Source organism: Amia ocellicauda, chromosome 7, assembly GCF_036373705.1.
Source record: "Amia ocellicauda isolate fAmiCal2 chromosome 7, fAmiCal2.hap1, whole genome shotgun sequence".
In the NCBI taxonomy this organism is placed as follows: Eukaryota; Metazoa; Chordata; class Actinopteri; order Amiiformes; family Amiidae; genus Amia; species Amia ocellicauda.
This window is the reverse complement of record NC_089856.1, coordinates 16,067,189-16,211,367: the sequence shown is the minus strand read 5'-3', so window position 1 is coordinate 16,211,367 and position 144,179 is coordinate 16,067,189. Positions and strand designations below refer to the sequence as shown.

The 144,179-nt window shown below is 40.7% G+C and overlaps 2 protein-coding genes across 6 annotated transcripts; both read left to right on the top strand.

The window, feature by feature from the left end:
* The first annotated feature begins 45,690 nt into the window (after positions 1-45,690).
* Positions 45,691-117,066, top strand: LOC136752980 (uncharacterized). Of its 4 annotated transcripts, none has more exons than XM_066708734.1 (17): positions 45,691-46,241; positions 61,754-61,855; positions 105,082-105,156; positions 105,649-105,690; positions 106,048-106,107; positions 106,325-106,381; positions 106,621-106,677; positions 106,956-107,012; positions 107,096-107,219; positions 107,555-107,608; positions 107,768-107,860; positions 111,740-111,772; positions 111,902-111,916; positions 112,249-112,361; positions 116,382-116,438; positions 116,702-116,738; positions 116,911-117,066. In XM_066708734.1, the coding sequence occupies exons 2-16, from the start codon at positions 61,775-61,777 to the stop codon at positions 116,723-116,725; spliced, it is 942 nt and encodes a 313-aa protein (XP_066564831.1). In that variant the 5' UTR covers positions 45,691-46,241; positions 61,754-61,774; the 3' UTR covers positions 116,726-116,738; positions 116,911-117,066. The 4 variants fall into 4 exon arrangements, with proteins under 4 accessions (XP_066564831.1, XP_066564830.1, XP_066564832.1 ...); XM_066708733.1 differs by having other exon boundaries at positions 45,691-46,290; XM_066708735.1 differs by having other exon boundaries at positions 45,694-46,290; positions 107,126-107,219.
* A 6,914-nt stretch (positions 117,067-123,980) lies between these two features.
* On the top strand, positions 123,981-143,748 carry pih1d1 (PIH1 domain containing 1). Of its 2 annotated transcripts, XR_010817371.1 has the most exons (12): positions 123,981-124,159; positions 124,452-124,540; positions 125,072-125,144; positions 125,340-125,525; positions 125,606-125,667; positions 125,833-125,914; positions 126,001-126,091; positions 128,507-128,539; positions 132,536-132,620; positions 133,913-134,056; positions 141,278-141,433; positions 143,589-143,748. XR_010817371.1 is itself a non-coding variant. In XM_066708728.1 (11 exons), the coding sequence occupies exons 2-11, from the start codon at positions 124,454-124,456 to the stop codon at positions 134,267-134,269; spliced, it is 885 nt and encodes a 294-aa protein (XP_066564825.1). In that variant the 5' UTR covers positions 123,981-124,159; positions 124,452-124,453; the 3' UTR covers positions 134,270-139,800. The 2 variants fall into 2 exon arrangements, 1 of the variants encoding a protein (XP_066564825.1); XM_066708728.1 differs by lacking the exons at positions 141,278-141,433; positions 143,589-143,748 and adding an exon at positions 134,228-139,800.
* The last annotated feature ends 431 nt before the right edge of the window (positions 143,749-144,179 follow it).

Genomic DNA, 144,179 nt, shown 5'->3' with positions numbered 1-144,179 from the left:
CGGGACGTATGGTCACCATATCACTGAGAAAGTCAAATGAGCCATTAACTTGTCAAAAGACGAGTCCTCGTTTATGAGCCCTGCAGGAAGGGGCGTCGAAGTGGGGGGAAAAGTGGGACTGACTACGCAGGGCCCCTATGGGGGAGGGCCCTCGAAAAGCTTGGAAAGAAGTTTTTGTTTGCAATTTTGTATTTCTAAGTAATTAGTGTCATAACTATATATAAATTACCTGAATAAAACGTTTGAGTGACTGAACTTTTTATCCCCAAAAAATAGTGGAAGCTCTCTGAGGCCACTCTCACCCTTTACAAAAGGCAGAAATTGGTTTAGTCGACCCCTGCACTAGGATTCGTCTCTAAATGCAGCTAATCGAGCTGAGTGACTGCTACTGTGACAGTCATGTCTTTCCCCAAGAAAGGGAAATCGGGGTACCAAAAAATAAAAGAAAGAAAGGAAAGAGAAAGAAAGCAAACTGAGGGAAAACAACTGCCAATTAATTTATTTGAAAAGAAAGGTGAGCACAACTGACACAGTTTGAGAATGTTTTAAGCTAATATATCAGCAGTTGTTTAGATTGCAGGCAGTCAGCCAGGAATCTAGCTTGGTGCGTATTTGCATTGTATAACATGAATTAATCAGTATGATAAATTAATCGGCATCATAGGTACAATGTCATTTGCAGGGCTGCACATTAAGCTCGACCCCCCCCCCCTCCCCTCCACTCACCTAAGGCGAGTAGTTTATATTTCGGGCGAGTCAAATTTCAGAGCGCCTCGTCCGTCCACTTGTCAGCGCTGATTTAGTTGGTAGAAAAGGCTGGAGCCAGAACTGCTGTCTGTGTGTGTGAATGCAAGAACACCCGAACTGCCGAGAATATGACTGATTAGACAGGATTAATGCACAGATGATTCATAAATAAATATAGTAGCCTGCGTCCTATTTTGTGATAGCTTGGTAGGCACTTAATACTTTACATATGTGAAGTCAGCTCCAATAATGTTTTGTTCACTGTAGTTTTTTTTTTGTATGCACTGAAGACTCTGTATAGGAAGTTGAAGAAAGTGTTTTCTGATAATTATATAATGTTTTATATTAATACTAGCATTAGAAGTAGTTTGTATACAGACTGAGCAGAATAGATTTAGCAGGACAAGTAAAGGGTCAACAAGGTTGATTTGTTAGAAACTCCTGTCAGTAATGAAAGATTACACAGTGCCGAAATAGCCTACAGCTGTCTGCTGAAAATGTGTTTATGACTTAATCGTTTCTCTAGATAGGCAGGAATTGTTTCTGTTAACGAGCGGTTGACACTAGGTAAATGACGACCGTGGGATCGCATCTTCCTAGTGCACATCAAAGACGGACATCTGCTTTGGATCCATCACCTCTTCACGGGAGGACAGATCGTAAACAGACCCGGACCTGTATCTTCTGATTGGATGAACGGCCATAAGATGTTACGTCATTTTCCTATAAAGCTGCACTCATGTTTGTAAACATTAAATCCTCACTGAAGGAATTATTCCTGACGTGGAGCTTCCGAGCCGGCTTGATTAAAGTTTTATTTGCTTTGTCTCCACAACTTCTCCACTTATTTCAAAGACGGTTCTACATGCACTATTTAAATAATATTAAAAATTCATTTTTTCATTATACATTGCGTATTTACACTTGTTTGGAAATTCTTGGGTTACGTTCAGTTCAGAAAATATTTTTCTCATTCTAGTGGACATATAATATCATGCACAGACTAACTTAACATGAATACTGGGAAAATATATATTGAAAACATTTGCTTCTAAACTACTAGCCCTGTTCCTTACTCTAAATATAGTTACAAAGAGGGCATTAACATTTTAGCCGTGCTGAAATGTTGGTATACTAGCCTGGCTCCCTAGTGACAAAACTCCTTAAAATCTACCCCTGGTCATATGACATTATATATAGGGCCTATCAAAATGACCTAGAAAAGCTTAACATCCTGAAACACATGGGCCTTAGTTTCAGAAACAGCCACATAGAGTGGAGCAGCAGCAGGTCCCTCATCATCTCCTGATGTTGTTATTGAGGACGTGAGACAAGGTGAGCTCATATAGTGGCAATTAAAAATTATTCCAAGCAATCATTTGTAGCAGTTTCAACTGAAAGAAGCTTAGCAACACTAACATCAAGTAGCCTGTTGTATTGTATGTTAGGCTATAAGCAGGTTAAGAGGCTAATATCAATCTAGGATTGACAATACTTTATGCTTCATGCTTGTACATGGATCTGTCCTTATAGCAGATAGTGAGCAAGAAGATGTGATAGATAAATACTTAAATAAACATGAAGAAAATAATGTTCTCTTAAGCATAGTACTCCAAGCAAACCTAATTTAACCACAGTAAAGTAATTGCTACAGTATGTTGAGAAAGGAGGGTTGAAATGTGAGATTTCAAACTGTGCAGACTTAAGCATATATCACAGATTATTATTACTTGTTTAAATGTGGTGTGAACAGTTCATTATTGACTACCCGTGTCTATGACTTTCCAGGGGAGCATAAAAAATGCTGTAGTGTGTTACAATTGTGTCTGTAGTTAGTGGGTTGTCAACCGAAACTGATCCTACAGCGAACTAAATATTCCTGGGTTGTGTTTAACCAGCCACCATTAGCTAATACAGGGAATGGACTCTTTATAGACTGAACAGGGTCTTGATTGCTCAGTTGGACTGTGTATTCGGTTAACAAGTCGTCAGTGCGAAGATTTGTGGTAGTTACAAAGGAGGATTGACACCAGATAGACCTCTGAGCCACCGGGAGTGCTCAGAGTGACTCTGGGTCCGAGGAAATCACTGCGATCACAGGATTGACTGACATCTAACATCGGGAGGTGAGACACGCTATTGAATAGAGCCTGAAAGGTATTTTTCTGGTATATTGCTCTGTATTGACTGAAGAGGTCTTTTTTTTTTACCACCACGTATCCCAACTACGAACAGGCCTGCAACATTTAAGCTGAAACATTTACACTGATTGATGTAAGGTGTGAGCTCATATTGCTGGCTTATTTTGTCATTTGAGTTTTAAAATAAAATAAATAAGAGGATAGAGTTTGGGAATTCATATATAAAGGTACATACAGAGAAAGATTGTGAAAGAGAACTATTTACAGAGGTAAATATTTGAAACTGTATTTGATCCTTTGGGAGTAATCAGTGGATTTGTGAAATTCATTTAATTCATATTGTTTATTTACCTATTTGTTCTTTATTTTTTATTTCTTAAGACCACTGAAACTCGATTCCTTTTACCTTTATTTTAGTAAATTGTTAATTTCTTTATACTTGAGTGTTTTCAATGTGTTAATTTAAGTTAACAAGGGTGATAGAAAGTTTTGAATTCTATTGGTTAAAAATGTACTATCGTCATTTAGTGAAATTACTAAAAAGAGATATAAATCCCAGTTCATTGTTGTGTATTGTAATAAACTTGAAGCTTAAGGGACCCAAGGATAGTAGTAACCTATAAAGTTACAAAACACAAAAGGTGAAGTGAATAAATAACCACAAAAAGACTAAACAAACTGAAAAAAACCCCAAAGTTGATTAATAAGAACTCAGGGCGCTCCCTTATATATCTGTAAAGGAAAGGGTTAAAAGTGCTACATAAAAACACACCATGGAGTATGAAGAACCTATCTTGAATGTGAAGTAAAGCAATTTAATTTAATTTAAAGTGAAGTAAAGCAAATATGATCTTTATTACAAGCTCGTGAGAGCAACATAGCAGCAGTCCAAATGTCTCAAAAGCTAACAAGTCTGTCACAGATTTTATACATTTCTCAGGAGCTGGGCAACATAACCAGTGGGCAATTCCTACAACAGCACTGCCCCACCCAGGATTTGAACCCACCCAGTTGCAAGTCCAGAGCCCTAACCACTACTCCACAGTGCTGCCACTCATATTGAATCTATATAACCAAGTTGTGTAAATCGTAAAAGCATCCCTATACTTTCAAAAAGATTGTCCTTCTACACATTCCATACGACTTTGCACATGCTCAGTCTTGCAGACTAGCACTGGACCATTGAAATCGAGAGTGGAGCATCCTGGATGCAATCTATTCACTATTCCCATTCTTTGAAGTATTGGTAAGAAAACCTTCTGTATTAACATTACGATTCAGAGTTTTTCCATGTACAATGTCTGACAAACCAACATTGATTTGCATTTTTATTATTAACATATGCGCCACATGCGATACATAATGTATGAGTATGCACCCTTGAAATGGTGACAATGGCTAGTTATGTAGTATAAAACTCACACTGCTGCTACTGGCGGTCATGTGCTAATGTTCAGCTAACCCACATAGAAAGTCGATTTCAAACTTCGAAACATTAAAGGCAGGCATGTTAAATGGGCTTTGGTCATTCATAGCGTTTTTCTGCAAGGTATTTTCAGTGTTATTCACTCCTCCAACCCAGAGGCGGTGTTTTTTTCACTGATAACTCAGTGTGTAGTTCTCCACGCTCTTCTTGCACTGGTTGCACTCCTCTATTGTTTATAGTATGGGCTTGCTTCAGTGCAAGCACTTTTTTAATGACGATTCTGTGCAGACTCTAACAAAAACATCTAGCTAATAGGTGCATTCACAAAGATCATTCTGAAAAGACCATTGGTTAAACTAGTCAGCGTAAACTCTCCGCCCAGAGCATGCTTGATCTCTGTCAGTTACGACTGCATCCAAGCAATTTGCCTTACTGGGACAGTTTTTGCGCACAGACCCACGCAATTTGCCGCAAAGTTGAGAGAACACGGCCTATATTTTAAGAGGATGCTTTGAGCTGTAAGTGATGTTTGGGATAAACTGTATATATCGGTTTTTAGAGTTTGCTAAATAAACCCTGAACAATTCCCGGGAATCTTTTTTGTTTGTTCTTGTTTTTCCATTATAAATACAGAAAACGCAGAACACTGTTCATGTGGTACATGCTAGCTCGCCAACTTAGCTACCCTTCATACAGTTTCTGTGGACATATTTAATATTTGTATACTGTTTTCAGAGGCAGTTGTCAACAGGACCAGAAATTGACTTAATATTACAGTAGCTTGCACCTGTGGCTTTTGAATTATGCTCAGTGTCCTTGAAGTTTGAGAAATGAACTGTATTGAAATGGTTTGGGGCTAATTAAGATTAGACATTTGTAAGTAGTGATATAGGGTGCTTTAGGGGAAAGGGGGCTGTGGGGGGGTTGACCTTTGACCTTAAACTTGATGTAAACAACGTCACTGGATAATTAGCATATTAGAGGGTGGGGTTGACAGGACATTGAAATTAGCATATTAGAGGGTGGAGTTGACAGGGCACCGTAGGAATGTACAGGGTGGTGGGGGCCTTGAACTGTTTTTCAAACCCTCCAAAGATTTGTATTTAAGCCTTCCCAATTCTTTAGTAAAATAGATATTTTTCTCTCTATATGAGTGAAGCAGTTCTGGTTCTTCTGCATGTCCGACTGTATCCACGAGAAAACCCCCGAGAGGAAAACCCGGACTAGGGTTCCTTCACGATAGAATGTGATACTTGAGCGAATCTGGGTGTTGGAGGATGATGAGACAAGACTGGATTACCATTTTAAAATGGACATGTCGGTCTGAAGCTTTTTCAGCTAAGGTCGAAAATGAAAGCGGCCATAAAATAAATTAATGTGGGTTTTGAGGTCTTGAGGAAATATGCAGAGTTTGGCTTTATTTCAGCAGCGAGGATGAGTAAAAATGTGGGGGGGTTGGTTGCATGCTGCCGAAGACATCGACGATGAACTCGTCGACATTACCCCGACACCCCCACCCGTCTAACTGTGATATAATACGTGACGTAGTAAAAATGTTGTATAAAAGTAGCCGCCCCCTTGCTCTTGGTTTAGATGAAAAGACCATGTCTGTTACGAGACTCTACAACCCTCTTCGACCGAGGACCTCCCCTGGTCCTACAATCCGGACATTTTATACCTTCCTGAGCACTCTTACCATGGCTGCCCGCCAATATCTCAAAACGAAACAGCCCGCTGTTCAATGGAAGTACAGAACATTCACCCCGACTCCCCGGCCCAAGAGACCCCGCTGCTTGTGTGGCGGCGTCTCACGAGAACGGCCCTATGGCTCTAGAAACACTTCCCGCGCTGAGTGAACCAATGATCATCAAACCTGCCAGGGAGCGTGATGAAGGCTACGGTTCTAGGCCTGAGGTCCACGCTGAAGTAAGTAGAATTATTAAAAATGCCCTGGTGTATATTCTGAATGCTCTCATCGATCAAGCCCTGTAAGAAGTCTGCCTGGGGTATGAAGTGAATCATCCTAGCCAGATGAGACACAGCTGTCTGTTTGAACCAGAAACCTATTATTTCCATTTCTATTTCAAGGATTTTTACAAAAAACTGAACAAACCTTGGTTGAAATCAGCGCTAGTTATCTTATCTTATCAGGCGTTATCTTATCATCATCTGCATGTCTGTAGATGAAAATTTGTTGGAGCTGAAAAAGGAGCCGTACATCAAAGATAAACTGTTCAATGAGTTGGATGAGGGCAGCGGAAAAACTGCCGGCAAGCTGAAGGAATATTTATTCCGTAAAGAAAGCAAAGCAGAGTACAAAGAGAAGGAATTTGATCTGTACGAAACCGACTCAGAGGCTGAAAGCAGCTGAAAGCACCTGAAGATGGGGAAGGTTTTGGATTGTTTCTTTAACAAGATTTGTAGCCAATAAACTGAGACAAATCTGAGGGACCTATTGTACAAAGTATTGGAAAAGAAAGTGGCCGACGATCGCATTTTCTCTACAGATTTGACCGTTCACGATGCTCAACTTTCAAACCTGGAGCATTTAATGGATGATGTAAAAAAGACTGAGGGGTATGAACACTGGGAGGCTATGATCGCGGTTGCAAAGAATGATGTTAGACCATTTCATCAACATTTATATAATCTTTACAAGTCATGTTTAAGGAACGGTTGTTTATTTTTAAAATAGCACATATTATTGTTTTATACATGTATGTAATCGACGTGTGTACTTATAAAATAAAAGCCGGTGTAGTAGTGGATATAGAGCAAGTAACCAATCAGTTGATTTCTTTTTGTTTAAATAATGGGAAAAATTGTTGTATTTGTATATTTGTATATTCTCAATTGCTTAAAAATGGGTTTGTACTCTGAAAATGAATAAAATGGAGCTAGTGGATATGTCAAATTTATCAAAACATAATAACGGTCACACATAGACCATTATCGGTCACATATAGACGTATTATCAAAATATGCATGGGTGTGAGTGTTGAGGAATAAATTTGGCGGTGTTGTTACGCAGGCCTTTAAAGATATACTCTTGCAGGGGTGCTGTCGTAAAAACTGCAGTCTGATAAAGGTAAAGAGTTTCTCAACAGAGAATTCCAGAATCTTTTGGAAAAGACACAAAATACATCATTTCACCACAGGAAACGAGCTTAAGGCATCGATTGTGGAGAGGTTTAACAGAACTGTAAAGACAAAAATGTGGAGATTTTACAGCTAACAATACTCAAACGTATCTCGATAGAGTTCAAGAGTTTGTGAACGCATACAACCACAGTTATCATAGAAGTATTAAAATGAGACCTGTAGAGGTAGATAAGGGTAATTCTTTTAAGGTCTTTAAAAATGTCTATGGACCATTTAAAGTCTCAAAGAAACAGATTTACAAGTTCAAAGTAAGTGATGTTAGAGTTTCAAAGCTACAGTTACAGAACGTATACCTAGAACCCCGCTGGTGTACAGGTTAAAAGACTACGATGGGGAGTCTATAGAAGGTACTTTTTATGAGGAGGAGTTACAAAATATTGTATTGGGGAATGATAGAGTATTCAGAGTCTAAAAGATTTTAGGGAAAAAAACTGAAAACAGGAAAAAATATGTTTTGGTAAAAGTTCTGTCTGTCTGTCTCTCTCCCCCTGCACACCCACTTTTCTGGTTACACGTGTAAAACACGTGGAACAACTCTTCCCTCCCCCTGCACAGCGACTTTTCTCTTTGTCTGGTTCCACGTGCAAAACATGTTGAACCACTCTCTCCCCCACAGTCCTTTGTGCATCCCAGAATGCTTTGCAGAGGAAACGGTGACGTCACCCCCGGTGTTTGGTAACCCTACACTCCAGAGGAAGTAGAGAAGCGAGGACCGAGCCAATCGACATGCACATCCGGGACACTGCCCTCTGCTGATTAGACATTAGTCACCTTTTGTTTAGAACTGTATAAAAATGCAAACCTGGAAGAGATCTGTAAGAAAGCTGTATGAACATGAGTTCACTCTGGTTTTCTTCCGGGCCGGCCTGATTAAAAGACTTCTTTACCATTTGCAACCCAACTCCTGCGCTGCCGTTTTCGTCAATTCAAGAGGGTTTCTTCAGTCATGAAGATGGGAGGATTCTATGTGATGCTGCCTAGTAACGCGTCCCTCGACATTTATTCTAACAACACCATTTCTAGTTTTACCATCAAATTTGTAAAACCTATAGAACTGCGGGGGCCCTGGGAGGTGGAGTTGTCGGAAATACAGTACCCCCACACTTGGGCTGCAGTACGCGATGAAGACTCGATTTTTTCAATTTTGGACGTTGGAGTTAAAAAACAGTGGACTTTCATATTTCATTTTGCTGAAGAATCCCCTTTTTAATTGCTTTCAGAAAATCAGACAGTAGAGTATATTGAATCAAACGAGTCTTTATTCAAGCCGCTTGGAGAAAAGTAATACACACAGACACGCAGGTCTCTGTCCTTACTTCCCTAAAATCATAGAGCTTACATGATGTTATATACATACTGCCATATCCTGGACAGGGTGAGTTTGAACCAATAAGGGGGTGACAACTCCCTATCTTATGATATCCTGACTATCTTCCTGATTAAGCTTAAACACAATGTTTTCAATTTTATGCCCAAATTTGGAGACATATGTAGCCATTTCATTATTTATATTCCACACGTATCTAACGCATGTCTAGATAGGCAAAGGGGGGTTGTGTGCCCACTTCCCCATCTTCTTGTGGTTTTACTATAACGTACATTCTGTACTAAATTTGTATTGTGTGTCTGCAGAGAGATGCATCTGGTACAAACTGGTAGAAGCTGGTCTCATTATCTGCTCTTTGATAACCTCATGTGCGGGTGAGGAATCTGGGGCCTCTTCAACGCCAACTAAGAGAAGGAATTTAAGGACATAATAGCCCCATACCCTGTGGATATCCGCACAGGATTTTACACCCTTTATATCTACATGGACATCATTTCACACCAGAGGGTGAGTGATAGTTATGTCCCCCTTTTAAGAAATGTACATATTAAGGGTAAAAACAACTATTACTTATGACAAGCCACACTACGTACCTGTCTCCAAGACTCATTTTGACAATATTACGATCGAAGTGAAATCGGATCAGAATATTGACATCCCCTTCCGTTTTGGTAAGGTTATAAGCAAACTAAATTTTCGTCCTGTGAAACATTGTGTACATGGTTAAAATGACTGTCATGGGGGGTTATGTCGATCCTAAAGACTATGTGAACTATTACAAAATGCAGGCCGTTAACGGTTTGTCCGGGTTCGCTGGAGCTAATGTGATGTATGGGAGCGGAATAGGTGGACTCTTTTCGCTGTCTTTTCAGGAAGGCTATACCTCTTCTCAGGAGAGATATGGCGAAACCGCACCTTAAATTGGGCGCCAAACACATCGTTAGCGATGTGATCAGCAGCACCATGACCAGATCTGCCAACAATGATAATCAGGAGGGTTTGGGTCTAATGGTCCTGACCAGAGGCTCTCGTAAAAGATGATGCCCTCCTGGAGGGCGGAGAGTAGCTAACAAAAGACAAAGACTTACTTATTCAGTGGCAGACCATAGCAGAACTCGTAAGAGTAGACAGCAGAAGAAGAAGAAGAACAAGGCCATTAAAAGAAAACCTAAAAAAGTCAAGAACTTGTTCGGGATATATATTTTAATCATGGCTTTTATACACAACATGTCAGAAAAATGTGTGAAATCAGAACTGGATCTGTTTACACTCCCTTACACGCAAACGAGTATTGATAAAAGTATCTATGTGGAGATTCTGCCTCTTTCAGCCATTTCAGAAGCCGCCCCTCTGGAATTTTTCATAGCTGGTAATGGTGAAGATTATTTAGATTTAAATAATACCCTTATTTTACTCACTTTGTGAATGAAGAAGGCCGGGCTATCGAGAGGGATGCCAAATTGGGGGTTATCAACTACCCGGTGGCCACCATCTTCTCGCAAGTGGACGTAACCCTGGGGGATAGACTGATAAGTCAAAGCAGTAATACATACCCCTATAGAGCGATGATGGAGTGTATAAACGTATGCTCAATGGGGTAGATATTAAGATAAAAATGATTTGGAACAAAAATGATTTTTGTCTGATGAGCGATGATGATGAAAAATATAAACTCATTATTTTATCGGCCTCGCTATTTGTTAAAAACGTGTCCATTTCACTGGCGGTTAAACTAGGCCACGCACCGCTAACGCAAAGTACCTCATTGAAAGAGTCTACACTCACCTAAAGGATTATTAGGAACACCATACTAATACTGTGATTGACCCCCTTTCGCCTTCAGAACAGCCTTAATTCTACGTGGCATTGATTCAACAAGGTGCTGAAAGCATTCTTTAGAAATGTTGGCCCATATTGATAGGATAGCATTTTGCAGTTGATGGAGATTTGTGGGATGCACATCCAGGGCACGAAGCTCCCGTTCCACCACATCCCAAAGATGCTCTATTGGATTGAGATCTGGTGACTGTGGGGGCCAGTTTAGTACAGTGAACTCATTGTCATGTTCAAGAATCCAATTTGAAATGATTCGACCTTTGTGACATGGTGCATTATCCTGCTGGAAGTAGCCATCAGAGGATGGGTACATGGTGATCATAAAGGGATGGACATGGTCAGAAACAATGCTCAGGTAGGCCGTGGCATTTAAACGATGCCCAATTGGCACTAAGGGGCCTAAAGTGTGCCAAGAAAACATCCCCCACACCATTACACCACCACCACCAGCCTGCACAGTGGTAACAAGGCATGATGGATCCATGTTCTCATTCTGTTTACGCCAAATTCTGACTCTACCATCTGAATGTCTCAACAGAAATCGAGACTCATCAGACCAGGCAACATTTTTCCAGTCTTCAACTGTCCAATTTTGGTGAGCTTGTGCAAATTGTAGCCTCTTTTTCCTATTTGTAGTGGAGATGAGTGGTACCCGGTGGGGTCTTCTGCTGTTGTAGCCCATCCGCCTCAAGGTTGTACGTGTTGTGGCTTCACAAATGCTTTGCTGCATACCTCGGTTGTAACGAGTGGTTATTTCAGTCAAAGTTGCTCTTCTATCAGCTTGAATCAGTCGGCCCATTCTCCTCTGACCTCTAGCATCAACAAGGCATTTTTGCCCACAGGACTGCCGCATACTGGATGTTTTTCCCTTTTCACACCATTCTTTGTAAACCCTAGAAATGGTTGTGCGTGAAAATCCCAGTAACTGAGCAGATTGTGAAATACTCAGACCGGCCCGTCTGGCACCAACAACCATGCCACGCTCAAAATTGCTTAAATCACCTTTCTTTCCCATTCAGACATTCAGTTTGGAGTTCAGGAGATTGTCTTGACCAGGACCACACCCCTAAATGCATTGAAGCAACTGCCATGTGATTGGTTGGTTAGATAATTGCATTAATGAGAAATTGAACAGGTGTTCCTAATAATCCTTTAGGTGAGTGTATATGAAAGTGCATAGCATCGCGGCAGGAACTCGCGTTATGAACCAGGAAAACCTCTTCCTCAGACAGCTCCCAAAACACGTCATTATCGGGCTGGTGGACAACAATGCATTTACAGGGTCATATGCCAAGAATCCATTTAATTTTAAACATTATAATGCGGAATTTATAGCTATGTACGTTGACGGCACGCAGGTCCGCGCCAAACCTTTTCAACACGATTTTGAAAATGGTTGCGCGGTCCGTGAATATTACAGTCTAGTTCTCCCTACAGGGAGACATCTGAAGGACCAGCTGCTGCTAATAAACCACGCTGAATACATCAATGGTTACACGTTGTACGCCTTCAACCTAACCCCCGATGAAGAGTGCGGGCAGCGATTTCTCGCTGGTGAAAACAGGAAACATGAGGCGGGAAATACGTTTTAAACAGTGGCGAACTGTCAGGGCCTTCAAGGTATTCAGAGAACACCCTGGAATCCTCAGATGAAAAAAAAAAAAACGTATGTGATTAATTCTATAAATAAAAAAAAATTCCACAGACTTGTTTCTTTTGTTTTCTGTCCATGCACTGCGCATTTGAATGGTTTTGTGTTGGGAAAAAATGCAACCAATCAGATATTTTTCTATGGAGTCTCTGGGGAGAATATCTTCAATCCAGGGTATTCTATTTCCTCAATAGAATGCCCTGACCATTAAACAGAATGAGAGCGTAAGTTTGGATTGACAACTTGATCAACCAATCATATTTGGATTTGTAGCCAATGGGCGTATTGTTTCAGATTTCCCACGGCTAAAAAAGGCTGCCCAATGCCCGAACATCTCCAGCTCAATCAACCGGCAAAAGCGGGATATGTTTGCCATTTTCAGGCTAGCAACTGGAAATGATACACTTGGCTTACAGGCTCAGTTCGACACAAGAGGCTCTACTGCTGGGAGTGCTTGTTTTGGGACCGACAATGGTGCGTGGAATTGGAAAGGCTACGATAATCTTAACTGTTTAAGGCTGCACAAAAACACCAAAACACAGCAGGATGGATTTTGTCTTCAAGTGAACGTCATTGGTGAGTGAAACTGATTTTTTATTGCTGGTTTTGTTACAATGTTGCATCTCGTTGAACAGGTTGCATTTTGTTTCCACACACTTGTTGAATGATTGTTGTTCATAAAGTGACTGCCTCCATGACGTCCGATAGTGTGTGTGTGTGTGTGTGTGCACACATAACTACAACAATGCGATTTTATCGAAGATGGAGCAGTACAATTATATTTTGCCTAAAGCAGAAAAATGGCCAGGGACGCCCCTTATTTTTTGTTAGTGATTTTTTTTTTTTGAGGGGAATGGTTTTAAACAACCCCTAGCCGGTACAGTAAATATGGTTGTGTACGCCGTGTTTGACAATATTATAGAATTGACGGAAAATCATCGCGGTGAAGTTTTTGATTCCTAAGGAAACCCTCCAGATTTTATTCATTTTCCAGCTACGATAAAAAACTTTTTAATAAACAATTGTAAAGAACTGGTTTATAACTGTCGTCAAGTGCTAAGTCTACAGACTACAAACTGCGGTCAACACTGTGAGTCTTATATCTTATATAGCTAAAGGTCTTCCCTACACAGAAATAATGGCGTGGTACGGCTCTGATTTATGAAAAAATTATAAAACAGTGTCCCGGTTTGTTCAAACCTTGTGTCCTAATAATAATGTGAAATACCTAACATAGTACAGATTGTAAAGATTTTAAAAAATGTCATGCGTGTTAAAGAAAAGAAACCCTTTAATACAAAAGCATTTTTATTGGACATAATCCATTATAATCATTACATTATAAATTGTTAAAAAACATTACAGAATAAGAATATATATACACTCACCTAAAGGATTATTAGGAACACCTGTTCAATTTCTCATTAATGCAATTATCTAACCAACCAATCACATGGCAGTTGCTTCAATGCATTTAGGGGTGTGGTCCTGGTCAAGACAATCTCCTGAACTCCAAACTGAATGTCTGAATGGGAAAGAAAGGTGATTTAAGCAATTTTGAGCGTGGCATGGTTGTTGGTGCCAGACGGGCCGGTCTGAGTATTTCACAATCTGCTCAGTTACTAGGGTTTACAAAAAATGGTGTGAAAAGGGAAAAACATCCAGTATGCGGCAGTCCTGTGGGCGAAAATGCCTTGTTGATGCTAGAGGTCATAGGAGAATGGGCCGACTGATTCAAGCTGATAGAAGAGCAACTTTGACTGAAATAACCACTCGTTACAACCGAGGTATGCAGCAAAGCATTTGTGAAGCCACAACACGTACAACCTTGAGGCGGATGGGCTACAACAGCAGAAGACCCCACCGGGTACCACTCATCTCCACTACAAATAGGAAAAAGAGGCTACAATTTGCACAAGCTCACCAAAATTGGACAGTTGAAGACTGGAAAAATGTTGCCTGGTCTGATGAGTCTCGATTTCTGTTGAGACATTCAGATGGTAGAGTCAGAATTTACCACTGTGCAGGCTGGTGGTGGTGATGTAATGGTGTGGGGGATGTTTTCTTGGCACACTTTAGGCCCCTTAGTGCCAATTGGGCATCGTTTAAATGCCACGGCCTACCTGAGCATTGTTTCTGACCATGTCCATCCCTTTATGACCACCATGTACCCATCCTCTGATGGCTACTTCCAGCAGGATAATGCACCATGTCACAAAGGTCGAATCATTTCAAATTGGTTTCTTGAACATGACAATGAGTTCACTGTACTAAACTGGCCCCCACAGTCACCAGATCTCAACCCAATAGAGCATCTTTGGGATGTGGTGGAACGGGAGCTTCGTGCCCTGGATGTGCATCCCACAAATCTCCATCAACTGCAAGATGCTATCCTATCAATATGGGCCAACATTTCTAAAGAATGCTTTCAGCACCTTGTTGAATCAATGCCACGTGGAATTAAGGCAGTTCTGAAGGCGAAAGGGGGTCAAACACAGTATTAGTATGGTGTTCCTAATAATCCTTTAGGTGAGTGTATATATATATATATATATATACATATATAAATATCAAAGAAAATTCATTATGTTGTAAAAATTGTATAATACATGTCAAAATATGGATATCATAATAAAATAATCAAACATTACATACAAAGACTTTGCTTTACCCCTTTCCAACTATAAGTACTCATTTATGCCCCATTAATAAGACGCCCATCTATGTTTTGATGCAGGTTTCATTCTTTTAATTCTGGCGGAGTAATGAGAAGTGTGGTCTTCAGCCCAGCCACTTTCACCTGCCTTACAGAGATGGATTTTGTGACGGGTGGTTTGGTTAGGGATAGTTGATTGAGGCATGTTCAGACACACCAAAGCTTGGAGGAAATCTCTCCACCCTGTAGGCCTCCTACTATCTGGAATTTTATTAGAACCCGTTACATTCTTGATCAAATCAAACATTTGCGATCCTTTAATCACCCATCCTTTAAAAATAAATTCACCTTGTTTATTCCAGGAGGTCACCCGAAGGGTGTTAACCATTCTATGTAGAATATATTTTGCATTTCTTTGACTTCTTACAGGCATGCTGATAAAACCACATCAGCCTCTACAGGCTCTTCTTCTTCTTCTGTTTCAATAACTTCACTACTTTCAGAAAGCTTGTCTTTCTAAGTACTTTGGCCTTTTGCACACTGTTTAACGATAGGTGGCTGTATAAAGCTGTACTTTTTCATAAGGATTTAAATCACTTCGGGACAATATAGACTTCATTTCAGAGTCTAGATTATTTTCCACAGTCTGTCTGAGAGATTCTGGAGGTGTCGGGTTTTTTCTTAGTTTATCAAGTTGTTCTTGAGGTACCAAGAACATTTTTTGGGTGTATTCCATCGTTACTATACAAATCTGGAAGCTAGAAGGCTGGTTAAGAAAGGCACGGCTTTGCTCAAGAGGGGTCCAATAAAACCACCTTTCTGATTAATAGTCTTTCTCTTCTTTTTAATGGATAACTTCTTGTTAGTGAGGACCTTAATAACAGACTTTTGTTTTTTTAGTTTACTCAGTTGAAAAGCTGTTAAGGGTATGTTGCCCTGCAGATCATTTAAGGCAATTTCAACACAGCTTTCCTCTTATGAGGATTACCCTCAAATAATATATTTAAAAGTGGTAGGTTTCTTCTTATCCTAGCCGATATTCTATCTTTTATTTCTTCTCTTTAGCACGTAGACTACAGGCCAATCTGGGGGCAGCAAACCTGCTCTGAGTCGATAGTCTTCGGGAGTTTGTGCTTTTAAATCCTCTAGCAAGTATCCATAAGGTTTTTTAGTCACATCTTCGAATGATTCCAAAAAGAATTTAGATTGTCTGGGGTACATTTGCCGGACCAACGTGTTCACTTGCATCTTATCTCTAGGATTTTTGAAAAGAATAATACAATTAGCATTTAAATTGATCGTTCGACTCTTTTTACCTTGAAAAAATCAATTTTGAACTAGATAGATGATCCTCAAATTTCAATGGTGTGTATATTTTTGATAAGGTACAATGCTTCAGTTGAAGCAACCCTTCGGGTCCCAGTGAATCAGGCACCCCAGTGAGCGCCTCCAGTAACAGATGAGGCCTGGGAAGTAAAGTCACTGACACAATGTCTGTTCGTTTATCTTCGTTTATTGAAAGTTTCACACAGCCTTTTATACATTTACAAGCAATATTTCAAAGGAGGTTCGGGGCCGTCCCGAACCTGGATGATATTTTCTTGGCATATGTCCCGGTGCAGTTCCGAGACACAGGAAGCAATAATTCATGAGGTATTCTTTATAATTGGGGAAACAATATTTCATCCAGACATGGAAGCACTGGTACCTTGTTGACAAAGGGGTACAGGCTGGTGAAATCATAGTAATCTATTCTCTTCTCAGCCTTCATCTCGTAAACAGATCATGTTAGTGCGTCCTCCGAACAAGGAGTCCCTCGGTTTGTGACGTTCGGGAAAATCAAAGAATGTCCGAACACAACCATCCTGCTTTTTCATAGCCGTCCACTCATGTTCCCACATCAGTTTCACAGTTAAAACATTTTCTAGAGTCTCAATTCTTTGTAAGAAATCAAAGTGCATATCTCCGCAGATTTGACGAGTGACAGGATTAAAAGTGTTCGTGTCAAAGCACTGAGGACACCCATGGTAAATACAGCTGGCAAACTCATAAGCCGTACGCACACCGTCCACATCTGAAAATCCGTCCAGAAAGTAGGGACCCATTCTAACCTCCATAATTCAAAGCATGTCTGATCAAGATGTCATGATTATCAGCCATATATTAAAACCACTGGATGGAGGCCATAGAAAAACTCGTCTGCTCCTGTAATTGTCCAGAGTTGTAATGGCTATGGTGTTTTTCTGCAAGAAATTGGCTCAAAACATTTTCAAACAGAGAGAAGCTATTGTTGTACACTGCAAAGGGTCAAGACCCGCAGTCTTAATGACTTCATGTCTAAACCTGATACGAACTTCTTTAAGGATCACCACATCGGTTTTACAATAGGCAGCCTTTCTGAAATCAAAAATGGATTCCTTAACCATATCATACCAATTGAAGAAGTCTATCTTCACCTGAGTCATCATGGTTTCAACCCCATAATAACAGGGTGCGGGGGAGGGTCCTCTATAATTCTGTGTTTCGACTGTGTTAAAAAAGTGGCAGAACCAACCCTTTTCTTGCGTTTCAAAACCCAGCGCTTTGGGTAAAGCGCTCAATTTCATGGGTAAGAAGTTGAGAAAGTCTATGTAACGTTGGTTGAAATCATTGTCTGTGAAACACATTATTTAACAACCCTGTGCTATGATGTGGGGAGTTACACCATTTTCTACAAAATATTTCATCAAGATATAAGAGTCATACCCCCTAGCATTATGAGCCATGAATGTGTAATCTCTATACTTTGGACAGCTATATTTTTTAAGAAATCCGCAACACACAACTCACCGGCTGTAGCCCACTCATGATCCAGCATGTCTATACAGTGAATATAATTCGCTATATGAACACCTCCTTCCTGCCTACACTCAAAGTCATAAAAGACATACTTGTTATGTAGGGGTGCTGGTTTAACAGACCGGATGAAACATTGGTGTTCGATCTCTGGTGTTAAGTCGGCGTTACAGAGATGACACCTCAGAACGGCACACTTGTGGGGTTTATTCTCTTTAAAGGTATACTGTCTGTAACACTGGAGACAATTTTGTTTTATCGCAAGGGCTGATGCTTTGACCTGTACCCCCTCTAGGTATTTTGTGTTCAGAAAAACAGAAAGCGGATCGACAGATCCTTAAACAATCCTTACACTGCACTGTGGGAGCTTCACCCTTTCGACATTGCGGATGCTAACACACATTACAGTACCCGACAAATTGATGGTTCTTCCAATCGTTAAAGCCCTTGTAGCAAAAATCACAGATGTATGAACATCCCAAAAAAGCCTTCAAATTTCTAACTCCATAGTAATAATTTTCATGAAGGAAAATAAATAACGTCTGGGGGTGAAACTCCGAGTGAGTTTGAAATGGTACAAACACATCATTTGTCTCACAATGGTACCAGACTACAATCTTAAGACCCGTCACCTCCTCAAATTTGTGGATATCTGAAAAAGCCACCGTTTCATGTTCGGATAGACCTGCGGCCTGATGCATTTGCAAAGCTTCATGCAGAACCTGCTCTACAGCTATATTAGGTTTGAGAAGGCGTATTATACTATATGCAAAGCATATTTTGTTATCTGTATTACTATTACTATTTGTCCGAGTTTCTTATTAATTATTTCACTCGAGACAACTTGACAGTCTCCTGCGAGCACCACCCTCAGGGTTACAAACAACAATAATGGCCAAGACCAGACTTTCATCGGCCAAGATGGAGGCTTGACTCTGAAGCAGGTTTTCAGTTTTAGATAGAAAAGTCTCAACATCTAACTCATCACCTGTCATTATGATAAAAACATTGCTAAATAATGAGTCCGTTCTAAGCTCCAACTGTACCACATCCTGGGGTCTAACGCGTTCAGAAATCCGGTCAAGCATAGTTTGTATAATATCATGCATTGTGACAAATATCTCGGCATAATTGTCGCTGTTGAATAATTCTGCAAAGTTAAATCGGTGAACAATTTCGAAATTACGGAAGGCTGGTCTGTTTATGATCTCTACAACCAGCATTATTATCAGCATCAATATTATGACAATCACCACCACCACCATCGCAAGTATTTGTTCTATCGTTACTCCCCCAAAAATTGACAGCCTCTTTGTTGATATTCTGAACATTGCTATCCTCACGACTAAACCATTGTTATCCCCCGCGGCTTCACCATTGTGACCCCCTCCACAACCATTTTGTTGCACATTGTTTAATGCCTGCTGAAGATCTTCAAATGTGTCAACACAATAGTTATTTACAATGTGGTTAGTGGCATAGTCAGGACCTTGATCTGTTGAAGCAGGACTAGCGATAAGTTGGGGTTGTTTTGTTAAATTGTTTGCGTTTGGAAGGGGTAAGTGATCTAAAGATTCAACCATTTCTAACAAAGCAGAATTTACAGAGGGATTCAAGTCTATAGGAGGTGCCGGTCGGTTATTTATTTCATCCACCATTTCTAATAGTTTGGGATTAATCTGTACATTTGCCAAGGCCTCAGCATCATCCATATCAGTATCATTCTCTCTAGGTCTTTTGGTTTCCTGCTCATGAATGTCTGCGTCATTGGCCCTTTTATTGTTTTCAGACATGTTTAATCCCCGGTCCTGTTTATGTAGTGTGCTGGGGAAGTAAAGTTAGAAATTCCCATTACAAATGGTTTACTTAATGTATACTTAAGAAAGATAAGGTTAAGTCAACAGCCAGGCCAGAAGGTAGTTTGACCCTTGTTTATTTTTGATGAGCATCTTGGAGAAGATGACAAACAGTATGATTTCAGTGTCTACTCCTTAATCCTTGAATTGACCCATGGACTCTGTCCTTTAATAATATATTCTGCTTAGCAAGCTTTTAGATAACATAATAATGACTTATTAATAGTAACCAGATCTTTGTTTTCTGTATATAAAAAGCTCTGACTTTTAACATAGAAGCAGAGCAGCTTTGGAATCTTCTTGATTCACTGCTGTTCTCCACGTCACGTGTAATAAAGGCATTGCAACGATCGTTCCAACACTATATGTACAGTGAGGGAAAAAAGTATTTGATCCCCTGGTGATTTTGTACATTTGCCCACTGACAAAGAAATGATCAGTCTATAATTTTAATGGTAGGTGTATTTTAACAGTGAGAGACAGAATAACAACAAAAAAATCCAGAAAAACGCATTTCAAAAAAGTTATAAATTGATTTGAATGTTAATGAGGGAAATAAGTATTTGATCCCCTATCAATCAGCAAGATTTCTGGCTCGCAGGTGTTTTTTATACAGGTAACGAGCTGAGATTAGGAGCACTCTCCTAAAGGCAGTGCTCCTAATCTCAGCTCGTTACCTGTATAAAAGACACCTGTCCACAGAACAATCAATCAATCAGATTCCAAACTCTCCACCATGGCCAAGACCAAAGAGCTGTCCAAGGATGTCAGGGACAAGATTGTAGACCTACACCAGGCTGGAATGGGCTACAAGACCATCGCCAAGCAACTTGGTGAGAAGGTGACAACAGTTGGTGCGATTATTCGCAAATGGAAGAAACACAAAATAACTGTCAGTCTCCCTCAGTCTGGGGCTCCATGCAAGATCTCACCTCGTGGAGTTTCAATGATCATGAGAACGGTGAGGAATCAGCCCAGAACTACACGGGAGGATCTTGTTAATGATGTCAAGGCAGCTGGGACCATAGTCACCAAGAAAACAATTGGTAACACACTACGCCGTGAAGGACTGAAATCCTGCAGCGCCCGCAAGGTCCCCCTGCTAAAGAAAGCACACGTACAGGCCCGTCTGAAGTTTGCCAATGAACATCTGAATGATTCAGAAGAGAACTGGGTGAAAGTGTTGTGGTCAGATGAGACCAAAATCAAGCTCTTTGGCATCAACTCAACTCACCGTGTTTGGAGGAGGAGGAGGAATGACCCCAAGAACACCATCCCCACCGTCAAACATGGAGGTGGAAACATTATGCTTTGGGGGTGTTTTTCTGCTAAGGGGACAGGACAAGAGTGGATAAGCCCTGGATAAGAGTGTCTGCTAAATGACAAATAATGTAATGTAATACAATAATATGTTATAGGCTATTCACAATAAAATATATACAAATTTTTTAAAAGAATAACTACATCTAGATGTTTGTATTTCAATAATAATAAATAAATAAATAATAACGTTGATAAATGCCTCAATAAAGTGGAGGCTATGAAAACTATTTAAAATAATGTAATAATAATAATAACAGTCTAAGTAAGTACAATGTAAAATGACAACCACCCGGATAATATTACCGTTTCATAAATAATCGTTTTAAAAGTCCGGTTGTAAAAACATATAAACGATGCAAACAAAGCATTTAAATGCATACATCTTCTTAGGTCTGGCGTTCCTGATTCAAGCTCGTCAGCACTTTCGGTGTTTAAATTGAAACATGTATAACTATGTGTTAATAGGTTAGTCTGGTCACTGCAGCCAGGTTACTTTAGGTTTTCAAACGTAGGCTACTACATATCCCAGCATTCCTTTACTAGAGCCCTTTAAAATCACTACAAATCCCGGCATGCCTCGGGGCCGACCTGCGTGCGCAGATCTCTCGGAAGGCCGGACCACGGTCTGACAACCCAGACAATAATAAAAGGCAATCATGCATGTGTACAATTCACTGGTGTACAATATAACCATGGCTCCATCTCTCGGAGTAATTAAATAAAGGTCTCACTCACCCTCAGAACGCGTTCTTTTTCGAAAATGCTTGACACAGGCCAGTCTGGACATGTCATATGATAAAAACAGAAAAATAAATAAGAAGTTGTCCCTATAGATCCATAATTTAACATGACGAGATTGTACATCTGAAAAATATAACCTTCTCGGTTCAGCGTTTTAAGTGCTGGGTCTTTCATCATCTAATGTCGGGAACAAATCTGAAAGTAAATATGATATGAAAAATCAATAAATACATTCATAACACTTATAATTATCACGTTCAATACATTATTAAATGAGTCTTACCTGTATTAATTCTTACCTGGATTAATTAGTGTAAAAGTCGAGCACATTGGTTGGGGCACTCTGTAATCCTGCAGATACACAGGCTTGTTAGAAACATCGTGCTGTGCCAAAGATATTTTATAATATTTTAAAAATATATAAATAAATAATACCTAGCGTAAAAGGTTCTCGAGACATTTGAATATTATCGATTCCTATAAGAATGTAAACGTTTAAATACATTTTTAATATTATATTAAATACATTTCAAATATTAATTCTTAATTGTGTATTTAAATGCAACACATTTGTATTACACCCTTTCTGAATGAGTGTACTGCTATCTAAAAACTTTGCAATTATATTTCTTGATTACTTTAAATTATACCTACCATCAAAGTTTGAGAAGTTTAGTCTCCGTTCAGCGCGTCCAGTCATCTTAACAGCGTTAGTGTCACAGTCTCTCAGGGAAGGACTGCAGGGCACAGGAGTAAGGACCCAGGTGCAGCGCTCGTAGAGTTGGCAGGCAGGACACAAGGACAAATCAAGGACGTGGTCGAGGTCATAGGCTATGGTCTAGATCATGGAGGCCGAGAGAGAGACATGACTAGGACAGGGCGCGAGAGTGAGAGAGAGAGAGACACAGGACTAGGACTGGGAACGAGAATGCAAGAGAGAGGAGAGGCTGGGGACAAAGAGCTATTAAGAACAATGGCGCACGGGGAACAAGGCGCACGGGGAACAAGGCGCACGGGGAACAAGGCGCACGGGGAACAAGGCGCACGGGGAACAAGGCGCACGGGGAACAAGGCGCACGGGGAACAAGGCGCACGGGGAACAAGGCGCAAGGCTTGGTGATGCAGGTTGAACTGATGACAGTGAGGGGTTTATAAAGGGAAGCAGAATACTGGGAAGGCAGGTGCAGGACCAATGAGATCAGAGGAAATGAACAGAAGTGCACAAGGGTGTGGAGGAATGTTAATTGAAAGATTGACAAAGAAAAGCAGTGAAGGGAGACGGAAAAGGCAAGGGAACATTGGCGGCCTCTAGTGGGGATAGAGGGTAATGGCTAGGGAACCATGACAGGCTTATTTGAACCAGAGCAAAACAGCCTGTTGACCAAATGGACTCTCACCCACGGAGCCACCTTTAAATAGCACGCTTTGTGATCGTATGTGACGTTGGCATAGTTCACATCACCCTTTTCGTTCACGAACCTGAATCTTATTTTCTTATCTTTTAACACACACAGTGGCTGTATTGTGTATCCTGATTCCAAAAACAGATAAATGGGCATTATGATTTTATATCTTCATACAACCTAATGGTTAAGATTAATGTTTATAGCCTTATAGTTACAGGTTTCAAACATCGTTTCAGATAGAAGCTTGTATTACATTTATTATGTTCAGTTATTTATAAATACTAGTGACTAGACATTGAGATAAGAGCCCCAGCTTGTGCCCAGGACAGGGGAGTCCTGTATTCACACACACACACACACACGTATATATCATGATAATTGTATTTATTCAAGCTTATATTAAACTTTTCTTTAAATGGGGTGTTTGATATTGTCTGTAACTCTGGAAATTCATTGTATTGTGCAGTAGTAGATTATATTGCTTTATATTATTTATTTCATTTTCCGTTTCTTGTCATTTCATCTATGTTCAGGGTATCTGGACACATATGATTTACACCATCTTTTGGTGAGAAGACCCCTTCTAAAACAGTCGAGATCTCAAGATATTTCTCATTATTACTAAGTAGCTCCGTGTGAAGAAATTACTTATTTAATACAGTTTCGCTTTTCTTTCTTTCTTTATTTATTTTCTCTCTAAGGAAACTGATTTATTTTTCATTCTTTATATATGTTGTTATTTATTATTTATTTTAACATTATTTGATCAAGATGTTCCAAATACAATCTGTTTGTGGAAAATGACTTGTTCCCACAGTCACTACCCACAGCCCCCACCGCTTCTGCAGAACGCTATCTCTCGCCACATTCTGCTATAAAGGGGTCACATCGCCTCAAATGTAAACAGAGCCTGTTCTCAAATTGTAAACAGACCCCTGTTCTCAAACTCAACATCAATAAATACCCTGAAACTTGGCCCTCCAGTTGTGCCCTGTCAACCCCACCTACAAATATAATAATTCTTCACCGACCCAGGGTTACAAAAGGCATAGACATCCCAAACTCTGCCCTGGTCTTCAGTGCCCTGTCAACTCCACCCACAAATATTATAATTCTTCACTGACCCGAGGTTACAAAAGGCATAGATATCACCTCACCATCACCCTAGCTCAAAAAGCATCAGACCGATATAACCCTTGTCCATTTGAAAGCGATAACCTCTTTGACCCTGTTGAAGAGATAGCCTCGCAGCTCTCGCATAGGGACAAATATCTATTTTTACTAAAGAATCAGTCTGTCATAAATAGAAATCTTTTGGAACTTCACTCACATAGGGAAAATATCTATTTTACTAAAGAATCAGGAGGGCTTAAATAGATTTCTTTTGGAGCTTAACATGCATAGGGAAAAATAAATATTTTACTAAAGAATCAGTCTGGCATAAATAGAAATCTTTTGGAGCTTCACTCACATAGGGACAAATATCTATTTTACTAAAGAAACGGGAGGGCATACACAGAACTCTTTTGGAGGGTTTGAAAAACAGTTCAAGGCCCCCACCACCCTGTACATTCCTTCGGTGCCTTGTGAACTCCACCCTCTAATATTATAATTTCAGTGCCATGTCAACTCCACCCTCGAATATGCTAAATTCAATGCCCTGTCAACTCCACCCTCTAATATGTTAATGTAAATGCCCTGTCAACTCCACCCTCGAATATGCTAATTGTTCAGTGACATTGTTGTTTACATCAAGTTTAAGGTCAAAGGTCAAATCCCCCGCAGCCCCCTTTCCCCTAAAGCACCCTATATCACTACTTTTGTACATCTGGCATTGTTCTATCAGTAGCTCTAAAAGAGTGTTTTTCTAAATGTGTTCTAGGTATGTGCAGAATGCACTCACATAACCACTGTCCCTTTGCTGTCAAAGTTTATGTTAAGTTTATGTGTGTTTAATCTGGTTTTGTAAAGATTTCGGCATATCTTTCACAGAACGTTCAAAGTTTGTATATTAATTTTTCATGTCCTGTTCTTTAGAATGACAGCATTGAAACTAGAAGAGCCTGCATCCTTAAAGCACTTGTCGTCTACCTCAAGGAAGAGCCTGAAAAGCTCATAAAGGAGTACTTGTTAAGTGCAAGCATTTGCAGCATTGCACCCGGAAGTTAGTCATTTCATTTAATGTACTGTGGGTACTGTATTTTGACACTGTAATTGTCTCCAGGTTCTGTTTTTAACAAAGGGGACTTGTTATGATTGTGTTATCAGACTACACTGAGTGTACTTAAGTTACTCTGGATAAGAGCTTCTACAGATTGACTAATGTAAAATGATTAAAAGTTGCATGCTATTTGTATTCCTCATCGAGATCCATTTCACTGATTTACTAACCAAAATGTGGCATTTAAATACATAATGAAATTGATTTGTTTTTGTGCCTGTCTTTGAGGATGTCGATGCTGACGCCCGGAAGAACATGGATCAGACAGTCATCAGAATCTATGTGATTAACCATGAAGGCGCAGATACCAGGGTCCAAATTTCTTAGTCAAGGTATATTCAAGGTCCAGACATCAGAGTGGGAGAATCACACCTTGAAATGACCCTTTCCATCTCACACACACAATTCTGTGAATTAGTAATATACCTAGTTGCTTATATTTAGTACATTCATTTGACAAAGTACAAAAATAAAACGTTTAAATAAATGTAAATATTAGTATTAAAATAGTTTCAGACCACTTTTAATTTTAATTTGTTAAAGATTTTTGTAGGCATATAGATAAACATAATATAAACTTTCAAGCATTTTGTGTCTTATTAGATTCAAGTCTATGTCATTTCCCATTTCCCCATTGGAAACAGCACAAAATTATTGTTGAAAAATGAGAGCACGGTGGATTGGGTAATTCAGGGCAGGGGGTGTGGGGGTCCTCCCCCAGAAGATTTTGACAATTGGAGAACTGAAATGCATGATTCTGAGTCATTTCGAAGTCAAAAAACATAGCTCAAAATCACTATGAAATCAGGCAGATTTGTACTTAAACATATCTTTGCTTCACAACCACATATCACCAGCGAAAAATCACACATCAACCAACATTGTGCAGGGAAACTAGACGTGGTTCCTAGTGCTTGTCAATCACAGATCTATTTCGGTAGGTCTCTGAAATTGAACGGGTGAGGATGCACAACTCTCGATTTGTGCACATGCTAGAAATATGCGTCTTCATTGGAAATCAGCTGTTTCCGCTGCTGATATAGGAGTTTCTAGGTGAATACAAGCAATGGCATCGTGAAACATAAATATAATTAGAAATGGTGATTAAGGAGCTAATTAACACCGTCTGTGACAAGTACATCCAGAACATTTGTCAGGCAGAGGAGACAATTCTGTAGAAGAAGCTATCATTCTACTGGGCCAAATTATTTTTGGCAAGTAGATGGAAACGACTAATTAAAACCTTATGGGTAAGTGAATGCATGGACAAGTTTTCGAGAAAGATTTTATGATAAAACTGTGGTCCCACTAATAAAAGTCAGGCGGTAATTGCTTCCAACTATATGAAGTGTGTGTTAGACCTCACGCGATGTTGTACCTGTGAGTTTGAGAACAGACGTTGGCACTGAAAACGGAAAAATGTCTGCAATCCAAAGCACACTGACCACTTTTCAAGTCACATTTACATATATAATATAATCCTGGTGGGCACATAGAAAACAACTGTAGTTATAGCCAATACATGTATCCTTTTTTGTGTGAGTAGTAATATAGGGGGGGCTGCGGTGGTTTTGACCTTTGACCTGAACTTGAGTTGAACTCGGGGGGGGGGGGCCTTCCTAGGGGAGTTAAGGGGAGATTTGACCTTTTGACCTTGAACTTGAGTTGAACTCGGTTGGGGGGGCAATCCTAGGGGGTGGGGGGCCTTCCTAGGGGGTGCGGGGTGCTTGTACCACGTCACAGAATAATTACCATATTGATAGGTTCCGAAGGAATGTGCAGGGTGGTGGGGGTCTTCAACTGTTTTTCAAACCCTACAAAAGATTTGTCTTTAAGCCAGACTGATTCTTTAGTAAAATAGCTATTTTTCTCTATACGTGTGAAGCTCCAAAAGAGTGCTATGTATACCCTTCAGATTCTTTAGAAAGGTGTGTGTGTGTGTGTGTGTGTGTGTTCACAACAGCGTGCAATGTAAATGAAATGTAACGTTACTAAGTTAAGAAATCCTTAAATATAGAAGAGTTATAGAATAAATATGTTATATAAGAAGCATAGACTATTTATGTAGAAACTGGGAAATTTCAATACAACTCAATAAAATCAGCATTTGTAATAATATTAGTAACCAAACATCAAATTATTTTAAATAAATATGTAATATAATCCATTCATGCATTAAGATTAAGTAAATACACTCAATACGATCTCAGTACATCCTTTGTGTGTGTGTGTGTGTGTGTGTGTGTGTGTATGTATGTATATTTATATAATTTACACATTAGAATAGCTTGACAATATCAAGTTTGAACAGCCTTCAGTACATTTAAGTAGTATCATTCTTACAGAGGGGTGTCTGTGTGTGTGTGCGTGTGTGTGTGTGTGTGTGTGTGTTTACATATATACCGAGTGCAAGCTGGAGATCACGGCCCCAGGTTTCTTTTCTTTTTCTTTTTCAGATCCTAATAAGATTCAGCCCTTCCTCCACTTTGCACAGATTTGTACTAGATTGCAACTTTTACGTACAGAGCTAAAGAATGATAAGTCAGGCTAAATGGTCTAAACTTTAGAAAATCCTGAATATGCACAAAAGTAAAAGAAATGTAGTACAGAAAAAGTAATTGGAACTTTCAGTAATCAACATAATATCAGCAAATACCACTCCTACCCAAGACCTATATTTTCCTGTATTGTAGAATATATCAAACGTGTTATTTAAAGAAAAGGTAAATGTAAAGCTGGAATAAATACAAATATAATGTTTTAAATGTTTGTGTGTGTGTGTGTGTGTGTGTGTATTCACAACACCCGGTGATGTAAATGAAATGTAACGTTACTAAGTTAACATAAGAAATCCTTAGAAGAACCATAGAATATATATGTAGAAACTGTGAAATTTCAATAAAACTCAATAAAAGCAGCATTTGTAATAATATTAGTAACAAAACATCAAATTATTTTAAATAAATATCTAATATAATCCATTCATGCAATAAGATTAAGTAAATACACAATATGATTTAAGAAAAAATCTATGTGTGTATGTATATTTATATAATTTACACATTACAATAGCTTGGGGGTGCAGTCTGAAGACCTTAATGGTCTTGGTTGTATTGACAGTAAGACATTTGAACAGACTTCAGTACAACTAACTAGTAACTTATGTACAGACATAAAGAACGAAAACACAATTTAATAACGATAGTAAGTAAATGAAACTAAACCACACTTATTTAACTTAAGAAATACAGTATATAACTGACATTTAACTGAGCACAGCTCTCTTTGCTAGTTAGATAACTCTCCACGGTCAAACAGACGCCTTATAGTAGTAACTTTCTTACAGAAATAAAGAATGCACCCCATGATGTTAAGAAAAAAATAAATTAAGAAATACTAAAGTAACTTTACACATATTAAATATGTATCATTCATTAAGTATGTGTCTATTAAAACAGTAGATTTATACTTTTTCTAGAAAAATAGTCTCCAGTCTCAGCATCTCAGGGAGTGAGATCGACCCAGGAGCACATAAACAGAATAAAGACAGAGGCCAGAGGGAGCAGCAACCTTAGAGAGGACAGCGAAAGACAAGCGCAGGAAGACACAGTCACACTAGAGTCACACCGGATCATGCGTGAATCCAGCAGGTCTGTAGTGAGATAGGGTTAACACAAAACAATCAGGCACAGAAAAAGAGAGATTGGCTAGAAATAGAGAAAACCGATAAAAAATAAATAGAAAATACATACATACATAAATAAATAACCATAATAACAGGGTGAGTTATAAAGACCAAACCGACTCACTCGAATATTTGAACGTTTTATTAAGAACTTGCTTCACCGAGTTCACACAGTCATCCCACTGATGCCCTGACAGGATCACACTGCAGTGGAGGGGCTTCGCAAGCAGCACGTCCTGCTCTCAGCACCGCGGTGGGGGTTTGCAGGAGCGGCAACAACACAAAACAGACCCCCTAATGACTGAGAATTTATCACCAGAAAACCTGTACAAACATTTCTACCCTGTCTGAGTAATGTGATTCAGTAACATCTCTCAATGATATTCTGTATAAATTTTATGTAGTTCTTATCTGGGTGTCTGATTTTAAGTCTTCCTTTTTATGGTTTTAAACCATTTGTGCAATTAAGTGATATTGTACAGATATATGAGACACCAGATGTATTTCACTAGTTTTGCAAACTGCTTTATGAGACTCATTGTCTGTATCTAAGTAATGTACAATTGTGTTGAAACATGCACAGTGTACTGAAATACATGACATACTGATGTGATAGAATTTACTATTTCGCTACAAATGTTGAAATTTGGGAAATGCTTTATTATTATTATTATTATTATTATTATTATTATTATTATTATTTTTATTATTATTATTATTATTATTATTATTTTTTTTTTTTTTTTTTTCGGCAGACGCCCTTATCCAGTGCAACTTACAACATCAGTGCAATATAAAATGTATTTTCTATATCAAAGTCAATTCCGGTTGTAACAAAGCACACATAGCAAACAGAAATAGTCAATACTTTATATTCAAAATACTTTGTGGGCTTATTGCATATATCGATTTTATTATTTTTTATTACACATAGGTCTCCTCAAGAGGAGTTTAAGCGGCGCTGTATGGGTTGAGGTGGGGGTCTGAGCTCACGCATATCCAGAAGCCTTAATGTCCTGCTCTGTTTCAAGAGCCAAGTTTAGCCATTTGGCATTCCTTTTAACTGTATGTAGTCTGGTGATAACATAAAGCTGTTTTTTATGTTTACACATAGTGACAGACTGACAGACAGACACAGCATCACCCTGAACAGATCTGTCAAATCAACAGCTAGGACCTAACAGCATATAGCTTAAGCATCTAGGGTTTAAAACAGCATCGCAGATTCTCAGTCACCCGGCCAATAGTTCACTGATTATCTTTGAAACGTGAGCAGAAACAGGACCAGCGCAATTCAGATTAATATTCTATACATTGAGCTGATGTAGCATCATTTCCTTCCTTCCCACCTTGTGTATGTTATTAACAATAAAGAAGCATTTCATAAAATAGATACCTCTCTGATTCTTATTTTGTACAAAAACATGTTCTTACCGGCTTGTGTCTCTCTCTGCTAAATCTGATTTCGCTTTACTGTACAACTCGTACCCCAAATAACGTTCAAAATAAGTAAAGTAGTTAAAAAGACAAAAGTTATGCACATCAACCTATTCGATGTGTCTCTGTGTACAAATTAAAGAAGTATTGTTTTAATGACCTCCTTGACTCCTGTACACTCTGAGTCATCCAACGTTTTGCTAAATAGGGCTGATCTGACCGCGCTGGGGAGAAAGCGGTGGGGGAGCAGAGTCCAGCTAAGAAAATAAAAAAAAAGCTCCGGCCTCTGTGGAGAGCCGCCTGAAAAGCTGCGAGGAATGCGGCCCGTACATTCACAGCCCCTCTCTGATCTGAACCCCCTGACACAGATCCTCCAGAGCCGACCGGACAGCACAATGTCACATTACAGCGGCGCCAATGCAGGGTGTCTGTCTAGTTAGTTAGATAGTTGTATGAATTCTCAGCATTGACACTGTAAGGCTGTACAGAAACGCATGAGAACCGCAAGGTCTTGATGTTTTTATTTTTCCTTAATAAGGTATTATCATTTCCAGACAGGATCAGTAAACTAAAGGAAAATAAAATGAAATGTTTGTGCTTTAAAAGATTAATTTCACTTTACATTTGTATTGATTTGTATTACAAATAACTTCAATAATAACTAAACTGACCACCCACCACCGCCTGTCTGTGAGCGCACTAAAGACAAATTAAACTTTCCAAATAGTGACATTAAAAATACACTAACTTGAAAGTGTAAAGATTGCATCTAAGAGGGGTTTAAAATTAAATGATTGAGATTTAACAGATTAGTAACTGTAAGAATAAGTAGCATCTTAATGGTTACCTTGAATTCAGGACAATTCAGTTAATGAACGGGCAGGGCTATTAAGCCTGGTTGAACATTATTCAAAATACAACACTAGTGATCGTCTGGAGTGTTACACAAATTGGGGGACAGGATTTCTCAGGCTTTAAGGGGGTTGAACCACCGTCACACGTTCCACAGCATAGGACACTGACTCTCGTACCCCGTCATCTGTCTGCATTACCCCTGAAATGAAAAGTACAGCTTCAACCACATCAGTTTTTCTGGTCTGTCAAGAAGTATGGTGCCATGTGTATCGCCTTCTAACAGCATGTTTAATAAAATCTTATTGATTTGTTGTTTTATTCAGCACTTGTATTTTAAATCATATGAACACAGCTTTTATACTGGTGGACATATTTGGCTTTTGGGCCCGATGTACAAGCAATTTTAAGCGGGATTTGACTTATCAGTAAAATACAGGCTAAAGACAAAGGTTCATTTTAACAACGATCAAGATTTTATTTTATTTTATTGTTTTGGATTTATTCAACCTTAATCAAATGCATTATTATAAATCACAATGCTGAATACAAACAGGGAGCCTATGACAAATACTCAGGGGGAAGCTGCTTTAGATTAGTATGTAATTTCAAATAACTAGACCAAATACCTCAAACACATCAGAAATAACTGTTCACAAAGACTTTCCGTCTTTATGACATTAGTCGGCTGAAAAAGGTTTTCAAAGTAAGATAAAAGAAACAAATGTGTAACTTTAAATAAAAAAAAACAACAACATTTTACTCATTTGTAACAATAAAGAAAACTAAGTTGAGGCCCTAAAACAGAGACCTAATAAATGCTTAGAAACAACAACACATTTGTGTCGTTCAAATAAGAAAACTGAATAGCGGGTGACCACAGCCCAGATGGAAGGGATCTAACTGTGTCTGTGTGTTAAAAAGTCACGAAACATGATTGTGAAAACTCTGACTCATTACATAAGTTTGAATTACTATTTATTTATTTGTTTTCTTTACAGTTCTCTTTCTGGTTGAGCATCCTGAAAAGAACTGCACATTCATATCAGATCAGGGGTTTGATATGAGAGAGCTGTGAACTCAGCGATCGGTAATAAACATCAGTCACAGGCTAGGGGCCCCAGCCCGGGGTGGAGCCGCTTATCAAAACCCCTGCAGGGGCAGAGCAGGCGCCTCTAAGAGCTCCTCTGGTTGGTAGCACAGACCGAGGACCTAGGTAGTAGGGGTGCTTTTTTGTTTAGTTGTATCATTGACTATATACCTAATTTTATTTTATGGATATCGAGTGTCAAGATTTTTTGAAAGACAAATATTCAAATAATAGAGGAAAATCAGACAATATAATTAATTGTAACATTTAGAATTGCCCTATAGGAGGTATGTATGAGGTGGATTATAGCCTTAAATAGATCAAATGAAAACATATGTATATATGTATATATATTATATATATATATATATATACACTCACCTAAAGGATTATTAGGAACACCATACTAATACTGTGTTTGACCCCCTTTCGCCTTCAGAACTGCCTTAATTCTACGTGGCATTGATTCAACAAGGTGCTGAAAGCATTCTTTAGAAATGTTGGCCCATATTGATAAGATAGCATCTTGCAGTTGATGGAGATTTGTGGGATGCACATCCAGGGCACGAAGCTCCCGTTCCACCACATCCCAAAGATGCTCTATTGGGTTGAGATCTGGTGACTGTGGGGGCCAGTTTAGTACAGTGAACTCATTGTCATGTTCAAGAAACCAATTTGAAATGATTCGACCTTTGTGACATGGTGCATTATCCTGCTGGAAGTAGCCATCAGAGGATGGGTACATGGTGGTCATAAAGGGATGGACATGGTCAGAAACAATGCTCAGGTAGGCCGTGGCATTTAAACGATGCCCAATTGGCACTAAGGGGCCTAAAGTGTGCCAAGAAAACATCCCCCACACCATTACACCACCACCACCAGCCTGCACAGTGGTAACAAGGCATGATGGATCCATGTTCTCATTCTGTTTACGCCAAATTCTGACTCTACCATCTGAATGTCTCAACAGAAATCGAGACTCATCAGACCAGGCAACATTTTTCCAGTCTTCAACTGTCCAATTTTGGTGAGCTTGTGCACATTGTAGCCTCTTTTTCCTATTTGTAGTGGAGATGAGTGGTACCCGGTGGGGTCTTCTGCTGTTGTAGCCCATCCGCCTCAAGGTTGTACGTGTTGTGGCTTCACAAATGCTTTGCTGCATACCTCGGTTGTAACGAGTGGTTATTTCAGTCAAAGTTGCTCTTCTATCAGCTTGAATCAGTCGGCCCGTTCTCCTCTGACCTCTAGCATCAACAAGGCATTTTCGCCCACAGGACTGCCGCATACTGGATGTTTTTCCCTTTTCACACCATTCTTTGTAAACCCTAGAAATGGTTTTGCGTGAAAATCCCAGTAACTGAGCAGATTGTGAAATACTCAGACCGGCCCGTCTGGCACCAACAACCATGCCACGCTCAAAATTGCTTAAATCACCTTTCTTTCCCATTCAGACATTCAGTTTGGAGTTCAGGAGATTGTCTTGACCAGGACCACACCCCTAAATGCATTGAAGCAACTGCCATGTGATTGGTTGGTTAGATAATTGCATTAATGAGAAATTGAACAGGTGTTCCTAATAATCCTTTAGGTGAGTGTATATATATATATATATATATATATATATATATATATATATATATATGTGTGTGTGTGTTTACATTCCCATGTATTCTATATGTAAAAATGTCCCATTCTTAAACTTGACCTTTTTATCACCATATTTTGGAGCGTCTGTAAATATTTGGCACATCTTTTCGGCTTTGTTTTTAAATGGAGTTAGTATTGTGTACTTGATTATAGCACAGGGATCTGGTGTAATGTGAGTCTACAAAGCTGTTTGTGTTGTCTTTCCACCTTCACTGTACTAAACTGGCCCCCACAGTCACCAGATCTCAACCCAATAGAGCATCTTTGGGATGTGGTGGAACGGGAGCTTCGTGCCCTGGATGTGCATCCCACAAATCTCCATCAACTGCAAGATGCTATCTTATCAATATGGGCCAACATTTCTAAAGAATGCTTTCAGCACCTTGTTGAATCAATGCCACGTAGAATTAAGGCAGTTCTGAAGGCGAAAGGGGGTCAAACACAGTATTAGTATGGTGTTCCTAATAATCCTTTAGGTGAGTGTATATATATATATATATATAATATATATACATATATACATATGTTTTCATTTGATCTATTTAAGGCTATAATCCACCTCATACATACCTCCTATAGGGCAATTCTAAATGTTACAATTAATTATATTGTCTGATTTTCCTCTATTATTTGAATATTTGTCTTTCAAAAAATCTTGACACTCGATATCCATAAAATAAAATTAGGTATATAGTCAATGATACAACTAAACAAAAAAGCACCCCTACTACCTAGGTCCTCGGTCTGTGCTACCAACCAGAGGAGCTCTTAGAGGCGCCTGCTCTGCCCCTGCAGGGGTTTTGATAAGCGGCTCCACCCCGGGCTGGGGCCCCTAGCCTGTGACTGATGTTTATTACCGATCGCTGAGTTCACAGCTCTCTCATATCAAACCCCTGATCTGATATGAATGTGCAGTTCTTTTCAGGATGCTCAACCAGAAAGAGAACTGTAAAGAAAACAAATAAATAAATAGTAATTCAAACTTATGTAATGAGTCAGAGTTTTCACAATCATGTTTCGTGACTTTTTAACACACAGACACAGTTAGATCCCTTCCATCTGGGCTGTGGTCACCCGCTATTCAGTTTTCTTATTTGAACGACACAAATGTGTTGTTGTTTCTAAGCATTTATTAGGTCTCTGTTTTAGGGCCTCAACTTAGTTTTCTTTATTGTTACAAATGAGTAAAATGTTGTTGTTTTTTTTTATTTAAAGTTACACATTTGTTTCTTTTATCTTACTTTGAAAACCTTTTTCAGCCGACTAATGTCATAAAGACGGAAAGTCTTTGTGAACAGTTATTTCTGATGTGTTTGAGGTATTTGGTCTAGTTATTTGAAATTACATACTAATCTAAAGCAGCTTCCCCCTGAGTATTTGTCATAGGCTCCCTGTTTGTATTCAGCATTGTGATTTATAATAATGCATTTGATTAAGGTTGAATAAATCCAAAACAATAAAATAAAATAAAATCTTGATCGTTGTTAAAATGAACCTTTGTCTTTAGCCTGTATTTTACTGATAAGTCAAATCCCGCTTAAAATTGCTTGTACATCGGGCCCAAAAGCCAAATATGTCCACCAGTATAAAAGCTGTGTTCATATGATTTAAAATACAAGTGCTGAATAAAACAACAAATCAATAAGATTTTATTAAACATGCTGTTAGAAGGCGATACACATGGCACCATACTTCTTGACAGACCAGAAAAACTGATGTGGTTGAAGCTGTACTTTTCATTTCAGGGGTAATGCAGACAGATGACGGGGTACGAGAGTCAGTGTCCTATGCTGTGGAACGTGTGACGGTGGTTCAACCCCCTTAAAGCCTGAGAAATCCTGTCCCCCAATTTGTGTAACACTCCAGACGATCACTAGTGTTGTATTTTGAATAATGTTCAACCAGGCTTAATAGCCCTGCCCGTTCATTAACTGAATTGTCCTGAATTCAAGGTAACCATTAAGATGCTACTTATTCTTACAGTTACTAATCTGTTAAATCTCAATCATTTAATTTTAAACCCCTCTTAGATGCAATCTTTACACTTTCAAGTTAGTGTATTTTTAATGTCACTATTTGGAAAGTTTAATTTGTCTTTAGTGCGCTCACAGACAGGCGGTGGTGGGTGGTCAGTTTAGTTATTATTGAAGTTATTTGTAATACAAATCAATACAAATGTAAAGTGAAATTAATCTTTTAAAGCACAAACATTTCATTTTATTTTCCTTTAGTTTACTGATCCTGTCTGGAAATGATAATACCTTATTAAGGAAAAATAAAAACATCAAGACCTTGCGGTTCTCATGCGTTTCTGTACAGCCTTACAGTGTCAATGCTGAGAATTCATACAACTATCTAACTAACTAGACAGACACCCTGCATTGGCGCCGCTGTAATGTGACATTGTGCTGTCCGGTCGGCTCTGGAGGATCTGTGTCAGGGGGTTCAGATCAGAGAGGGGCTGTGAATGTACGGGCCGCATTCCTCGCAGCTTTTCAGGCGGCTCTCCACAGAGGCCGGAGCTTTTTTTTTATTTTCTTAGCTGGACTCTGCTCCCCCACCGCTTTCTCCCCAGCGCAGTCAGATCAGCCCTATTTAGCAAAACGTTGGATGACTCAGAGTGTACAGGAGTCAAGGAGGTCATTAAAACAATACTTCTTTAATTTGTACACAGAGACACATCGAATAGGTTGATGTGCATAACTTTTGTCTTTTTAACTACTTTACTTATTTTGAACGTTATTTGGGGTACGAGTTGTACAGTAAAGCGAAATCAGATTTAGCAGAGAGAGACACAAGCCGGTAAGAACATGTTTTTGTACAAAATAAGAATCAGAGAGGTATCTATTTTATGAAATGCTTCTTTATTGTTAATAACATACACAAGGTGGGAAGGAAGGAAATGATGCTACATCAGCTCAATGTATAGAATATTAATCTGAATTGCGCTGGTCCTGTTTCTGCTCACGTTTCAAAGATAATCAGTGAACTATTGGCCGGGTGACTGAGAATCTGCGATGCTGTTTTAAACCCTAGATGCTTAAGCTATATGCTGTTAGGTCCTAGCTGTTGATTTGACAGATCTGTTCAGGGTGATGCTGTGTCTGTCTGTCAGTCTGTCACTATGTGTAAACATAAAAAACAGCTTTATGTTATCACCAGACTACATACAGTTAAAAGGAATGCCAAATGGCTAAACTTGGCTCTTGAAACAGAGCAGGACATTAAGGCTTCTGGATATGCGTGAGCTCAGACCCCCACCTCAACCCATACAGCGCCGCTTAAACTCCTCTTGAGGAGACCTATGTGTAATAAAAAATAATAAAATCGATATATGCAATAAGCCCACAAAGTATTTTGAATATAAAGTATTGACTATTTCTGTTTGCTATGTGTGCTTTGTTACAACCGGAATTGACTTTGATATAGAAAATACATTTTATATTGCACTGATGTTGTAAGTTGCACTGGATAAGGGCGTCTGCCGAAAAAAAAAAAAAAAATAATAATAATAATAATAATAAAAATAATAATAATAATAATAATAATAATAATAATAAAGCATTTCCCAAATTTCAACATTTGTAGCGAAATAGTAAATTCTATCACATCAGTATGTCATGTATTTCAGTACACTGTGCATGTTTCAACACAATTGTACATTACTTAGATACAGACAATGAGTCTCATAAAGCAGTTTGCAAAACTAGTGAAATACATCTGGTGTCTCATATATCTGTACAATATCACTTAATTGCACAAATGGTTTAAAACCATAAAAAGGAAGACTTAAAATCAGACACCCAGATAAGAACTACATAAAATTTATACAGAATATCATTGAGAGATGTTACTGAATCACATTACTCAGACAGGGTAGAAATGTTTGTACAGGTTTTCTGGTGATAAATTCTCAGTCATTAGGGGGTCTGTTTTGTGTTGTTGCCGCTCCTGCAAACCCCCACCGCGGTGCTGAGAGCAGGACGTGCTGCTTGCGAAGCCCCTCCACTGCAGTGTGATCCTGTCAGGGCATCAGTGGGATGACTGTGTGAACTCGGTGAAGCAAGTTCTTAATAAAACGTTCAAATATTCGAGTGAGTCGGTTTGGTCTTTATAACTCACCCTGTTATTATGGTTATTTATTTATGTATGTATGTATTTTCTATTTATTTTTTATCGGTTTTCTCTATTTCTAGCCAATCTCTCTTTTTCTGTGCCTGATTGTTTTGTGTTAACCCTATCTCACTACAGACCTGCTGGATTCACGCATGATCCGGTGTGACTCTAGTGTGACTGTGTCTCCCTGCGCTTGTCTTTCGCTGTCCTCTCTAAGGTTGCTGCTCCCTCTGGCCTCTGTCTTTATTCTGTTTATGTGCTCCTGGGTCGATCTCACTCCCTGAGATGCTGAGACTGGAGACTATTTTTCTAGAAAAAGTATAAATCTACTGTTTTAATAGACACATACTTAATGAATGATACATATTTAATATGTGTAAAGTTACTTTAGTATTTCTTAATTTATTTTTTTCTTAACATCATGGGGTGCATTCTTTATTTCTGTAAGAAAGTTACTACTATAAGGCGTCTGTTTGACCGTGGAGAGTTATCTAACTAGCAAAGAGAGCTGTGCTCAGTTAAATGTCGGTTATATACTGTATTTCTTAAGTTAAATAAGTGTGGTTTAGTTTCATTTACTTACTATCGTTATTAAATTGTGTTTTCGTTCTTTATGTCTGTACATAAGTTACTAGTTAGTTGTACTGAAGTCTGTTCAAATGTCTTACTGTCAATACAACCAAGACCATTAAGGTCTTCAGACTGCACCCCCAAGCTATTGTAATGTGTAAATTATATAAATATACATACACACATAGATTTTTTCTTAAATCATATTGTGTATTTACTTAATCTTATTGCATGAATGGATTATATTAGATATTTATTTAAAATAATTTGATGTTTTGTTACTAATATTATTACAAATGCTGCTTTTATTGAGTTTTATTGAAATTTCACAGTTTCTACATATATATTCTATGGTTCTTCTAAGGATTTCCTAAGTTAACTTAGTAACGTTACATTTCATTTACATCACCGGGTGTTGTGAATACACACACACACACACACACACACACACACACACACACACACACACACACACAAACATTTAAAACATTATATTTGTATTTATTCAAGCTTTACATTTACCTTTTCTTTAAATAACACGTTTGATATACAATACAGGAAAATATAGGTCTTGGGTAGGAGTGGTATTTGCTGATATTATGTTGATTACTGAAAGTTCCAATTACATTTTCTGTACTACATTTCTTTTACTTTTGTGCATATTCAGGATTTTCTAAAGTTTAGACCATTTAGCCTGATTTATCATTCTTTAGCTCTGTACATAAAAGTTGCAATCTAGTACAAATCTGTGCAAAGTGGAGGAAGGGCTGAATCTTATTAGGATCTGAAAAAGAAAAAGAAAAGAAACCTGGGGCCGTGATCTCCAGCTTGCACTCGGTATATATGTAAACACACACACACACACACACGCACACACACACACAAAGACACCCCTCTGTAAGAATGATACTACTTAAATGTACTGAAGGCTGTTCAAACTTGATATTGTCAAGCTATTCTAATGTGTAATTTATATAAATATACATACACACACACACACACACACACACATAGGTTGTGCTGAGATCGTATTGAGTGTATTTACTTAATCTTAATGCATGAATGGATTATATTACATATTTATTTAAAATAATTTGATGTTTGGTTACTAATATTATTACAAATGCTGATTTTATTGAGTTGTATTGAAATTTCCCAGTTTCTACATATATAGTCTATGCTTCTTACAGTGAGGGAAAAGAGTATTTGATCCCCTGCTGTACGTTTGCCCACTGACAAAGAAATGATCAGTCTATAATTTTAATGGTAGGTGTATTTTAACAGTGAGAGACAGAATAACAACAAAAAAATCCAGAAAAATGCATTTCAAAAAAGTTATACATTGATTTACATGTTAATGAGGGAAATAAGTATTTGACCCCTTCGACTTAGTACTTGGTGGCAAAACCCTTGTTGGTAATCACAGAGGTCAGACGTTTCTTGTAGTTGGCCACCAGGTTTGCACACATCTCAGGAGGGATTTTGTCCCACTCCTCTTTGCAGATCCTCTCCAAGTCATTAAGGTTTCGAGGCTGACTTTTGGCAACTCGAACCTTCAGCTCCCTCCACAGATTTTCTATGGGATTAAGGTATGGAGACTGGCTAGGCCAATCCAGGACCTTAATGTGCTTCTTCTTGAGCCACTCCTTTGTTGCCTTGGCTGTGTGTTTTGGGTCATTGTCATGCTGGAATACCCATCCGCGACCCATTTCCAATGCCCTGGCTGAGGGAAGGAGGTTCTCACCAAAGATTTGACAGTACATGGCCCCGTCCATCGTCCCTTTGATGTGATGCAGTTGTCCTGTCCCCTTAGCAGAAAAACACCCCCAAAGCATAATGTTTCCACCTCCATGTTTGACGGTGGGGATGGTGTTCTTGGGGTCATTCCTCCTCCTCCAATCACAGCAAGTTGAGTTGATGCCAAAGAGCTCGATTTTGGTCTCATCTGACCACAACACTGTAGCATTATGATGGGTGTATTCTGATAAGAGCATTTTAGCTCTGAGCTGAAGCACTGTGGAACTGAAGTGTGGAACTGGTTTACATCAAAGTGACAGTTTTGGGAGGATGGCACCGAGAATAGGCCAAATAGTTTGGAATCCTGCTGTGAGATGTCTGGAGAAGGGGACCTGTAGGTAATAAAAACTCTTTGAAATGGACGAGAGCCGAAATCCCGACACAGACCTACAAACCCGGGCCAACCGGCATTTCCAAAAGATGGCATGGATTGACATCAGTCATAAATCAAGCCCCCCTCCAATAGGACACTGGGGGCTGAAACCGAAATCCAATCTCAAAAACTCAAGAACCAATCACCTATTGATCTGACAGGCGTATAAAGAACAGCACACGGTCTCTCTCTCTCGCTCTCTCACCTGAACCAGAAACTCGCTGCCACAGCTCAACCTGTAGAGTTAAACTGGGAGAAGGAGATTGAGCCGTACGAAGAATTCTTTTAAAGGACTTTATTAAATAAAGAAATGTACAGACTGCGCATGCCCGCCTGTGCCCACCTGATCAGTGGAGTTTTACAGCTGGACAATTGACTAAGTCGACTGTATACGAAAGTGTTCAGTCATTTAAATAGCTATTTGAGTCTTAAGAAACTTGACCCTTGGAACAAACAGGGCCCTGCTTTCCTCAAAGACTTTGTCTTCAAGTAACTACGGTGGAACCCTGCTTACAAAGAAGATTTTGTGCACAACCTTGGAGCCTTCAAACCAGTGGAAAATCTGTTTGGAAAAGACTCTACTTTCACGAAACCCCAACTTCCAAGTGCATCGACTGAGTGGAAGTTCTTGGACAAAGCCGAACCGGACTGCCTTTATTCCCAACAACACAGACCTCGTGCCGTGTGCTGTTATCTGAGCCCGAAGCCAGAGAGGCCTCTCTGCGACAAAGTTCAGATAAGTTTAACAGTTTGGAGTTCATGATTCATGACATTTGAGAAATCAATTAGAAATGTTAATCTGTGATTCATAACTCTAGAATGTGTAATATCATTTAGTTTTCTTAAATATAAATGTGTGTTGCATTAAACTGTTTTGTTGATAATTTTAGAAATAAAATCTGTCAACGCCGAGAAATATCTTCTCATTCCTGTTTAACTGTTTAGTCTGAAATTGACACAAGTTAATAGACGTTAGATTATTGGTGGCCCTGCCTATCCTTAATCATTGAATAATAATCAGTTAAGGGAAATTGTGGTAACAAGTAATGATAGGATCTTTCTCGGCACCTAAACGTAAATGAGACTGATATATATATAACGAGAAGTTACCTGACATAAATACTAACCTGCGTAGTTATTTAATGTCTGACTAACAATACTAATGAGAGACTCACCTTCGTCTTACTAATTCGTATTGTAGTCAATGTGTTTATAACCTTTTTTTTGTTTAATGATTTGTGTGATATCATATGCAATCCCATGGTCTTTGATTTGGTCACGGAAGTGATTTGTCTTTGATTTGTTGATCTAGAGTTGAATTTTAATTAGTTTTTCCCTTTTGTATAATTAGTGTAATGCTACATTTAGTCTTTGTTTTTGAATAAATTTGACAATTTATATCTTTGGAATTGGTGTCTGCGTCCAATTATTACAGAAATTGAGTTCTACAAGATTCCAGGATTCGTGATAAGGTGATACTATAAATTCACGTTGTTAATTGAAATTTATAAGTGTACCTTACGCTACAACACTTTCAGCCAGTTCTCCTCTGAATCATTCAGATGTTCATTGGCAAACTTCAGACAGGCCTGTACATGTGCTTTCTTGAGCAGGGGGACCTTGCGGGCACTGCAGGATTTCAGTCCTTCACGGTATAGTGTGTTACAAATTGTTTTCTTGGTGACTATGGTCCCAACTGCCTTGAGATCATTAACAAGATCCTCCCGTGTAGTTCTGGGATGATTCCTCACCGTTCTCATGATCATTGAAACTCCATAAGGTGAGATCTTGCATTGAGCCCCAGACCGAGGGAGACTGACAGTTATTTTGTGTTTCTTCCATTTGCGAATAATCGCACCAGCTGTTGTCACCTTCTCACCAAGCTGCTTGGCGATGGTCTTGTAGCCCATTCCAGCCTTGTGTAGGTCTACAATCTTGTCCCTGACATCCTTGGACAGCTCTTTGGTCTTGGCCATGGTGGAGAGTTTGGAATCTGATTGATTGCTTCTGTGGACAGGTGTCTTTTATACAGGTAACGAGCTGAGATTAGGAGCACCTAATCTCAGCTCGTTACCTGTATAAAAGACACCTGGGAGCCAGAAATCTTGCTGATTGATAGGGGATCAAATACTTATTTCCCTCATTAACATTCAAATCAATTTATAACTTTTTTTAAACGTGTTTTTCTGGATTTTTTTGTTGTTATTCTGTCTCACTGTTAAAATACACCTACCATTAAAATTATAGACTGATCATTTCTTTGTCAGTGGGCAAATGTACAAAATCAGCAGGGGATCAAATACTTTTTCCCCTCACTGTAGCAGTGTCTATGTAAGACATGCAAAGTTTCAGGTCACTGGGCTTTAGAGTTCCGGAGTACTAGCTGTTTTCATTTTCTCACACGGACACATGTTAAATCCAGCTTTATGGCTTAACTGTGTACCTCACAAACTTATTTATCAGGTTTTATGTTCAATGCACAGACATAGACATAGGTGCTGAGTTTCATGTGCGTACTGTATTCCAGTGTAGAGGTAATGTGATACTTGTCTGAAACGACGCATACGTTTTTTTAATTGGCCCACAGAACCCATGTTTTTCACTGGGGCAACTAGCCATTAACACCCTTGGTAGGACTCTGTACTAGTGTCATGTATGCCAGTGTGTGACACAGTGGGTATAAGTGGCATGAATTAGAAGGCACCAAATCAGAATCAGCTGGAATCAGAAAACGCAACATGGCAGACAAAGCGTGCACCTGAGGAACTTCTGATGAACAAGTGTTATAGTGGGGCATAAGGTACGCATGTGTATGAGGTGGCATATGCATGTGTCCGTTGGTTTTGGAGAAGAAGATTTTGTAGCATTTCACAATTTTGACACTAATCGCAACATGGCACTGGCACCATGACACCAGCATGTTCAGTTTTCACTGCATTTGTAGGTATATGTGGTTTCTACAACACTTGTGAGTTTCGTGAGTTTTCATGCATGTATGAGCGTTTTATGGACATTTGAAAGTTTCACGTTTTCTGCATTGTAGATACAGAATGCAATTTCTAAGTTTGTCCTCATGATGGAGGTAGAAGTCTACATAATGAATGTCAGTATAAGATTGAAGCTGTCATTTTCATTGGTGCACAGCAGCCATGTTTTTTGTCCAAATCAACTTGGCTTTTTCAACTTTGACAGATATTTGTACTAGTGTTAATCACTGATATTTTAAGCACCGTAGGCTTAACTATGCTGTAGATATTCACTGCTGCATGTGACATGGCCTTAAGCATCGTGGCCACTGCATCGTGTCCCCGTTGGTGACAAAACTCACCACAATCAAGCATAACATTGTACTTAGTTTGGTGAGTTTTTGAATATGGCTCATGGGTTTTTTCTGGGGTCAAATTTCATGCATTTATATATAGGCGTATTTTGCATACATGCACAGTCATTTGCTTCTGGCTGCCATGTTTTTGCCTCTTGCACATTTGATAGATAGCAGTGTCTGTGTAAGATATGTAAAGCTTCAGGGCACTGGGCTTTATCGTTCCAGAGTAGTAGCCGTTTTCATATTCATGTTACATCCAACATTACGGCTTAACTGTGTACCCCTCAAACTTAATTTTCTAGTTGTATATTCAAGGTATAGACTTAAACATATATGCAGAGTTTCATGTGTGTTCTGTATTCCAATGTGCAGGAAATGTGTAATGTATTTAAAGCAGCGCATACGTTTTTATTCATTGGCTCACAGCATCCATGTTTTTTCCTGGTGCAACTTGCCTTTAACACCCTTGGTAGTACTCTATACTAATGTCATGCATACCAATTTGTGGCACAGTGGGTATAAGTGGAATGGAGTAGAAGGCACCAAAGCTTGAATCAGAAAACGCAGCATGGCGGACAAAGCGTGAGACCGAGCAACTTCTGATGAACAAGTGTAATGGTGGGGCATAAGGTATGCATGTGTATGGAAGCCTAATAATAATAATAATAAAAATCCTAACAGAAACAATAGGCTTCTACCACTTCGTGCATGGAAGCCTAATAATAATAATAATCCTAACAATTACAATTGGGTTCCAGCAATCTGTTGCTTGGCCCCCTAATGATAAAAACCCTTACAACAATAGGCTTCCAGGCATCCTGGACCTGGAAGCCTAATAATCCTAACAATATCAATAGGGTTCGAGCAACTTCATTGCTTGGCCCCCTAATAATAATAATAATAATAATAATAATAATAATAATAATAATAATAATAATAATAATCCTAACAATAACAATAGGGTTCCAGCAACTTCGTTGCTTGGCCCCCTAATAATAAAAATCCTTACATTAACAATAGGCTTCCAGGCATTCTGGACCTGGAAGCCTAATAATCATAATAATACAAATCCTAACAGAAACAATAGGCTTCCAGGACTTCGTGCATGGAAGCCTAAAAATCCTAACAGAAACAATAGGCTAATAATAATAATCAGTACTGCATTGCAAATCAGTGAACTGCACAGTGCAATATAATACATACCAGCACAGTGCAATATAATGACATGCAGAGATGCACAAAAACTAGTCTTTGCATTCACAGAACAATCACTCTGTCTTTGAGAACAGAGGATGCTGCGGCTTTGAGCCTCTTCTTAGAAAAGAGAGCGTGGGTGGGGAGAAATCGAGAACCGAGCCACTGCTGAGTACTCATGTCTGGTCTTGTGTGGAGTTTGATCCCATCTGATTGGGAGTGAGAAACTGCTTAGTGGATTATCTGTGTGTGTGTGTGTGTGAGAGAGAGTGTTAGAGTGTATGTGAGTGAGTCTATGTTTGTCTCTCTGTGGGGCTTTCTATGTGTCTGTATCTCTTTCTGTGGGTCTTTGTGTGTCTTCTATATCTCTCTGTGTCTTAGTGGATCTCTGCGTGTCTCAGTGTGTATGTGTCTCCTCTGTGTCTCAGTGGGTCTCTGTGTGTGTCTCTGTCTGTGTGTGTCTCTTCTGTGTCTCTCTGTGTCTCTGTGTGAGAATGAAGAGAGAGGGAAAATAGACCACCAGGGACCCCCTCTGTCTTAGGATAAATCCTGTATTATATTGTATGGTATGGCACTGTTCTGTAATGAAATATAGATGGACAGAACGTACAGTATATTGTACTGTTCTGAAACAGTGGGAAACAGGGAGAGAGAGAGAGGGGCGGAGGGTATTGCCCAATACCGGAAGTCCAGTTCTTGTTTTAAGTTTCGATTTGAGTTACCTCAAAGAGAAGAGAAGAGAAGTTCAACATTGAATGACATTCAGCGGCGAGGCGAGATCAGTGCAGTTTGGGACTAGCAGACAGAGAGACAGGCCAGACGAGAAGGTGAGAGGCACACAGACACTACAATCCGTCGCGTTTCGAGTTTACAGGGGTGAGTGATACAAGTGTCCAACCGTGGGAGCATTAGAGACGGGAGACTATGAATTGTAGAGTCTGCTACCCATTCAATACATTATTATTATTATTATTATTATTATTATTATTATTATTATTATTATTATTATTAATAATAATAATAATAATAATAGTAGTAGTAGTAGTAGTAGTAGTAATCTCAAGTCGATTATATACACAATATCGTTAAAGCGGGCGCGACGAATTCACAGGGGAGGTAGGGAAGCAGAGAGTTAAATAGATAATTAAGTAATTACTGCGAGCGAGATAAGGAATGTGTGTCGGAGCCGGCCACTGTTGTGTTATAGCCTACGCTGCTTACTTTATTTGGATTAAGTCGGGAGTTTTGAGGGATTCCCCCTCCTCCCCATTGCATTGTATAGTAGTGTAATGTTGTACACGATGTTGTATTGTATTTCATTGTTTTGCATTGTATTGTAATTTAGTGTTGTCCATTGGATCCAAGGCTACTTACAGTTTACATAATTAACATTACAAAGGGCAGTACTAGAATCAGTAAAACATTTCAATAATAACACATCCTAGTATAATGAGCATACAAGTGCAGACACTACAGTCCCAGGTATGCGCTACAAGAAGTTGCAGTACAAAAATAGAAGTGCCAATACAGTAAGCAGGAGCATAATGAAGAAGAGTTTAAAAAATAAATACAAAAAAGAACTGAGTGCTGAGCAGCATAGGGGATCAGGCTGCTGTCCTGTTCAGACTGTGTGTGTGTCTTCAGGACTCTGGAAGAAGGGGAGCGCAGAGGGAACAAAGTTAGTCTTCTGGTGCGGGAGGACCAGAGAGATCTGAAGGGAGTGTGAGGAGAGATGAGGGTCAGTAAGTAGCTGGGTGCAGTCTGGATAAGACAATGGTAGAGCTAATGGTAAGAGCTAAAGTCTTGAACTGGGTGCGAGCCAATATCAGAGGCCAGTGGAAGGAGTGGAGTAGTGTTTGGGAATTGACAATACCAAGACAAGCAGCTTGACGTGAACGTATTGTTTTGGCAATACTGCAGGTCAATAAAGCACCTAAAATTGGAAAATTGAGAGAAGGGGATGGAGGGGATGATGGTGCAAATAAAGCACCAACTCATAGGCCTGAAATACAGTCACACAGTCACACACTCAAATCTCCACTGGTCTTCTGTCTAGTCCAGAGGTGTCAAACATACGGCCCACAGGCCAAAACCGGCCCGCTAAAGGGTGCAGTCCGGACCATTGGATGACTTTGCAAAGTGTGAAAATTGCAGAGGAGTCATTTCATTTTTTTTTTATAAATAAAATGCACTGCTATTCCTGATTTGTCCACTGGGGGTCGCGCTGTCCTAATGTAGCAGGCCTATGCTCTGATGATATTATAGATCCCACATGCTAACGAACAGGCTACGTGACACAACACTGACACAATGTTGATGCAGGAGCCACAGATGGAAAATGTATTTGTCAAAAAGGACAAGAGTGGAGAAGAAATGTCTGGTTTTCCAAGAAAAATGGACCAGTTCCTATTTTTTCACAGAGGTAAATGGGAAGCCAGTGTGCTTGGTGTGTTCACAGCACCTTTCTGTGCTCAAGGAATATAATATTCGGTGCCACTATGAGACTCATCATGGCGAAAAATACGATAACTTTCAAGGACAACTGAGAAGAGAGAAAATAAATTAATTGTTGGCGGGTTTGAAGAAACAGCAGTCTGTTTTTAGTTGTAGCCGAGAGATCAGCGATGCAGCTATGAAAGCTAGCTACATTATTGCTAACGAAATAGCATCAGCATCAAAGTCATACTCTGAGGGTGAGTTTGTCAAGACATATCTGCTGAAGGCTGCAGAAATCATGTGCCCTGACAAGCGACATGCTTTTGCCAACATCAGCCTGACGAGAAACTCTGTGGCAGATAGGCTTTTGGATCTTGCTGGAGATTTGGAAAGCCAAATTAAGCACAAAGTTAAGACATTTGTTGCATTTTCAGTTACAATTGATAAGAGCACGGACATTACAGATGTTGCTCAACTGGCCACATTAATTTGTGGTGTTGGTGAGACTGTCACCAAGGAGTTTCTTGAGTTGGTGCCGATGACAGACACCACAACAGCGAATTACATTTTCAACTCTCTCGTTGGTGCCCTGGACAGGGCCGGGTTGGACTGGGCCCATGCTGTCAGCCTGGCTACAGATGTCGATGATCGGGAAAAAGGCAGGTGTTGTGACAAAATTCAGAGAGAAAGTACAGGCCGCAAATGGAGGGCATAATTTTTTGACTTTTCACAGTATTTTGCACCAGGAAGCATTGTGTTGCAAGTCGTTAAGAATGGATCACGTCATGGGAGTGGTTGTCCGAACTGTTAATTTCATTCATTGAATCATCGTCAGTTTGACAGCCTTCTTACTGACACAGACATTGCCCATGGACTGCCATACCACACCGAAGTAAGGTGGCTCAGCCGAGGAGCTGTGCTGATGCGTTTCTTTGAGTTACTAGAGGAAATTGGACAATTTATGGAGCAAAAGGGAAAGCCAGTAGCAGAATTACAGGATGCAGAATGGCTGCAGGACCTTGCATTTATGGTGGATATTACAGACCACTTGAATAATCTGAACAAAATGATGCAAGGCCACAACAAAGTTATCACACAGTATTATGACCGCATACGCGCTTTCCAGTTGAAGCTGACTTTGTGGTTGACACAGCTGTCAAATGGTGACCCAGCTCATTTTCCCCATCTAAGAAATGTGTGTGCCACTGGAATTGATGCTGACATGAATCGGTACAAAGACAAGATTACTGAATTGCTTTGGGAGTTCCAGCAACGGTTTCAGGTCTTTGGCAAACTTGAGACAGAATTCACAGTTTTTTGCTCACCATTCACAGTCAAGGCTTCTGATCTGCCCGTGGACATCCAGCTTGAGATAATTGACTTGCAATGTGATTCAGATTTGAAGGATAAACTTGCCTTGGTGGGCTTGGACACATTTTATCAGTATCTCTTACCAGGGTACCCCAAATTGACCCCAAATTGACAGTTTGGGACTACTTACCTTTGTGAGCAAGCTTTTTTTTTCTGTAATGAGCCCCAATAAAACAAAACTGCGTTCCAGGCTCATACACAAGCACTTAAATGACATTCTGAAATTGGCAACTACTCAGGATTTGACACCTAATATTGATGCACTTGTGTTGTGCGTGCGTGTGACGCAACTCAAGCCCCGCCCCCAGAGATGCGTGTCCGAGTCCGAGAGACGCAGAATAAACACAGAATAAACACGGGCACCGAAACAGCTGCACCGCAGCAGGACACAGTATTGTCTCTGTATTGTTTGAATGTCATATCGATCTATAGCCTTAAATGTACTGTTACATTTCACTAGCTCACATCTTTATATATATTATAAAAGTCTAGGCTAAGTAATGAGTTATAATGTAAACAGTTCAAACTACTCGGCCGATTAAAATAAAAGTGTGTAACTGGTAAACTTTCTTTTTTTTTACTTTTTAAGTATAATTGAAGTATGGAATTTATCAGCATGCATTTTACACGTGAAATGCATATTAAAACGAGACCAGCTGTTTACTATGCAATCCGAAATGCGATTATATTGAGCTGAGCAGTACAATCACAAATGTCGGCGTTGGAGAAAACGACTGGGACGATTCAGAAATTAAAGCGCTGTTTACAATGTGAATGGGAGATAAAGTTAAAACAGAAACCGCAGGAAGTGTCCAGCGCTTAGACTTGCAGAACCGAAAATAGACATTTGAAAAGGGAAATATATAAATTCGATTCCCCATTGAATCACCACATTTTTAATTATATTAGAAAGCTTCGGCAGCAAAGGGTTACGATTACTTTCAAATAAAATATAGAACCGATCAATAGCCTATATATTTACATCAATATTAATACGTTGTGATTATAAATACATCGCATACACCTGTAATCAGACTTAATGTCATCCGTCACTGGTTTGTTTGAGCAAATTTGTTTATTCCCGGCATGCATTTCATTTAGACTACCTTTTCGCCCGCACATGTGACGCACTTAGACGTCCTAATACTGCAAATGTGAACGGGGTGTCTAAAAAAAGCGGGACTAAATTTGAGGCGGCCCAGGGCCGTCCTAATAAGTCTGAACGGGGTCCAGCATACAGTTCTCTGAAAAAACAATGAAAAGTTATTTTGGTCATATTTAAAGATATTGAACTTTGTGCAAAATAAAACAATATATTGATTTGTAAATGTAAACTCCTGCACAGGAGTGGAAATGTAAGTAAGAGGTAAAATACTATATTGTTCAGTTCCTAAATACATGTGACTAAACGTTTTGTGCCTTTGTAGATCCACTGTGATCTGTAAATTGTAATGCACATGTAATGAGAGCAGACTGACTGAATGTGTTAAAACTGAGACATAATATTGTTGAAATTGTACTTATTTTTCTTAAGACATCTCAGGTTGTTCATCTTCTGATTTGTAAATGGATGGTTTATTAATTGTGAACGTTTTCAGAATGTACATGTACTTCTTTACACTAAAAGAAATGGAAACATTTGGAGGTGTTGTTATTTATAGGTTATTATGCAATGGTTTTACTGGTCCGGCCCACTTGAGATCAAATTGGGCTGTATGTAGCCCATGAACTAAAATGAGTTTGACACCCCTGGTTTAAACAATGTTTTCCATGCTTGTTCAATGAACCATAAACAATTAATGAACATGCACCTGTGGAACGGTCGTTAAGACACAAACAGCTTACAGACAGTTGGCAATTAAGGTCACAGTTATAAAAACTTAGGACACTAAAGAGACCTTTCTACTGACTCGTGAACGTGCCTTAGGCATGCTGCAAAGAGGCATGAGGACTGCAGATAAATTGCAATGTTCGTACTGTGAGATGCCTAAGTGCAACAGGGAGACAAGAAAGACAGCTGATTGTCCTCACAGTGGCAGACCATGTGTAACAACACCTGCACAGGATCGGTACATCTGAATATCACACCTGAGAGACTGGCACAGGGTGGCAACAACAACTGCCCGAGTTACACCAGGAACGCACAATCCCTCCATCAGTGCTCAGACTGTCAGCAATAGGCTGAGAGAGGCTGGACTGAGGGCTTGTAGGCCTGTTGTAAGGCAGGTCCTTAACAGACATCACCGGCAACAACGTTGCATATGGGCACAAACCCACCTTCGCTGGACGTGCTGTCCTGCAAGACAGGAATGTCAGTGTTCTGCCATGGCCAGCGAAGAGCTCAGATCTCAATCCCATTGAACACGTCTGGGACCTGTTGGATCGGAGGGTGAGGGCTAGGGCCATTCCCCCCAGAAATGTCCGGGAACTTGTGCCTTGTGGAAGAGTGGGGTAACATCTTGTAGCATAAGGTACACTTATACATTTCAATTAAAGAAGTTAATTTATAGTATCACCTTATCACGAATCCTGGAATCTTGTAGAACTCAATTTCTGTAATAATTGGACACAGACACCAATAAATTGTCAAATTTATTCAAAAACAAAGACTAAATGTAGCACTACACTAATTATACAAAAGGGAAAAACTAATTAAAGTCAACTCTGGTTCAACAAATCAAAGACAAATCACTTCCGTGACCAAATCAAAGACCATGGGATTGCATATGATATCACACAAATCGTTAAAAACAAAAAAGGTTATAAACACATTGACTAAAATACCGGTTAGTAAGACGAAGGTGAGTCTCTCATTAGTATTGTTAGTCAGACATTAAATAACTACGCAGGTTAGTATTTATGTCAGGTAACTTCTCGTTATATATATATCAGTCTCATTTACGTTTAGGTGCCGAGAAAGATCCTATCATTACTTGTTACCACAATTTCCCTTAACTGATTATTATTCAATGATTAAGGATAGGCAGGGCCACCAATAATCTAACGTCTATTAACTTGTGTCAATTTCAGACTAAACAGTTAAACAGGAATGAGAAGATATTTCTCGGCGTTGACAGATTTTATTTCTAAAATTATCAACAAAACAGTTTAATGCAACACACATTTATATTTAAGAAAACTAAATGATATTACACATTCTAGAGTTATGAATCACAGATTAACATTTCTAATTGATTTCTCAAATGTCATGAATCATGAACTCCAAACTGTTAAACTTATCTGAACTTTGTCGCAGAGAGGCCTCTCTGGCTTCGGGCTCAGATAACAGCACACGGCACGAGGTCTGTGTTGTTGGGAATAAAGGCAGTCCGGTTCGGCTTTGTCCAAGAACTTCCACTCAGTCGATGCACTTGGAAGTTGGGGTTTCGTGAAAGTAGAGTCTTTTCCAAACAGATTTTCCACTGGTTTGAAGGCTCCAAGGTTGTGCACAAAATCTTCTTTGTAAGCAGGGTTCCACCGTAGTTACTTGAAGACAAAGTCTTTGAGGAAAGCAGGGCCCTGTTTGTTCCAAGGGTCAAGTTTCTTAAGACTCAAATAGCTATTTAAATGACTGAACACTTTCGTATACAGTCGACTTAGTCAATTGTCCAGCTGTAAAACTCCACTGATCAGGTGGGCACAGGCGGGCAGCGCAGTCTGTAAATTTCTTTATTTAATAAAGTCCTTTAAAAGAATTCTTCGTACGGCTCAATCTCCTTCTCCCAGTTTAACTCTTCTGTTGCCGGCAAAGACTTGGTTGGTTTCTGGTTCCAGTTCTGGCAACAGAGCTACAGGTTGAGCTGTGGCAGCAAGTTTCTGGTTCAGGTGAGAGAGAGAGAGAGAAAGAGACTGTGCACTGTTCTTTAAAGTCTGTCAGATCAATAGATGATTGGTTCCTGAGTTCTTGAGATTGGATTTTGGTTTCAGCCCCCAGTGTCCTATTGGAGGGGGGCTTGATTTATGACTGATGTCAATCCATGCCATCTTTTGGAAATGCCGGTTGGCCCGGGTTCGTAGCTCTATGTCGGGATTTCGGCTCTCGTCCACTTCAAAGAGTTTTTATTACCCACAGGCCCCTTTCTCCAGACATCTCAAAGCAGGATTCCAAACCATTTGGCCTACTCTTGGCGCCATCCTCCCCAAAACTGTCACCCCGATGCAAACCAGCTCCAAGCTGATGAGCTAAGGAAATCTGATAACTTTGGGGGGGAGAGGTCTTCTTTAGATCAGTGCTTCAGCTCAGAGCCAAAATGCTCTTATCAAAATACACCCAACATAACGCTACAATCTCACAGCAAGAACTGGCAAATCTGGAGCAGTCCATGAGGAGGAGATGGACTGCAGTACTTAATGCAGCTGGTGGCCACACCAGATACCGACTGTTACTTTTGGTTTTGACCCCTCCTTTGTTCAGGGACACATTATTCCATTTCTGTTAGTCACATGTCTGTGAAACTTGTTCAGTTTATGTTTTATGATGGGGTCACACTACACGATATCTACAATCCAACCCGATTTTGTGAACAGTGGGCAGCTCACACTTAACGACTATTTTGCACTGAATTTATGTATTTTGCGTCGTGAAGGAGCGCACACTACCCGATCGCTTAAGTACAGGGGAACACACACTAAATGACTGATCTGAAATCTTCTTCGTGGCGATCTGCATCACAGCCTCCAAATCTCGTAGAATCACACATGATCCACAAAGCGAAGGTCAATAAACATGGATGTGGACATTTACAGGTCACGTTTGTGTAGCGCAGATCTGCGTTGCTCCACTAATGGGATCAGTGGATTAAACATGTTTAATAAAATCGTAGTGGCTCCGTCTATCTTACGATCAGATCAGATGGCAAACGATCGCAGCCCGTCTCACGCCCCGACCAGGCTGCTTGTCTTGACGATCAGTGCCGATCTGTCGTGAGGGCCAAATCGGGCTCAAATCTGGCTTAAAATCATGTAGTGTGACCAATGTTAGTTGCTGAATCTTTTTATGTTCATAAAAATATTTACACATGTTAAGTTTGCTGAAAATAAAAGCAGTTGAAAGTGAGAGGACATTTTTTTTTGGCTGAGTTGATGTCGCTCATCAAAGATAGGTGCATGTTCCTGTTTGGATGCAAAAGGACGCACAGTGGCATGCCAAAATTATGATTTGCCGCTTGCAAAAGAGCATACTGCCCATTTCAGTGCTGCTGAACAGTAGCTAATTGTGGAAGGTTATGAGGAGGCAAAGGGCATTATATTGAAGTTAATACTGCTGCATCTGCAAAAGCCATGGAAGAAGCCTGGCAAATATATTGTTTTTCAATTACATCAATGTCAGTGACCCCAAAACATAAGAAAAATAAGAATATTTACATACCAGAGGAGGCCATTCGACCCATTGTGCTCATTTGGTGTCCATTAATAACTAAGTGATCCAAGGATCACATCCAGTCTATTTTTGAATGTTCCCAAATTGTCGGCATCAACCACATTGCTGCGGAGTTTGTTCAAGATTGTAACAACTCTCTGTGTGAAGAAGTGTCTCCTGTTTTCTTTCTTGAATGCCTTTAAGCCCGGTATCCATTTGTGTCCCTGGGGCCGTATATCCCTGCTGATCTGGAAAAGCTCCTCTGGTTTGATGTGTTTGATGCTTTTCATGATTTTGAAGACTTGAATCAAGTTCCCACGTAGTCTCCTCTGTTCCAGGGTGAAAAGGTTAGTTTCCTCAGTCTCTCCGAGTAGGACATTCCCTTCAAACCTGGAATAAGTCTGGTTGCTCTCCTCTGAACTGCCTCTAGAGCAGCGATATCCTTCTTGAAGTGTGGAGCCCAGAACTGTATACAGTATTCGAGATGAGGTCTAACTAATGCATTGTACAGTCTTAACATTTACTTCCCTTGTCCTAAATTCTACACTTTTGACAATATACCCTAACATTCTGTTTGCCTTTTTTATTGCTTCCCCACATTGTGTGGATGGGGAGAGTGAGGAATCCATACAGACTCCTAGGTCTTTCTCATGCGTTACTTCATCTAGTTCTATTCCTCCCATAGTGTAATTATAGTGGACATTTTTGTTACCTGCATGTAATACCTTGCACTTGTCCACATTGAATTTCATCTGCCAGGTGTCGGCAGACAACTGATTATTATATAAGTCCCTTTGGATAAACTGTGCTGCCACCTATTTTAGTATCATGTGCATATTTGACAAGTTTGCAAACTATCCCAGAGTCAAGATCATTAATATAGATTAGAAAAAGCAAAGGCCCTAGTACTGATCCCTGTGAAACTCCACTAACAACCTCAATCCAGTTAGAAGCAACTCCTCTAATCAACACCCTCTGTTTCCTATACATCAACCAGTAATAATCCATCTACTTACATTACCCTGAATGCCTACAGCTTCCAATTTGAGGATCAGTCTTTGGTGTGGAACCTTATCAAAAGCCTTCTGATAATCTAAGTACATCATATCATATGCTTTCACATGATCTACAGCTGCAGTTGCATGTTCAAAAAATTCTAATAAATTAGTAAGACATGATCTGCCTTGTCTAAACCCATGTTGACTATCTCAAAGAATATGGTTTTCATTAAGATGCTGCTCTATTTTCTGTCTAATAATTTTTTCCAACATTTTACAGGTGATGCAGGTGAGACTGATTGGTCTGTAATTTCCTGGCTCAGTTTTGTCGCTTTTCTTGTGGATTGGTATGACATTTGCTGTCTTCCAGTCAGATGGCACATCCCCTGTTCTAAGTGTCATTTGGAATATTTGACTTAGCGGCCTATAAATCATTTCCCTAATTTCTTTAAGTACTGTTGGAAATATACCATCTTTGCCACTTCTTGTTCATTTTCCAAGATACTTCAATTTTTGCCCTTTATCTGTTTCACTTCCTCCCTTATTGTCCTCTTGCTGTAATATTGAAAAAAGCTTTTTGCATTAAGTTTTAGTTCCAAGAGCTATGTTTCTTTCTATTTCCCTCTTTGCTTTCCTGATCCCTTTCTTAAAATCTCTTTGCAGCTCAACATATTCTATGTATTTTGATTAGTCTCCATCCCTTTTGTATGCGCTATACAACATTTTTTTTTGCATACCTTTATTAAACCATTTTGGCCAATGTTTTTTGGTCCTCAATTTGCTAAGTTTTGGTACAAATTTCCCCTGAGCCTCAAGTAGTATATTCTTAAAATATAACCATCCATTTTCAACTGAATTTGTATCCAGTGTGCTCCAGTCTAACTCTTCTAAGTGCCACCTCATACCTTCAAGGTTTGCTTTTCTGAAATTGTAGACCATTGTTTTAGACTTGGGCCTTGTTTTTTGAAAGAATGCCTCAAAGCTAACCTTGTTGTGATCACAATTTGCCATTGGTTCTCTAACTAGTGTCCCTCTGACTCTATCTTGGTCATTTGAAAAGATCAAGTCAATACATGCGCTCTCTCTGGTTGGTTCCCTGACAAATTGAGTTAGAAAGCAGTCATTTACCATCTCAATCATTTCTATTTCTGCTTCTGTAGTCCCAACTGGGCTTTCCCAGTCTATGTTTGGGAAATTGAAATCCCCCATTATAACAGGCACATCCTTGCTACATGCAGTCCTGATTACACTGTACAATGCTACATCGTGCTGAATATCTGAGTTGGGTGGTCTGTAACACACTCCTACCTCTAATCTTCCAGATCTCTTGTCCAAAAGTTTAACTAAGTTTTACTAGGATCTAATTTAAGTTCTTCTGCCTCAATGTCATTTCTGACATATAATGCTACCCCACCACCTCTTTGATTTTGCCTGTCTCTCCTAAACTGTGTGTATCCTTTCAACTTGTATTCATCCCCATGTTTCCGTCACTCCTACAACATCATAGTCACATGCCAGCACCGTGGCTTCTAGGTCTAACATCTTGTTCCTTATACTCCTGGTATTGAGGTACAAACATTTCAGGACTTTCCTACTAACAGTTTCCCTTTGTTTTCCTGCCTTAGTGGAACATGTCCCATTGTCAGAGCTCCCTCCCCCTCTGGTCATAGTTTAAAAGCATCTCAATTACTCTGCAGATATGCTCTCCCAATGCATTAGCCCCTCTTTTGTTTAGCTGTAGACCGTCCGGTTTGTACAGGTCCCATCTATCCCAGAAGAAAGACCAATGCCCCATAAATCTAAAACCCTTTTACCTACACCAAGATTTCAACCATGTGTTAAACTTTGTAAACTCTGCCTGTCGCCCTGGCCATGCACATGGTACCGGAAGTATTTTACAGAAAACTACAGTGGAGATTCTGCTCTTTAATTTCTTTCCTAACTCTTTACATTTGTCTTGCAGAACTTCTGCCCTACCTTTTCCTGTGTCATTGGTTCCAATGTGGACCATGACCAGTGGATCCCCCCTGGCTTTGGCCAGTAGCCCGTCTACTAGTTTAGGGAGATCTGCAACCTGAGCACCAGGCAGGCAAGATACCATGCTGGTCTCTTTATCACCAGGACATACTGTGTGATCTACGCCTCTAAAAATTGAGTCTTCTACTATAACTACTTCCCTATTCTGGGGGGTAGTCGGTACCATGGCACTGCCCTCCCATCACCCTCAGAGCCATCACTGTCCAACTCGGTGTCCAGCAGTTGGAAACTGTTGGGCATTTCTAGCTCTTGGGATGTCTCTAAGGGTTGTGCGTGCCCTTTTTTGGCCCTGATTTTGGCGTGCACACCATCTCTGTCATGGGCTGATTGACTAATTCTTCCATATCACTAATACAGCACAGATCAACAAGCTGGGCCTCAAGATCACATACCTTGATCTCTAGCACTTCAACATGCCATCAGTGTTCACAAATTAAATCTTCTTGGATCAGTTCATCCAGGAAGGCAATCATTCTGCAAACCTGACACTGTAGTGGCCACATGCCGAACCTTTTCACCCTAGAACAGAGGAGACTACATGGGGACTTGATCCAAGTCTTCAAAATCATGAGCTTGTCTAGATCTGCAGGGACACACGCACCCGGGGACACAGATGGAAATTGGGCTTCAAGGCATTCAAAACTGGAAACAGGAGACACTTCTTCACACAGAGAGTAGTCACAATCTGGAACAAACTCCCCAGCAATGTGGTAGAAGCTGAAAATTTGGGAACAGTAACTTACAAATTGTATGAAACTGTTAAGGTCAGAGACATGAACCAAATTAGGGAGAGTGTAGGCTAATCTCTTTCAAACGCCCTCAAAAACAGCCTTTGTTGACAAATGCATGCATTAGAACAATCAATAACTCACTCTGCTGGGTCCTTCAGAAAATAGAGAATCTGCCTTTGAAAGGTTATAACGTGTGTCGCTCAGTGTGGAGTATCAGGTCCGGCAGCAGGTCTGAGTCCATCTTTGATCAGGAAAGGAAAGAGCGATGAAAGCGCTAATGGACGAGAGAGGGAGTGGATTTGAGCCACGTATCTGTAGCTCACTACAGTGCTACTCATTATGCTACAGTGTGATTGGTCACAAATATCTAGCAAACCTGAAACATGTTAATTCCATGTATATGTATGTAATTACTCTCTCCAATTATAATAACAGTAACGAGTCATCTGTGGGAAATGTAGTGGAGTAAAAAGTACATTATGTTGTTCATAAATGTAGTGGAGTAAAAGTAAAAGTCGCCACGAATAAAAAATACTTAAGTAAAGTACAAATACTCGAAAAACATACTTAAGTACAGGAATTAAATATTTGTTTTCGTTACTTTACAACCCAGGTCATCGCTCACCTCCAGGGGTTGGGCCTCAGGGACAAAAGTGGAGAAGAGCCATTTGGAGCCAAGTCAATGGCCACAGTGTCAATTCAGTCAGGTTACTCCCAGTTCAGACTACGTCTCTGTCTCTCTGTTCGTCTGTCTCTGTTCCTGTGTCTTTGTTCCTCTCTTCCCTGTGTCTCAGGGTCATGGGTGGATTTGGGTCCTTTATGTCATCATAATACCACATAAATATTTGCTTGTCCCTATTAATAATTCACTATTGTTTCAAAAGAATTTGCAACACTCTAAATTTAAATTAATTAGTTACAATTATACTTAATCTTTAACACTTACGATTATTCAAAACACACATCTGACCTAATTGCTGCTCTGAGGGGGTTCATTTGACACAATTTGAGACTAGCTTGTCAATGTCCGGTGTAATGTCTTGTGCTGAAGCAATCTTCAGTATGTAGTGTAGATGCCAGTCGTGATGTTTGCGGGCATTTGTTGAGCTTCATCACTAAAAACAGCTGTTCACACAGGTATGTGCTTCCAAACATTGAGAGGACTTGTGCAGCGTGCAGGCTAGTCTGTGGTAACGTGAATGGTAATAAGGGGTAAAACTGCAGCACCAATGGAATTGACCTTCGCCTTAAGTGTGTTTTTGCATTGCAATTCAATCAATTCCATATGGAAGTCCTCTGGAGCATTGTTCACATCAACACCAAACGGGCTGGAGAAAAGCTGGAAACTGAATTGCTGTTTGTTAAAATCCGAGAAGCGGCACTCAAATTCTTTACACAACAAGTTCAGTTTTGCAGTGAATCCAGCGCTTGGAATAGTGACATTTGTGAGAGAGTTAGAAATGGCTTGGTAAGTCGAGAAATGGAAAAGGTTTCCTTGCTGCATTTGCTTCTCCCATGAACGTAATTTAAGCTGAAATGCTTTCGCATTGTCATACATCTGTTATGACCTGTTTACTGCCCTGTAGCTTCACATTTAAGATGTTAAGATGCTCAGTAACATCTCATAGAAATGCAAGATTGCACAGTCAGCTTTTGTCTGAGAGCTCTGATATTTGTCTCCCTTTGTTTTGCAGAAAAAGTCTGATTTCGCCCCGTAGCTCAAAAACTGTGTTGAGTACTACGCCCTGACTCAACCAGCGCTCTTCTGTGTGATAAGACAAATCACCACATTCAAGGTTAAGCTCCTCAAGGGATGCCTGGAATTGGCAGTGATTTAAACCTCTAGCCCTGATCAAATGTACAGTTTTTATTGCCGTGTGCATTATATGATCCATATTCAGCACCTTCCCACACAACGCTTCCTGGTGTAGAATGCAATGATAAATTGTCCCGGGACACTGACAATTTTCCTCCCGTAGCTTTTTTTGCATCCCAGCAAGCAGACCTTTTTTTTTAACCACACAGCGCAGGTGCTACGTCTGTGGTCAGACCCACTCATTTCTCCCACGGCAACTTAATTCAGTTCACGCATCTCTCAACTTGCTGAAATATGTCATTTGCTGTGCTGGTGCCGTGCATTGCTGCAACATCCAAAAACTCTTCAGTAACATTTACATCTGAATTTACCCCCCGGATATAAACAGATAACTGGGCTTGTGTCCGTTATGTCAGTGCTCTCATCAACAGCAAATGAGTATGCAATGAAATTACTTTATTTTTCGGCTAGCTGGTCTTTGAGATTATCAGCTAAATCATCTCTCTCGGCAACGGTATTTCATTGACATTTGAAAACAAATGCTGGACACACTACATCGTTGACTTTAAGCATACAGTTCTTTAAAAATCACCCTCAGAGAAACGCCTTGATGTTTTGGCAATTTCTTGAGATACGATGTAACTCCCTTTAACGGCAGCATCATCACTCCCTTTTGAACATGGTTTGCTGTAGTTCAAGATTTTTTTTTTAAATTCAGCCACTTTGTGCAGCCTTTGCTCTCTCTCCAAACACCCATACTTCTTTGTCTTAGGTCTCATAGTGCTGCCATATATTGAATTCTTTCTTCAGGGCTAAACTCTCCTTACAAACGAGGCATACAGGTTTTAACTCTGCTCCATAAACAGATATTCCCACTCCTAGCTTTCCTGAAACACTCTACCTTCCTTGTCGATTTTTCTTTTCTTGGACATTTTGAGTTGAGTTAATTGCAGATTACTGAAAGAACAGGAACATGGAAAGTAACTATGATTGGCTGTTAAAATCCTACCTTGCGCGAATGACATTCGCAATGGCTGAAGGGAATTGTAGTTTTCACATGCAATTTCCTCCTTCACAAACTGTCATGAGCCTAATTCCTTAATGATACACCACCTTTACAGGGGCTGGATTAAAACCATTGGGGGGCCATATTCGGCCAGCGGGCCTTGAGTTTGACACCCCTGGTGTAGATAGACAGCCAGTGCTGTCCAGTCAGTCAGCGTTATTGTACTGTAGTGTCCAGTAATTCAGTCAGTGTCAAGGTACTGTAGTGCCCAGTCAGTCAGTCAGTGTTAATATACTATAGTGTCCAGTCAGTCAGTGTTAATGTACTGTAGTGTCCAGTCAGTCAGTGCTAATGTAGTGTCCAGTCAGTCAGTCATTTTTAATTTACTGTAGTGCCCAGTCAGTTAGTGTTAATATACTGTAGTGTCCAGTCAGTCAGTCAGTGTTAATTATAGACTGTAGCTGTAATACAGCAGCCTGATCTCCTGGGCTGCTCATCACTCTTGCTCTAATTGAACTCTGTTTCAATCACAAATCAGGTGTGTTTGTCCAGTGAGTATAATAACCCTCTCTCTCCCTCTCTCAGCTCTCCCTCTAAAATGTGGAGATGAAGCTTGGCCATGGTTTTCAAGGCAACACGAGCCAATGGGCTTCGGCTGATGGGTGGAACTTCAGCACCACAACAATTGTGAGTCTCTCATTGGTCAAGCTTTATTCCTTGTCTCATGCTACTCCTTTGCTCAGGCTAGTCCCCTGCCCCCCTGCTATTTTAATTGGCTGCTGTCTCTGGACTTCTGATTTGATTGGTGGTTGTAAAAATAGGTAAGGATAGTTGGGGCATTTGGATTGGAGTCTGGATTTCCATTGGTTGCTGTTTTGCTTTCCTAGTTTTATAATTGGCTGCAGCCTCAGTTATTTTTTACATCTGTAATACTTTTACTATACCCTTGTGTGATTGGTGGGTTTCTGGTCATTGGTCACTGATTGACTGACTGACTGATTGCACATCGTGTGACTGACTGACTGACTGATTTACTGACTGACTAGTAATTATAGCAGGCAGCTTTTCAAAGGGTTTGAATGTGAGTTGAACATATGTCTAAGGCCTCTTTCTAGGGGAGAGGGGCTGTGAACATGTGCCCATTCTGAAGGGGCATTCACAGGGGCACTAAAGGTGTGCACATTAGTGAGGGTCATTCCTAGGGACACTAAAGGCGTGTACAATTGAAAGGGCGTTCCTGGGAGCACTATAGGTGGACCTGGATTTACTGACATCATAAGGAGTCATCAGCCTGTAGAAGTGGTGGGGGGGACTGGGTGCAGTCTGAATGTAACATGACGTGATTCCTTTTTCCAATCATTCTGTGTTAGGAATGTCCAAATCTCCTAGGTCTCATCATTCCAAATTTAAAATGCTGAAAGTCATTCTAATCGGCTGTAATTAGAGTGCTTAGGACAAAAGCCCTACTGTAATAGTATTGTTATTCACACAGTCCTACTTACAATCATAAAAAATGTATAGAGCCCTTGATGTAAGATTAAATTAATCCAGATATCTTGAATATATATGAAATTAAAAGAAATGGAATACAGAAAATTTCAACTACTCAAATAATCAATATAATCTCAGTAATCTTCTCCTACTCAATAAAAAGATTTTCTTGCATTACAGAAAAAATTAAGAATGGGTAAGGATCAAGTAAATACAATTATCAAGTTTTAGGCCCGTCTGTGTGTTTAGGAGCTGTTTTTTCACAGCTGTTTCGATTTTCAGAGTTTTCAAGTGCTAGAGTGGTTTTGCTCTTTCAGTGCCATAGGTTTTACAGATCCTAATGAGTTTCACTCCTTACCCCTTTGTACAGCTTTACTAGTTAGCAATTATTACTTAAAGAATATGATAATTAAAAGTGACTGCCTTAACTTAGGAAAATCCTGAATATATATGAAATTAAAAGAAATGGAATACAGAACAAAACTCTCAGTAAATTCTGCTACTACTCGGTACACATATGTCCCTGCATTGCAGAAGATACAAAAAGTATTATTTCAATAAAAGCTACATGTAAAGATTGAGTAGCCTAAATACAATTAATATTTTTTAAACCTGTGTGTGTATATATGTGTGTGTCATGTTACATGAATTAAATTGAATTATACTAAGTTAACAAATCCTACAATACATAAAATAAACATAGATATATATGTAGAAACTGGTAAATAAACCCCATCAAACAAAATCATCTGCATTTGTAATAATGATAGGGAGAGAGGGGGGATGGAGTGGGTGAGATGGAGGGAGAGAGGGTGAGAGGGGTGAGTGTCAATTGCTTTTATTGGGAAGAAGTATGAACTTTTATGTACAGAACAGGTCAAGTTATCCGGAAAGTTATCTGGCTCAGTTAGCCAGTTATGAGGAACAGGTCCCAAAGCTGTGTTGCTCAACACACAAACTTGTTTACTTAGCAGTCCTGTGTGTCAGAAACAGACGGTAGTAGCGGTGTCAGTCAGTCACCACAGTGTAGTAGGAGTCAATGGTATGTATTATAGGGTAAGTTGCCCTGGACAAGGGCGTCTGATAAGAAATAAATAATAATAAGAGGAGCATGTCGTACAAGGGGAAACAAGTGTCACAGCCTCATGTTTGGCCCACATAGTATACAGTGGCTTTCAAAAGTATTCACCCCCCTTGTTTTTTTCCATATATCATTGTATTACAACAGTAAATCAGAATGGATTTAATCAGGAGTTTTTGCCACTGATCAACACAGTCCATAATATCAAAGTGAAAAATAGAATCTGCAAATTGTTCTATATTAATTACAAATACAAAACAGAAATTAATTGAAATTGACAAACACACTGTATGAGAAACACAAGACTGACTGAGTGTTGTTATTATTTCTTAGCCATTCTCCAGAGATTTGTCAATCTGTGTGTGTGTGTGTGTGTGTGTGTGTGTGTGTGAGAGAGAGAGAGAGAGAGAGAGAGAGAGAGAGAGAGAGAGAGAGAGAGAGAGAGAGAATGTGTGTCTCTGTGTGTGTGGAGTATGTTAGTGTTTGTCAGTCTGTGTGTGTCAGTCAATGTGTGTGTGTCTGTGTGCGTTTGGTTTGTGAATAGATACTATCAGAGATTCACCTCTCCAGAACACTGAGTAGAGAATAGGCATTGCACTGCTTTATAGAGAAGCATTATTTTACACACAGAGTTACCTTATATCACCACTCCACACCACTATATCGCATATATATTTTTAAAATTTTATAATTTGTTTTTCTTTGAAGATAAATATCAGTAGAAACTATGCAAGTTTGCGATACATTTAATGGGGATAGAAACAGAGTCTCCGACAGAATTCCTGTACCGTGGGAACAGAGCAGGAAAGGAACCAGGTCCTCTGATTGCAGCTGAGCGGAGTAAAAGCAGAACAGATAAGGAAATGGGCAGGCTGACTTTGAGCGCTTACCTTCACCACACAGACATAATCAAACCCCAATGTTTTAATAAATGTGTTGTTCATTTTATAAATTCAGATAGCTTCCTTTATTTTCAGTATTTGTATATGTCAGGGATGAACCGTAAATGCTGAATCGGCACTATAATCCACAGCTTTCGAGTGGCGCAGTGCACGAGTCACTGTGGTTATTTGCCAAGAAAGCACTTCCACGGTTTCTCACACTTGAAGCATTTCTTCACAATCGGGTCCTGTGTTGTAATGACACATGTTGCAGGTCAGGCAAGTGATTGTTACAAGTGGGTGTAAACCCCAGTGGACAGTTAATTTGTCTCATGTTCACTGTGCCGTTCTGCCTGCCCACCCAATGTATGTTACAATGAGCCAGGACAGAATATTTCATTTAATGTATGGGGCTTTCCAATGATGTATAGCACAAATAAGCCTATACCAGACTTCCCTGAGCGAAACACGATTGGCTGCAGCCTGTATCCCCGCCCCTTCACTCACACACTGACCATGATGTAGACACCAGATGCTGATTCAATTTAGTATAAAATAATGGAAAAATAACACCATAAAAATCACAAAGATGGGACGGAAAAGTTAATGGAGAAAAAATAAGCAAAGTCCCTTGAGTCAGATGCAGCAACATGTATTAAACTAACTGACTTATTCCATAGTAGTGCTGCTATGCTGACAACGACCTCCGTGAAGTTGGCATCCCATGTGTTCAGAATATTAATAATAATTTACATTAATTTGTGCAGCATTCCAGTTGGTTTGTGCTGCAAAAATCATCGTTTGTGCCAGATATTAAATATACTGTATGAGCTGTGACATCACTCAGGACCCCATCAATGTCCAAATCACAGCAACATACCCTTCTAACATACAACATTGCTACAAAATGTTGTAAATGTTTTAAAACATTGTGGCAATGTTGTGTGTTAGCTGGGTTGTCTCTTTTGTTTGCACTGCATTTGTGCTGGTTTGTGCCGGCATGATTCTTGAGATATTAAAATATTATGAGTTATTATGTGGGCTATCCCTCTGCGAACCAATTCAAATTGAAATTGGTATTTTTTTGCACCAGACACCAGTTATCCAGGGCAACTACTTACTAGATGGTCAATCCTCATCACGCATTTTAAGTGATTTCATAAATATTGCTTTAAAAATTGCCTTCTTTATTTTATAAAAAGTTGAGCCATGTATCCAAATAAAGCAGTGGTCAGCATAGCACATATACATGTGATAGTGAAAGAAGCTGATTTAGATATTCCAGAATTAGTTTGTCACCAGTAGGTTCTCTTACTCTATCAATTAAACCAGGTGGTCAAACACGGTCCTGGAGAGCCCCTATACAGCAGGTTATCTTTCAAGTCGGAAGCACTGCCCAAGGGGGAGGGGTTTCTGCGCACTTCCGTAGGAATCCGATCAAAACGTCAGTCTATCAAAGCTGCCATTGGACCCTGTGCGTGTCACTCAGAACCGGTCTCTTCCACTTCCTGTTCTATAAAACGTGACGTCAGCGCAGGTTTTTTGCCATTGGGCTGGACTCAAGAATGTAAGCTCTTTGTGTGTCAGTTTCATTCACAAGAAGAGCCTTTTAAAAATAATAGTCATGTTTACATAGTGCTATATATATTCTGACTGATTGCTGTGTTGGTTTTTTGTCCATAGGACCTTTTCCTCCACAGCAGGAGCACTAGCAGTGGCAGTAAAATCCGAGGCCCGGATGCCCGGCTGGAGCCTCAGTTAGTCGTAAAAGAGATCTCGCCCGCGTGAGGTGCTCCTCTGCCGGCTTGCGCCTGCACTACAGCCCGCAGCTGCGGCTATAGGAGATCTCGCTCTCTCAGTTTGCTGAGAATGAGCACTGCTAGCCCTCCCTGTCCGTGTGTGTAGGCCTCAGTTTTAGATCCCGCTACGGCTGGTGGTCTGCTACCCTTGGCCCCCTCGGACCCCGGACTCCGCGTCACCCGGTGTCCCCGGAAACCCCAGCACACGGTGTGGTTAAGCCTACGGGCCTATGCGGCACTTGTATCCAGCACCTGGTGCTTGGTATACACAGTGTTCAGTCCGGCAAAAGCAAGGTTGCGCGTGGTTGGTGTTGCAGCGCACCCGTGTATATAAACGTTGCCTGGTGGAGACACATTTACAGCGGCGGGCCCGCTAGGCGCTCCACTTGTTGCAGAGGTATTTCAGTTGTTGTGTGCCCCCGGTGCAAACACTGACCAGCGCCTCTGCTGCACGTTTCGCTTAGCAATGAGCTCCTCTCGCTCCCGCCACTTTGCCGCTTGTGGCCAGCACACCTTGCCCGCCTGGAGTGGGGAAGTCTTATGCCCCGCCTGTCTGGGCACCGACAGTGGGCGCAATTTGGCCGTGACTTCCGGGTCCGCTACGGCAAGTGACAGGGGGGCCTCAGGGGCACTGGATCTCCGCCTCTCCCCTCTCCCCTCCGTCTCCTCCTCCAGGGCTGCAGTGACAGAGACACCCAAGCCCCCCGCACTTGCGTCTCCTCCTGCTTCCGCTGCTGCGCCAGGTGCTGCTACAGCTGCTGCTACAGCACCTGCCACGGCAACTGCGCCCCCCCCGGCAGCCGCGCCTCTCCTGCCTGCAGTGCCCGCAGTGCACACAGTGCACGCCACTACGGCCATGCACACGTGCGCCCCCACGCAAGCACATCAACGACAGGGACGAGCGGCGGAGTGACGCCCACAGGCTTCCTCCCCCTCTTCTGAGTCGTCGTTAGCCCCCTCCCCGCCACGCCATCGGCAACGGAGAACCGGCTTCACAGACAGAGCCAGAGATGAGGCCATCCTTGCCCTGAATAGCAGGATGGACCACATCTGCGCCCTCCTGTCTGCACAGGCAGTGTAAACAGCAGCCCAGACCCTGACCCCCCCACATCTCGAGTCTCCACTGCCGGCCCATGTACCATGGGACTCTGAGGGGAGACTCTCTGCCCTGTCTATGGACAAGGACAGCAGACAGGTAATCTGGGAGGAGGAGCACCTATTACTCAGCCCGCACGCAGGTTTGAAGTCAGAGGCGGAGCTCATGGAGGGGGAACCGGCCTCGTCCCCCCAAACTCCATTGAACAACAACACTTCCCCTGTTCCTGTAAGTCAGGACCGGGAGTTTTGGGCGGTGATCCAGAGGGCCGTGGACAGCTTGCAGATCCCCTGGCCCTCTGACCCCACCCCCCCCATGCTTCAGGTTTGAGAGGGAGCACTGGTAGGATTCTCATCCCTACACTTCCTAGTTCCTACAGAAAGTGGCGGTTTCCGCCCCATCTTGGATTGGAGACGCCCGAACCACCACCTCAGGGTGTTGCGCTTCAGCATGCTCAACCTGCAAACCATGTCCCAGACCGTCAGGCTCGGCAACTGGTTCATTTCAGTGGATTTGAAAGTTGCTTACTTTCACATCCCTATTGCGCAGGTGCACAGGAAGTTCCTCCGCTTCGCCTAAGAGGGCAGAGCGTTCGAGTTTGCTGTTCCCCCCATCGGTCTGTCACTAGCCCCACGCACTTTTTTCAAGTGCATGGACGTTGTGTTCGGCCCTTTGTGTTGCCAGGGGCTCCATGTTTTCATTTATGCGCTAGCACCAGAAAGAGTTGTCTCTATACACTCTCCCTCTTCTGACTGAGAGCTCGTTATGTGGGGCCACTTCAATATATATATAAAACTTATATGAGTATAGCTTTATCTGTCAAATAAACTCATTTAGATGTGTAAATAGGGTGGTTCCATGACAAAGTGTTGCAAGAATAAAGTGTCATTCTAAGTGTGACTGAGTTAAATAACTGAGTTTTGAATGCAGTTACCAAAATAAAAAAAATACAGCTGTTGGCGTCCACAGCTTCAAAGATCCTCTGCATGTTCACAAGCACATATCTATGCAGGGACGCTGCCCATTTTTTCTGACCACACCTCCTGCACTCGTCAGCTTCCATGGACCGCAGTTAACCACCTCCCCCCTGGACACCCAGATTCGTTCCTGTGGAAAAAATATATTGTGGAACACTTGGGCTAGAAAAATGTAAGTGGGTTTGGCACAGTGCATTTATGACAGTAGGTCTGTACGTCTGGAAGTTAATTGGTTTGTCTGTAAGTTTGCATGGAAGTTGGTCTGGTTGTCTGGAAGTTTGTCTGTTTATATTAATGAATAGACACATTAATTACATAGTTGATCAATGTAATTACAGATAAATTGAAACACGAATCGGACAAATTAATAAATGACTTGACAGATTCCAGGATGAATTTACTACTCTATGGACAAACTGCCGGCTACATGGCCAAATAGATGAATTTCCAAATGATTTCCCAATGAACTACCAAATTGACGGACGAACACTTTTGGCACAAACGGCACCCCATACTCGTCTCTAGTGCAATAAACTGAGACCATGTAAGCCTAAGAGGGAGAGGGGCATTTCATCTGTGACTCAAGCATAGAGTCTAGAGTGAGGTCAGAAAACATGTGTCAGAGATATGTATGATACATTTCATGTAAATATGATGGGTATAAGTATGTTGTTGAGGAGTTTATGAAGATAATTGCATCAGAACTTTAACAACCGTTTTGTATATTTCAAGTAGTGGGAATTTAAAATGTCACAACTTTGTGAGGAATTAACATATTTTAACAAATTATATATAAAGCAATAAACCAGCTCAATAAGATGAAGTAATACTGTATCTAACTTTTGGAAATGTTGGTAATGTGACTGGTTTTGTGGTGGAGGGTTACATCACTGTGATAGCTAGACTACTGTTAGTTGCCATCAAAATTATGATAATTATTAGCTAGTAGTTAACCACTACAGTAGTTTGCCAGTTGTCAGCTAATTATTTTTGATAGTATTGTATTTTTAATACATTTAGTTTTTTAATGTGCACTGTGTAATATAGTATTGTTAGTACTGAGTATTTATGGCATGGGTGTTTTTCAGTGTATGTTAAAGTGTAATACATGTTCTGTGCTGTGCACTATTTAAATGTTTGTGTCTCTCTGTCACGCTGGCCGGAGGGTGGAAGTATAGGACCCAAGTGCGGACTAAGGGACAGGCAAGGGCATGGTCAAGAAACAGGTGAGAGTTCAGAGCTGGTAAACGGGAGCATCAAAGGAATCCAGGAACCATAGTCAATAATACAAGCAAGAGATCTATACACAGGTAATCAGGCAATGCAGGAGATCCATGGCAAAAGGCTAGGGCCGGCCCTGAGCTTAGTATACAGTGAGCAGATGTCTACAAAGTGAATGCAGAGGTTCCCATATACATGAAGTTACCGTAAAGTAAGGTATGTACATATAATGCTTAATTTCACCTGACTATTCAAAACTGAACATAAAAAACATACTCTTATAAACAAACTGATTCCATTGGATGCAATTACTTACTATGGCAAATTTTACTAAATGGGAAAAATTACAGGTAACTATTTTCTCTACCAAAAGTGATAGCACTTCAGCTCAGCTACATTATTATTCAATGCAATTATGAATATGAGCAAAGTAATATTTTAATAAAATACTGTCGCAGCATGACCAGTATTCATAGCAGAATGCTTTAAAAATGAACTTACCAGCCTTCTTTTTTTAAAGATGCTTTAATTTCTTGAGAGTCACTGGTTGCGTTTTTTTGTTTTGTTTTTTGGACTTGTTTTATTTGGAATGTGCTTATTTGGGCGTTAATTATTATTAGCCTGCGTTTTACGTTTTCTAGCTATCTAAAAGCGTCACGTCTATAACAAACAGCAATAAAAGAAGGGAAATGATTCAGGTGTAGTACCGAGGGTATTATTATTATTTATATATGTATTTTATATCATATAGTCATCAAGGGTCAATTGCGGTTAGTGTCGACAAAACAAAAAAAGAATATCGTGTAATATGAGCGGTACAGTGGATTGCATATATTATAATTTGGTTTATATTTTTGTAATGCTTTAAAAATCTGTTTACGTATATGGAAAATATGCATGTAATGTTTATTTAAAATGTAACGTGTATTGATCAATGCAACCAGATTAATTGGAAAGTTTGTAATTAAGTGCGCAAATCAACCATCAACCTTGTTAAATTTAAATCCGTTACATTCTTAGAACAAATGTGTTAAAAACAGCATTACTGAGTGTGATTAAGGACAACATATGTTGTGTTAAAGTTAACACAAGCTGTGTGTAGGAATATTAGCTCACATAATGTGTTATTTAATTAACACTGCAATATGTTAGTTTTACTCAACACGTTGGCTTATTAAAGCTAAACAAAATATTAATTTTACAAAGGAAACTGTAGTAGTTTAATGTAAACAGATAAACCTTCATATTAATAATATGGCAAACATGTAGCAGATGTCTTTGTCTTAAGTAATTTATTCAGTACACAACAAATTACAATCATAAACAATTTATGCAAGACATTACAGTATATGAAAAATGCAGTAATTGTAATGAATTGTACTTATTTACGCTAAAGATGCTTTTCTGAAAATGAGTTATGTCAAATAATGGATAATACTAATTTCTTAAAAAAAAGTTATATACAGCATATTATGCATTAAACATCTGTGGAATAATCTACTTTTTAAATGAAGTTATTTTCTGTTAAACGTCTAAATCTGGATATTTCAATTGTGTAAATAACATGAATGAATACATTCAGTGTTGGCAAGCATAACAGCCCAAGATACAGACTCCAGTGCAGTAATATCTTATGATATTACTGGCGATGATGACACTTCTGGGCTCCGCTGCTCAGATGAGGCTCAATGCGCTTCACGGCGCCTCCGCAGTCCCGTGTGGAGGGAGACGACTAGTACACAGCAGGCCTATGCACAGGTCGAAAGTGAAGTAACAATATAATGTATACGTTTCTATGTTTGATTAAACGATTAAGTATTAATTAAACCTCACTATATACATTAAAATCCCCCCGAGACACAATACAAAAACACAATGCCTTGGAGGGGACTCGAACCACGGTCCCCTGCGCTACTGATGGTGTTAGCAAGGCTTCAGAATCGCCACAGTATTACATTACATTACATTATTGTACTTTAATATTATTTTTTAATAGTGGCTATTTAAATATTACTATACTACTACTATAAGCTGTCCTTCTAGAAAAATTGAATTGCCAACGTAACACTAAAACCCTTAAAAAAATATATCGTCTACACGTTATATCTAAGGGAAGAGCCCTGGGCCATGCTCAAGAAAAAACAAAACAAGAATGTCCTCGTGTTAAACCCGGACTTTAGAGATTACAAGTTTAAATTTCAGGTCGAATTTCGGAGGGGTTTTGTTTCACATGGCCCCAGGGCTCTTCAGTACTAATACGGTAATCAATTACCTTTGTTACAATTGTAAAATTAACTCACACAGAACACAAACAGCGGATTAAAATAAATTAACGTTACTCACCTGTAGTAATTTCATTGCCACAGAAAAGGTTTTGTAGAAAGTCAAACACTCAGCGCTGTCCTGGAGCGAAGGGCATGTGGAATCGATTGATTGAAATATATTTCGCAGAGGATTGTGTTTAAAAATAAATTACACACTTCGATTGTGTTAGAAGACAGTAAACTTGCACATATTGTGTAGAAAAGAACACAAAATGTGTCATAGGACTATTAACACATTTTTTGTGTAGAATTAGTTTATTCTAAGAGTGTACTTTTTTGGATTCGTGGATATAATTAACTGAACGATCAAAGGATTACGTTACACTCTTAGAAAAAATTGTTCTACACAGAACCATAAAGGGTGAGTTATCACTCAGGTGGAACCCTTTGTGGTTCTAGGGGTTACATGAAGAACCCTTAAACACAGCGTTCTCTAAAGAACCGTTCGTTTTTATACGTTATATATAGATCCATTTCAAAAGGGGTATACGTGCTTTTAAATATCTGAGTTTATATATACAAACACACACACACTCTAGAAATGCCCTCACAATTGAATATAACGTCACACTACTGGTGAAGTAACATCAGGTATGTCCAGTTCGGGATTCGGGGGTACTGAGAGAACCCCCCTATGAATAGATCTCCGCATAACATCTTCTCTTCTGCAGCGCATTTGCGGGGCTCATGCAATAGAGACAGACGCTCGGACAACCCCCCCCTCTCAAGTTCTGCGCTCGGTCTTCGTACCCCCCATACAATATGCTAGTGACGCCAATGAGTAAATGACCAATAATCTATAAATATATTCACAGAAAAAATATACAATATTACAAAATATATTGTATTTCAAATGCCATCTATAACATTCATAAAAACATTTTTTTTACAGTTTTGCAAAAACTGGATTTTTTCACATTGAAATCGAATGTGTGACATATGTGCAGAATACCAATAGTCTGTGCTACAACAACAACCTAAAGTTTTAACAAGCAGCAGACAACTAATTGTAGGGAAAAACAGCCAAATGTCATAATCAACATGGAAGTGAAAGGTAGACAACTCCTTGACAGAGTAGACAAACAAAGAAACAACACACTGACACACCATCAATACAAATAAATAAATAATATACATTTAAACCAAAACCAAAACAATATATATATATATATATATATATATATATATATATATATATATATATATATATATATGGGACATGGGAACACATTATATGCCACAACTCATAAGAACATAAGAAAGTTTACAAACGAGAGGAGGCCATTCGATCCATCGTGCTCGTTTGGTGTCCATTATCCAGTCCAAGGATCATATCCAGTCTATTTTTAAATGTTCCAAAACTTTCAGCATCTACCACATTGCTGGGGAGTTTGTTCCAGATTGTGATTACTCTCTGTGTGAAGAAGTGTCTCCTGTTTTCTGTTTTGAATGCCTTGAAGCCCAATTTCAATTTGTGTCCCCGAGTGCATGTGTCCCTGCTGATCAGGAAAAGCTCCTCTGGTTTGATGTGGTCGATGCCCTTCATGATTTTGAAGACCTGGATCAAGTCCCCACGTAGTCTCCTCTGTTCCAGGGTGAAAGGTTTAGTTCCCTCAGTCTCTCCGAGTAGGATATTCCCTTCAGACCTGGAATAAGTCTGGTTGCTCTCCTCTGAACTGCCTCTAGAGCAGCAATATCCTTCTTGAAGTGTGGTGCCCAGAACTGTACACAGTATTCCAGATGAGGTCTAACTAGAGCATTGTACAGTCTTAACATTACTTCCGTTGTTTTAAATTCTACACTTTTGACAATATACCCTAACATCCTGTTTGCCTTTTGTATTGCTTCCCCACACTGTTTGGATAGAGAAAGTGAGGAGTACACATACACTCCTAGGTATTTCTCATGCAATACTTCATCTAGATCTATTCCTCCCATAGTGTAATTTATAGTGGACATTTTTGTTACCTGTAGGTATTACCTTGCACTTGTCCACATTGAATTTCATCTGCCAGGTGTCGGCACACAACTGAATATTATTGTCCCTTTGAATACCCTGTGCTGCCTTGATTGTATCTGCTGAGACACCTATTTTAGTATCGTGCAAATTTGACAAGTCTGCTAACTATCCCAGAGTCAAGATCATTAATATAAAGGCCCTAGTACTGATCCCTGTGGAACTCCACTAACAACCTCACTCCAGTTAGAGGCAACTCCTCTAATCGACACCCTCTGTTTCCTATACATCAACCAGTTCATAATCCATCTACGTACATTACCCTGAATGCCTACAGCCTCCAATTTGAGGATCAGTCTTTGGTGTTGGACCTTATCAAAAGCTTTTTGAAAATCTAAGTATATCATATCACATGCTTTCACATGATCTACAGCTGCAGTTGCATGTTCAAAAAATTCTAATAAATTAGTAAGACACGATCTGCCTCGTCTAAACTCATGTTGACTATCTCAAAGAATATGGTTTTCATTAAGATGCTCCTCTATTTTCTGTCTAATAATTTTTTCCAACATTTTACAAGTGGTGCAGGTGAAACTGATTGGTCTGTAATTTCCTGGCTCAGTTTTGTCCCCTTTCTTGTGGATTGGTATGACATTTGCTGTCTTCCAGTCAGTTGGCACATCCCCTGTTCTAAGTGTCATTTCTTTAAGTACTGTTGGAAATATACCATCTGGCCCAGGTGATTTGTTTGTTTTTAATTCTACTTGACCCTTTAGTACCTCCTCCTCATTTATCCTGATCTCTCTTAGGATTTGACGGGACATAACCTGTGGCATGTTTTCCCTTTTTTCTTTTGTAAAAACCTCTGTGAAATACTAATTTAGAACATTTGCCACATCTTGTTCATTTTCCAATATTGCTTCCATTTTTGCCCTTTATCTGTTTCACTTCCTCCTTTATTGACCTCTTGCTGTTGTAGTATTGAAAAAAGCTCTTTGCATTAGCTTTAGCTCCAAGAGCTATGTTTATTTCTATTTCCCTCTTTGCTTTCCTGATCCCTTTCTTAAGATCTCTTTGCAGCTCAACATATTCCTTGTATTTTGTTTCGTATCCATCACTTTTGTATGTGCTATACAACTTTTTCTTTCTCTTGGTTTTTTTTTTGCATACCTCTATTAAACCATTTTGGCCAATGTTGTTTGGTCCACAATTTGCTAAGTTTTGATACAAATTGCTACCGAGCCTCAAGTAGTATATTCTTAAAATATAACCATCCATTTTCAACTTAATCTGTATCTAGTGTGCTCCAGTCTACCTCTTCTAAGTGCCACCTCATACCTTCAAGGTATGCTATTCTAAAATTGTAGACCATTGTTTTAGACTTGGACCTTGTTTTTGAAAGAATGCCTCAAAGTTAACCATATTGTGATCACAATTTGCCATTGGTTCTCTAACTAGTGTCCCTCTGACTCTTGTCTTGGTCATTTGAAAAGATCAAGTCAATGCATGCTCTCTGCCTGGTTAATTCCCTGACAAATTGAGTTACAAAGCAGTCATTTACCATCTCAACCATTTCTATTTCTGCTTCTGTAGTCCCAACCAGACTTTCACAGTCTATGTTTGGGAAATTGAAGTCCCCCATTATAACAGCCATATCCTTGCTATATGCAGTCCTGATTACACTGTACAATGCAACATATTGCTGAATATCTGAGTTGGGTGGTCTGTAACACACTCCTACCACTAATCCTCCAGATCTCTTGTTCAAAAGTTTGACCCACAAAGATTCTGTTCTGTTACTGGCATCTAATGTGAGTTCTTCTGCCTCAATGTCATTTTTCACATTTAATGCTACCCCACTCCCTCTTCGATTTTGCCTACCCCACCCCCTCTCCTCAATTTGGAATACAAAAACAAGAAATTTGAAGTAAAAATGTAAACGAATTACGTACAGCTGATATGGGTTGCTTATCCGCACACTGAACTGTATTCTTTCATCAGAGTGACTGGAATGTTTTTGCTGTCATTACTTAAATATGACATTTTCCAAAAACAGCATTATTTTTATTTTAACCCCTTGGGTATTCAATGCCAAAACACATACACCGATCAGCCATAACATTATGACCACCTGCCTAATATTGTGTAGGTCCCCCTTTTGCCGCCAAAACAGCCTTTACCCATTGAGGCATGGACTCCACTAGACCTCTGAAGGTGTGCTATGGTAATGTGGAAGAACAATCATCTTCAATCAGGTTGGAACGTTAGTTGCAATGCCTTTAATACACGCAGCGTGGAGAGGAACAGTGAATCAAGAAGATCCCAAAGTCGCTCTGCCTTCATTTTAACAGTCAGAGCTTTTATACACAGAAATCAAAGAGCTGGTTATAATCAGAAAGTCATTACTATATTATCTTAAATGTTAGCTAAGCAGAATATATATCATTATAGGACAGATTTCACAGATCAACACATGGATTAGGGAGCAGGCACTTAAATCATACTGTTTGACATTGCCTCCAAGATTCTCATTGTAAATAACAAACCGAAATCAAGCTTCCTTCTGGCCTGACCTTCTAGCTTGACCTTTCTGAAGTATACAAGAGAGAAAAACAGGTATTAGAAAATAATTTCTAACTTTCCTTCCACACTCCCCCATTTTGTCCTATGAAGGACAATCATACATATATACAGAGCCTTGATGAGACCCTGGAGTTGTAAACCTTAATCCCAGGGACATCATTCAGTGTAATTAGGTTATATTCATAAGATCCATTATATCACTTTCGTGATTTCGCGTTCTTGCAGCATTTCCTCATACATTACTTTAACAGACTCTTTTATTTCAACAGGAGTAAGGCTTTTCTGTATTTCTCTAGCACTGTAAGCACAGCAACACTTGATCAGTATATAAACAAACAATAGACAAATATAGAGAATAATGAGTATGCCAAGGATAAAAAGCAGACTTTGGGCTATAATAGCATCAATTCTTCCTAGGGAGCCACTTATCCAGCTCCCGAGAGACCACTCCGAGGTCTGGTGGATTTTAGTTACTTCTTTAAGAATGTGATCCGTAAGATCATGAATCTGTTCAATAGAGGCAGATGCATTAACAGTATTGCAAATACTCATATCTATTCTATAATGTTTCCATATAGCACAGTTATCTTCCACAGTCAAGGGAACTGGGATCATGGGAATGCCTCCCTCAGTGTTATGGGGCACGTGAACACACCCAGCACCTTGACAGATTCAAGTCTTTTGTAAACTGATAAGACAGTTGGAGGTAGGCGTTTCCTCTGGTCTCATCGCTGTCAAATCCTCAGTCGTATTTTGTCAGTGTACATGTTAGTGTTTGTGGTGTCAATATTCGAAAGGGGAGAGGTTACTAGCACGTCACCCGGTATTTGTGGACTTGTGCGTCCTGTCGCTCCTTTTGGGCCACTGCTCCAGCCCTGTGCTGTTAGCTGGAGGGTGATGCTGATGTCAGCTTCTTCTGGACTGGTTTCTCAAGTCAGTGATGATCCTGTCAGCTTGCAGTTGAAGGCGCCCTTTTCCCAGGCTGCTATGGCGAAGATGATGGTCCCGCAGGCGATGAGGAAGAGGATCCAGGCAAAGGCGAGCATCCCTCTGTTCTCCACAAGGGTTGTGCTGATCGCCTCGATTGGCAAGTTTGCAGTGGGAGGAGTGGATCCATGTCGTCTTTCCTTGACACTTCACAGCTGTGTGGGTGGTCAGGGGCACCTTGTAGGGCCCTGTCCACCTGGGCTGTTGGGAGGACTTTCTCTTGTGTGCTTTGATATACACATAGTCACCTTGCTGGAAGGGGCGGCAATCCTACTGGGATGGTTCAGTCTGGGCGGCTTTCATCTGTGAATGGACAGCTTCGAATGCACGTGTTTGTCCCATACAAAAATACAACAAAGCATCATCCATCAAGTGGATGTCCATTTCCCTTACAGACAATGGAGGAGTGACGGAGAGTCTCATAAGTCATCCCATAATAATCTCACATGGAGAAAGAGCAGTTTTTTTCAATTTGCTGACGATCTCATTGTCATTAGGACTATAGGTAGGGCATCTGGACGTTTGAGTCCAGTTTGTTTGCATATTTTAGCCATCTTATTCATCCCATTTTGTCTCACCACTGCTCCAGCTGACTGAGAGTGATGGGGCAGTGAAAATGTTGTTTACCTCGCAGGACTTTGCATAGTTCCTGCACTATTGTCCCAGTGAAGTGAGTGTTCCTATCGCTGGAAATTTTCCTGGAATGCGAAATCTACATATAATATCCCTTAACAGTATTTTTGCTACTGTTACTACTTCAGCCTTCCTACGGGATAGGCTTCAACCCATTTAGAAAACCTATACATTATTACAAGTATATATTCATATCCACAACATTTAAGCTTTTGAACACAATCTATTTGCATATGAACTTTTGCAGGATTATGAGCTTGACAAATGTGGCAAGTCCTACAATATTGCTAAGCTGTTACTATAAAGCCTGGGGCAAACCAATTTAAAAGACTAATGCACACATCCCCCCTTTGCCCGTGTGGCCAACACCATGCGCCAGATGGCAAACCAGGGAAAGAGTGCCTGTGAGGCAACCAATGCATTAGCAAATGTTTGAGCTCTCTTATGGAAGGTGCAGTGGCCAGTTGCAATTTCCTGGAGCTTTTACAGTGCATCTCAAATTACATTTCATCCTGCCCCAGTTACTACCTACATAACACATACATTTTGTTGCTTCTAAGAAAATACAAAAGTCAGCAAAATGTTATTTTTACAAATTCAGTTTGTAAACTGTATTGTACATATATTTGTTGCGTTTTGATTTATAAACATTGTACATTCTACAAATCTTAAGAGAAGGGCAATGGACTGATTCTGACTTGATGGCTTTAATTCTATTCATTTGAATAATGTGACATCTCCACTAATAGTACATTATAAATTAAACTATCAATTAGGGCCGGGCGATCTGTGGAAAATATCGAATTGCGATTTTTCCGAGAGATATTGCGATTGCGATTTGATTTGCGATTTAATTTTGTAAAGTCAAGCTTCAGCTCAAATATTCTCAATAGTGTGCAGCACACACTCTAAATTAGAGAACAACATGCCTTTAACTGTAGACCCTCTACTGCTATGTAGTCTAGTTCAGGGGTCGGCAACTAGGTGTGGCCTCGGGCCAATTCTGAGCTAATAGTCGCGAGCTGACGGTGTTTCCGCCGGTAAGAGTGGGGTTGGGGGGGATGGTACAGTTTTGCATTTGCCAGACTTAATGTAATTAACAACAAAAATAATTAAAAACTTGTATATATTTTTTTAACAAGAGCAGAGTGCTTCACAGAAAGCAATGCAATTAACAATAAGTGAAATATAAATCATAAAGCAGGTAATTGTTATACAAACAATTCGTCTCAAAATGATTATATACAATCAATAACATCTAAAAGACAAAAGCAACACTTAAAGATAATAAACAAGCATAAACACTGCCTTAGTCCATGGGCAATATTCTGTCCCGTGTGGTCTACAGGGATGTTGCCGTTTGCAGACAGCGGGTCTGCATTGATAAAGTGCGCAGTGAGATAAGATGCGGTCGCTCATACTGATCGACCACAGGTCTGCTGTTGTGGCGTCATATTCCACGTGTGTCAATTCCGTCCCAACTTTAAACATGCATTCAATGCATAGATCTGTGGGATTGCAACTCGGCTACAATATGTGCGAGAGGGAATTGTATATCTCCTGTCCAGCGCTCGGATGAGCTTTTTAAACCCCTCTTCAGTCACTGCATTAAAAGGCACGATGTCTTTAGCGAGGTAATGGGTTATGGCGTTAGTTATCTCCTGGTGCCTTCGTGAGGTCTTTTCATATGGTGTAACAGCCTTAAACAACTCTAAAATTGTACTTTGCTGTTGCATGCTACTATACTGAGTGTCACTGGCAGTACTTTCAGTCGACTTTTAGCAACGCTGTTTGCTGTTTGTTTTTAATGGGGGCGTGTACGCAGTTGTCGCTGATTGGGCAGAACGGAGGTGCGCTCACTCAGTTGCTTAGTAAGACTGCCACACAAAGAGGGCAGTCATGCTTTTGCTCTGGGACAGACTCGCTGCATATTGTTCATATCGCATCCACGTCGCAGCCCTTGCGATTAACTAATTGCAACGTTTAAAATCGCGATTCAATTTCGATTAATCGTTCAGCCCTACTATCAATACAAGAATATATGCTACTGCGCACATCATCTGAGCTGTTTCACAATATATTGTAGATTCCTATAATATGGAAAACCTTTAATTACAGTATTTGAACTTATTTCTCCACTGAGTAAACCATCACTTCAGCGTTGTGGAACTCAACATCGGTCTGTTCAAGATGCCGTGAGGCTGTCTTTAAAGCCGCGCCCTCAATGAGAACACCAGCGTCTTCTCCATATGCACCTCTGCCACTACGGGTCAGACATCGGTTCCTTCAGGACACGATTCATAATGTGCAAATCTGCCATGTGGAATAAATCGGTCATCTGAAGACACAATGTGTGGTTCGCACAACATCAGAGATCCTCCTTATAAAAGGCATCTCTATCACATGTACATTAGTTGACATTCGCACAATCTATAAGGTTTCTAGTAAAGGGACGATTAAAAATAATAATAATCTTGATTCCAATTTATCTAATTTATCAAATTATTTCAGTACAGCACTCAGCTGTCGTCAGCAGCATCATATCTCCTGTGTTTACTGAATCAACTTTACTTCTTAGTGTAGATACTCTTTTGTGTGGAGTTGTCAAAGTTTCAAAACAATGTGCTTATCTTTATCCCTTTATCTAACTTAAATACCTGAGACCATTACAATAATTATTACAGCATTTCCTTCAACACCATAGTTAAAAGTAGTTGGGTAAATTATTGGCAATTATTACTCTTTGATTCTCAATACCTTTTTCCCAATAAACCAATTAATTATTTGTCCAACTTTAATATAATCTGTTTAGAAGTTAAAATACAGATCCGATTTATGGGCATTTGAAAATAATGTGTAGTGCCTTAAAGGTAAGCTTGGACATGTTCAGAGAAACAAATGTCATACAAAGTTATATCTATTTACTTTTCAAAATATATGAGTTTTCAAATCCTTTGCAGTCAATGACTGCCTGAAGTCTGGAACCCATACACCTCACCAGATGCTGTGTTTCTTCCCTGGTGATGCTCTGCCAGGCCTGCACTGCAGCTGTAATTAGTTCCTGTTTGTTCTTGGGCAACCAATTACTGAAACTCACAATTTAATTCATGATTATGTTAGTTTGTCCAAAGACTTTTCAGCCCCTAAAATTGTTCAACACATAAAAATGGTTGTAATTCCTACACCGTTCACCCAATTGTTTCCTTTCAAATCCATTGTAGTGGCATACAGAGCCAAAATGATGACACTTGTCTCACTATCCAAATATTTATGAAATAACTGTATATATGTTTTTTTTTTTTTTTTTTTTGTCCACGCTTACCTTAAACAGCACACATCTACTAAAATATTTCTAATTTGAGTTTGATGTGTATCTCTTCAACAGTAAACAGAGACTCATCTTCTCTGAAGAGGGATGGCAAGAGTAAAATGGCAGCCCCCAATTGTAGTCCTGAAAGGCAATATACAAAACGTATTTAAAACACTTGGACGTTTTTGTTACATATTCTATTATGCATTCAGAATGTATTTGAGACAGGTAAGGCTCACTAATCAGAAACATTAACCTTTCAGCTTGCATTCATCCAGATAGTCTTGAAGGAAGTAAAGACACTCTTCCTTCAACTTAGATGTAAGCGCTCTGTTCAGAATTTTAGGTGCCATCTTGTTCATTTACTACCATCCTGTCAGTATTCACCTGGAAGACAGCCTTCATCTCCCACAATAGCTAGTGTTTAAATTGAACAAAACACACATGTTATAAAGCATTCCATACATGGAATAAAATGCCAGCAATTACCAATTTTTGAATTCTTAAGCTACGGAATTTCTCAAAGACTTCACTGGTGGTGTGCCTGGCTATGAAGTCCCTGCAATGTCCCTGGCTGCTCCTCATCTTTTCCTGGAATAATTCTAGATTGGCCTCAGTTTCCATTGTTCTGATATGGGCACTCCTCTCATCCTCTTCCAAGCAGTGGTGGCTCCAGGATTTGAATATTGACCGGGCAGGACAAAATCATTGATGGGCAACAAAACGTGAAACAAAGTTCCCTGGACCACTGACACGTAATAACGGAAACCGGTATATTTTTTTAAAATGCATCTAGGGCTGCAAAATCAATCAAAATCAATATTTATCACTATCAGAATTTTGCTATACTGATAATTGACCTGCTTTTTTGCTTGCATCAAATTAAGGGCTCAAAGTACATAAGTGAAGGCAATAGACAGTACTGAATACACATGGTTTGAAAACACTATGCCATTGATAAACAATAAAATGAAAACTGAATTACAACAGTTTTAATGTTTACTTCAAACAAATGATTTATTATGCCACTGCTTAAACATTTTTTTTTTAATTCACTCAATTCTCTTAATGGTTTATGCAATATGTGGGCATTAGGTAATGGCAATTACTTATAACATTAATCATAATTAGCACCGAGGCAGAGTACGTCTTTGAAACCCTAATTAACCATCAAAATTAAAGTCATTCAGCGTCTACACACAGCACAGATACATTGTAAAAAAACAAAACAAAAACAAAAATGCGAGATCACATGTAGACAAGCAGAAACGAAAATATAGCTAAACGAATATGCAAAGATAACTCAGCCTTTTATTTTTATTTATTTTTATTGATGCATTAAGGGATTTACATCAATTCGCTATTTCAGATACTTTTACTCTATTGAATAAAATACAAGATACAGTTAACATGCATTCGTCATACAGTTTATTATGAATATACTTTGTATGAGTGGATACATTTTCATTCAATTTGGGGCGTATTTTTACTTTTATTCTTGTTTAAAAAACAATGACTATAGGCTAGCCTATTGATTATGAATGTGACGATCTCAGGTGATGTTAATGGTTTGATGGGAAATTGTGCTTATTGATGAAGTCTGGGATGATGGTCCCAAATCATTGTTGCATTGTCCCTGTTGCCAGACACGCAGCAATGCTCTTATGTTTTGAAAGTCACCCTGGATAAGAGCGTCTGCTAACAAATACATAATAATAATAATAATAATAATAATAATAATAATAATAATAATACATTGTCAGCACTGCAGGCGTGTGAGCACAAAGTGCATCACTGTAACAGATTTTATTGTGTATTTGATCTTCTCTTACTGTAAAATATGTATGTTTTGTGTAATTCGCCCTGTGCTAAGAAAATGAATTTATTCATAAATGATTAATCATGCACAAACCAACCAGGGACACGATTCGTAGGGGCACGGAATTTGGCGTAACACCACATTTCTGCAAGTGGCGGAAGAAACTGCCCGTAAGGACCAGATAATGACCAGTTAATTAACAAACAACATTTCTATCCAATCTATATCGTCGCATTAACTCTCCATCATCATAATATCGCTGTAACATGTCTTTCCTGTCATGGAAGGTGCGCTCAGTCGTCTCTCATTGCTGCCATTTGCCAACTCTTAACTAGTTAGTTGACCTGGTGAGACCATATTGTTACTAAAGTTTCTCTCTCCTCGACAGACCACTGTTTGCTGCTGATTTTGCTCATTTTTAATCAAAACTCTCCTCACTGCTCGTGTCTGTGCTGACATTTTAAAAATGGCGGCTGAACTCCAGCAAATTACTTTCTGTGGAGACGTCTTTACCCTGCCCCCCGGCCACTGACGTCACTGGTTCTTTGGTTCCAGACAAGCAAGTTTTTGGTGCCAGAAAAAGCGGCTCCGTGCCGGCCGGGAGCCAGTTCTTTTGCGGTTGAAAAGCGCTAAACTGTTCCAGATTAGGCACCAGCTCCGAACTGGCACCGGCTCCTTGTCGGTGGACAAGCGCTATAAATGACTGCTTAAGCTTCAATTAAATCAATATATTCTGTTACAGAGTGGCTGACTGTAAGCCTTTTGTGGCAAAATCAGATAACTCAAATAGTTGTCCAAATAAAATGAGCAAGAAACTAATTTTTTTAGTTAGTATCTGCTGTAGTAATGACTTGAGCTTGTGTCGCATCCCCATCCAAGGTCCAGTGGCCTGCGATCAGGATGCATCTCTGTAGCTCCAGGAACCGGGCGTGTCGCTGAGCCCCATTCATGTATGTGTGTAGCAATTTCACAGTGTCAAAAAAAGTGGCGGCGTCAGCTGACATCCATGCCACAGCTGATAGCACCAGGTTTAAGTGATGCGAGTGACAGTGGACGTACATGGCATTAATTAATTTTTAGGATGGCTTGAACTCCCCCCTTATGCCCAGACATGACCGACGCCCCATTAAAGCTGAGACCAACGCATAATTCAGGGTCTAGTTCAAAAGGGTTAACAATCTCTGTTATTTTTTCTGCAATGCCCTCCGCTGTCATGTCAGCAGTCTGTAGGAAGCCAATAGCCCTCTCTTTGATCTCCCCATTATAAATATAATGTAGACAGACCGCTACCAGCTCTGGTTTTGAAATGTCCTTACACTCATCAGCTAGGATAGCAAAGTAGGTCTTTCTTCTTGTGTAGCTCCTTCTTTATTCTGCGCAGCAAGAGAGTTGCTGCACAATGAAGTAAATCATTTTGTATTTCGTGCTTGTTGCAAGCAATTTTTCTTTGTTTCCAGTCTGTGAAACCATCACGGGTGAAAACTTCCTTTCCCAAATTCTCCCCAAAATGCCAGCATTCTTTAAACCAATGGTATGATAAGCAGTGTGCCTTGCCGACTCCGTGCATTGTAGTTGGATAGTGCTTCAGTATTGGTTGGACTGGTGGCTCATCTACAGATGATAGGTCAGAGGCTGGGCCTGGGGCTGGGGCTGGAGTTGAAAAGCCGGCATCGCTGGGTCCCTCGATGGTGGGCAGGGTAATCGCTCCATTTGTCCTGTTATTTTCACCCTTTTGTTCCACCAATGACTGTGTTTCTAATTCGTCATGGACAAGGTATGCTGCGGTGGTGGGGGCAGTATGGGTGGTACTACCAGCACTGTCCACTGCGGCTGTTCCCTCAGGTTGAGGTCGGGAGTGGACTGGCGATGGTTGCTCAATGCATGCTCTTTTTACAAATTTAAATAGGCTCATCTGTTTTGACATCTTCTCGACGATCAGGTTAATATTGTCACAATAACGCCATTCTTGAGGGAAAATGCTTGGTAATTCGATGCTAAATAGGCTATAACTAAGGGCGCTTTTCTAACGTATATTGTAGGTAAATAGTATTTGAATATAGCGAGTCTACTCTATGATTGGTTAATGTATGCAATGATGTCTGATAGGACGTACTTTACACATATGTACTGTTTCATAGAAACAGCAAAATAACAAAATTCATTGTTGATTGCAGAGCCATTAAATTATAATCTCTCTAGATGGCTCTGGATTGAATTGGCCACGATAATTATAATATTTGACATGTTTATCTTCTGTTTCATAGCAACTAGAAGGACAACATGATTGGCTATTGTTTCAAACCAGATCCTTACACATTTTTAGGCAGGTCAATGAGTAAATTGGTCGGGCCAAGGCCTGCCCAGGCCCAATAGTGCCAATGCTCCCAAGTCAATTCACAATTTAACACAATTTTCAAAATGTTCAGTCCTGCCGTTTTGGAAAAGCAAATACAGATTAAGACAAATGATAATGATGATAATAGGCTAATTAAAATGAATAAACATTTACCATTTCAATGTTCAGCTTCCACATGCTCATTCCATTCTACATTTCAGTTAATAACTAATTAATCATGCCATGTAGCAAAGTTTAAAATACAATTTTAACACGAAAAATATTCTTACATAATACCCTGTAATACGACATGAATAATATACTTTGGATGCTTAATTAAACTTCACATCTGAAGCCATTTCACCGACTATGAACTTAATAACCATAAATAGTATTCATTCTAATTTATAATAATATAACAACACTTTTTTTACCGGCATTACTCCATTTTATTTCGTTTTGTTTTAATCATGGTATCTATTTTACTTTTCAATACTGTTTAGTTTCTTGTAGATGTGTCTGATTTGCTTCATTAACAATTGTAAAACAAACTCCAATATAACAGATAAAGATTATTAATATTTTACCAATCTGATTTAATAAAGTTATTAAGTAATAATTTGGACCCACCTCACTTAGGACTCTTTCTTGTTGGTGAAGCACCTGTCTGGAGCCGATTAGGGTACCCTGGCAGCTGATTGGTTGAGCTGGCATGCTATGTTGCTGGGTTTATGGAAAGTTTATGGAAAAGGTTCCATAAAGAACTGTTTTTTATATAAAGAACACTTTCTTCACTCGAGAATGAAAACGGTTCTATATGAAACCATGGAATGTTAATCTGTAACGACACATCAGCAATCTGCAATAACAGTCCCCTCGGAGTGGGAAAGTCCCACCGGAAGATGCGAAGCACTGGAATCTCGGTACTTTCTTCCTCTCCCCCACCAGCCAAGCAAATGCAGCTTCAGCTCTCCGCAGCGGCACACAGAGACACACGAGAGAGGGGATTTCCCTGAATGTCCAGTGTACTGGAGGAATAATCACTAACCACAAATGTGTCATACTACGTGTAGGCTAGTGTGTGGGCTATAATATAATCTTTTGATGTGTTTGTTACCATTGTTGCAACATTTCTTACTACACAGTAAATGATCACACATAATTAGAACCAGATAAGTATGTAAAAAAAAATGAATAGATATTTTTTCTGATCAATGTCTTCTCAAATATTGATTTGGAGGAAATGTGTGTAATAAATCACCAAACTTTTTTTCTTTTTTTAGTGTGAGGGACACAGCCATAGTGTGATGACCAAGGGAACAGCTTTTCTACAAAGATTCTATAACTATTTGGAATATGATAGAAATTGGACATTTTTACTTAATTAAAACTTATTAAAAAATTATTTCTCCTCAAATCGCAAATTGCACAAAGCCGGCAGTGTTTTTCTATGACGATGCAGCAGAGCACCATGTATCCATGTTTACTCTGTGGATGCTGGTCAACATCACAGTAAGAATGCAGTGCAACAAATCTTAATGGAACAAAAATCAATACAGACATGATATTAAAGTGCTCTATATGGACACTGCAAGTGGAATTTATAAATTAATTTTGGGAGTAAACAACTCCGATGTCATGACACTCGCTTCTGGTCAAAGAGTATAAATACTTCGGGGGGGGGGGGCATGGGCGATACCACTGATGTTCTTTTCGATCCGATACCAAGTAATATCAAGGCTAGTATCCCAATACCGATACCGATACTTTTAGAAGTCTTCTGATGTACATAAAAAGGGGAAATCTTTGGGATTTCTACAGTGAAAATTGTTAAATGCAGACATCAAAAATTATATTTGACAGCCTTTGCATTAGTATTACATTAACTACCAATGATCAGACTTCTCTTTTTGGTTTCTGTTTAATAACAGCAATTATAAAACACATGTTCAATTGTTCTGGCTGGCATAAGAGTTATATTCACCAGATAATTCCTGATGGGATTAGCAACCTGAGATCTTTACTTTCAAAATGGTAAAATTTTATAAGATATTTTATAATCTATGTTTTAGAAATCCTGAGCAATTCATATCAGTTTTCCCACAAAATTGAAATAATGCATTCAGATATTGTTAGATAGTGTATATGTACATGCACCCACTGCAATATTATGCTCCTTAAAGGTAGGGTATGCAATTCTTTCCAGAAACATAAATATATATATTTGCCCGTAGCCAGGGGGGGTTCCGGTAGTTCGAACGACCCCCCCCTCCCCCCTCACTGCCAAAGGTCCAGAATTTAAGTCCGTTTTTTTGTATTCATTAATATCATCCTTTACAGGAGTATTACATGCGCAGCCAGGGCTGAGCTTCCCTATCAGGATGAGCTGACAAAGTAGCTCAGTTTGTCAGAACACCGGCCCTATCGGCGGAATAGGCAAATGCTTTTTTTATGTAATGTTACGGAGATTTGTTATTGTGTGGAACCAAGTCACAGCAATTCCTGGTTATTAGCCAATAGGATGTGATGTATTAATATGGGATGTCCTGTATAGAGCTGCTGTTAGTTAGTCAGTCAGTGAGTTGATTGCGCGCAGATTCCCTGCCCAGCGTTTCTGCACACTCTGGACTGGGCAACAGCGGCACTTTTGTACTTGTCAAAAACACAACATAAAAACAGTTTTTCAGTTTTCCTGATTTCTATACATAAGCAGCTAAAACGTTCATCGTTTGTCGTGTGGACAGATGTCAACCTCGCCTCTAAAATATAAAAGTGCACACACACGACCGGGGGGTCACGGTGCCACAGCTTGTGTTCACCTAGAAACTCCTACGTCAGCGGCGGACACAGCTGATTTCCAATGCAGACGCGTGTTTCAGCAGCGACACATAGAGACTTGTGCTCCTCAATTACAGACCCACCGACACAGATCTGTGATTGACCAGCACCAGGAACCACGTCTAGTTTGCATGTATAATGTTGCTTGATATGGGATTTTCCGCTGGTGATGTGTTGTTGTGAAGCAAAGATATGTTTGAGTCCAAATCTGCCTGATTTCATGGAGATTTTGAGCTGTTTTTTTACTTTGAAATGACTCAGAATCACGCATTTCAGATCTCCAGTTGTTAAAATCTTCTGGGGGACCCCCAGACCCCCCCCCCCCACCCTTGAATTACTCAATCGTCTTCGCCCTCATTTTTCCACACTATTTTTGTGCAGTGCACAGTGGGACAAAGGGAAAATGGTACAGACTTTAATCTAATAAGACACAAAATGCTTTGAAGTTTTTATTATGTTTATCTATATGACTACAGTAATCTTTAACAAATTAAAATGTAAGTGGTCTGAAACCGTTTTAATACAAATATATACATTTATTTAACCATTTTATTTTTGTACTTTGTGAAATGAATGTACTAAATATAAGCAACGGGGTATATTACTAATTCACAGATTTTGTCCATGTCTGGACCTTGAAATTTGGACCCTGACACAAAATAATTGACTACCTCTGCTGTAGAACATTGCTACATTATGCATATTGCACTAGTGTTTCTGTAATATTGTTTTTTAGTGCAATACTTTTTTTATACTGTATTTATTATTCATTTTATGTCACTTGTTTCTTTAATACTGTTTTTATACTGTTTGTGTGGGGGTTTTGTTTCTAAAATAAAGAAAATCTCAAAGACATAAAGCTATGCAGTCTGTGTGAGTGTATGAACACAATGATCTGTGGTGGAACTGACTGCGATGCAGGGGGCACCAGTTAAAATCTTGCCTAAGGCATCAAATTGGTCAGGGCCGGCCCTGTGCGCAGCAACTGACATTATGCACTCATAGCAAAATCTGTGAGACAATGACATCCAGCTGGATAGTGAGTATGGGGCGAAAAGATCAGGAGAGACGGAACAGAAAGCAGGCAGCAGCGTCATTGTCGCAGAATATTGAACATATGTTCAAAAACACTGCCAAACAGGGTAAGGGTGTTATATTTACTACCTAATCTAACGTGCTAGCTAACAGTCGTCAACCCCACGCAGAAGGTAGCTAATGTTTTTACTCATATGTGTCTGTCAGGATTACGCAAAAACTACAAGACCGATTTTCACAAAACTCAGTGGAGGGGTGTAGCATGGGTCAAGGAAGAACACAGTAAATTCTGGCTGTTATCCATCCAGTGGAACTAGTTAACTACAATGACCGATTCAGAAGGTTTTTACCCTGAATATGTGTGATGTGTGTTCCTCTGTGTCAGCGCTCCATTCACGTGTGTGTGTCTGTGTGTGTGCGTGCGTGTGTGCGTGTTTGGACTGACAAAGGTTATACATGATCTTGGTAAGCAATTTGACAACATTGTAGTAAATAAAAAGTGTGCTCGTTAAGATACCCGCAGACAAGCTAATCCAGCACAAATTAGTGCCTAAAAAGTAACCAAAATGAAGTATTTGAACCTCATAATTAAATACAAAATGAGGGGGAAAACTGCAAAAATACTGTTTTATTGTTTGTAGTATTTTACATTTTTCAAATAAAAACAATTCAAATTTTTAATACTTATGATTAAAAACTTTTTTTAAATACAATTCTTAAAATCACTTAACATTTTTTAAAATCTTTGTGATTTAACAAATCCAAAAAAAAACTTAACTTTAAATAAACAAGTGCACAAAACAACAAAACAAACGTGATTAAAGCAAAACTGCTAACCAACATAAAAGTCAAATACATTGAAAATAACTGAAAATGCACTGGACAAAATAAAAAAACAATTAAAAAGGTAAAAATAAAAAACAAACAAAAAAGGTCCAATGCATTTAAAATTAAATCCAAAACGGACAATGTATTTGACAAAAAAAATAGAACAAAACTAAACCAAAAAAACCCTAAACAATTAGTGATTTAAAAACAACTAAATCTTTAAAAACAGTAAGATTCATTTTTAAAAGTCATTTTAAAAACAATCATTCATAAAATGGTTAAAAGATCTTGGACTCGGGCTCCAGCAGGGGGAACTGACCGTCCCTGGAGGTGGGTCCCATCATGGGATCCTGAGCTCCCCCAGATCTTGTATATGCCAGTTCTTATAGGCTTCCTCCTTGCCCCTCTGATGGACCTCCAGATTTACTTAGTCCCTCACGAGCACCATGCCCCTCCGCACAATGACAATCGGGTCCAGCTCCTGCTTATTGAATAGACAGATATTCCGTCCCTCCCACAGGGCCTGCTTCACTGCGCAGACGACACGCCACCAGCACCTCAGGGTGGAAGATGTTAATCCCCTGGCAGGACCGTACAAGATCTACTGGGTGGTCGCCCGCGCAGGAACGGCAAACCTGTGGAGGAACGGAGAAAACAGGAGCCAGACCCTGTAGGCGGAGGGGTAATCTCTAAAGATGTGAGCCTCCGTCTCCTTCCCCAGGCAACCCTTATAGGGGCAGGTGTCATAAGGAGCTATGCCCCTTCTGTGCATGAACACTCGGGTGGGGAGACACCGACTCACAGCCATCCAGGAGACATCTTTCTGCGTATTCGTGAGGCAAACGTGCGTAGCGTTAGCCCAGATAAACCGGCAGGTTTCGGGAGGGAAATCTTCTATCCGGCTGGTCTCCTGGGTAGATCTCATCTGGCTACAGATGGTCTTATAATCCCAGGAGGCCAGCACGACTTTATGGAGGCCTACTTCGAGCGCAAAGGCTCGGAGCGCCCTGTAGAACGGCGGGGGATCCCACGAGTGCGGCCTGGTGTTATCCATGGCGCAGAGGCCGAATGGTCTCAGGCTGCTGGCAAAATAAAAGCGGTTCATAAAACTCACTTTCTTGCCAGCAGCCTGGATGTTCTTGACCACATAGGCCAGCCCCTGCGCCTTTATCAGCCGCACAACGTCCGGGACCCCCCTGCCTCCATCCAGGGTACCCTTCACCATCTGCACTCTTTTCAGCCTCTCCATTTTGCTCCCCCAGACAAACCGAAATATAATTCGGGTCACTAATTTTGCGATGACCTTTTCTGGGGGGAAGATCATTCCTACGTAGAGGAGTATCGGGAAGAGGATGGCCTTTACGACCAGTAGTCGGTGCACAGGAGGCTGACCGGCCGCCAGTTCCTCAGATCTTTTTGGTCTCCCTTCTTGTGAAGAAGGGAGAGGATACTCTTCTTCATAGAAGGGGCCAATCTACCCTCTCTGTACATCGACCCCAAGACCTGGGCCAGATCTTCTTTAAGCACCTCCCAAAAGATCTTATAGAACTCAGCAGGGATCCCATCGGGACCCGGTGTCCTTCCAGAGTTAAGACTCTTTATCACCTGGGAGAGTTCAGTGGTGGTGATCTCTGGATCCTCCTCCTCCTCCTCGTCCCCCTCATTGCAGGACTCCAACAGGGACAGAAAGTGATGGATCAGATTTTGATCCACCACCTTCTGATCATACAGCTCCCTGTAGAAATCCCGCACCACTGTCTCAACAGCCTCTCTGCCCTCCACCTCTTGCCCCGAAGAGTCGATCATGGAGGACATTGCAGGCCGCCTCTCCTTCGTTTTCTTGAAGAAGAAGCGGCTGCATTTCTCATCGTCCTCCATGATGCGGACCCTGGAAAGGACCTTGATCTTCTCTTGCTCCTCCCGATAGAGGGCGGAGACTCAGTTTGACCCGAGCCACCTCCTCAGCTAGGTCGAAGCCTCTGAGCTGTAAAAGACTCAGGCGCTGGAGGCGGGCGTTTAGATGGGAATATCTCGCCCGCCTCTCGCGAGCTTTCCGTTTCCCCAGCTGAATGAAGTAGCCCTTGGTCCTTTTCTTCACCATCTCCCACCACTCTATGGGAGAATCAAAAAGGTCCTTCAGGGTCCTCCACTCCTCGAGGCGTCTGCTAAAGGTCTTAATAACACGAGGGTCATTGAGCAGGGAGGTGTTGAGCTTCCAGACCCCAGGCCCCGACTCCCGTGTGCTCGGGATGAGCACCTCTGTCGTCAGGAGCCTGTGGTCTGAAAAGAAGACCGCCTCCGAAGACATGGCGGTCCTCTCCAGTGGCTTACTGAGGAGGACGAGATCTATCCTGGAGAAGGGGGAGCCAGAAGAACTCACCCAGGTGAACAAGGGGACCAGGTCCCGACCTGCGTCACAGAGTTCAAAGTCCTCCACGAGGTCCCTGCTGGATCTATCGTTGCGGAGCTTACTCCGGTCTACATCCCTCAGAGCACAGTTGAAATCACCTGAAATGATAACTGGTAAGGTGCCGATCAGGAGCGGGCGTAGCTGAGGGAGAAAGAGGACTCTCTCTCTGGCTGGTGGGGGCGTAGACATTGACCAGCCTCAATACAGCCCCCTTGTATTTAAAATCGAGACCAGAAGGATTCTCCTAGGGTCCAAGTGTCCCGGAGATCTTTATATTCCTTTTGGAACGGGATGCCGCACTCCTGCAAACAAATGATATCCGCCTTCATTCCAGCCAGAGAGTTTAAAACATCGGTCCTCTTTTTCACCTCAGCAATGCTCCTCACATTTATTGATATAATAATTAGTGCCATAATGGCTGTGAGGGCAATTACCCGCTCCTTAACAATCATGTAAAGAAACCTTTCTCTTCCTCACTCCTCTCTTCTCCCTCACCTAGCTTAGCGCTAGCACCCATCATTTCAATCATTTGCCTCACCGCTTGATCCTCTAGAAGACTATGTGGGGGGCTCGGCTCCTGCCACCCGGTAAGGCTGGCGAAACTCCACTGGGCTCAGGGCCCGTGGTGCTGGAGGTTCTCCCTGGTTCCTTTGTGGCCGAGGCCCGACGAGCAGATGGCAGGGCAGAGGCTTTGTGTACAACTGGGGAGAGAACTGTGTAGACCCCGCTAGTTGTTCTTTTAACTAATGGTGGGGGAGGGGGTGGTCTCTCCCTTCCCGGCTGTCTGCTGCCGCAGGCCTCCTCCCCCAGCGCCAGTGACCTTGCCATTACGTCCCTTAGGTCTTTATGGGAAAGGACACTGGCACCGATTCTCCTCTCTTGAGGACCTGCGGCTCTCCCACTACTGCCAGGAGGGCATACCTGACCCCTCCCCTGGGAGAGTCTCAGTTGTGGGGCAGGAGGAATGTTATTTCTAGGGGGCCTCTCATCCACCAGGCTGCCCACTCGGGGCAGTGGAGAAGGCCCACTACTCTCCTCTCCGGAGTCAGAGTGGGGCGTGTAGAAATTAGAGGGAGAGGTCTCTGCAGCAGGGGAGGAGCTGGCAGGGGGGGGAGAATCTGCAGAGTGGATCCTTTTATTCATCATACCCCCCCTACCCATGCTCCTCTTTTCTGCTCTCCTCCTCTTCCCCGCTATCACTGTCCACTCCCCCTCTGCCTCCACTTCTGACCCAGAGTCAGAGAGGGAGCCTATGAGACTCCTGAGGACTGTTTCCTCTCTACCCCCATCTTGGGGTATCACCTTTGGAGGAGCCTCCACTTGATTCTCTCTCTCTCCACCACCCCCGAGGGCCCGCGCCCTATTTGCATAGGAGGAGGGACAATTCCTGAAGAGATGCCCTCCCCCACCGCAGAGGTTGCAGGCCCTCTCCTGCTTGCAGGCCCTGGTCAGATGTTCTCCGCCGCAGACCTTGCACTTAACAACAGTGCAGGCTGCGGCTAAATGACCCAGGGCCCCGCAGTTCCTGCATAATTTGGGCATGCCATGGTAGAAGACAAGCCCCCTATTTGCTCCTAGTACCACGGTGCTCGGCAGATGGCGTACTCCGCCGATGGCGGCCACTTCCACCTGCAGGCGCACCTGCCACCGCCAAGCACCGGTCCAGACCCCGTCCTCATCATGAACTCTCCTGCTTTCAGACAGGATCTCGCAGTGTCTCCTCAGCCATACCTCTACATCGTACTCTGCCACTGCTTCATTATAAAACTGGATAGTTACTATTTTAATCTCTCTATCAGTCAGGGCATCGACCACAAAGTCACTCAGGGGCATACTATCTTTTTTTTCTCTATATAGATTCCAAAAACTCTCCAGCACTTGAGGGTTCTTAAAACTCACCTCAAACACGTCCCTAGGTCCAGGCAGTTTAACCACGCAGTTCAGCTCAGAAGGGGCAAAGCCCAGGCCCCTCTGCAGCACGGACCTGCTGAACTCCAGCCGGGTGAGGGCCGCGGTCTCAGCTCCAGCCTCACGGCTGAAGCGCACCGCATTATGGTGCCTCACACCGGCGGTTCGCTGGGCCATGCTGCGCTTTCCTACCTGGGAGAAGGGTCCAGAGGCTCTCAATCCGGAGGTCGGGGCAAGTCCACCTGGCTGGGGAGCAGCTTCCACCTCCGGGGCTCTTGCAGGGAGCGGGCCTTGCGAGGAGAAGTCCGGGCCCTGGCTGCAGGAGGCCTCCCTCAGGGACGTTGCCGATCGGCCTGGTCGGTCCCTGGGATCCGAGGCCTCTCCTGGATCCTGGCTGGTGACGTCAGCAGGGAGCAGTCCTGGTCAGGCCGGGCTCCGGGTAGATGGTCGGCCGGGCTTCTGGATGGGACCCACTCCGTGAGGAGTCCGCCGACTCCTCTGGCTAGGTCCCCTGTCGCTCCCGGTCCGTCCCAATCTCCACTCGCCTCGGCCTCCGGACCGCTCCAAGGACCCAGGACTCTGCAGCTCTGTCAACCGGCACCTCCCCGTCTCGTCTGGTCTGGCCTGATGGATCAGCTCCCTGCAAGGAAAAGAAAGAGACTGTCAAATACAGTTCGATGCCCCCTGCTGGACAAAGGTTTCTCTCACTATTGGAGGGAAACCCGAAAACTGCAAAAAGGTCCACTTTTTGAAAAAAAGAACCCCCCCCTTCCACTAGGCTGGCTACGGGCCTCATTTTATATATATATTATATATATATATATATATATATATATATATATATATATATATATCTTCTGTGGAAGGCACAGGACTAAAAAAGGATCCGAATGTAATGATAGGATGTCCTTCCTGTCTGTCAATCTATATTTGCATACCGCCGCGCAACTTGTTCGCACAGACAATCACACGTCATCAGCGCTGGAAACTTGACGCTGTGCAGAGGTGTGCGCGTGTGTGATAGAGGGGCGTGGCTTTGGAAGGGTGAGGGGGTCGATAAATTAATGTATCGTAATGTAAAATGCGGTCTGTTTCTCTGAAAATGTGGTCCCCCTCTCTCATGATTACCCCCGCACTCATATTTTCACTGTCACAACCCCTGCTCTCACAGTTTTTCACCGTCAACGCCCCCCCCCCCCGGTTTTACATTCTGCTGACCCCCTCGGTTGTCATTCACACTCTGGGCATTATATTATATTATACAACAACTTAGTTTCGAGACCCACACAGCTTCAGTAGTACTCAGGGGTGTAAAGTAAGGAAGTACAAATACTTCATTCCTGTACTTAAGTACGTTTTTCGAGTATTTGTACTTAAGTATTTTGTATTTTGTACTTTTACTTTTACGCCACTACATTTATTAACTAAATAATGTACTTTTTTATAATGTACATTTCCTACAGATGACTCATTACTGTTATTATAATTGGAGAGAGGAATTACATATATATACGTGAAATTTACATGTTTCAGGTTGGCTAGATATTTGTGACCAATCACACTGTAGCATAATGAGCAGCGCTGCCTATAGTGAGCCAATCAGTGAGCCGGATACGCGGCTCAAATCCTCTCCCTCTCTCGTCCATTAGCGCTTTCATCGCTCTTTCCTTTCCAGATCAAAGATGGATTCGAACCCGCAGCCGGACCTGATACTCCGCACTGAGCGACAAACGTTATAACCTTTCAGAGGCAGGTTCTCTTTCTGAAGGACCCACCAGTTCTGATGCATGCATGCGTCAACAAAGGCTGTTTTTGAGCATTCAGAGGCTGTTTATGGGGTTTGAAAGAGATTAGCCTACACTCTCCCTAATTTGGTATGTCTCCGACCTTAAGTTTCATAAAATTTGTAAGGTTTCGTCAGAAATGAATATAAAGTGTGTTGGTGCTTCACACTGGACGCGAGAACTGCCTGTATTGCAATAGGAGCTCCACACTGTTTTAAAGAAAATTAGCATCACTAAGATTTAAAACGGTCTACTTTCTTGATTATTGCACCGCGACTGGAAATAATCTGACAAATCAGAAGTGATGTAAACCCACATGGAAACACGCACAGTATATGCGCGCGCCCCCATAACAAACCGTGTGAATGACGAGAAGTTAAGTTAAGGAGCTACAGCAATATCCATTACTGCAGTGGTTCCCAAACTGTGGGGCGCGCAAGAGCCTTTATCGGGGTGCGTGGGGAAATAGCTGAATGTGTAAAAAGTCAAGACGAGACAACAAAAAATCCACGAGGGGATCTGACAACTGTTGATTGCCGCCCTGCTGAAATCGCATTGGATAAACTGATATCTTTTGCATCGACCTATCTCTGTGAAACGACTTTTTCTACACTTACAGTGAGGGGAAAAAATAATTTGATCCCCTGCTGATTTTGTACATTTGCCCACTGACAAAGAAATGATCAGTCTATAATTTTAATGGTAGGTGTATTTTAACAGTGAGAATAACAACAAAAAAATCCAGAAAAACGCATTTCAAAAAAGTTATAAATTGATTTGCATGTTAATGAGTGAAATAAGCATTTGACCCCTTCGACTTAGTACTTGGTGGCAAAACCCTTGTTGGCAATCACAGAGGTCAGACGTTTCTTGTAGTTGGCCACCAGGTTTGCACACATCTCAGGAGGGATTTTGTCCCACTCCTCTTTGCAGATCCTCTCCAAGTCATTAAGGTTTCGAGGCTGACGTTTGGCAACTCGAACCTTCAGCTCCCTCCACAGATTTTCTATGGGATTAAGGTCTGGAGACTGGCTAGGCCACTCCAGGACCTTAATGTGCTTCTTCTTGAGCCACTCCTTTGTTGCCTTGGCTGTGTGTTTTGGGTCATTGTCATGCTGGAATATCCATCCACGACCCATTTTCAATGCCCTGGCTGAGGGAAGGAGGTTCTCACCCAACATTTGACAGTACATGGCCCCGTCCATCGTCCTTTTGATGCGGTGCAGTTGTCCTGTCCCCTTAGCAGAAAAACACCCCCAAAGCATAATGTTTCCACCTCCATTTTTGACGGTGGGGATGGTGTTCTTGGGGTCATTCCTCCTCCTCCAAACACGGCGAGTTGAGTTGATGCCAAAGAGCTCAATTTTGGTCTCACCTGACCACAACACTTTCACCCAGTTCTCCTCTGAATCATTCAGATGATCATTGGCAAACTTCAGACGGGCCTGTACATGTGCTTTCTTGAGCAGGGGGACCTTGCGGGCACTGCAGGATTTCAGTCCTTCACGGCGTAGTGTGTTACCAATTGTTTTCTTGGTGACTATGGTCCCAGCTGCCTTGTGATCATTAACAAGATCCTCCCATGTATTTCTGCACTGATTCCTCACCGTTCTCATGATCATTGAAAGTCCACAAGGTGAGATCTTGCATGGAGCCCCAGACCGAGGGAGACTGACAGTTATTTGTGTTTCTTCCATTTGCGAATAATCGCACCAACTGTTGTCACCTTCCCACCAAGCTGCTGGGCGATGGTCTTGTAGCCCATTCCAGCCTTGTGTAGGTCTACAATCTTGTCCCTGACATCCTTGGACAGCTCTTTGGTCTTGGCCATGGTGGAGAGTTTGGAATCTGATTGATTGATTGCTTCTGTGGACAGGTGTCTTTTATACAGTTAATCAACTGAGATTAGGAGCACTCTCTTAAAGGGAGTGTTCCTAATCTCAGTTTGTTACCTGTATAAAAGACACCTGGGAGCCAGAAATCTTGCTGATTGATAGGGGATCAAATACTTATTTCCATAATTAACATGCAAATCAATTTAGAACTTTTTTGAAATGCGTTTTTCTGGATTTTTTTGTTGTTATTCTGTCTCTCACTGTTAAAATACACCTACCATTAAAATGATGGACTGATCATTTCTTTGTCAGTGGGCAAACGTACAAAATCAGCAGGGGATCAAATACTTTTTTCCCTCACTGTACACACATAAAAAAAAAACTACTGTTGTGACAAAAGTGGAAATTGGGTCATGGTTATTGGATTCTTCCATATCCATATCCAGTCATGGCCAATCAGAATAGAGGATTGTCAGGTGGCATTGTCAAAACCGCTAATTTACACAGCAATTTATATGAGGTGATAATTACGGTAAAATAAATACATCATAACTTGCAGCTCCAAAATGTCATCGAGTGGTGGGAAACTCTGCTAAAATATCTTGGAAATGCATTAAGAAAAAATACATGAAATGTGAAATAATGCAATGTGACCATTTTTGCAATTGCAAGAAGTTCTGAACTTTATTTTAAAATACTCGTCTAACACAACAACTTTATTAAATACAGCTTGAGCTGTGACCCAAATGTTCTTGGGGGGGGGCACCACCCAGAAAGTTTGGGAACCACTGCATTACTGTATCATTTGTACATTTAAAAGACAAACACATCCATTCAACAGACAATGTGTGGGTGAACATAGCACAGCATAGAACACAGCAGCTCTACTTTAATGACAGCTGTGTGTAAAATATACAGTATTAATAATAATTACATTTGATTTTTATTTTACATATTAACTTTATTGATCACTTTATGATTTAAGTACAGTTGTGTAGCGTAAGGTACACTTATAAATTTCAATTAAAGAAGTGAATTTATAGTATCACCTTATCACGAATCCTGGAATCTTGTAGAACTCAATTTCTGTAATAATTGGACGCAGACACCAATTCCAAAGATATAAATTGTCAAATTTATTCAAAACAAAGACTAAATGTAGCACTACACTAATTATACAAAAGGGAAAAACTAATTAAAATTCAACTCTAGATCAACAAATCGAAGACAAATCACTTCCGTGACCAAATCAAAGACCATGGGATCGCATATGATAACACACAAATCGTTAAACAAAAAAGGTTATAAACACATTGACTACAATACCGGTTAGTAAGACGAAGGTGAGTCTCTCATTAGTATTGTTAGTCAGACATTAAATAACTACGCAGGTTAGTATTTAATGTCAGGTAACTTCTCGTTATATATATATCAGTCTCATTTACGTTTAGGTGCCGAGAAAGATCCTATCATTACTTGTTACCACAATTTCCCTTAACTGATTTTTATTCAATGATTAAGGATAGGCAGGGCCACCAATAATCTAATGTCTATTAACTTGTGTCAATTTCAGACTAAACAGTTAAACAGGAATGAGAAGATATTTCTCGGCGTTGACAGATTTTATTTCTAAAATTATCAACAAAACAGTTTAATGCAACACACATTTATATTTAAGAAAACTAAATGATATTACACATTCTAGAGTTATGAATCACAGATTAACATTTCTAATTGATTTCTCAAATGTCATGAATCATGAACTCCAAACTGTTAAACTTATCTGAACTTCGTCGCAGAGAGGCCTCTCTGGCTTCGGGCTCAGATAACAGCACACGGCAGGAGGTCCGTGTGGTTTGGAACAAAGGCAGTCCGGTTCGGCTTTGTCCAAGAACTTCCACTCAGTCGATGCACTTGGAAGTTGGGGTTTCGCGAAAGTAGAGTCATTTCCAAACAGATTTTCCACTGGTTTGAAGGCTCCAAGGTTGTGCACAAAATCTTCTTTGTAAGCAGGGTTCCACCGTAGTTACTTGAAGACGAAGTCTTTGAGGAAAGCAGGGCCCTTTTTGTTCCAAGGGTCAAGTTTCTTAAGACTCAAATAGCTATATAAATGACTGACACTTTCGTATACAGTCCACTTAGTCAATTGTCCAGCTGTAAAACTCCACTGATCAGGTAGGCACAGGCGGGCATGCGCAGTCTGTAAAGTTCTTTATTTAATAAAGTCCTTTAAAAGAATTCTTCGTACGGCTCAATCTCCTTCTCCCAGTTTAACTCTTCTGTTGCCGGCAAAGACTTGGTTGGTTTCTGGTTCCGGTTCTGGAAACAGAGCTACAGGTTGAGCTGTGGCAGCGAGTTACTGGTTCAGGTGAGAGAGAGATAGAGAGAGAGAGAAAGACTGTCCGCTGTTCCTTATAGTCTGTCAGATCAATAGGTGATTGGTTCCTGAGTTCTTGAGATTGGATTTCGGTTTCAGCCCCCAGTGTCCTATTGGAGGGGGGCTTGATTTATGACTGATGTCAATCCATGCCATCTTTTGGAAATGCCGGTTGGCCTGGGTTCGTAGCTCTATGTCGGGATTTCGGCTCTCATCCACTTCAAAGAGTTTTTATCACCTACAGACCCCTTTCTCCAGACATCTCATAGCAGAATTCCAAACTATTTGGCCTCTTCTCGGTGCCATCCTCCCCAAAACTGTCACTTTGATGCAAACCAGTTCCAAGCTGATGAGCTAAGGAAATCTGATAACTTTGGAGGGGAGAGGTCTTCTTTAGATCAGTGCTTCAGCTCAGAGCCCAAATGCTCTTATCCAAATACACACAACATAACGCTACAGTTGTATATGATAAAAGGTCCTGAAATCATGGCCATGGTGACGTTTACACTTTATATAAAACAAAAGTTGTTTAAGATGGTGTGCGTAACATCAAATTTTATATGTATTATATATATATATATATATATATATATATATATATATATAATGAAAAAATGATTTTGTAGCCACACTCTCAAGTATTAGTTATTTATAGCCCTGATGATAACACAGTAGTGTCAAAAGGTGTTGTTTTTCAATAAAATAATTTTTTTGTAATACAAGAGTCATTTTCATTATATATTTTTGCCTTCTTTGGGCCAGCACCTCATGGGAGTGAAGACGCTGCAGTGCACGGATGCTTTAAAGTTATATTCAGATACAGGGATGTATCGAGCCACTGCCCTTTTTCATTCCCCTGTCGTGACCCCTTTGTATCGATCGCCCCTCCCCCGATCCATGCCGCGAACCGCAAGTGGGTAGTTGGACAGCACTGCGTCAGCACCCCACCCCCGGGCCTGAAATGTCCCTTCGTTTGTTTCAGCCACTGCCCCCCCCCACTAGGCTGTGCACGTTACTGTTCAGAGATATATTATTTTGAGTTTTGAGATTCAAACCCTTCTGCAACATAGTGCAATAGATTACATTATAACACATGTGATCACTACAGGGGTACATACACCGATCAGCCATAACATTATGACCACCTGCCTAATATTGTGTAGGTCCCCTTTTGCCGCCAAAATAGCCCTGACCCGTCGAGGCATGGACTCCACTAGACCTCTGAAGGTGTGCTGTGCTATCTGGCACCAAGACCTTAGCAGCAGATCCCTTAAGTCCTGTAAATTACGAGGTGGGGCCTACATGGATCAGACTTGTTTGTCCATCACATCCCACAGATGCTCGATTGGATTGAGATCTGTGGAATTTGGAGGCCAAGTCAACACCTTGAACTTGTGATTCATCAGACCAGACCACCTTCTTCCATTGCTCCGTGGTCCAGTTCTGATGCTCATGTGCCCATTGTAGGCAATTTCGGCAGTGGACAGGGGTCAGCATGGGCACCCTGACTGGTCTGCGGCTACGCAGCCCCATACGCAACAAATTGCGATGCACTGTGTGTTCTGACACCTTTCTATCAGAACCAGCATTCACTTTTTCAGCAATTTGGGCTACAGTAGCTCGTCTGTAGCCCAAAGTAGACCACACAGGCTAGTCTTCGCTCCCCACATGTATCAATGAGCCTTGGCCGCCCATGACCCTGTTGCCGGTTCACCGCTTTTCCTTTCTTGGACCACTTTTGATAGGTACTGACCACTACAGACCAGGAACACCCCACAAGAGCTGCAGTTTTGGAGATGCTCTGACCCAGTCATCTAACACATCTTCTTTGAGGACAAAATGTTCACTTGCTGCCTAATATATCCCACCCACTGACAGGTGCCATAATAACGAGATTATCAGTGTTATTCACTTCACCTGTCAGTGGTCATAATGTTATGGCTGATCTGTGTATTTTATATTGTTTATTTTGTTTTGTGTATTATTATACAACTGTTTGGGATATATGTATATGTGTGTGTGTGTGTGTGTGTGTGTGTGTGAACAGTAAGTTTGAACCAAGAAAAAAAAAAAACATTTTTTAATATAAATCCCCCAATGTTACCTTGTTAATACTGAATACACATGAAAGAAATGTCCAGATATGAGCCTAATAACATTTCTTTTTGTCAGACTTTGTTTTCTTCAAGATAAAATTGAGGAACCGTAAAAATACCTTGATAATTTATGGAAAATAAAATGTTGGATTAAAACATCAAATTAATCTCTTGTGTGCCCCCTTCATAAGGCTCACACACAAACACTTTCACTTTATTACTAAAATCACAATTTACTTGTACTTTTGGTACTTGAGTACTCTTAAAAGTAGCTACTTTTTTACTTTTACTCCAGTACTGTTTGAATGGGAGACTTTTTACTTTTACCAGAGTAAGTTTTTGATAGAATATTTTTACTTTTACTCAAGTATGACTTCCGAATACTTTTTACACCTCTGGTAGTAATTCACAAGGGCAAAATAACAAGCTGATTGCCTTGTGAATCCTGTCTTTCTGGCCACTTCTTAAACTGACCTATTTCAAAGTTGTATACGCTAATATCGTATCCAATTTTTACAGATCACGATTCGGTGATATCAATCTGGCTTTTAATCAGTTTCTCCCCAACACCTCCTTATATAATCACTGTGCATTTGTTCTCTTTTTTATTTTCATTTAAATACTTTCTACTATTCCCAAATTTCTCGAAAATGTTTAAAGGCAACAAGCCCAAGTAAGTTATGTGGATATCGAAAGGGAGTTCACATAGTCGATATTGTAGCTATTTACACGACTTTAATCACGAAAATACACTTGCAAGTCTCAATTTAAACAATCATGTAAAATACCGCTAACACTGATTACCTCAGAAGTCAGCTTCTCCCCTTCATTTTGGTGTCAATTGTTGGATGTGTTTTTATACAAGTACCACGCTGTTAAATAAATACATATACAACACTAGTGTTTTTTCGTACTAAGTATAAGGGGTTAAATTGCACATGACAGCAGCCATGTTTCTCTGTCTTAATCTATGACATAAATTCACACTCATTAGTAGAGAGCGCAGAAAAGTGTAAAACTGAATTTCTTGAACTCCCACTCTTCGCTGATCGACGTCATTCACACATTAACGGTGTGGTCTGCGCGCACACGAAACCTGCTGCACGCTTGCGATCCTATATAGCTCGGAATTTAAAACTGGACTGCCGTTCAGATCAAAATGGCTGTCGATCCGACAGAAAGTGATTCAAATTTCCAGTAATCAATATCAGTTATTTTGAAAGTATTTCCACCTACATAATAGCAGCTCAAGCCCTTTCTTTATGACATTGTATCTTCACTAGAATCAATGATTAGCTATGCTGTACGTAGTAGTTGGATCAGTTAATTATATTAGGCACCCAATGCTCCTATGTATTCAATTGCACGTAATTCCTGTTGATGCCTATGTTTTACAGTCATTTGTATTTGCTTGCGCTGTTTGGGTATAGGGCACATTAACTGGTGTGTAGGGATGTCTTATAAGTTTTTTATAGTGTCAATTGGACAGCTTTGAACATCGTACACTTTGTATACCATTGCGTCCAGGGCGTGTTTGCGCATGGTCGACACGGGGAGAGCTCTAAAGCCTGGTCACAAACCATTGCAAGTGAATTACGAGTTGGGAAAAGACACACGACAAATCTAAATCTTCAGAACTGTGGAGTGCTGTTTTGCCAATATCACATGAGGAGGAAGAGGAGGGGTGGATGGGTGGGTAACGTAGCGTTTATACATTAACGAATAAGAAATCCCCCTTATTTTCCCCATGTGAAAATAAGAGCAATGAAAGAGCAGAGCTGGAAGACAGTAAAGTCGAAAGTCGAACAAGTCAGATTCATCCGTATCTTACTTCTATTGCAGTCTCTTCTATCCGAACGCTGTTTCACCCATTAACTGGTCGTTATTTTCGCTTTCACTTAATGTAGTCGCAGCTCTCTCTCTCTCCTTCTCTCCGTTAACTTTGAACGATGACAACAATACGATATTTTACGCCATTCGGCAGATTTAAGGTACAGTATTTCTGTAGAGACAACTGTGTTTGTGTATCGAATATATAGTATGTGTGCGTATAATGCCTGTTAAACTTGGTCAGTGTTCATGTCCTGCAGTGTCCAGTCACTCAGCGTTAAATGTTCTGCAGTATCCAATCAGTCAGTCAGTGTTAATTTACTCTAGTGTCCAGTCAGTCAGTGTTAATGCACTGTAGTGTCGTCAGTAAGTATGTGATAATTTACTGCAGTGTCCGGTCATTCAGTCAGTGTGAATGTACTGCAGTGTCCAGTCAGAGACGCACTCAGTTATGGTATTAACCCTCTCTCTCCCTCAGGTGCTGTTGTTCTTACTCAATGGCCTCTCTGTGTCTTGTCAGTGTATTGACTACATGAATCGCATTGAAAAGTTTGTGAGTATGAATATTTCAATGTCAGTTCAAATTTCTATTAAAATAACTATTAGTAGTAGTAGCCGCATTAGTACAGACATGAGCAGTTTTGGTAGTTGCAGCAGAATGAGTAGTTGTAGATGTTGCAAGTAGTAGAAGTAATTGTAGTAAATTCTGCTGGTATTTGTTGCATTAGTCATAGTGTGAATAATTACGGTGGTGTTTGCAGTAATAGTAGCAGCAGTAGACGCAGCTGTTTTCACAAGCTGTAGTAGTACAATAGTAGCAGTAGTAGTCTTAGTAGTAGCATACAACTTAGGAAAGGAAATACTATTAATATTGTTATTATTGTTATATTGTTATTATTTATTGTTATTACTGGAATATTTTATGCTTGTATTACACTGAAATCTGTGTTGGTGTGTCTGTGTGTGTCTATGTGTCTCTGTGTCTGTCTCTGTGTCTCTCTCTATGTCTCTGTGGGTCTCTGTGTCTCTCTGTGTTATTTTGCAGGAATTCATCCTGCCAGTTGATTACCTGTTTAAGGTCCCACGTGTAAGGTTCCACTCCTCTACTCAGACTCTATTCACTCAGTGTGTCAGTCATTGTGTCAGACACTTTATTCACTAAGTGTGTCAGTCAGTTAATCAGTGTGTCAGTGTATCAGTCAGTCAGTGTGTCAGTGTATCACATACTCAAGCCCCTGCCCCCTCTACCAAGTGCCCTCCACTGATGATACTTCGTCAGCATCCCTCCCTCCCGGTTGGAACTTCATCAGCATCGCATCAGCATCAGCAGTAGCTGTGGATGAGCCCCTGCCCTTTCATGTCCTGTGCACGTTACTGAGTGTGTCAGTCAGTCTGTCAGTCTGTGTGTGTCACTGTTACTGTTTTTCTTCCTTGTTGCTTCCAGCTCAATGCATCTAATGACAAAGTGATGATGTCGATGGACTGTAAACCATACAACTGGACGGTCAGTCATTCTCTTTCTTTGTCTGACACTTATGATAGTAATGGTAATGTTACAATATTCACATTATATTTACACACAATCCTCTGTTTCAGAGTCCAGAACCCTATCCACTACTCCACACTGCTGTATTAGTTATTCAGTCCATCAGTCTGTCAGTGTGTCAGTGCCCTGTTAATCTCTCTCTCACTATCTGTTGTGCTGTGTTTTCTTTCCACAGACAGATCTGAGTGTGGATGAGATGTGGAGAACAGTGTTCTGTTTCAATTATACAGAGGTAAAGGAGATGGTGATGATGATGATGATTATTTCTTAAGAGACAGATTTCTTTTCCAGGGTGTTTTAAAGTTGTTACAATATATCACATTATGTTTACACACAATCCTTCATTTCAGAGTGCAGAGCCCTAAACACTACTCCATACTGCTATATCGATCATTCAATCAGTCAATCGGTCAGTGTGTCAACCAGTCTTTGTGTCTTAGTGTTACTGTTTTTCTTCCTTGTTGCTTCCAGGCCAGTAGGTACAATGACAATGTGATGTCAATGGACAGTGAACTACAGCAATATAAGGTCAGTCAGTCTCTCTCTGTGTCTGACACTTATGATTCTAATTGTAATTGTATTAAGACACTGTCTTAGCAGACAGATTTCGTATTCAGGGCGTTTTACAGTTGTTACAATATATCACATTATTTTTACAAAAATCCTCAATTTCAGAGTGCAGAGCCCTAAACTCTACTCCACACTGCTGTATCAGTCATTCAGTCAATCAGCCAGTCAGTCAGCCTGTGTCTCTGACAGTCAGGCGGTCAGTCAGTGTTACTGTTTTTCTTCCTTTTTACTTCCAGGCCAAAGTCTTCAATATACTTGGGAAGTTGATGGCCTGTCAACCAAAAGACTGGATGGTCAGTCAGTCTTTCTGTGTGTCTGACACTTATAATAGTAATGATAATTGTAATAAGAATTGTAATTGTAATGGTAATTGTAGTGTACTCTGTCTGTCTTTTTGCCTCTTCAGTTCAGTCCTGCTCAGTGCTCCTTTGAGAAGCAGTGTTTCAATGTGTCCAGTTTTTTTAAGCATTTTAAGAGAGCTTTTCAAAACAAAGATAAAGGTAATGTTGTGTTTTGTGCTGTGCTGTCTTGTGGTGTTTTGTTTTTAACTATGCTATGCTGTGCTGTTCTGTATGGTGGTGTGTTGTATTTTACTGTAGTGTGCTTTGTTGTGTTGTGGTATTTTGTATCTTATTTTACATTGTGGTGCTGTGTTGTGTGGTGGTGATTTGTATTTTACTATGCTGTGCTTTGTTGTGTTGTGCATACCTGTTTTGTGGTGTTTTGTATATTACTGTGCATTGTGGTGCTGTGTAGTGTTGTGGTGATTTTATATTTTACTATACTGTACTGTGTTGTAATTGAATTGTAATTTTTAGCCTTTCCTCTTCCACAGTTACTACACAGCCACCACCGACACAGAGAGACACAAGCTCAACAACTTTACTCAGTAAGTCACCAGAGATCAGACACTGACTGACACACTGACTGACTGAATGAGTGACTGCACTGTTCTTTGTTGTGTTTTGCTGTGTTGTGGTGTTTTGTATGTTACTATACTGTGCTTTGTTGTGAATTGTTGTCATTTTTAGCCTTTCCCCTTCCACAGTTGCTACCCAGGGAAACACAACGACACAGGGAAACACAATGACACAGGGAGACGCAACGATACAGAGCCAGACAAGCTCGCCAACTTCACTTAGTAAGTCACCAGAGACCATACACTGACTGACTGAATGAGTGATTGCACTGTGCTTTGTGGTGTTGTGCTTAGGGGTGAGTTAGTGTAATTGATTAGTCAACTACACAAAAACGAGATAACTATCTGAATACAAACCTACATATTTGTGCACATCTTAAAAAATATATAATATATAATTTGTGATTGACGTTTATTAACGGTATCGTTAAAATTTGTGGAGAGCTGTTTTTCCTGAGCTAAAAACAAAACAAACAAAAAAACAGGTACAGCTGTTGGCTAAAACAAACATTTATGCAAAAACTGCCCTTTCTAGGGAATCGGATGTTTCAATCTCAATGGTGTACCCCATTAATACCATACTGCTGTCAAAGCAGTGTGTCTGGCAAATCTCACAAGGTGATGCAGTTTGAAACGTTAGGTTATTATCATAAACCCAGTTCCCTGAAAAAGAAAGACAGCCATTACCTAATGGGAAGAGCCTTCTGACCTGCCAATCATTGAAAACATGTACCAAAGCTGCCCAATAGTGGCCCTGCTGTCAGGAAAGACCCGCCCCCGGCGTCTGTAAAACGTCTCCTCCTGACGCAGCTCTCTGCCATTTCTGGCTGAGCGACCCCTATAGTCTTCCCATTAGGTAATGGCTGTCTTCCTTTTTCAGGGAACCAGGGTTATGATAATAACCTATCGTTCCCTTTTAAATCAAAAGACAGCCATTACCTAATGGGAAGACTATACCAGAGCTGTCGCGAGTCCTGACACCTGACTAAGCCTAAACCCATAATGACAAAGATAGCAGAGCCTCACGGCGCCTGAGAGTGCCTAAGCCTGGGTGCAGCCGGTCCGCCACGTTGAGGCAATAGAACATTGCGAAGGTCTGTTGACCGGACCAGGTCGCAGCATTGCACAGTTCTTGCAGTGTAGGCTTCCAGTTGGAGAGTCTGTTCTTTCCCCTCACTGGCAGCTGGCCCCTGCGGCGCTGGTCAGGCTGCGAGCCACTGGGCTGTTGCTGTCTAGCTTGAGGCCTCCCCTGCCTCGGCCACGGTCTGTTGGGTTGCTGATGTCCCTATAGACGGTGTTGTGGCGGCCGTCTAGTCTGTTGACTCTCCAAATGTCTGACCCGGGGTGATGGGAGCATCAAGGAGGACAGACTTCTCTTTGTCTTGGAGCTTCGCCTGCGTCAGCCACAGATGGCGTCTGGCTGCCACCATAGCTGCAATAGATCTCCCCATATCCTTCACTCCCTCTCGCAGCAACATCATGTAGGGATTGACGAGCTCCAGGCTCCAATTCCTCCACATCCGCCATAGATTGGTGCTCCCTCAGGCATCCCGCCAGGTGCCCTATGTATAGGATGAGGATAGCCTGTGCATTATTGGCTCGGACCGCTGAAGTTTCCACAGCATCACGTCCTGCACCACCATTGTCCTGCACTGTTTATTAGGGCAGAGCGGCTCCTTGCCCAAAACAGCACGCGCTTGGACCAGCCTGGACACCGAGTCCCCGGTCGGTGGGAAAGATCCCAGTCCCTTTGGTTCCAACCCCGCCCTTGCGTACATGGCCTCCGCCTGTCTGGAAGTCACAGGGTTCGGATGGTCCATGTGGACTGTATGATGTCCATATAGTCGTCAAGCAAGGGGAGAGTTTCCGCGGGCTTCACGGTCTACTCCCTGACGAATCGGTTTTTGGTAACCTGTTCCTGGGTGCACCATGGGATGTCCACCGCCGTAGCCGCCCGCCTCATCAGGGCCTTGAACTCCACGCTCAGCCCCTGAAACGGTTCCGACACTGAGCTCGCTCTCTCGGTCTCCTCCGCAAAGGAAAGCGCATCCGAGATATCGGAATGAGAAGCCACATGAGATAGCGTCTCTTCCAGTGGCGGTGGTAGTTGGGGTGGCGGCTGGGGAAGACGGGGGGGCTTCCTCTCCAGTCGGAAGATGGGCCACCACTGTTTTCAGTATTTGTTGTTGAGAGTCCAGCCTGTGTGCCAGCACTCCAACTGTTTTGATTAGAGACGCAATCCCTTCAGCCTTGCTGATCGGGAGCGGGAGCGTCTCGCCCCCTCAGGGATCTGCGTCTAGGAGAGCATGCTCTCCTCTCAGGGGAGCGTATGCGAGGAGGTGGAGATGGGGATGGGGAGGCCGACCGCACTCTCGCTGAAGAGGCGCGAGATGAGGACGAGCGTCTCCGCCCTGGAGAATCGCTCGCTATGGTCCCTCGTGGAGCAGAGCCCACAGAGGACTGGTGAGCAGAGCTTTTTTTGCTGCGACTGCTGGCAGACGGGGAGTTTCTAGCCCTCCTACGGCGCGTTGCCTCTGTAAAAGCCGCACAATGTATACAGCCTCCTTCTCCCGTCAGCGCATTCCGGGCGTGTTCCTCTCCTAGACAACGCACGCACATCGTGTCCATCGTCCGAGGGCAGCTTGCCCTGGCATCCAGAACAATGATGGAAAGCCCCCTTTTGGCTTCATGCCTGTGAGAAGGTCCGTCTCTAGATCATCCATGTCCAGACCCTCCAAGTATATCGAAAGCTCTCGTGGTAGAAGCACTTCACCAAACTCCTCCACTCTAATACTGTCACCCTCGATGATGAAGTCGAGGTTGACATGAGCTCGTCGAGAGGTCGATGGTTGAGGAATCGATTAGGTTGGTCAATGTCGAGGGATCACCAAGGATGATCGATCTCGAGAGAAGGGTCGAGGGATCGATAAGGTTTGTCAATGTCGACAGAAGGGTCGAGGGATCGATGAGGTTGGATGATGTCGACAGCGGTTGAGGGATCGATGAGGTTGATCGATGTCGAGCAGCAGGGGTGTGGGATCAGTGGGGTTGGTCAATGTCTACAAAGGTCGAGGGATTGATGAGCTCAGTGTGTCGAGTACTGTTTTCGGTGTGTCAAGCGGGATAAAATCCGATGACAGAGGTTGATATCCCAGGATACAGCGGGCGGTACAACCGCGGGGAGACTACTCCGTGGAGTAGACTCCTTCTCTACCCTCTCCTACACCACTCGAATCTGTAAAAAAAAGAATATAAATGGTACAGAAGGTTAAATCCTGCAGTAGATCTCATAGGAGGCTCCAAGTGAGACTCCTAATGCACACTTACCTCCAAGAGAAACTGAAAACGCAAGAATACAAAGGAAAAGATCGTAGTCTGAGTTCCGAAGAGAAAAGGTAATAAAGAACAATCAAAGGATATAATCTGATGAGGAACCTAACTCCGAAGAGTAGGGAAGCGCACTTCACAAGCTTTAGGATCGCAATCGAAACCGACAGAACATTCACTTGGTAAGTGAAAGAAGAAATGGCAGGGAGCTGCGTCAGGAGGAGACTTTTCACAGATGACGGGCGCGGGTCTCTCCTGACAGCAGGGCCCCTATTGGGCAGCTTTGGTACATGTTTTCAATAATTGGCGGGTCAGAAGGCTCTTCCCATTAGGTAATGGCTGTCTTTCGATTTGAAAGGGAACAAACAGTTACACAATCACTTGAAATACAAATGGCAATGTATGAAACAGTACATTTCTTGTGGAGGATTATTACCGGCAAGAAACCTTGGCCAAAGACAAAATGAATCTGTATTTTTACAGTGATATATAGGAAACACAGGGCTTAGTTTTGGTGCCACCTGCCTATTATACATTGTTGTGTATTTGATTTTTTGTATTTTTTGAGCAGCATTAATTGTTTTCTGGTTTAACGCTAAAGAATACATACTTTTGCTATGGAGTTTGGGACTTTTGTAAAAAAATTAAATAAAATTAGACTAAACTAAAGGTTAAGGGTAAACTCGCTACATTTTATATTTCATGCAATGGATAAGTTATATTTGGATATGTACAATAATGGAGTTAATTTTTTTAGCATTTGCTCTTCCACAGCTTCTACACAACCACCAATTACAAAGAGACACAGTAAGTCAACAGAGATCACACACTGACTGACTGACTTTACTTATACACTTATACACTGAATGACTGACTGAACAAGTGAAACACTGTATTTATTACTGTCTCCCTCTCTCTCTCTGTCCCACCACCCAGATTCAGAGAAATCAGGTAATTTGTGATTTATTAAGTATTTGTGTAGTCAAACAAGTGTTTATTTCATTACATAACTGCACTATAATTGTCATTGTATCAGTAATTTAGTGTATCAATCATTCAGTGTGTCAGACAGTCATTCAGACAGCATGTCAGTCAGTTAGGTTGTCAGTCAGTGTGTCATTCAGTCAATCAAACAGTGTATCAGTCTGTATGTCAGTTTCTGTCTGTCAGTATAACAATCATTGTGTCAGTCAGGGTATCAGTCAATGTGTGCCAGTCAGTCAGTGTGTCCATCAGTTATTGTTTCTGTACTATATAAACCCCTCTTTCTCTCTTCCTCTAAGAACATTTAAAGACAGTGGGATTTGGTGTTGTGTTGGCAGTCAGTCTGATAGCCAACATTGTGCTGGGGTTTTATTGTCTGTTTAAGTCCAGACATTTAATGTCACCCGAGCAGGTGAGACACACTCCTCCCTCTGTCTCTCTCCCCCCCCCTCCCCAACACCTCCCTCTCTCTCTCCCTCTGTCTCTGCATGCTGGGAGTTTGTGGTAGGAGTGATTGGTGACTGAGGTTTGATGGAGTGTGAGTGTTTTTAAGTGAGTGTGTGTGTGAGTGATAGTGTGTGAATGAATGTGTGTTGGTGTGTGTGTGTAACACCACATCTTTAGGTCCCCCTCTATTTGCTTGTTAGCTAAACTTCTTACAGCACAGAACACACAGAAACCAACAAACACACAGACAGACAGCAAACAGTGCCTTATGGGCAGCCAATGCTCTTTCTCCTATGGCAAGCCAAATTATCGTTTAGAGATATCTCAAAATGCATTTTAAGATATCTTAAAATATTTAGAGATATCTCTAAATCATTTAGTGATATCTGCAAACCATTTAGAGATATCTAAATAAGGCGCTTTTTAAAGATATCTCAAAATGATTTCAAGATATCTCTAAAAAGATATCTGTAGTAAGTCCATCCCTGTTTTGGGAGGAGCAGAGCGATTGTGGGTTTGGTTTGTTTCAAACCGAAAACAACACTACGAGCGATAGAGCATGATGTGGAAAGGACTTTTGTGTCTATTTTGTTATTTATGCTTTACATGATTGGAGACAACGTAATAAATACACGTTTATGTTAAGAGATATTAGGAATAGCTAAACGTGTATAGACAACATTATATTCAGACAAGCATTAAGCTACTGTAAGAAAACGTTTCCATGTGCAACAATAAAAATAAATATTTGCTATTTATTATTATTGTTATTATTGTAATCATCATCAAGATATGTGCTAGATATGTGTTTTAAATGGCACAACTTGACTCCATTAACTTATTACTCTTACTACAGATTTATAACTGCAAACGACACTTTTTGCCATATTATTTTGAATGTACTTAGCAGATGTCCTTAACCACGGCAAGTTACAGTTGAAACAAAATACACACCTTTCATGATTAATCATACAGTAACAGCAGCTACAATATAGCAGGTTATAATTTAACTAAAGTGTGCAAGTTTCAGTAATGGCGTTTATGGACTTATGGACGCATTTATTAAACCAGTCCTAAATGTTTTAGAGGGAAACCCAGATCTGCTGTATTTATTTATTCATTAATTTAACTTGTAAATGGGCAGATGTTAACTAAATCGTGTTCGCCTTCATACTGATTGTCTCTGCGGGGCTGTTATACAACAGACCTGCATACCATCCACAGGACAATAGCCTGAAACAACGTCCAGTTATTCATAAAACATTAATAATATCGGCTGCTACCGCTCCGATTATTATCCTTCAGTTTATGTTTAACTAGTCACGGCACTGCAGGGGTCCTGTGAAATCCAAGTTTTTAATATTTATTTATATTAACTGTAAGCAGTAATTGTCTCTGTACGTGGATTTCATTCCATGCTGCTAATAAAACTGTAATTTCTTCATAATCTCACACGGTACTTGAGATTATATATTCTGACATAATGTAGCTGATCTCTTCCCTGTCTGTCTACAAGTCAAGCACACATCTCCACTTCTGAAAGTGAAGTATTTCCTTAGTGGGCATGATGGACGCTTACGGCCACGTCTAGCAGCAAATAGTTAACCACAAAAATACGTCCAGGCGCCAGTGTAAACGTTGTTGTTGGGGCGTTGGACTGCCAGGAGGGAAGGAGAATATGGCAAGCCAAATTATAATTTAGAGGTATCATTAATAATTTCAAGATATCTGCAAATCATTTCAAGATATCTTCAAATGACTTCCTGTTAATTAGAGGTACCTGCAAATCATTTTGAGATATCTTCAAATGATTTTCTGTATGTTGGCTGAGAGTATCACTTCCTGTTTCCTCATTCAATTACATAGAAGTTAACTTCTTAAACTGACAGATGGCGCTGGTACTCGGAAAAGGGAATTTTATTTTATTTTTTTGGCGGGGGGTGGTACTTGGTCTGGGAAGGAATAAAAAATATCTGAAAATACGTGCCAGTGCAGAGCTCAGAATGTCAGGAAGTAAACACTCTCTGTACAGCGCACTGATACACAACTATCTTATATCATCGCATCTGAACTTTTCTGTGTTTGATAGAACATAAAACATTATACATAATATGTACTGGATTTAAGGATGTTCTGAACAAAACAAGCCTATTTGGAAAGAAATCCAATTGAATGTGAGGGATCTGGGCGTGTCTGTGTGCCACCCACTCCCGTCACTGAAGGGATATTGTGGAAATTCAGGCTACTGTATATGGAGGTGCCTTCTGTAGGTGATTTTGCATATTGAAACAATAATAAAAAAAGGGTTTTCTGCACGTTATGTTTATTTTGTTATTCCAAGCTATGTTCTAAGCATATATAAAAAAATAAACAAGCTATTTACTTTCAATTGATACCATCCATATGCATGTTATGGAAATATTTACGGAGTTATGGGCTTTATAAATAAGGCCGGTCCTTTTAGGAGGAAATTCCCATTTTTGCCTGTCAGTTTAAGAGGTTAACAGGAAGTGATAATCTTGGGCTACATACAGGAAGTCATTTGAAGATATCTCAAAATGATTTAGAGAGATCTCTAAATAAACAGGATGTCATTTGAAGATATCTCGAAATGAACAGGAAGTCATTTGAAGATATCTAGAAATGATTTGCAGATATCTAGAAATGATTAAAATATATCTCTATATCATTTAAAGATATTTGCAAATCATTGAGAGAACTCTAAATGTACTTTTAAATTAGATATCTTTAAGTGATTTGCAGATGTTTCAAATTGATTTGCAGATATCTCATTGATTTGCATATATCGTTTAGAGATATCTCAAAATATTTTAAGACATCTTTAAATAAATTAAAGATATCTCTAAATCATAATTTGGCTTGCCGTATTCTCCTTCCCTCTTGGCAGTCCAACGCCCCAACAACAATGTGTGACAGTTTCATGGATTCATGCAGTCCAGGAGCCCTTCAATTCAGATGCTCCCAGCTGCTGAGGTATCCTCCAGTGCCTTTATAAGGTGGCCCTGCCTAGCACTGCACCACAATATATACATACAGACAGGTGACAAATAAAAAAAAAAAAAAACATGAAGTGTCTCAGTAAGGTGTTGGACCAGCACAAGCTGCCAGAACAGCTTCAATGCTCTTGGCATAGATTCTATGAGTCTCTGAAACTCTACCAGAGGGATGGAACACCATTCTTCCAAAAGGTATTCCCTCATTTGGTATTTTGAAGATGGTGGTGGAGAACGCTGTCTAACATGTCGGTCCAAAATCTCCCATAGGTGTTCAATTGGGTTGAGATCTGGTGACTGCGAAGGCCATAGTGTATGATTCACATAATTTTCGTACTCATAAAACCATTCAGTGACCCCTTGTGCCCTGTGGATGGGGGCATTGTCATTCTGGAAGAGACTACTCCCACCAAGATATACATATTTTACCATAGGATAAAGGTGATCACTCAGAATAACTTTGTAATGATTTGCAGTGACCCTTCCCTCTAAGGGGACAAACCATGCCAGAAAAATGCCCCCCACAGCATAACAGAGCCTTCGGACCCCCTGACTGTAGAGGTCAAGCAGTCAGGCCTGTACTGTTCTCTTGGTGTACACCACACATGCACTCGACCACTTGTCAAGAACACTAGCCAGTTTTTGTAACTGAAGCTCCTGCCATTCGTGCCCCAATAATGACCCTTCTTTCAAAGTCACTTAGATCCTTTCCTCTTGCCATCTTGATCCAAAATTGAGGTCAACTGGGCCTGCTCAGCATTTTTATACATGCCACAGAGCATGATAGGATGTTAATTGCTTAATTGTATCATACAGTACACCTGTTGGGAAGTATCTGCATTCGTTATGTTCCTCCACTCATTTTTTCAGGTTTTTCCTTTAATTTGTCATCCGTCTGTAATATATACAGTTGTTCATTTGTTTTTATCTGTGTAACATCAATATTTACCGTGTTTCCTTGTGCTCCACAGCGAGGGTTTAGACTCGTGGACCAGGACAGAGTGTCGGTAGAGGAGATGGGTAGGAGGGTGAGTTTCAGAAGTAGATTTTAAATTTTATCAGCCCCCAGTTGTCTTCCTGTTTCATTTTAATTATTCAAATATAACTATATTTCCCATATCTGACCTCTAAACAGATCCAAGCTGAACATCTCTGCAGAAGGTTACTGTAGTTTAAAAAAATATGTTCATGTTATTAACGTCACTTTAACGCAATCGCTATGGCAATGTAATCAATAGTTGATGGATGGCGAGATGGATGGTAAAATCTGAAATGTCTCTCTCTTTCTCAGTGTGACGTGTCTTCCGCCCAGTGACTCTCTGACTGAGGTAATGTCTGTTTGTCTGTGTGTAAGTGTGTGTGTGTCAATGTGTGCAGTACACAGTATATATTAAAACACACAGTATAAATGCTCCCCCCCACACACTTTTAGAATAAAGGACAAAACTGACACATCCCTCTGTCCATCTTTTCCCTTTCTCTCTCCCCTCTCTGCTGCAGGCGCTGGACCAGAGTGAGCAGCGCTGGGGCTGGATGAGAGTGAGCAGGGCTGGGGCTCCTGGAGAAACAGCAGGAGGCAGACCAGTCTGGATCTTTCTTCCACACAGAATGGAGGGATTCTGGCCCATGGAGCAGGAGGAAGATAGAAAGAGGGAGAGGGAGGGAGGGAGGGAGAGTGGTGGGGAAGGCAAAGAATGGGACAGGGAGAAAAGGAGAAGAAAGATGGAGAGAGGAAGACAGAGGGAGGAAGAGAGTGTGTCTGTTATCAGGTCCTTTTTTTCAGTTTGATTGATTTGAGCACATGGCTCCTCAATGGGAATTTTTAAACCCAATCGCCATCTAGTGACCATATTTTGGGTATTGCAACTTCAGAGGAAACACAAATCAGAGGAACACAAGGAACTGCTGTGGAAATGTGTGTGTGTGTGTGTGTATATATATATATACACTCACCTAAAGGATTATTAGGAACACCTGTTCAATTTCTCATTAATGCAATTATCTAACCAACCAATCATATGGCAGTTGCTTCAATGCATTTAGGGGTGTGGTCCTGGTCAAGACAATCTCCTGAACTCCAAACTGAATGTCTGAATGGGAAAGAAAGGTGATTTAAGCAATTTTGAGCGTGGCATGGTTGTTGGTGCCAGACGGGCCGGTCTGAGTATTTCACAATCTGCTCAGTTACTGGGATTTTCACATACAACCATTTCTAGGGTTTACAAAGAATGGTGTGAAAAGGGAAAAACATCCAGTATGCGGCAGTCCTGTGGGTGAAAATGCCTTGTTGATGCTAGAGGTCAGAGGAGAATGGGCCGACTGATTCAAGCTGATAGAAGAGCAACTTTGACTGAAATAACCACTCGTTACAACCGAGGTATGCAGCAAAGCATTTGTGAAGCCACAACACGTACAACCTTGAGGTGGATGGGCTACAACAGCAGAAGACCCCACCGGGTACCACTCATCTCCACTACAAATAGGAAAAAGAGGCTACAATGTGCACAAGCTCACCAAAATTGGACAGTTGAAGACTGGAAAAATGTTGCCTGGTCTGATGAGTCTCGATTTCTGTTGAGACATTCAGATGGTAGAGTCAGAATTTGGCGTAAACAGAATGAGAACATGGATCCATCATGCCTTGTTTACCACTGTGCAGGCTGGTGGTGGTGGTGTAATGGTGTGGGGGATGTTTTCTTGGCACACTTTAGGCCCCTTAGTGCCAATTGGGCATCGTTTAAATGCCACGGCCTACCTGAGCATTATTTTTGACCATGTCCATCCCTTTATGACCACCATGTACCCATCCTCTGATGGCTACTTCCAGCAGGATAATGCACCATGTCACAAAAGTCGAATCATTTCAAATTGGTTTCTAGAACATGACAATGAGTTCACTGTACTAAACTGGCCCCCACAGTCACCAGATCTCAACCCAATAGAGCATCTTTGGGATGTGGTGGAACGGGAGCTTCGTGCCCTGGATGTGCATCCCACAAATCTCCATCAACTGCAAGATGCTATCCTATCAATATGGGCCAACATTTCTAAAGAATGCTTTCAGCACCTTGTTGAATCATTGGCACGTAGAATTAAGGCAGTTCTGAAGGCGAAAGGGGGTCAAACACAGTATTAGTATGGTGTTCCTAATAATCCTTTAGGTGAGTGTATATATATATATGCAGGTCAAAATACTCCTGCATAGTGGTAGTCAACAGTGTAATATCTTCCCTGGTTGGAGGTATATGTGCTTGTGTCTGTGTGGCAGGGCAGAGGGCTCCAAATGTTACTTCTGCCTACCAACAAAAAGGAATCAAGTGAACAGCTTATTTGAACAACTTACAATTTGCCAATTACAAAACACCTGAAGACCTGCAGCTTCAATTTCAAGAATTCTCAGATGCAGGCATGAAAACTGGACTTAAAATGAACCTGAGGAAAACCAGTCAAGTTTAACAGCTTTGTTAAATCTAAAAAAATGTAAACACATAAACGGATACTCAAAATCAAAATCATTTGCCTGAAGAGAAAAGTAATTGATCAGTGCAGACTACCAGTGCTTACTTATGGTTGTGAAACCTGTGCACTGAATGCAGCAATCATACAGAAACTGTGGATGACACCCAGTAGCAGAGAAGTATGGAAATGTGTCTGCTGGGAATAACAAAAAGAGACAGAAGAAGAAATGAATGGGCTTGAGAACAAAAAATAAAGTCATAAACGAGTGAAAATATTAAAATGGTCCAGATACAATGCAAGAAGAATAGATCTAATATGGACGAAGAATGCTATTTAATGGATTCCAAGAGATGAAAAAAAACCTAGAAGAGGAACAAATAGCGAAGGGCAAGATTAAATAATTAACTTTCCAGGCGTGACATGGAAATGGGAAGCTATAGATCAAAGCAAATGGAAACATCTAGGAGAGGTATGGGCTGATGGTGATGATATAAAACAAGAGGGTTAAATTATACGTTGTGTTTACAGATGTGTCCTCTGTAAAGTCACTTATACCCAGTGAAATATCCATTAATACTGGGCATGTAGCTCATTCTTAAAATGTATAATTTATATTTTAAAGTAGGGAAGTTAGGGCTTTATTGTATATAAATCAACTGAATGTTATGTATTGCCTCATATTTAAGGAACTGCATCTCCCATAATGCTTTGGGGTGGGGGGGTTCAGTGCCTTTTGGGTTTTTGAATCCAGTATGATGGCTGCTCATTGAAAATTGCTAGGAAAATGAATGCAGTCTGTTACTGGGAAAAAATGAAACATAACAGTTTATTTTATTTTATTATTATTATTATTTGTTTTGTCTGCTCCTGTCTATTAAGTCTTGTAACTGTTACATGTTGTGTGTGGCTGTCTGGCTGGTTTTATAAGTGAAATAAATTATTTTTTCTTACATTTCTGGGGGTTTGATGTTTTCTTGATCCTGTAATAAATGTTTGAGTGTCTGTCTGTCTACAGCAGTCCAGTCTAGTCTGTGACTCTGCAGCAGTCCAGTCCAGTCAGTAACTCTACAGTACTAGGGTTGACTGTGCACCGGCTCCGGAGCCCGGAGCCAGCTCCAAGACTCGGAGTCAGAGCAGAACTGAACAATTTTCATTAATTGTGCTCAGAAGCCGGAGCCGAAGCGGAGCTGGACTTAGGCTCATCAAAGCGCTCCGGAGCTGGAGCTGAGATGATGGAGCTCTCCCCCCTCCACTAAACTCTACCAGATATTAAGTCCATGTGTCTTGAATTAACAAAATATGTAACTTCATGAGTATTGTTGTGTGTTGGGGAATATAAAATTGGATCAGTTCTCACTCCAACTCTTAGAACATAATGCTTTATTTTTTATTAATTGAAATTAGATAGATATAGGAGGCCATTTGACCCATCGTGCTCGTTTGGTGTCCATTAGTAACTAAGTGATCCAAGGATCTTATCTAGTCTTTTTTTAAATGTTCCCAAATTTTCAGGTTCAACCACATCTCTGGGGAGTTTGTTACAGATTGTGACAACTCTCTGTGTGAAGAATTGTCTCCTGTTTTCCCATCTTGAATGCCCAATTTCCATGGGTGTCCCCGGGTCTGTGTATCCCTGCTGGTCCGGAAAAGCTCCTCTGGTTTGATGTGGCCGATGCCTTTCATGATCTTGAAGACTTGAATCAAATCCCCATATAGTCTCCTCTGTTCCAGGATGAAAAGTTCAGTTCCCTCAGTCTCTCCAAGTAGGACATTCCCTTCAGACCTGGAATAAGTCTGGTTCCTCTCCTCTAGAGCAGTGATATCTTTCTTGAAGTGTAGAGCCCAGAACTGTACATAGTATTCCAGATGAGGTCTAACTAGTGCATTGTACAGTCTTAACATTACTTCCCTTGTTCTAAATACTACACTTTTGACAATATATCCTAACATTCTGTTTGCCTTTTTTATTTATTCCCCACATTGTTTGGATGGAGAAAATGAAGAGTCCACATAGACTCCTAGGTCTATCTCATGCTTTACTTCTTCTAGTTCTATTCCTTCCATAGTGTAATTATAGTGGACATTTTTACTACCTGCAATACCTCCAATGCCTTGCACTTGTCCACATTGAATTTCATCTGCCAGGTGTCAGCCCACAACTGCTGAGATTGTATTTGCTGAGCCATCTATTTTAGTATCATCTGCACATTTCACAAGTTTGCTAACTATCCTAGATTCCAGATCATTAATATAGATTAGAAAAGCACAGGCCCTAATACTGATCCCCGTGGAACTCCACTAACAACCTCACTCCAATTAGAAGCAAATACTCTTATTTACACCCTCTGTTTCCTATACATCAACCAGTTCATATTCCATCTACATACATTACCCTAAATACCTACAACTTCTAACTTTAGGATCAGTCTTTGGTGTTGAATCTTATCAAAAGCTTTTTGATAATCTAAGTATATCATATCATATATGCATTCATATGATTTACAGCTGCAGTTGCATGTTCAAAGAACTCTAATAGATTAGTAAGACATGATCTGCCTCATCTAAACCCATGTTGGCTATCTCCAAGAATATAGTTTTCATTAAGATGCTCCTCTATTTTCTGCCTAATCATTTTTTCCAACATTTTACGAGTAATGCTGGTGAGATTGGTCTGTAATTTCCTGGCTCAGTTTTGTCCCCTTTCTTGTGGATAGGTATGACATTTCTCATCTTAAGAACATAAGAACATAAGGAAGTTTACAAATGAGAGGAGGCCATTCGCACTCCTGATTACATTGTACAATGCAACATCTTTCTGAATATCTGAGTTGGGTGGTCTGTAACACACTCCTACCACTAATCCTCCAGATCTTTTATTCAAAAGTTTAACCCACAAACATTCTGTTTCGTTACTAGGATCTAATTTGAGTTCTTCTGCCTCAATGCCATTTCTGACATATAATGCTACTATCTCTCCTAACTGTGTGTACAACTTGTATTCATCCCCATAATTTTCTGAAAGCCATGCTTCGGTCACTCCTACAATATCATAGTCACACGCCAGCACTGTGGCTTCTAGGTCTAACATCTTGTTCCTTATACTCCTGGCATTGAGGTACAAACATTCCAGGAATTTCCTACTAGCAGTTTTCCTTTGCTTTCTTTCCTTAGTGGAACATCTCCCATTGTCAGAGCTCCCTGCCCCCCTGGTCCCTAGTTTAAAAGCTTCTCAATTATTCTGTACATAAGCACTGCCAATGCATTAGCCCCCCTTCTGTTTAGGTGTAGACCATCTGGTTTGTACAGGTCTCATCTCTCCCAGAAGAAAGACCAATGCCCCATAAATCTAAAGCCCTCTTCCCTACACCTAGATTTCAACCATGTGTTGAACTTTCTAATCGCTACCTGACTCCCTGGCCATGCAAGTGGTACTGGAAGTATTTCGGAGAAAACTACCGTGGAGGTTCTGCTCTTTAGTTTCTTTCCTAAATCTTTAAATTTGTCTTACAGAACCTCTGCCATACCTTTTCCTATGTCATTGGTTCCAATGTGGACCATGACCATTGTATTCCCCCCGGCTTTAGCCAGTAGCCCATCTACTAGTTTAGGGAGATCTGCAACCTGAGCACCAGGCAGGAAAGATACCATGCGGGTCTCCTTATCAATAGAACACACTGTGTGATCTACGCCTCAAATCTCCTACTATAACTACCTCACTGTTCTGGGGGTGAGTGGGCACCATGGCGCCAAGCCCGAACCATGAAAACCAGCCCCAGACCATTATTCCTCCTCCACCAAACTTTACAGTTGACACTATGCATTAAGACAGGTAGCATTCTCCTGGCATTCAGTGCCACATTGAAAGTCACTGAGCTCTTCAATATGGCCCATTCTACTGACAATGTTTGTCTAAGGAGATTAATTTTATATACCTTTCAGCAAAGGGTGTGACTGAAATAGCCAAATCCACTAATTAGAAGGGGTGTTCACAAACTTTTAGCAAAGTAGAGCAAAAATACTGAATAGTCCAGTAAAATACTTGCTGGATGGCAACCCTAATTGCCACAGACATGTTTATTGTACGATTTTCAACTTTTTCATGTTTGAATGGTTATACAGATGTTTATGTTATTAATATTTTTGTTTTGTTAAACAGTTATTTAATATAAGTAAACCAAGAGTAAATAAAACACTGAATATTTCATACCAAATTTCTATATTCTTATCTCTTTTATCATCTTAGAAATTAAACTTAAAAATACTTAATAAATAATGATCCCATCCTAGTTTTGCACAGATTTTTGTGGCTCTGGAGCTGAAGCAGCAGTGTGAGGCTGCACTGGGGGTCACCACCATCTCAAGAGCCAGCCTATAGCCAGGTCTGATCTTCTGGAGCCACTGTGTAGCTGGAGCCAGCAAACCTGGAACATTGCCAACCCTAATCAGTACAATACAGTCAGTACATTAAAGTACAGTGCAGTTTTTGTTCTTAGGTTGACATTTTCAGTGAAATTTAGTTATTAACTTTGATACACATCCATCCATTTTTGAAACTGCTTATCCTGGTGAGGATTGCAGGGAAGCCAGAGCTGATCCCAGCAAGTATAGGGCACAAGGCAGGAATACACCCAGGATGGGATGCCAGGCCCAGGCTCATTGCTGAGCAACACACACACCTACACCCCTACAGGTTTAGCATAGTTTAGCATAATTTAGCATAGCCAATTAACCTAACCCACATGTCTTTGGATGGTGGAAGGAAACCAGAGTGCCCAGAGGGGAAACCCACAAGGAGAACATGCAAACTCCACACAGACAGACACCCCGAGCTGGGACTCAAACCCAGGACCCCTAGAGCTGTGAGGCAGCAGCGCTAACTACAGCGCCACAGCGCCACCATGCCACCCATCTTTGATACACATTGTTATTTGAAATCACATCAACATTTACAACAATAGCTGGCAAGGATTTGCAACACCTTCCCCCAGGCAAGATGGCGGTCTACTTTGCCTTGCCTCGGCGGATGTTGCAATTAGAACCCCCTCTATATCTCCCATGACCCATTTTCCCAACCCTCCTTTAAACGTCATCAATGTGAGACTAAACCGGCAGAAGGTGTAGAGATCCAACGTTGACTGTCCTGAGTGTTGCTGAGAAACGCGATACAATACATTCGGCTGAAAATATTTTTTTGAAGTCAGTTTTAAATTATTATTAAACTCTTAAGACAAGTAATATATTTTTGTTAACGACAACTGGCCGCATTTCTGTTTCTGCACTGTAACGTTAGGTATGTATAACCAATGTACCTTATTATTATTATTATTATTATTATTATTATTATTATTATTATTATTATTATACACGGATTGTACGCAACATTACAGGGGTAATTTATTTGAACTATTACTATTATTGATAGTACTACTACTAGTAGGCCTATTCATTGTAATAATAGTAGTGTTAGTGAGTCAGTCAGTCAGTCAGTCAGTGTTAATGTTCTGCAGTGTCCAGTCAGTATGTATATAGACTGTAGGTAGACAATATACATCTGTCCCTCCCTCGCTCTCTCTGTCTCTCAGGGATGGAGAGACACATAGACTCTTCTCTGCTGAGCTCTGAGCAGCAGCAGGAGGAGGAGGAGCAGCTGTATCAGCAGCTATTACTGCAGGTAAAGCACAGCTTAATACCATACCGTACAATACCATACCATACCATACCATACCATACCATACCATACCATTACACCTCAATATCCTACTATACCATACCATAAGATTACAGTACAGCACAATACTGCACCAGCAGGGCACCATACTGTACCATACCATACTATACTATATCATACTATACCATACCATACTAGTACAGCACCGCACCATACCATACTATACCATACTATTACAGCAAAGCATTGTTTCATTACAATATAGCATATTACATAGTGATATAAGACAATCCAATACAATTATACTACAGTGGGGTACAGTATAGTACAATACCAGTATACTACAATACAGGACATTACAATACAGCACCACACAGTACAGCACAGAACATTGTAACATAGTGCAGCCCAGAGTACTGTATTGTCTGACTTAACCCTCGCTCTCTCCCTCTTATCTACCTTTCTCCCTCTGTCCCTGTTTGCTTGCCTGTCTGTCCTCTCTCTCTCTCTTTCTCTCTCACTCCCTCCCTGCAGGCAGCTCGAGAAATGGGCAGTAAGACTCCTGTCCACGAACACCTCCCCTCTCGACTCATCACACCCCAACCAGGTAAGACTCCTCTCTCCCTCCCTCTGTCTCTCTCTGTGAGATTCTGTCTGTGTGTTGATTTTATTGCTTTGTTTGCACTGCTCTGTTGGTAACCTGTGGGTTGGTTGTGTTGCTGCTTTGCTCTCTCTCTCTCTCTCTGACAGTCAGTCACTCTGTGTATATACTGTATTTATCCCCCCCTCCCCTCTCTCTCAGGTCTGTGTATAAAGACAGTCTCCTCACAGGGCACCAAAGTCTTTGTGAACATCTGTCAATCACCCCAGATCCCACCCCCTCCACCCCTCACAGAGGCGGGCCTAGTGAAGCTCCTCCAATCGGATGACCCCTCCTCCTACAGAGTTCCCATGAGCCTTGGCGAGCCCCATGCCGAGATAGACAACAGTGAGTGTCAGTCAATCAATCAGTCAGTGTGTTAGTCAATCAGTCAGTGTGTCTATATCTACACTCTCTTTTTCTCTCAGGTGGTCAGGGCTGTACAGCCTACGATGTTGTCATCAATGATGAATTCTTTAAGAAAACTCAGGTGTGTGTTTGTATCTGTTGTTTTACAGTTGTTCATCATTATGTGTTTCAGTTTATGTTGTTATAGCTGTGTTGTGTTGTCAGAGGAGCTCAGTGTGTTGTGTGATTTGGTGTTGTGTTTGTGTTACTGTTTGTGGTGTTGTGATACAATTGTGTTGTGTTGCAGAAGGACACCCTGTTCCTGCAGTTCCTGATCGCTGTGTTGTTCGAGGGTCTGGAGAACAAGTACAGCCTTGATCTCAGTAGAGGTGTGTGAGTGAGTCAGTGAGTCAAGTCAGACAGTAAATAATTGTGTCTGTCAGCCAGTAAATCAGTGTTACCTTCTCTCTCTCAGAGTGGAGGGTGCTGAAGAACAGGAAGTGTCTGGGGTCCATTGGGCAGCAGAGTGTTCGCACCAGTAGCCGACCCTGTATCCAGGAGATAGAGTGAGCATGCGTCTCTATCCCATTCTCTCTGTCTGTGCCACTGTCTGTGTTTCTACCTCTCCCTGTATCTCTCTCCCTCTCTGTATCTGTTTCAGTGTAACAAGAGCTTAATTTGTGCAGGAGCTAGCTCTGTCCAGAGTCGGTTAGTCTGATTAGGCACTGAGGCACGGCTTCACTAAGAATTAACGGTTTAATTACAATTCCAAAAGGTTAATTAAAAAAATAATTATTATTATAAATTTAAAAAAAAAGATATATAATATATATAAGAACATAAAGTTTACAAACGAGAGGAGGCCATTCGAGCCATCGTGCTTGTTTGGTGTCCATTAATAACGAAGTGATCCAAGGACACTATCCAATCTATTTTTAAATGTCCCTAAATTTTCAGCTTCAACCATATTGCTGGGGAGTTTGTTCCAGATTGTGACAACTCTCTTTGTAAAGAAGTGTCTCCTGTTTTCCATCTTGAATGCCTTGAAGCCCAATTTCCATTTGTGTTCCCGGGTGCGTGTGTCCCTGCTGATCTGGTAAAGCTCCTCTGGTTTGATGTGGTCGATGCCTTTTACGATTTTGAAGACTTGAATCAAGTCCCCATGTAGTCTCCTCTGTTCCAGGGTGAAAAGGTTCAGTTCCCTCAGTCTCTCCGAGTAGGACATTCCCTTCAGACCTAGAATAAGACTCCACTTAGACTCCTAGGTCTTTCTCATGCATTACTTAATCTAGTTCTATTCCTCCCATAGTATAATTATAGTGGACATTTTTGTTACCTGCATGTAATACCTTGCACTTGTCCACATCGAATTTCATCTGCCAACTGAATATTATCTAAGTCCCTTTGAATAACCTGTGCTGCCGAGATTGTATCTGCTGAGACACCTATTTTAGTATCGTGCAAATTTGACAAGTCTGCTAACTATCCCAAAGTCCAGATCATTAATATAGATTAGAAAAAGCAAAAGGCCCTAGTACTGATCCCTGTGGAACTCCACTAACAACCTCAGTCCAGTTAGAAGCAACTCCTCTAATTGACACCCTCTGTTTCTAATACATCAACCAGTTCATAATCCAACTACTTACATTACCCTGAATGCCTACATCTTCCAATTTGAGGATCAGAGGATAATTAGTAAGACATGATCTGCCTCGTCTAAACCCATGTTGACTATCTCCAAGAATATGGTTTTCATTAAGATGCTCCTCTATTTTCTGTCTAATTATTTTTTCCAACATTTTACAAGTAATGCAGGTGAGACTGATTGATTGTCTCAGTTTTGACCCCTTTCTTGTGGATTGGTATGACATTTGCCATCTTCCAGTCAGTTGGCACATCCCCTGTTCTAAATGTCATTTGGAATATTTGAGTTAGCGGCCTGTAAATAATTTCCCTCATTTCTTTATGTACTGTTGGAAATATACCATCTGGGCCAGGTAATTTGTTTGTTTTTAAATCTGCTAGTCCCTGTAGTACCTCCTCTTCATTTATCCTGAGCTCTCTTAGGGTTTGACTGGGCTGGTTGTTAACCTGTGGCATTTTATCAGTTTTTTCTTTTGTAAAAACCTCTGTGAATTACTCATTTAGAACATTTGCCACATCTTGTTTTTATGAGGTAGGCGTAATTTATTTTCTTTCTTTTTTGAATGGAGGTATTTGCTCATTTATTGCCACAGCATCACAGACTTTTTAATGAATTCTGTGTGATTTAGTTTGATATTTAGTGTATTTATACTGTTATGTGTTCCATGCTACAAATTAGTATAAACTGAATGGGTACTATATACTTTGTTGTAGAATCTTTTTGTGCTTAAGCACAATTGTAACCTGTGATTAAGGTGCATTTAAATTCAATTCTTGTAGATGTTACTGTTTATACTTAATAATAATAACAGCATTATTATTATTATTTTTGTTGTTGTGCAGTTAAATAACCTTAATTCAAAAGGAAAACATGGCTTGGTCTTGGTAATATTGATTCTGTAAAACACATAATAGATGCAAAATCTCACCATGCTGTTCTAAATCGGAGCCCACTGCGAATAAGCACACACAGCTATGTTGCTCTCTCTCTCAGCAATGAGCCTTGTGCAACTTCTGTAGTGTTTTGACCAGGGCTCCTGCCTCGGGTGATGATATTACCATACATTACTTTACATGTGCTCCTCATCCTCACAGGGGACACATGCAGACACCGCACCTGCTTTCGAACACTGCAGGGAAATTATTCCTTGGATTATTCCACCACCCTGGACAGGGCCTCCAAACAGCCCCACACAGAGCATCAGAACACTCTCCCCTCATCATACAGCTCGTTATTAATTAATCTGTTTATTCGTCTCTCTGTCAGTATGTGTCTGTATGTGTCTCTCTGTTTGTCTGTCTGTCCATCCTCATGTTCTCCTTTTGTCTTGCCCTAGTGACACAGAGACTGAGACCTCACAGAGTAAGGGGTGAGTACCGTCCTCTTTCTCTCTCTATGTGTCTGGTGCTCAGTATATGCATCAGTGTACCTTCACCTGTGAAGGAGGTGAAATCCCTTCCCTTGAAAAGAACAAATACCTGAACACCATAATGCATCGCTCTGCCTGAACACTACAGACATCATAGTACATTTACATGGTGAACAGCAAATGTAAATGCGAAGTTCAGAGAACATGTGTGTGTCTGAAAGATGTGGCCTTGTATGTTTTTGTGAAGGAAACAAACCTGACCTTAGTTTTCCTCTTCCAAGAATCCAATCCCTCGTATACAGGACCTTTCTGAGACAACAGGGTTGGCTGAATTAAACCGTTGATATAATTATGCAGGTTTAGTCAAGTCTGAGGCAGGGGAATCCTGGGAGCCACTGGCTGGTGCCTAAAGGCGAAGTTCCAGGAGTGCGTGCCTGATCAACCACCTCTCATACTGGAGACCTGAAGGGAAACCTGTGATTGTTAATGTTATTGAGAGGGGAGGCTGAAAAGAGAAAACTGTTTGAACAAAGATAATCAAAGGAGTAATGTTTTAATTAAGTTATGAGTCACATTTGAGAAATCAGCCAATCACAGAGCGTTGAACTCCTCTATCCTGTGAAGATGTTGATGTGGGGTAATCCAGGCAAAATGAAAAATGTGCCATAGGCAACCAGAAAACAATGATGATTTATTTACAGATGATGATACGGTATGATAAAAATAATAAATAATAATAATAATAATAATAATAATAATAATAATAATAATAATAATAATAATAAATCAAAAGAAATCAAGACTTTAAAAAGGATAAGGCCACAACAACAATAAACAAAAATAAGTGGCTAATCAATTCAGGAGAGAGCACTGGCTTAAACCTTCACTCTACCTCCCTCTTCTTTCAAATGACTCCACTTTTTATTATTCAGCTCTTGGACTGGCCCATACATATATTTTCAGTAGTTAAATCCCAGTTAATACAAATGTATGTTAACATGTATTAATTGTAATAATTATACAGTATCAAGGCTGTGTGATATGACGATATATATCGTATGACGATAGAAAAACGTCTATCGTTTCAAATTATTCTCTATCGTTTATTTCGTTGTGTCGCAAATCCCACTTTTTACGGCAATAGTTTTGGTCATTTGGACGACGCTTTGCGTTCTTCCCGGTTCTTCAACACATGCCGGATGCAGGCAAGAAATGTGCATCAGAAACACAAACACACATGGAGAAGAGTAAACTGGACACAGAATAACCAAAATAACCAAAAGATACTTTAATGCACAAGCGCACACATTCCGCCCCGCTCTCATCGCCGGGCTAAACTCAATCTGCAGGCACCCCCGACAATACGCGATCGCACCCGCTATCCCCGCTAATTTAGATGTATATAATTTGTATAAAATTAAATAATAATAAAGTTTGTTTGCATTTTAATAAATTAGAAATCAATTCAAACGGAAGCAGAAAGTTTCATTTTCGTATTATTAAGATGGTGAAGTGGTACAACAGTTTTTATTATTATTATGATGATGATGATTATTATTATTATTATAACTATTTTGTATTAAAACGTGCTGTACCGGTAAGTAGAATCGAAGCGCGACAGTCAGAGAAGAAATGTACCTGTGTAGCGCCACTATAAACCCGGCTGTGGTAAATCTACCTGAATCTATACCATTTTACAGTGCATGTGTTGCCTGATTACTTGTGTTATTGTTATGTGACAGTAAATTAAATGTGTGTGTGTGTATATATATATATACAGTGAGGGAAAAAATATTTGATCCCCTGCTGATTTTGTACGTTTGCCCACTGACAAAGAAATGATCAGTCTATAATTTAATGGTAGGTGTATTTTAACAGTGAGAGACAGAATAACAACAAAAAAAAGTTATGAATTGATTTGCATGTTAATGAGGGAAATAAGTCTTTGACCCCTTTGACTTAGTACTTGGTGGCAAAACCCTTGTTGGCAATCACAGAGGTCAGACGTTTCTTGTAGTTGGCCACCAGGTTTGCACAGGAGGGATTTTGTGCCACTCCTCTTTGCAGATCCTCTCCAAGTCATTAAGGTTTCGAGGCTGACGTTTGGCAACTCGAACCTTCAGCTCCCTCCACAGATTTTCTATGGGATTAAGGTCTGGAGACTGGCTAGGCCACTCCAGGACCTTAATGTGCTTCTTCTTGAGCCACTCCTTTGTTGTGTGTTTTGGGTCATTGTCATGCTGGAATATCCATCCACGACCCATTTTCAATGCCCTGGCTGAGGGAAGGAGGTTCTCACCCAAGATTTGACGGTACATGGCCCCGTCCATCATCCCTTTGATGCGGTGCAGTTGTCCTGTCGCCTTAGCAGAAAAACACCCCCAAAGTATAATGTTTCCACCTCCATGTTTGACAGTGGGGATGGTGTTCTTGGGGTCATTCCTCCTCCTCCCAACACGGCGAATTGAGTTGATGCCAAAGAGCTCGATTTTGGTCTCATCTGACCACAACACTTTCACCCAGTTCTCCTCTGAATCATTCAGATGTTCATTGGCAAACTTCAGACGGGCCTGTACATGTGCTTTCTTGAGCAGGGGGACCTTGCGGGCGCTGCAGGTTTTCAGACCTTCACGGCGTAGTGTGTTACCAATTGTTTTCTTGGTGACTATGGTCCCAGCTGCCTTGAGATCATTAACAAGATCCTCCCGTGTAGTTCTGGGCTGATTCCTCACCGTTCTCATGATCATTGAAACTCCATGAGGTGAGATCTTGCATGGAGCCCCAGACCGAGGGAGACTGACAGTTATTTTGTGTTTCTTCCATTTGCGAATAATCGCACCAACTGTTGTCACCTTCTCACCAAGCTGCTTGGCGATGGTCTTGTAGCCCATTTCAGCCTTGTGTAGGTCTACAATCTTGTCCCTGACATCCTTGGACAGCTCTTTGGTCTTGGCCACGGTGGAGAGTTTGGAATCTGATTGATTGATTGCTTCTGTGGACAGGTGTCTTTTATACAGGTAATGAGCTGAGATTAGGAGCACTAGAGTGCTCCTAATCTCAGCTCGTTACCTGTATAAAAGACACCTGGGAGCCAGAAATCTTGCTGATTGATAGGGGATCAAATACTTATTTCCCTCATTAACATGCAAATCAATTTATAACTTTTTTGAAATGTGTTTTTCTGGATTTTTTTGTTGTTATTCTGTCTCTCACTGTTAAAATACACCTACCATTAAAATGATAGACTGCTCATTTCTTTGCCAGTGGGCAAACGTACAAAATCAGCCAGGGATCAAATATTTTTTTCCCTCACTGTGTGTGTGTGTATATATATATATATATATATATATATACCATAACAACATAACACACGTAATAGTAATCATACAACACTTACGCTCTAATGTGTTGCATTCTGCATATATTTACCATGACAGCCTGCATGTGGTATTTGTTAGTTTTGCATATTCAGTGATTAACTAAATACTTGTAGTTTGAATGTCTTTGGTCTTATTTTGTAGCTTGATTGGATGAAAACAAGAAATATCGATATATATAGTGTATCGCCCAAACTTCTAAAAATATAGATATATTATTTTTAAGTAATATCGTCCAGCCCTAGTATCAATTACAAGTATAGCGTCATCACTTGTATAAACACTCGTTATAGCTGGTCTACTTTTCCAATGTAGGTGTTAAGGCATTGAGCTATATACATAGCATGTGACATTAGTTTAACACATCTTCATTAATTGTCTCAAATATTCAAGTTATACTGCAATGTGGTCCGTGCCGGCAGGGTCGGCATCGCAAAGTTGGAAAGGCAGACTATTCTATTTTTAGGACGGATCTGTTTGCAGGAGTTCATGGTATGAGTTAAGAATCCTTCTATCAATGTCTGATCTCCCATGTATTCAATTGCACATGCGCAATTAGGGAAAGGGACAGTAATCCTGTTGTAATCCTGTATATCGGTGTTAACCTTCTCTCTCTCAGGGTGTGCCCTGAATTTAGGTTGATTGTGGAGCCCCCTGTTGGAGACCCAGAGTATCTCATCGCTGAGATTGAGCTGCCTGAAGTGGTGAGAGTGTAACACAACATCAGCCACAACAACAACAATATTAACAACAACAATAATAACTAGAATGTAACACAACATCAGCCACAACAACAACAATATTAACAACAACAATAATAACTAGAATGCTAAAGTTCCTGGAGAAACTTTGCATGTGAAAGTATGTTTGAGTATAGAAAGCAGTAAGTTTCACTGTACATGATGTAGTACTGTATTAAGTACAAGATACTACAGTATACAACAGTGTACTGTAATATATAACAAGTTACTACAGTAAACTATAGTATACACGTGTAATATGGTATAAAACAGTGTATTATAGTATTTGTTGTACTGTACTAATTACGATAATATGTCACGAAGTAATACAGTATACTATAGTATACAACACTAATACAGTATTGTAGTACTGTAGTATATTACAAGTTACTGCAGTATTCAATAGTGTACTATAGTATATCACATGTTACTACAGTATTAAAAGGGTACTATAGTATATATCAGGCTACTACAGTGTACTGTAGTATAATAGTATATTATGGCATAATATAATGTACTACAGTATTTGTTGTACTACTGTAGTAGGAACTTTAGTACATCACAGGGGTATACAGTATACTATAGACAACGTTGTATGGAAATAATTAAGGTATTTAGGTTGTAGTAGTTGTAGTGAATCATATGGAATAATAATATGAACGGTACTAAAGCTCTGTGTATATCGATTTAATGTAGTATCATTATTAGTAGCCTAGTAGAAGTGTAGTATGTATTAGTATATAAAACAGTATATAAAAATATGAGGACCGCAATGGGAAATCCCAGTTGGAACGCGCAAGGTGCAGAGTATAGGAGAGACAGGGAGGCGGGATCGAACTCTGGGAACTGTGACCGCTGAATGGCTACTGACTGATCCGTAATTTGCTTAACCAACACTGATTGGTTACTGACCTTGATTGGAAGGTCCGTGTGCGTGAATCTGTTCCACCATTGAAGTCAGTGGGAAATTTTTGGTGTTTAGTCGATCATAACTCAAAAATATCGATCCTAGCTTGTTTGGTGTATGTACGTTAAGAATTGGAGGAGGAGATAGTGTTAGTGCGGCAGAATAATAATAATAATAAAGCTTTTGTAAGTGAACAATACTCTGTATGTTTTCACATGCAGACAACTAATATCAAAATCTGGTGTAAGTCATTGTGTCATTCAGTCAGTCAGTCAGTCAGCCAGCCAGTGTGTAGATCAGTGTTTCAGTCTGTAGGTTTGCTTTAACCCACTCTCTCTCTCTTTCTCAGTCCTCCTCTCGGTCTCTCCTGCTAGACCTGGGGGAGGACAGGCTGTTGCTGTGCGCTCGCCCTTCTCGCTTTCACCTGGATTGTTTCTTTCCCTTGCTCATCGACCCAGCGTCCAGCGCAGCCCAGTACCACACACTGACACAGGTCAGACTCCCTCAGTTGCTATCTCTCTTTCTCTCTCCCTTTCCCCCCACCCCCTCTCTGTTAGTGTTAATGTGCTGTAGTGTCCAGTCAGTGTATGTGTGATGTATTAACACCCTCTCTCTCCCTCTCTCTCTCCCCCCCTCTTCCTCTCCCTCCCCCTCCCTCATTCAGGTTCTTACTGTTACAATGCCCATCGTCTCCAGCTCTATGTAATAAGCAGTAGTAATGTGAGTGCAAGTGTTAGTGTGTTGGGTGGGGAGGGCACTGCATGTCCTGTGTGTGCAGGATTGCTAGAGAAACACCTGTGTGTGGGGGGCACTATATATTGGCGAAGGACAAGCTCAGCTCCCTCTTACCTGCGATGGCAATGCAAGGTGCTACTATGAGCTGAGTTAGCGGTGTTAGAATTCCCCCAAGAACCGTTCACATGACCAAGAACTGTGTTAAAGGGGTCATGAACTGAGAAATAAAAATTCCCATGATCTTTTGACATAAAAAGAGGTCATTGTACTATAAAAACATATAGTATAAGTTTTATAGTATAAAAGTATAGTATAAAAACGCCTAGTATCTAAACTTTATATGCAACAAACATGTTTGGCTGAATTTCACCGGCTGGCATTTCTCAACATCAGAAGTTTTTAAAACAATTCCACATGTGTACTGACGGGGGAGTTGAACATTTTTAAATATGCAAAACTGTTAGCCAATCATACCAGTGGGCGTTTACTTCAGAGTCTATAATCTGCCACGCCTATTCAAATGGTGTGTTCCGATGAGGGGGGTCAAAACAGGACAGAAAATAGCCTATTACTTCTAAATTATGATGATTTTTGATGTACAAATCTTGATAACATTATAAGTGGACCTCGGAGAACAGTACAAAATAAAAAAACTAAGGCAGTTCATGATCCCTTTAAAGTCTGACTGTGTACAATTACAATGGAGACCTGTGGGTGGCGATTATAAGTTATCAAATGAGGATTATCAGTACTGTATTTGCCTGGACGTGAGAGTGTGGAAAGACAGCTGGACTTAAACCTCCCCTCCTCAAAAACAACACACAAACACTGTCTCGGCCCCGTCCCCCCCACCCCACCCCAAAACCAACACGCAAACTATCAGCCCATTTTCATACCCTTTGAACTAGTAATTTCATCATTATTTAAATTAACTTATGTGACCTTGAAAAAAGCATGCATTTTATTTTGCTTACATTTAGCACAATCTTAAGATTCGAAAGTATCCTCTGCAGAGCCAAGAAATAAGATTTGAGATGTAACAAGGCTTGGTCAACAGTTGGAGCAATGGAGTACAACACCGTGTCATCTGCATATAAATTAATCTTACAGTTGTTTACAGGATCCTCAATGTTATATGTATAATTATAGTGGTTTCAGTAAATCCCAGGATACACCAATGAAGAAGTAACAAGTTTATTACAGAAAACATACATATAGGTTAACCTGGAGCCCTGCTTTCACCTGAAGTGAAGAAAAGAACTGAGGGTATTCTAATTATTAAAGTAGCCCCCAGAACAGCGTAAATACAAATTAATGAATGCTTTATACACCAGACTGAATTAGCAACATGAAACCATTAATAATATAAAGATACATGTATATTTTCCCACTATATGTATATATATATATATATATAATATATTAGGGCTGTCAAAATTAACATTAACGCAAATTAATTTTAATGGCACTAATTTTATTAACGCGCGATTAATGCAGCGTGCATTTTGACCCCTAGCCTAGCCCGTAGTTGGAGAAATGGAGATGCAGCCATAGCGAGTCATAAGACAGGAAAGGATGCAGCAGCAAAAATAAATGGAGAAAGAAAAAGGTCTTCTGAACGGAAAATTCATATACAAAACGATGTCTGAAGTTGTCTGCATTGATTGTCGATGTGAATTAAGTTATCACCGCAGCACGTCGAGTTTAAAATATCACTTGATGGCGAAGCATACAACTGATGCAGAGAGCTCTCCTCCCTCTCGCCAAAGGCAGACCACACTAGATAATTTGCAGCGGAGACAGATGGACAACTCCACAAGCAATAGACTCACCACAGCGATAACTAAATGGGTGGCTAAATAACTAAATGTACACAGGCTTGTGTAAGTAAATTGCTCAGTGCAAAGAAAGAGAAGTAATGGGAACCTGGTATTTCTATGTTATTTTTTTCATGTGTCTAATAGACGTGAACAAGTTCTTTAAAAAACATCTATGACCTTTGAAACATGTCTAGTCTTCATACTCTGTTGAGTATGGTTTCACTAATAATAACATAGATTTGCATAAAGCATCCATATTTGTCCATGCCCATGTTGATTAGAGTTTTAAAAACTTGAAAAGTATTAATTTAAGGTACATTTAGAACAGATAAAAATGTGCGATTAAATTGCGATTAATCACGAGTTAACTCATGACAATCATGCGATTAATCACGCTTAAATATTTTAATCGATTGACAGCCCTAATATATATATATATATATATATACACAGTACTGTGCAAAAGTTTTAGGCAGGTGTGAAATAATGCCGTAAAGTAAGAATGCTTTCAAAAATATAGATTTTAATACATTATATTTATCAATTAACTAAATGCAAAATGAGTGATCAGAATTAAAATCTAAATCAAATCCATATTTGGTGTGACCACCATTTGCATCAAAAAGGCATCAGTTCTTCTAGGTACACTTGCACAAAGTCAGGGATTTTGTAGGCATATAGTCAGGTGTATGATAAACAATTATATCAAACAGGTACTAATGATCATCAATTCAATATCTAGGCTGAAACACAATCATTAACTGAAACAGAAACAGCTGTGTAGGAGGAATAAAACTGGGTGAGGAACAGCCAAACTCAGCTAAGGTGTGGGTGCTGAAGACCGTTTACTGTCAAAAGTCATACACCATGGCAAGACTGAGCACAGCAACAAGACACAAGGTAGTTATACTGCAAGGTCTCTCCAAGGCAGACATTTCAAGGCAGACAGGGGTTTCCAGATGTGCTGTCCAAGCTCTTTTGAAGAAGCACAAAGAAACGGGCAATGTTGAGGACCATAGATGCAGTGGTGGGCCAAGGAAACTTACTGCAGCAGATGAAAGACACATGCTTACTTCCCTTTGCAATTGGAAGATGTCCAGCAATGCCATCAGCTCAGAATTGGCAGAAAACAGTGGGACCCTGGTACACCCATCTATTGTCCAGAGAAGTCTGGTCAGAAGTGGCCTTCATGGAAGACTTGAGGCCAAAAAGCCATACCTCACACATGGTAACAAGACCAAGCAACTCAACTATGCACAAAAACACAGAAACTGGGGTGCAGAAAAATGGCAGCAGGTGCTCTGGACTGATGAGTCAAAATTTGACATATTTGGCTGTAGCAGAAGGCAGTTTGTTTGCCAAAGGGCTTGAGAGCGGGTTGCAAGTTTGGGGCTGCATTTCTGCAAATGGAGTTGGAGATTTGGTCAACTGAGCAACTGAGGCTGCCTAAATCCACAGAATAACTGTGGTTAGTTCTCCAAGATGTTTGGACCAACCTATCTGATGAGTTCCTTCAAAAACTGTGTGCAGGTGTACCTAGAAGAATTGATGCTGTTTTGAAGGCAGAGGGTGGTCACACCAAATATTGATTTGATGTAGATTTTTCTTCTGTTCACTCACTTTGCATTTTATTAATTGATAAATATAATATGTCTCTTTTTGAAAGCATTCTTTACAGCATTTTTTCACAACTGCCTAAAACTTTTATCAGAGTACTGTATGTATATATACACCGATCAGCCATAACATTACGACCACCTGCCTAAAATTGTGTAGGTCCCCCTTTTGCCACCAAAACAGCCCTGACCTGTCATGGCATGGACCCATTAGACCTCTGAAGGTGTGCTGTGATATCTGGCACCAAGATGTTAGTAGCAGATCCTTTAAGTCCTGTAAGTTGCGAGGTGGGGCCTCCATGGATCGGACTTGTTTGTCCAGCACATCCTACAGATGCTCGATTGGATTGAGGTCTGGGGAATTTGGAGGCCAAGTCAAAACCTTCTTCCATTGCTCTGTGGTTGAGTTCTGATGCTCACGTGCCTATTGTAGGCACTTTCGGCAGTGGAAAGGGGTCAGCATGGGCATCCTGTCTGGTCTACGGCTATGCAGCCCCATACACAACAAATTGCGATGCACTGTGTGTTCTGACACCTTTCTATCAGAACCAGCATTAACTTTTTCAGCAATTTGGGCTACAGTAGGTCGTCTGTTGGATCGGACCACACGGGCCAGCCTTAGCTCCCTACATGCATCAATGAGCCTTGGCCGCCCATGACCCTGTCGCCGGTTCACTGCTTTTTCTTCCTTGGACCACTTTTGATAGGTACTGACCACTGCAGACCGGGAACACCCCACAAGAGCTGCAGTTTTGGAGATGCTCTGACCCGGTCGTCTAGCCATCACAATTTGGCCCTTGTCAAAGTCGCTCAGATCCTTACGCTTCCCCATTTTTCCTGCTTCTAACACATCAAGTTTGAGGACAAAATGTTCACTTGCTGCCTAATATATCCCACCCACTGACAAGTGCCATGATAACGAGATTATCAGTGTTATTCACTTCACCTGTCAGTGGTCATAATGTTATGGCTGATCGGTGTGTGTGTATATATATATATATATATATATATACACTCAGCAAAAAAAGACATCCCTTTTTAATGTATTTTAATGATAATTTTGTAAAAATCCAAATAACTTTACAGATCTTTATTGTAAAGGGTTTAAACAGTGTTTTCCATGCATGTTCAATGAACCATAAACAATTAATGAATATGCACCTGTGGAACGTTAGTTAAGACACTAACAGCTTACAGACGGTAGGCAATTAAGATCACAAAAACTTAGGACACTAAAGAGACCTTTTTACTGACTCATCTGCGTGAACGTGCCTTGGGCATGCTGCAAGGAGGCATGAGGACTGCAGATGTAGCCAGGGCAATAAATTGCAATGTCCGTACTGTGAGACGCCTAAGACAGTGCTACAGGGAGATGGGAAGGACAGCTGATCGTCCTTACAGTGGCAGACCACGTGTAACAACACCTGCCCAGGATCGGTACATCCGAATATCACACCTGCGGGACAGGTACAGGATGGCAACAACAACTGCCTGAGTTACACCAGGAATGCACAATCCCTCCATCAGTGCTCAGACTGTTCGCAATAGGCTGAGAGAGGCTGGACTGAGGGCTTGTAGGCCTGTTGTAAGGCAGGTCTTTACCAGACATCACCTATGGGCACAAATCCACCTTCGCCGGACGTGATTTCCTGAAGGCAGGAATGTCAGTGTTTTGCCATGGCCAGCGCAGAGCCGGGTCTCAATGCCATTGAGCACGTCTGGGACCTGTTGGATCAGAGGGTGAGAGCTAGGGCCATTCCCCCCAGAAATGTCCGCGAACTTGCAATTGCCTTGGTGGAAGAGTGGGGTAACATCTCACAGCAAGAACTGTAAAATCTGGTGCAGTCCATGAGGAGGAGATGCACTGCAGTACTTAATGCAGCTGGTGGCCACACCAGATACTGACCATTACTTTTGATTTTGACTCCCCCTTTTTTCAAGGACACATTATTCCATTTCTGCCTGTGAAACTTGTTCAGTTTATGTCTTCGTTGTTGAATTTCTTTATGTTCATACAAATATTTACACATGTTAAGTTTGCTGAAAATAAAAACAGTTTAAAGTGAGAGGACATTTCTTTTTTTGCTGAGTTTATACTGTATATATATATTTAAACATATATTGACTGTGGTTTGACTGCTCCTGAGCCCTCCTATACAGCCAGTTCTATACAGCATCTGGGACCATCCAGCCTCACACAACATCTTTGCCTGGCCTTCTCTCCCTTCTTTCTCTCCCCATGCACTTCCCCCTCTGTCCTCTCCTTTAGTCTCCCTGCACCCTCTCCTTTCTCTCTGTCTCCAGGGAAAATACTGGAAAAGTCATGGGGGAAGAAATGGTCATGGAAAAGTAATGGAAAATTACCTAAAAATAAAAAGTCATGGAAAATAGCCAAAAATATATAGTCAAAACCCATTTACAACATACCTGGGACATAAAGTAGACTCCAAAATAAACCGTTTCATGGTCCAGAATGCAATTGAATTAAATCTTGTTAAAATTGTCCTTTTAGTACATACTCTGTAATACATACTTCTGGTTATTACAAACTTCATGGCATGCATATGTACACAGGGGTTTCCAAATCTGAGCTAAGCATAGAAACTGTATAGCAACACAATGAAGCTCGGTGCATTCACAACATGCAGACTTTTGGTATTCTGCACAGATTCTCAAGATTATTGGTTGCATTCTGGTACTTCAAATTTGCGACCATTCGTTAAGGTTTCAATTAAATGATTGATTTATGTGAGAACGCTCTCTCTACCCCCTATCATTTAACCCAGATCTGCCCAAACTCAGCCCTCCAGAATCCCTATCCAACAGGTTTTATAGGAACCTTCAATCATCACCTTCTTAACACCTGGAACAATTTCACTGTGAGGAAATTGGGAGGCACACCAGAGGCAGCACTTAAGAGAGGGCAGAAAAGGGCTCTCAAAATAATAGGAATGGAAACATCCAGCCAAGGCTCACAACATTGCAGTCCAGGAGAGAGCAGGCAGCTACAAATTTGGTGCTGGAAATGCATGAACCTCCCATGATCTACTCCTATTAAGAAGATGGGACGGTACTGGTAGGCTCCTCTGAAACCATAATCAGCAGTCTGAAATCACAGCCAGAATAATAATCATTGCCACACCCCCTATGCTTTTTAACAGTCAGTTGTAAATATTGTGACATGGTTTACTGATTTTATGTTTATTTTTGTGAGTGCTGTCTTGTATTTTTATTCATTTTGTATGTATTTTTTAAGTGATCTCTTTTGTATTTAATATGTGTTGGTAAATGTTGTTATATTTTATACCAAAAATGTATTTTTGAAATTACTGTTTTAAAAGTAGTACATTCTGCCTATTTCAGTCAGTGACTACGAGAGAGAATGAAATGCACTTGAACTTAAGTAATGTGCTTAATTGATTCAGATCTTCCATCTTTTGAAATTACGGTGACTAAACTTACTGGATTGGCGCTCTCCAGGACTGTGTTTGGGAACAACAGACTTAATCCTTCAACCTGTTTCTGTCTCTCTCTCTCTTTCAGATTCTCACTTAATCCCTCTGTCTTTCCCACCCCTCTCTGCATCTCTTGTTACAGTTCTCTTGCTCTCTGGTCACCCTATAAAAACCCATTGTCTCCCCCACTCTTTGTCATTCTCCTTCCATCCATCCATCCCTGTCTGTGAAGTGCACACAACAGGTAAGTCTGTTCTTTGTCTCTGTTTCTCTCTTTCTGTTTTATCAATCAATGTTTCCATCTTTTGCTTTGTCCTTCTCCCAATGTCTACAGTTTTTCTTTCAGTCAGTTTGTATTGATGCCTCCCTCTGTCTCTCTCCCTGTCTGTTTCACTCTGTCACTCTTTCACCCTCTGTTCCAAACTGTCTCTGTGTCATTAAAAACTGACATATATTAGTCTGTCTCTGTTTTACTCTCTGTGTCTGTCTGTCCGTCAGGCAGTGAGTTCCTGTCTGTTTCCTGTCAATCAAACTGTCTCTTGCTCTTTGATTCTCTTTTTGTTAGTCTCTCTCTCTCTCTCTCTCTATCTCTCTTCCTGTCAATCAATCGGTCAATCTCGTTGATTCTCTGTCTCTCTCTCTCAATGTTTGCCAGTCAGTGTGTCTGTCTGTCTACCCTGACATACCATCACAGTGAAGTACTGCATTTTCTTCTCTAATCCCTGTGCAAAATATATCTCTCCATTAATCCCCCTCTGCCTACCTCCATCTCTCCCTCCCTCTTTAAAATTCCATATGGAGAGATAGAGAGAATACAATACAAACACTGTACATTAACACTGACAAACTGGACACTACAGGAAATTAACACTTACTGACTGAACACTATAGTACATTAACAGACTGACTGACAGGACACTACAGTACATTAACACTGACTGACTGGACACTATAGGACATTAACACTAATTGACTGACTGGACACTACAGTACATTAACACTGACTGACTGGACACTAGGACATTAACACTGACTGACTGGACACTATAGGACATTAACACTAACTGACTGACTGGACACTATAGGACATTAACACTAACTGACTGACTGGACACTACATAACATTAACACTGACTGACTGGACCCAACAGGACATTAACACTAATTGACTGACTGGGCACCAGTAGATTAACAATGACTGACTGGACACTACATAGTAACACTGACAGAGAGATGAGATCAGTGGTCTATATTAACACACTTGCATATCTGACAGATTAGAGCAGTGAAAGGCAAGATGTGTTTAAATTTAACTGTGTATGTGATGTGCGTGGGGGGACGGGGGGAGATATGCACAGTGTCTTTGAGCTGAGCTGTCCATATCCTGTTACACTGACATTGTATCCTGCAATAATAATAGCAGCCTGCTCCTCATTGTGCACTGTGTGAGATTCCTACACATACTCCATTGTGTCTATATGTGGATGTGTGTTTGTGTCTGTTTGCCTTTCTCTGTTTCAGTGTTTTTTGTGTGTTTGTGTCTGACTATCTCTATTTCAGTGAGTGTGTCTGTTCATCTATCTGTTTCACTTTTTCTGTCTGTGTGTGTTTCGATGTTTGTTACAAAATGTATGAATACGAAAGAGAGAGGAGAGAGTGAGAGTCCAAATTGTTCTAGTTGAGAGAGAGAGACAGTCTATAAATTATTCTAGTTGAGAGATAGTGACAGAGAGGGAGATCGGGAGATAATGTAACAGTCTATAAATTGTTCTGCTTGAAGATTAAACCAGGAGGAAAGGAGAGAGTGACAGAGTGAGAGGGAGGGAGGAGAGAGAAACAATGTCACACTATAAATTGTACTGGCTGACAGAGACCGACATTTTTTGAGTGACGAGAGAGAGAGTGACAATGTTACAGGCTTTACATTTTTGGAGACAGACAGGAAGAGAGGGAAATACTTTCATACTTCTGTCAATTTACTTAAACCCATTGCATCAGCCAACACACAATAATACAGTTATTGCCATAACTGTAAACCATAATAAATATAAAGTACCAAAAAATAATTCAACATAATAAAAAAGCATCAATACACATTATTATTATTATTATTATTATTATTATTATTATTATTATTATTATTATTATTATTATTATCTGCGTTGAAAAATGCAGATCTTGTTATTACTCGGTTTCTTTATTATTTTTCTGCTTATTATCTGTGTTGAAGAAATGCAGATCTTGTTATTACTCGGTTTCTTTATTATTTTTGTTCTTATTATTATTGTCTGCGTTGAAATCACAACTTAGTACACTGTTAACTGTCTGTGTATGAGACAGACAGGGGAGTGTGTCACTCAGTGTGTCTATACTGTATTAACTCTTTCTCTCTATTACAGTCATGTCTGATGTGGAAGAAACCGAGGAGTATGAGTGAGTATCCACTCACCCTCTTTCTCCTCCTACTCTCTCGCCATCCCCTATCCCCCCTCTCCATCAACCACTTTCCTTGTCTCCCTCCCCCTGCAGTGCCTCAGCCCCTCTCCTCTTACTTATTTATGAATTAGTTGAAACCCTTAATCAATCATTCACAAAGACCATCTACAAGTCAAATGTGTGTGTGTGTGTGTGTGTATATATATATATATATATATATATATATATATATATATACACACACCGATCAGCCATAACATTATGACCACTGACAGGTGAAGTGAATAACACTGATAATCTCGTTATCATGGCACCTGTCAGTGGGTGGGATATATTAGGCAGCAAGTGAACATTTTGTCCTCAAAGTTGATGTGTTAGAAGCTGGAAAAATGGGCAAGCGTAAGGATCTGAGCGACTTTGACAAGGGCCAAATTGTGATGGCTAGACGACTGGGTCAGAGCATCTCCAAAACTGCAGCTCTTGTGGGGTGTTCCCGGTCTGCAGTGGTCAGTACCTATCAAAAGTGGTCCAAGGAAGAAAAAGCAGTGAACCGG

Excerpts from the sequence above, each read along its gene's own strand:
- LOC136752980 (XM_066708734.1), top strand. The coding sequence starts at position 61,775 with ATGAAGCTTGGCCATGGTTTTCAAGGCAACACGAGCCAATGGGCTTCG. Across the intron at positions 107,861-111,739 it reads AAGCTCGCCAACTTCACTTA|CTTCTACACAACCACCAATT; the intron begins GTAAGTCACCAG and ends GCTCTTCCACAG. Across the intron at positions 116,439-116,701 it reads TAGAGGAGATGGGTAGGAGG|TGTGACGTGTCTTCCGCCCA; the intron begins GTGAGTTTCAGA and ends TCTCTTTCTCAG.
- pih1d1 (XM_066708728.1), top strand. The coding sequence starts at position 124,454 with ATGGAGAGACACATAGACTCTTCTCTGCTGAGCTCTGAGCAGCAGCAG. Across the intron at positions 125,668-125,832 it reads AATTCTTTAAGAAAACTCAG|AAGGACACCCTGTTCCTGCA; the intron begins GTGTGTGTTTGT and ends GTTGTGTTGCAG. Across the intron at positions 134,057-134,227 it reads AGTACCACACACTGACACAG|GTTCTTACTGTTACAATGCC; the intron begins GTCAGACTCCCT and ends TCCCTCATTCAG.